Source organism: Narcine bancroftii, chromosome 2, assembly GCF_036971445.1.
Source record: "Narcine bancroftii isolate sNarBan1 chromosome 2, sNarBan1.hap1, whole genome shotgun sequence".
Taxonomy (NCBI): Eukaryota; Metazoa; Chordata; class Chondrichthyes; order Torpediniformes; family Narcinidae; genus Narcine; species Narcine bancroftii.
This window is the reverse complement of record NC_091470.1, coordinates 268,215,475-268,357,152: the sequence shown is the minus strand read 5'-3', so window position 1 is coordinate 268,357,152 and position 141,678 is coordinate 268,215,475.

Genomic DNA, 141,678 nt, shown 5'->3' with positions numbered 1-141,678 from the left:
GAAGTGGGGAATCAGAGGTGGGGAATCAGAGGCGTGGAATCAGAGGCGGGGAATCAGTGGTGGGGAATCAGAAGTGGGGAATCAGAGGTGGGGAATCAGAGGCGGGGAATCAGAGGCGTGGAATCAGAGGCGGGCAATCAGAAGTGGGGAATCAGAGGCGGGGAATCAGAGGCGGGGAATCAGAGGTGGTGAATCAGAGGCGGGGAATCAGAGGCGGGGAATCAGAGGCGGGGAATCAGAAGTGGGGAATCAGAGGTGGGGAATCAGAGGCGGGGAATCAGAGGCGGGCAATCAGATGCAGGGAATCAGAGGCAGGGAATCAGAGGCAGGGAACCAGACGCAGGGAATCAAATGAAGGGAATCTGATGCAGGGAATCTGAGGCAGGGAATCTGAGGCAGGGAATCTGTGGTGGGGAATCAGAGGCGGGAAAACAGGCGGTTAAACAGAGGCGGGTAAACATAGGCGGGGATTCAGAGGCGTGGAATCAGAGGCGGGAAATCAGAGGCGGGGAAAGATATGTGGGGAAAAGTAGGCCAGGAAAGTTGAGCGGAAAGGGAGGCATTGAATCAGAGGTGGGGAATCAGAGGCGGGGAATCAGAGGCGGGGAATCAGAGGCGGGGAATCAGAGGCAGGGAATCAGAAGCGGGGAATCAGAGGTTGGGAATCAGAGGCGGGGTATCAGAGGCGGAGAATCAGAGGCGGGCAATCAGATGCAGGGAATCAGAGGCAGGGAATCTGAGGCAGGGAATCAGAGGCAGGGAATCTGAGGCAGGGAATCTGAGGTGGGGAATCAGCGGCGGGGAAACAGGTGGGTAAACAGAGGCGGGTAAACATAGGCGGTTAATCAGAGGCACGAAATCAGAGGTGGGGAATCAGAGGCAGGGAATCAGAGGCGGGGAATCAGAGGCGGGGAATCAGATGCGGGGAATCAGAGGTGGGGAATCAGAGGCGGGGTATCAGACGAGGGGAATCAGAGGCGGGGAATCAGAGGCGGGGAATCAGAGGCGTGCAATCAGAGGCGGGGAATCAGAGGTGGGGAATCAGAAGTGGGGAATCAGAGGTGGGGAATCAGAGCCGGGGAATCAGAATCAGCGAATCAGAGGCGGGGCAATCAGAGGTGGGGAATCAGAGGCGGGGAATCAGAGGCGGGGAATCAGAGGAGGTGAATCAGAGGCGGGGAATCAGACGCGGGGAATCAGAGGCGGGGAATCAGAAGTGGGGAATCAGAGGCAGGGAATCAGAAGCGGGGAATCAGAGGTTGGGAATCAGAGGCGGGGAATCAGAGGCGGAGAATCAGAGGCGGGCAATCAGATGCAGGGAATCAGAGGCAGGGAATCTGAGGCAGGGAATCAGAGGCAGGGAATCTGAGGCAGTGAATCTGAGGTGGGGAATCAGCGGCGGGGAAACAGGTGGGTAAACAGAGGCGGGTAAACATAGGCGGTTAATCAGAGGCACGAAATCAGAGGTGGGGAATCAGATGCGGGGAATCAGAGGCGGGGAATCAGAGGCGGGGAATCAGAGGCGGGAAAACAGGCGGTTAAACAGAGGCGGGTAAACATAGGCGGGGATTCAGAGGAGTGGAATCAGAGGCGGGAAATCAGAGGCGGGGAAAGATATGTGGGGAAAAGTAGGCCAGGAAAGTTGAGCGGAAAGGGAGGCATTGAATCAGAGGTGGGGAATCAGAGGCGGGGAATCAGAGGCGGGGAATCAGAGGCGGGGAATCAGAGGCAGGGAATCAGAAGCGGGGAATCAGAGATTGGGAATCAGAGGCGGGGAATCAGAGGCGGAGAATCAGAGGCGGGCAATCAGATGCAGGGAATCAGAGGCAGGGAATCTGAGGCAGGGAATCAGAGGCAGGGAATCTGAGGCAGGGAATCTGAGGTGGGGAATCAGCGGCGGGGAAACAGGTGGGTAAACAGAGGCGGGTAAACATAGGCGGTTAATCAGAGGCACGAAATCAGAGGTGGGGAATCAGATGCGGGGAATCAGAGGTGGGGAATCAGAGGCGGGGTATCAGAGGAGGGGAATCAGAGGCGGGAAATCAGAGAGGGGAATCAGAGGTGGGGAATCAGAGGCGGGGAATCAGAGGCAGGGAATCGGAGGCGGGCAATCAGATGCAGGGAATCAGAGGCAGGGAATCAGAGGCAGGGAATCTGAGGCAGGGAATCTGAGGCAGGGAATCTGAGGTGGGCAATCATAGGCGGGAAAACAGGCTGGTAAACAGAGGCGGGTAAACATAGGCGGGGAATCAGAGGCGGGGAATCAGAGGCGGGGAATCAGAGGCGGGGAATCAGAGGCGGGGAATCAGAGTCGGGGAATCAGAGGCGGGGAATCTGAGGCGGGGAATCAGATGCAGGGAATCAGAGGCGGGGAATCAGAGGCGGGGTATTAGAGGCGGGGAATCAGAGGCGCTGAATCAGAGACGGGGAATCAGAGGCGTGGAATCAGAGACGGGGAATCAGAGGCGTGGAATCAGACGCGGGGAATCAGAGGTGGGGAATCAGAAGTGGGGAATCAGAGGTGGGGAATCAGAGGCGGGGAATCAGAGGCAGGGAATCAGAGGCGGGCAATCAGATGCAGGGAATCAGAGGCAGGGAATCAGAGGCAGGGAATCTGAGGCAGGGAATCTGAGGCAGGGAATATGAGGTGGGCAATCAGAGGCGGGAAAACAGGCGGGTAAACAGAGGCGGGTAAACATAGGCGGGGAATCAGAGGCGGGGAATCAGAGGCGGGGAATCAGAGTCGGGGAATCAGAGGCGGGGAATCAGAGTCGGGGAATCAGAGGCGGGGAATCTGAGGCGGGGAATCAGATGCAGGGAATCAGAGGCGGGGAATCAGAGGCGGGGTATCAGAGGCGGGGAATCAGAGGCGCGGAATCAGAGGCGGGGAATCAGAGGCGTGGAATCACAGACGGGGAATCAGAGGCGGGGAATCAGAAGTGGGGAATCAGAGGTGGGAAATCAGAGGCGGGGAATCAGAGGCGGGGAATCAGAGGCGGGGAATCAGAGGCAGGGTATCAGAGGCGGGCAATCAGATGCAGGGAATCAGAGGCAGGGAATCAGAGGCAGGGAATCAGAGGCAGGGAACCTGAGGTGGCGAATATGAGGTGGTGAATCGGAGGCGGGGAAACAGGCGGGTAAACAGAGGCTGGGAATCAGATGCAGGGAATCAGAGGCGGGGAATCAGAGGCAGGGAATCAGATGAAGGGAATCTGATGCAGGGAATCTGAGGCAGGGAATCTGAGGCAGGGAATCTGTGGCAGGGAATCTGATGCGGGTTATCAGAAGTGGGAAATGAGATGTGGGAAACGAGATGCAGAGAAAGAGGCACGGAAATAGAGGCAGGGAAAGAGAGGCAGGGTATCAGAGGCGGGTAATCAGAGGCGTGGAATCAGAGGCGGGGAATCAGAGGCGGGAAATCAGAGAGTGGAATCAGAGGTGGGGAATCAGAGGCGGGGAATCAGAGGCAGGGAATCAGAGGCAGGAAATCAGAGGCGGCGAATCTGAGGCATGGAATCAGAGGTGGGGAAAGAGATGTGGGGAAACGTAGGCCAGGAAAGTTGCTCGGAAAGGGAGGCGGTGAATCTGAGGCGGGGAATCAGAGGCGGGGAATCAGAGGCGGGGAATCAGAGGCGTGGAATCAGAGGTGGGGAAAGAGATGTGGGGAAACAGGCGGGTAAACAGAAGCGGGTAAACATAGCTGCATCAATAGATGCAGCGAAAGAGATGGGCAAAACATAGTGGTTGGAACTTTTGTGTTGAAAATTAGTTACACAGAACAGATCAAACAGAGTTGTTGAAATTGAGGGAGGGAAAGAGAGGCACGGAAAGAGTGGAGGGGAAAGAGTGCAGGCAAAATAGAGGCGTAGAGGCAGAGGTGGGGAATCAGATGCGGGGAATCAGAGGCGGGGAATCAGAGGCAGGGAATCAGATGAAGGGAATCTAATGCAGGGAAACTGAGGCAGGGAATCTGAGGCAGGGAATCAGTAAAAAGTTATCAGAGGCAGGGTATCAGAGGCGGAGAATCAGAGGTGGGGAATCAGAAGTGGGGAATCAGAGGTGGGGAATCAGAGGCGTGGAATCAGAGGCGGGGAATCAGAGGTGGGGAATCAGAAGTGGGGAATCAGAGGTGGGGAATCAGAGGCGGGGAATCAGAGGCGTGGAATCAGAGGCGGGCAATCAGAAGTGGGGAATCAGAGGCGGGGAATCAGAGGCGGGGATTCAGAGGCGGTGAATCAGAGGCGGGGAATCAGAGGCGGGGAATCAGAGGCGGGGAATCAGAAGTGGGGAATCAGAGGTGGGGAATCAGAGGCGGGGAATCAGAGGCGGGCAATCAGATGCAGGGAATCAGAGGCAGGGAATCAGAGACAGGGAACCAGACGCAGGGAATCAAATGAAGGGAATCTGATGCAGGCAATCTGAGGCAGGGAATCTGAGGCAGGGAATCTGTGGTGGGGAATCAGAGGCGGGAAAACAGGCGGTTAAACAGAGGCGGGTAAACATAGGCGGGGATTCAGAGGCGTGGAATCAGAGGCGGGAAATCAGAGGCGGGGAAAGATATGTGGGGAAAAGTAGGCCAGGAAAGTTGAGCGGAAAGGGAGGCATTGAATCAGAGGTGGGGAATCAGAGGCGGGGAATCAGAGGCGGGGAATCAGAGGCGGGGAATCAGAGGCAGGGAATCAGAAGCGGGGAATCAGAGGTTGGGAATCAGAGGCGGGGAATCAGAGGCGGAGAATCAGAGGCGGGCAATCAGATGCAGGGAATCAGAGGCAGGGAATCAGAGGCAGGGAATCAGAGGCAGGGAATCTGAGGCAGGGAATCTGAGGTGGGGAATCAGAGGCGGGGAAACAGGTGGGTAAACAGAGGCGGGTAAACATAGGCGGGGAATCAGAAGCGCGAAATCAGAGGTGGGGAATCAGAGGCAGGGAATCAGAGGCGGGGAATCAGGGGCGGGGAATCAGATGCGGGGAATCAGAGGTGGGGATTCAGAGGCGGGGTATCAGAGGAGGGGAATCAGAGGCGGGGAATCAGAGGCGGGGAATCAGAGGCGGGGAATCAGAGGCGTGCAATCAGAGGCGGGGAATCAGAGGTGGGGAATCAGAAGTGGGGAATCAGAGGTGGGGAATCAGAGCCGGGGAATCAGAATCAGCGAATCAGAGGCGGGGCAATCAGAGGTGGGGAATCAGAGGCGGGGAATCAGAGGCGGGGAATCAGAGGAGGTGAATCAGAGGCGGGGAATCAGACGCGGGGTACCAGAGGCGGGGAATCAGAAGTGGGGAATCAGAGGTGGGGAATCAGAGGCGGGGAATCAGATGCAGGTAATCAGAGGCAGGCAATCAGATGCAGGGAATCAGAGGCAGGGAATCAGAGGCAGGGTATCAGAGGCGGGGAATCAGAGGCGGGGAATCAGAGGCGGGGAATCAGAGGCGGGGAATCAGAGGCGGGGAATCAGAGGCGGGGAATCAGAGTCGGGGAATCAGAGGCGGGGAATCTGAGGCGGGGAATCAGATGCAGGGAATCAGAGGCGGGGAATCAGAGGCGGGGTATCAGAGGCGGGGAATCAGAGGCGCGGAATCAGAGGCGGGGAATCAGAGGCGTGGAATCAGAGACGGGGAATCAGAGGCGGGGAATCAGAAGTGGGGAATCAGAGGTGGGAAATCAGAGGCTGGGAATCAGAGGCGGGGAATCAGAGGCGGGGAATCAGAGGCAGGGTATCAGAGGCGGGCAATCAGATGCAGGGAATCAGAGGCAGGGAATCAGAGGCAGGGAATCAGAGGCAGGGAACCTGAGATGGCGAATATGAGGTGGTGAATCAGAGGCGGGGAAACAGTCGGGTAAACAGAGGCGGGGAATCAGAGGCAGGGAATCAGCCGCGGGGAATCAGAGGCAGGGAATCAGATGAAGGGAATCTGATGCAGGGAATCTGAGGCAGGGTATCTGAGGCAGGGAATCTGTGGCAGGGAATCTGATGCGGGTTATCAGAAGGGGGAAATGAGATGTGGGAAACGAGATGCAGAGAAAGAGGCACAGAAATAGAGGCAGGGAAAGAGAGGCAGGGTATCAGAGGCGGGTAATCAGAGGCGTGGAATCAGAGGCGGGGAATCAGAGACACAGAAAGAGAGGCGTGGAATCAGAGGTGCGGAATCAGAGCCGGTGAATCTGAGCCGGGAAATCAGAAGCAGAGCAACAGAGTTGGTGAAACATGGGTGCGGAATCGGACACGGGGAATCAGAGGTGGGGACTCAGAGGCCGGGAATCAGAGGCAGGGAATCAGAGGCAGGTTATCAGAGGCAGGGAATCAGAGGTGGGAAATCAGAGGCTGGGAATCAGAGGCGTGGAATCAGAGGCGGGCAATCAGAAGTGGGGAATCAGAGGCGGGGAATCAGAGGCGGGGAATCAGAGGCGGTGAATCAGAGGCGGGGAATCAGAGGCGGGGAATCAGAGGCGGGGAATCAGAAGTGGGGAATCAGAGGTGGGGAATCAGAGGCGGGGAATCAGAGGCGGGGAATCAGAGGCGGGCAATCAGATGCAGGGAATCAGAGGCAGGGAATCAGACGCAGGGAATCAAATGAAGGGAATCTGAAGCAGGGAATCTGAGGCAGGGAATCTGAGGCAGGGAATCTGTGGTGGGGAATCAGAGGAGGGAAAACAGGCGAGTAAACAGAGGCGGGTAAACATAGGCGGGGAATCAGAGGCGTGGAATCAGAGGCGGGAAATCAGAGGCGGGGAAAGATATGTGGGGAAAAGTAGGCCAGGAAAGTTGAGCGGAAAGGGAGGCACTGAATCAGAGGTGGGGAATCAGAGGCGGGGAATCAGAGGCGGGGAATCAGAGGTGGGGAATCAGAGGCGGGGAATCAGAAGTGGGGAATCAGAGGTGGGGAATCAGAGGCGGGGATTCAGAGGCAGAGAATCAGAGGCGGGGAATCTGAGGCAGGGAATCTGAGGTGCGTAATCAGAGGCGGGGAAACAGGTAGGTAAACAGAGGTGGGTAAACATAGGCGGGGAATCAGAGGCGCGGAATCAGAGGCGGGGAATCAGAAGTGGGGAATCAGAGGTGGGGAATCAGAGGCGGGGAATCAGAATCAGCGAATCAGAGGCGGGGCAATCAGAGGTGGGGAATCAGAGGCGGGGAATCAGAGGCGGGGAATCAGAGGCGGTGAATCAGAGGCGGGGAATCAGACGCGGGGAATCAGAGGCGGGGAATCAGAAGTGGGGAATCAGAGGTGGGGTATCAGAGGCGGGGAATCAGAGGCAGGTAATCGGAGGTGGGCAATCAGATGCAGGGAATCAGAGGCAGGGAATCAGAGGCAGGGAATCTGAGGCAGGGAATCTGAGGCAGGGAATCTGAGGTGGGCAATCAGAGGCGGGAAAACAGGCGGGTAAACAGAGGCGGGTAAACATAGGCGGGGAATCAGAGGCGGGGAATCAGAGGCGGGGAATCAGAGGCGGGGAATCAGAGGCGGGGAATCAGAGTCGGGGAATCAGAGGCGGGGAATCTGAGGCGGCGAATCAGATGCAGGGAATCAGAGGCGGGGAATCAGAGGCGGGGTATCAGAGGCGGGGAATCAGAGGCGCTGAATCAGAGGCGGGGAATCAGAGGCGTGGAATCAGAGACGGGGAATCAGAGGCGGGGAATCAGAAGTGGGGAATCAGAGGTGGGAAATCAGAGGCGGGGAATCAGAGGCGGGGAATCAGAGGCGGGGAATCAGAGGCAGGGTATCAGAGGCGGGCAATCAGATGCAGGGAATCAGAGGCAGGGAATCAGAAGCAGGGAATCAGAGGCAGGGAACCTGAGGTGGCGAATATGAGGTGGTGAATCAGAGGCGGGGAAACAGGCGGGTAAACAGAGGCGGGGAATCAGATGAAGGGAATCTCATGCAGGGAATCTGAGGCAGGGTATCTGAGGCAGGGAATCTGTGGCAGGGAATCTGATGCGGGTTATCAGAAGGGGGAAATGAGATGTGGGAAACGAGATGCAGAGAAAGAGGCACGGATATAGAGGCAGGGAAAGAGAGGCAGAGTATCAGAGGCGGGTAATCAGAGGCGTGGAATCAGAGGCGGGGAATCAGAGACACAGAAAGAGAGGCGTGGAATCAGAGGTGCGGAATCAGAGCCGGTGAATCTGAGCCGGGAAATCAGAAGCAGAGCAACAGAGGTGGTGAAACATGGGTGCTGAATCGGACACGGGGAATCAGAGGTGGGGATTCAGAGGCCGGGAATCAGAGGCAGGGAATCCGAGGCAGGTTATCAGAGGCAGGGAATCAGAGGTGGGGAATCAGAGGCGGGGAATCAAGAGGCGGGGAATCAGAGGCGGGGAATCAGAGGCGGGGAATCAGAGGCGGAGAATCAGAGGCGGGCAATCAGATGCAGGAAATCAGAGGCAGGGAATCAGAGGCAGGGAATCAGAGGCAGGGAATCTGAGGCAGGGAATCAGAGGTGGGGAATCAGAAGCGTGGAATCAGAGGCAGGGAATCATATGAAGGGAATCTGATGCAGGGAATCTGAGGCAGGGAATCTGAGGCAGGGAATCTGTGGCAGGGAATCTGATGCGGGTTATCAGAAGGGGGAAATGAGATGTGGGAAACGAGATGCAGAGAAAGAGGCACGGAAATAGAGCTAGGGAAAGAGAGGCAGGGAATCAGAGGCGGGGAATCAGAGGTGGGGAATCAGAGGCTGGGAATCAGAGGCGGGGAATCAGAGGGGGGAATCAGAGGTGGGGAATCAGAGGCAGGGAATCAGAAGCAGGGAATCAGAGGCAGGAAATCAGAGGCGGCAAATCTGAGGCGTGGAATCAGAGGTGGGGAAAGAGATGTGGGGAAACGTAGGCCAGGAAAGTTGCGCGGAAAGGGAGGCGGTGAATCAGAGGCGGGGAATCAGAGGCGGGGAATGAGAGGCGGGGAATCAGAGGCCTGGAATCAGAGGTGGGGAAAGAGATGTGGGGAAACAGGCGGGTAAACAGAAGTGGGTAAACATAGCTGCATAAATAGAGGCAGCGAAAGAGATGGGCGAAACATAGTGGTTGGAACTTGTGTGTTGAAAATTAGGTACACAGAACAGATCAAACAGAGTTGTTGAAATTGAGGGAGGGAAAGAGAGGCACAGAAAGAGTGGAGGGGAAAGAGTGCAGGCAAAATAGAGGCGTAGAGACAGAGGTGGGGAATCAGATGCGGGGAATGAGAGGCGGGGAATCAGAGGCAGGGAATCAGATGAAGGGAATCTAATGCAGGGAAACTGAGGCAGGGAATCTGAGGCAGGGAATCGGAGGCAGGGAATCTGAGGCAGGGAATCAGTAAAAAGTTATCAGAGGCAGGGTATCAGAGGCAGAGAATCAGAGGTGGGGAATCAGAAGTGGGGAATCAGAGGTGGGGAATCAGAGGCGTGGAATCAGAGGCGGGGAATCAGTGGTGGGGAATCAGAAGTGGGGAATCAGAGGTGGGGAATCAGAGGCGGGGAATCAGAGGCGTGGAATCAGAGGCGGGCAATCAGAAGTGGGGAATCAGAGGCGGGGAATCAGAGGCGGGGAATCAGAGGTGGTGAATCAGAGGCGGGGAATCAGAGGCGGGGAATCAGAGGCGGGGAATCAGAAGTGGGGAATCAGAGGTGGGGAATCAGAGGCGGGGAATCAGAGGCGGGCAATCAGATGCAGGGAATCAGAGGCAGGGAATCAGAGGCAGGGAACCAGACGCAGGGAATCAAATGAAGGGAATCTGATGCAGGGAATCTGAGGCAGGGAATCTGAGGCAGGGAATCTGTGGTGGGGAATCAGAGGCGGGAAAACAGGCGGTTAAACAGAGGCGGGTAAACATAGGCGGGGATTCAGAGGCGTGGAATCAGAGGCGGGAAATCAGAGGCGGGGAAAGATATGTGGGGAAAAGTAGGCCAGGAAAGTTGAGCGGAAAGGGAGGCATTGAATCAGAGGTGGGGAATCAGAGGCGGGGAATCAGAGGCGGGGAATCAGAGGCGGGGAATCAGAGGCAGGGAATCAGAAGCGGGGAATCAGAGGTTGGGAATCAGAGGCGGGGAATCAGAGGCGGAGAATCAGAGGCGGGCAATCAGATGCAGGGAATCAGAGGCAGGGAATCTGAGGCAGGGAATCAGAGGCAGGGAATCTGAGGCAGGGAATCTGAGGTGGGGAATCAGCGGCGGGGAAACAGGTGGGTAAACAGAGGCGGGTAAACATAGGCGGTTAATCAGAGGCACGAAATCAGAGGTGGGGAATCAGAGGCAGGGAATCAGAGGCGGGGAATCAGAGGCGGGGAATCAGATGCGGGGAATCAGAGGTGGGGAATCAGAGGCGGGGTATCAGACGAGGGGAATCAGAGGCGGGGAATCAGAGGCGGGGAATCAGAGGCGTGCAATCAGAGGCGGGGAATCAGAGGTGGGGAATCAGAAGTGGGGAATCAGAGGTGGGGAATCAGAGCCGGGGAATCAGAATCAGCGAATCAGAGGCGGGGCAATCAGAGGTGGGGAATCAGAGGCGGGGAATCAGAGGCGGGGAATCAGAGGAGGTGAATCAGAGGCGGGGAATCAGACGCGGGGAATCAGAGGCGGGGAATCAGAAGTGGGGAATCAGAGGCAGGGAATCAGAAGCGGGGAATCAGAGGTTGGGAATCAGAGGCGGGGAATCAGAGGCGGAGAATCAGAGGCGGGCAATCAGATGCAGGGAATCAGAGGCAGGGAATCTGAGGCAGGGAATCAGAGGCAGGGAATCTGAGGCAGGGAATCTGAGGTGGGGAATCAGCGGCGGGGAAACAGGTGGGTAAACAGAGGCGGGTAAACATAGGCGGTTAATCAGAGGCACGAAATCAGAGGTGGGGAATCAGATGCGGGGAATCAGAGGCGGGGAATCAGAGGCGGGGAATCAGAGGCGGGAAAAAAGGCGGTTAAACAGAGGCGGGTAAACATAGGCGGGGATTCAGAGGAGTGGAATCAGAGGCGGGAAATCAGAGGCGGGGAAAGATATGTGGGGAAAAGTAGGCCAGGAAAGTTGAGCGGAAAGGGAGGCATTGAATCAGAGGTGGGGAATCAGAGGCGGGGAATCAGAGGCGGGGAATCAGAGGCGGGGAATCAGAGGCAGGGAATCAGAAGCGGGGAATCAGAGGTTGGGAATCAGAGGCGGGGAATCAGAGGCGGAGAATCAGAGGCGGGCAATCAGATGCAGGGAATCAGAGGCAGGGAATCTGAGGCAGGGAATCAGAGGCAGGGAATCTGAGGCAGGGAATCTGAGGTGGGGAATCAGCGGCGGGGAAACAGGTGGGTAAACAGAGGCGGGTAAACATAGGCGGTTAATCAGAGGCACGAAATCAGAGGTGGGGAATCAGATGCGGGGAATCAGAGGTGGGGAATCAGAGGCGGGGTATCAGAGGAGGGGAATCAGAGGCGGGGAATCAGAGGCGGGGAATCAGAGGCGTGCAATCAGAGGCGGGGAATCAGATGTGGGGAATCAGAAGTGGGGAAACAGAGGTGGGGAATCAGAGCCGGGGAATCAGAATCAGCGAATCAGAGGCGGGGCAATCAGAGGTGGGGAATCAGAGGCGGGGAATCAGAGGCGGGGAATCAGAGGAGGTGAATCAGAGGCGGGGAATCAGACGCGGGGAATCAGAGGCGGGGAATCAGAAGTGGGGAATCAGAGGCGGGGAATCAGAGGCGGGGAATCAGAGGCGGGGAATCAGAGGCAGGGAATCAGAGGCAGGGAATCAGAAGCGGGGAATCAGAGGTTGGGAATCAGAGGCGGGGAATCAGAGGCGGAGAATCAGAGGCGGGCAATCAGATGCAGGGAATCAGAGGCAGGGAATCTGAGGCAGGGAATCAGAGGCAGGGAATCTGAGGCAGGGAATCTGAGGTGGGGAATCAGCGGCGGGGAAACAGGTGGGTAAACAGAGGCGGGTAAACATAGGCGGTTAATCAGAGGCACGAAATCAGAGGTGGGGAATCAGATGCGGCGAATCAGAGGTGGGGAATCAGAGGCGGGGTATCAGAGGAGGGGAATCAGAGGCGGGGAATCAGAGGCGGGGAATCAGAGGCGTGCAATCAGAGGCGGGGAATCAGAGGTGGGGAATCAGAAGTGGGGAATCAGAGGTGGGGATTCAGAGCCGGGGAATCAGAATCAGCGAATCAGAGGCGGGGCAATCAGAGGTGGGGAATCAGAGGCGGGGAATCAGAGGCGGGGAATCAGAGGAGGTGAATCAGAGGCGGGGAATCAGACGCGGGGAATCAGAGGCGGGGAATCAGAAGTGGGGAATCAGAGGTGGGGAATCAGAGGCGGGGAATCAGAGGCAGGTAATCAGAGGCGGGCAATCAGATGCAGGGAATCAGAGGCAGGGAATCAGAGGCAGGGAATCTGAGGCAGGGAATCTGAGGCAGGGAATCTGAGGTGGGCAATCAGAGGCGGGAAAACAGGCGGGTAAACAGAGGCGGGTAAACATAGGCGGGGAATCAGAGGCGGGGAATCAGAGGCGGGGAATCAGAGGCGGGGAATCAGAGTCAGGGAATCAGAGGCGGGAATCTGAGGCGGGGAATCAGATGCAGGGAATCAGAGGCGGGGAATCAGAGGCGGGGTATCAGAGGCGGGGAATCAGAGGCGCGGAATCAGAGGCGGGGTATCAGAGGCGTGGAATCAGAGACGGGGAATCAGAGGCGGGGAATCAGAAGTGGGGAATCAGAGGTGTGAAATCAGAGGCTGGGAATCAGAGGCGGGGAATCAGAGGCGGGGAATCAGAGGCAGGGTATCAGAGGCGGGCAATCTGATGCAGGGAATCAGAGGCAGGGAATCAGAGGCAGGGAATCAGAGGCAGGGAACCTGAGATGGCGAATATGAGGTGGTGAATCAGAGGCGGGGAAACAGTCGGGTAAACAGAGGCGGGGAATCAGAGGCAGGGAATCAGCCGCGGGGAATCAGAGGCAGGGAATCAGATGAAGGGAATCTGATGCAGGGAATCTGAGGCAGGGTATCTGAGGCAGGGAATCTGTGGCAGGGAATCTGATGCGGGTTATCAGAAGGGGGAAATGAGATGTGGGAAACGAGATGCAGAGAAAGAGGCACGGAAATAGAGGCAGGGAAAGAGAGGCAGGGTATCAGAGGCGGGTAATCAGAGGCATGGAATCAGAGGCGGGGAATCAGAGACACAGAAAGAGAGGCGTGGAATCAGAGGTGCGGAATCAGAGCCGGTGAATCTGAGCCGGGAAATCAGAAGCAGAGCAACAGAGGTGGTGAAACATGGGTGCGGAATCGGACACGGAGAATCAGAGGTGGGGACTCAGAGGCCGGGAATCTGAGGCAGGGAATCAGAGGCAGGTTATCAGAGGCAGGGAATCAGAGGTGGGAAATCAGAGGCGGGGAATCAGAGGCGGCGAATCAGAGGCGGGGAATCAGAGGCGGGGAATCAGAGGCGGAGAATCAGAGGCGGGCAATCAGATGCAGGAAATCAGAGGCAGGGAATCAGAGGCAGGGAATCAGAGGCAGGGAATCTGAGGCAGGGAATCAGAGGTGGGGAATCAGAGGCGGGGAATCAGAGGCAGGGAATCAGATGAAGGGAATCTGATGCAGGGAATCTAAGGCAGGGAATCTGAGGCAGGGAATCTGTGGCAGGGAATCTGATGCGGGTTATCAGAAGGGGGAAATGAGATGTGGGAAACGAGATGCAGAGAAAGAGGCACGGAAATAGAGGCAGGGAAAGACAGGCAGTGAATCAGAGGCGGGGAATCAGAGGTGGGGAATCAGAGGCTGGGAATCAGAGGCGGGGAATCAGAGGGGGGAATCAGAGGTGGGGAATCAGAGGCAGGGAATCAGAGGCAGGGAATCAGAGGCGGGAAATCAGAGGCGGCGAATCTGAGGCGTGGAATCAGAGGTGGGGAAAGAGATGTGGGGAAACGTAGGCCAGGAAAGTTGCGCGGAAAGGGAGGCGGTGAATCAGAGGCAGGGAATCAGAGGTGGGGAATCAGAGGCGGGGAATCAGAGGCGTGGAATCAGAGGTGGGGAAAGAGATGTGGGGAAACAGGCGGGTAAACAGAAGCGGGTAAACATAGCTGCATAAATAGAGGCAGCGAAAGAGATGGGCGAAACATAGTGGTTGGAACTTGTGTGTTGAAAATTAGGTACACAGAACAGATCAAACAGAGTTGTTGAAATTGAGGGAGGGAAAGAGAGGCACAGAAAGAGTGGAGGGGAAAGAATGCAGGCAAAATAGAGGCGTAGAGACAGAGGTGGCGAATCAGTGGCGGGGAATCAGAGGCGGGGAATCTGAGGCAGGGAATCTGTGGTGGGGAATCAGAGGCGGGAAAACAGGCGGGTAAACAGAGGCGGGTAAACATAGGCGGGGAATCAGAGGCGTGGAATCAGAGGCGGGAAATCAGAGGCGGGGAAAGATATGTGGGGAAAAGTAGGCCAGGAAAGTTGAGCGGTAAGGGAGGCAGTGAATCAGAGGTGGGGAATCAGAGGCGGGGAATCAGAGGCGGGGAATCAGAGGCGGGGAATCAGAGTCGGGGAATCAGAAGCGGGGAATCAGAGGCGGGGAATAAGAGGCGGGGAATCAGAGGCGGGGAAACAGGTGGGTAAACAGAGGTGGGTAAACATAGGCGGGGAATCAGAGGCGCGGAATCAGAGGCGGGGAATCAGAGGCAGGGAATCAGAGGCGGGGAATCAGAGGCGGGGAATCAGATGCAGGGAATCAGAGGTGGGGAATCAGAGGCGGGGTATCAGAGGAGGGGAATCAGAGGCATGGAATCAGAAGCGGGGAATCAGAGGCGGGGAATCAGAGGCGTGGAATCAGAGGCGGGGAATCAGAGGCGGGGAATCAGAAGTGGGGAATCAGAGGTGGGGAATCAGATGCGGGGAATCAGAATCAGCGAATCAGAGGCGGGGCAATCAGAGGTGGGGATTCAGAGGCGGTGAATCAGAGGCGGGGAATCAGACGCGGGGAATCAGAGGCGGGGAATCAGAAGTGGGGATTCAGAGGTGGGGAATCAGAGGCGGGGAATCAGAGGCAGGTAATCAGAGGCGGGCAATCAGATGCAGGGAATCAGAGGCAGGGAATCAGAGGCAGGGAATCTGAGGCAGGGAATCTGAGGCAGGGAATCTGAGGTGGGCAATCAGAGGCGGGAAAACAGGCGGGTAAACAGAGGCGGGTAAACATAGGCGGGGAATCAGAGGCGGGGAATCAGAGGCGGGGAATCAGAGGCGGGGAATCAGAAGTGGGGATTCAGAGGTGGGGAATCAGAGGCGGGGAATCAGAGGCAGGTAATCAGAGGCGGGCAATCAGATGCAGGGAATCAGAGGCAGGGAATCAGAGGTAGGGAATCTGAGGCAGGGAATCTGAGGCAGGGAATCTGAGGTGGGCAATCAGAGGCGGGAAAACAGGCGGGTAAACAGAGGCGGGTAAACATAGGCGGGGAATCAGAGGCGGGGAATCAGAGGCGGGGAATCAGAGTCGGGGAATCAGAGGCGGGAAATCTGAGGCGGGGAATCAGATGCAGGGAATCAGAGGCGGGGAATCAGAGGCGGGGTATCAGAGGCGGGGAATCAGAGGCGGGGAATCAGAGGCGTGGAATCACAGACGGGGAATCAGAGGCGGGGAATCAGAAGTGGGGAATCAGAGGTGGGAAATCAGAGGCGGGGAATCAGAGGCGGGGAATCAGAGGCGGGGAATCAGAGGCAGGGTATCAGAGGCGGGCAATCAGATGCAGGGAATCAGAGGCAGGGAATCAGAGGCAGGGAATCAGAGGCAGGGAACCTGAGGTGGCGAATATGAGGTGGTGAATCAGAGGCGGGGAAACAGGCGGGTAAACAGAGGCTGGGAATCAGATGCAGGGAATCAGAGGCGGGGAATCAGAGGCAGGGAATCAGATGAAGGGAATCTGATGCAGGGAATCTGAGGCAGGGAATCTGAGGCAGGGAATCTGTGGCAGGGAATCTGATGCGGGTTATCAGAAGGGGGAAATGAGATGTGGGAAACGAGATGCAGAGAAAGAGGCACGGAAATAGAGGCAGGGAAAGAGAGGCAGGGTATCAGAGGCGGGTAATCAGAGGCGTGGAATCAGAGGCGGGGAATCAGAGGCGGGAAATCAGAGAGGGGAATCAGAGGTGGGGAATCAGAGGCGGGGAATCAGAGGCAGGGAATCGGAGGCGGGCAATCAGATGCAGGGAATCAGAGGCAGGGAATCAGAGGCAGGGAATCTGAGGCAGGGAATCTGAGGCAGGGAATCTGAGGTGGGCAATCAGAGGCGGGAAAACAGGCGGGTAAACAGAGGCGGGTAAACATATGCGGGGAATCAGAGGCGGGGAATCAGAGGCGGGGAATCAGAGGCGGGGAATCAGAGGCGGGGAATCAGAGTCGGGGAATCAGAGGCGGGGAATCTGAGGCAGGGAATCAGATGCAGGGAATCAGAGGCGGGGAATCAGAGGCGGGGTATTAGAGGCGGGGAATCAGAGGCGCTGAATCAGAGGCGGGGAATCAGAGGCGTGGAATCAGAGACGGGGAATCAGAGGCGTGGAATCAGACGCGGGGAATCAGAGGAGGGGAATCAGAAGTGGGGAATCAGAGGTGGGGAATCAGAGGCGGGGAATCAGAGGCAGGTAATCAGAGGCGGGCAATCAGATGCAGGGAATCAGAGGCAGGGAATCAGAGGCAGGGAATCTGAGACAGGGAATCTGAGGCAGGGAATATGAGGTGGGCAATCAGAGGCGGGAAAACAGGCGGGTAAACAGAGGCGGGTAAACATAGGCGGGGAATCAGAGGCGGGGAATCAGAGGCGGGGAATCAGAGTCGGGGAATCAGAGGCAGGGAATCAGAGTCGGGGAATCAGAGGCGGGGAATCTGAGGCGGGGAATCAGATGCAGGGAATCAGAGGCGGGGAATCAGAGGCGGGGTATCAGAGGCGGGGAATCAGAGGCGCGGAATCAGAGGCGGGGAATCAGAGGCGTGGAATCACAGACGGGGAATCAGAGGCGGGGAATCAGAAGTGGGGAATCAGAGGTGGGAAATCAGAGGCGGGGAATCAGAGGCGGGGAATCAGAGGCGGGGAATCAGAGGCAGGGTATCAGAGGCGGGCAATCAGATGCAGGGAATCAGAGGCAGGGAATCAGAGGCAGGGAATCAGAGGCAGGGAACCTGAGGTGGCGAATATGAGGTGGTGAATCAGAGGCGGGGAAACAGGCGGGTAAACAGAGGCTGGGAATCAGATGCAGGGAATCAGAGGCGGGGAATCAGAGGCAGGGAATCAGATGAATGGAATCTGATGCATGGAATCTGAGGCAGGGAATCTGAGGCAGGGAATCTGTGGCAGGGAATCTGATGCGGGTTATCAGAAGGGGGAAATTAGATGTGGGAAACGAGATGCAGAGAAAGAGACACGGAAATAGAGGCAGGGAAAGAGAGGCAGGGTATCAGAGGCGGGTAATCAGAGGCGTGGAATCAGAGGTGGGGAATCAGAGGCGGGAAATCAGAGAGTGGAATCAGAGGTGGGGAATCTGAGGCGGGGAATCAGAGGCAGGGAATCAGAGGCAGGAAATCAGAGGTGGCGAATCTGAGGCGTGGAATCAGAGGTGGGGAAAGAGATGTGGGGAAACGTAGGCCAGGAAAGTTGCTCGGAAAGGGAGGCGGTGAATCAGAGGCGGGGAATCAGAGGCGGGGAATCAGAGGCGGGGAATCAGAGGCGTGGAATCAGAGGTGGGGAAAGAGATGTGGGGAAACAGGCGGGTAAACAGAAGCGGGTAAACATAGCTGCATCAATAGATGCAGCGAAAGAGATGGGCGAAACATAGTGGTTGGAACTTTTGTGTTGAAAATTAGTTACACAGAACAGATCAAACAGAGTTGTTGAAATTGAGGGAGGGAAAGAGAGGCACGGAAAGAGTGGAGGGGAAAGAGTGCAGGCAAAATAGAGGTGTAGAGACAGAGGTGGGGAATCAGATGCGGGGAATCAGAGGCGGGGAATCAGAGGCAGGGAATCAGATGAAGGGAATCTAATGCAGGGAAACTGAGGCAGGGAATCTGAGGCAGGGAATCGGAGGCAGGGAATCTGAGGCAGGGAATCAGTAAAAAGTTATCAGAGGAAGGGTATCAGAGGCGGAGAATCAGAGGTGGGGAATCAGAAGTGGGGAATCAGAGGTGGGGAATCAGAGGCGTGGAATCAGAGGCGGGGAATCAGAGGTGGGGAATCAGAAGTGGGGAATCAGAGGTGGGGAATCAGAGGCGGGGAATCAGAGGCGTGGAATCAGAGGCGGGCAATCAGAAGTGGGGAATCAGAGGCGGGGAATCAGAGGCGGGGAATCAGAGGTGGTGAATCAGAGGCGGGGAATCAGAGGCGGGGAATCAGAGGCGGGGAATCAGAAGTGGGGAATCAGAGGTGGGGAATCAGAGGCGGGGAATCAGAGGCGGGCAATCAGATGCAGGGAATCAGAGGCAGGGAATAAGAGGCAGGGAACCAGACGCAGGGAATCAAATGAAGGGAATCTGATGCAGGGAATCTGAGGCAGGGAATCTGAGGCAGGGAATCTGTGGTGGGGAATCAGAGGCGGGAAAACAGGCGGTTAAACAGAGGCGGGTAAACATAGGCGGGGATTCAGAGGCGTGGAATCAGAGGCGGGAAATCAGAGGCGGGGAAAGATATGTGGGGAAAAGTAGGCCAGGAAAGTTGAGCGGAAAGGGAGGCATTGAATCAGAGGTGGGGAATCAGAGGCGGGGAATCTGAGGCGGGGAATCAGATGCAGGGAATCAGAGGCGCGGAATCAGAGGCGGGGAATCAGAGGCGTGGAATCACAGACGGGGAATCAGAGGCGGGGAATCAGAAGTGGGGAATCAGAGGTGGGAAATCAGAGGCGGGGAATCAGAGGCGGGGAATCAGAGGCGGGGAATCAGAGGCAGGGTATCAGAGGCGGGCAATCAGATGCAGGGAATCAGAGGCAGGGAATCAGAGGCAGGGAATCAGAGGCAGGGAACCTGAGGTGGCGAATATGAGGTGGTGAAATAGAGGCGGGGAAACAGGCGGGTAAACAGAGGCTGGGAATCAGATGCAGGGAATCAGAGGCGGGGAATCAGAGGCAGGGAATCAGATGAAGGGAATCTGATGCATGGAATCTGAGGCAGGGAATCTGAGGCAGGGAATCTGTGGCAGGGAATCTGATGCGGGTTATCAGAAGGGGGAAATTAGATGTGGGAAACGAGATGCAGAGAAAGAGACACGGAAATAGAGGCAGGGAAAGAGAGGCAGGGTATCAGAGGCGGGTAATCAGAGGCGTGGAATCAGAGGTGGGGAAAGATATGTGGGGAAAAGTAGGCCAGGAAAGTTGAGCGGAAAGGGAGGCATTGAATCAGAGGTGGGGAATCAGAGGCGGGGAATCAGAGGCGGGGAATCAGAGGCGGGTAATCAGAGGCAGGGAATCAGAAGCGGGGAATCAGAGGTTGGGAATCAGAGGCGGGGAATCAGAGGCGGAGAATCAGAGGCGGGCAATCAGATGCAGGGAATCAGAGGCAGGGAATCAGAGGCAGGGAATCAGAGGCAGGGAATCTGAGGCAGGGAATCTGAGGTGGGGAATCAGAGGCGGGGAAACAGGTGGGTAAACAGAGGCGGGTAAACATAGGCGGGGAATCAGAGGCGCGAAATCAGAGGTGGGGAATCAGAGGCAGGGAATCAGAGGCGGGGAATCAGAGGCGGGGAATCAGATGCGGGGAATCAGAGGTGGGGAATCAGAGGCGGGGTATCAGAGGAGGGGAATCAGAGGCGGGGAATCAGAGGCGGGGAATCAGAGGCGGGGAATCAGAGGCGTGCAATCAGAGGCGGGGAATCAGAGGTGGGGAATCAGAAGTGGGGAATCAGAGGTGGGGAATCAGAGCCGGGGAATCAGAATCAGCGAATCAGAGGCGGGGCAATCAGAGGTGGGGAATCAGAGGCGGGGAATCAGAGGCGGTGAATCAGAGGAGGTGAATCAGAGGCGGGGAATCAGACGCAGGGAATCAGAGGCGGGGAATCAGAAGTGGGGAATCAGAGGTGGGGAATCAGAGCGGGGAATCAGAGGCAGGTAATCAGAGGCGGGCAATCAGATGCAGGGAATCAGAGGCAGGTAATCAGAGGCAGGGAATCTGAGGCAGGGAATCTGAGGCAGGGAATCTGATGTGGGCAATCAGAGGCGGGAAAACAGGCGGGTAAACAGAGGCGGGTAAACATAGGCGGGGAATCAGAGGCGGGGAATCAGAGGCGGGGAATCAGAGGCGGGGAATCAGAGTCGGGGAATCAGAGGCCGGGAATCTGAGGCGGGGAATCAGATGCAGCGAATCAGAGGCGGGGAATCAGAGGCGGGGTATCAGAGGCGGGGAATCAGAGGCGCGGAATCAGAGGCGGGTAATCAGAGGCGTGGAATCAGAGACGGGGAATCAGAGGCGGGGAATCAGAAGTGGGGAATCAGAGGTGGGAAATCAGAGGCTGGGAATCAGAGGCGGGGAATCAGAGGCGGGGAATCAGAGGCAAGGTATCAGAGGCGGGCAATCAGATGCAGGGAATCAGAGGCAGGGAATCAGAGGCAGGGAATCAGAGGCAGGGAACCTGAGATGGCGAATATGAGGTGGTGAATCAGAGGCGGGGAAACAGTCGGGTAAACAGAGGCGGGGAATCAGAGGCAGGGAATCAGCCGCGGGGAATCAGAGGCAGGGAATCAGATGAAGGGAATCTGATGCAGGGAATCTGAGGCAGGGTATCTGAGGCAGGGAATCTGTGGCAGGGAATCTGATGCGGGTTATCAGAAGGGGGAAATGAGATGTGGGAAACGAGATGCAGAGAAAGAGGCACGGAAATAGAGGCAGGGAAAGAGAGGCAGGGTATCATAGGCGGGTAATCAGAGGCGTGGAATCAGAGGCGGGGAATCAGAGACACAGAAAGAGAGGCGTGGAATCAGAGGTGCGGAATCAGAGCCGGTGAATCTGAGCCGGGAAATCAGAAGCAGAGCAACAGAGGTGGTGAAACATGGGTGCGGAATCGGACACGGGGAATCAGAGGTGGGGACTCAGAGGCCGGGAATCAGAGGCAGGGAATCAGAGGCAGGTTATCAGAGGCAGGGAATCAGAGGTGGGAAATCAGAGGCTGGGAATCAGAGGCGTGGAATCAGAGGCGGGCAATCAGAAGTGGGGAATCAGAGGCGGGGAATCAGAGGCGGGGAATCAGAGGCGGTGAATCAGAGGCGGGGAATCAGAGGCGGGGAATCAGAGGCGGGGAATCAGAAGTGGGGAATCAGAGGTGGGGAATCAGAGGCGGGGAATCAGAGGCGGGGAATCAGAGGCGGGCAATCAGATGCAGGGAATCAGAGGCAGGGAATCAGACGCAGGGAATCAAATGAAGGGAATCTGATGCAGGGAATCTGAGGCAGGGAATCTGAGGCAGGGAATCTGTGGTGGGGAATCAGAGGAGGGAAAACAGGCGAGTAAACAGAGGCGGGTAAACATAGGCGGGGAATCAGAGGCGTGGAATCAGAGGCGGGAAATCAGAGGCGGGGAAAGATATGTGGGGAAAAGTAGGCCAGGAAAGTTGAGCGGAAAGGGAGGCACTGAATCAGAGGTGGGGAATCAGAGGCGGGGAATCAGAGGCGGGGAATCAGAGGTGGGGAATCAGAGGCGGGGAATCAGAAGTGGGGAATCAGAGGTGGGGAATCAGAGGCGGGGATTCAGAGGCAGAGAATCAGAGGCGGGGAATCTGAGGCAGGGAATCTGAGGTGCGGAATCAGAGGCGGGGAAACAGGTGGGTAAACAGAGGTGGGTAAACATAGGCGGGGAATCAGAGGCGCGGAATCAGAGGCGGGGAATCAGAAGTGGGGAATCAGAGGTGGGGAATCAGAGGCGGGGAATCAGAATCAGCGAATCAGAGGCGGGGCAATCAGAGGTGGGGAATCAGAGGCGGGGAATCAGAGGCGGGGAATCAGAGGCGGTGAATCAGAGGTGGGGAATCAGACACGGGGAATCAGAGGCGGGGAATCAGAAGTGGGGAATCAGAGGTGGGGAATCAGAGGCGGGGAATCAGAGGCAGGGAATCAGAGGCAGGGAATCTGAGGCAGGGAATCTGAGGCAGGGAATCTGAGGTGGGCAATCAGAGGCGGGAAAACAGGCGGGTAAACAGAGGCGGGTAAACATAGGCGGGGAATCAGAGGCGGGGAAACAGAGGCGGGGAATCAGAGGCGGGGAATCAGAGGCGGGGAATCAGAGTCGGGGAATCAGAGGCGGGGAATCTGAGGCGGGGAATCAGATGCAGGGAATCAGAGGCGGGGAATCAGAGGCGGGGTATCAGAGGCGGGGAATCAGAGGCGCTGAATCAGAGGCGGGGAATCAGAGGCGTGGAATCAGAGACGGGGAATCAGAGGCGGGGAATCAGAAGTGGGGAATCAGAGGTGGGAAATCAGAGGCGGGGAATCAGAGGCGGGGAATCAGATGCAGGGAATCAGAGGCCGGGAATCTGAGGCGGGGAATCAGATGCAGCGAATCAGAGGTGGGGAATCAGAGGCGGGGTATCAGAGGCGGGGAATCAGAGGCGCGGAATCAGAGGCGGGGAATCAGAGGCGTGGAATCAGAGACGGGGAATCAGAGGCGGGGAATCAGAAGTGGGGAATCAGATGCAGGGAATCAGAGGCAGGGAATCAGAGGCAGGGAATCAGAGGCAGGGAACCTGAGATGGCGAATATGAGGTGGTGAATCAGAGGCGGGGAAACAGTCGGGTAAACAGAGGCGGGGAATCAGAGGCAGGGAATCAGCCGCGGGGAATCAGAGGCAGGGAATCAGATGAAGGGAATCTGATGCAGGGAATCTGAGGCAGGGTATCTGAGGCAGGGAATCTGTGGCAGGGAATCTGATGCGGGTTATCAGAAGGGGGAAATGAGATGTGGGAAACGAGATGCAGAGAAAGAGGCACGGAAATAGAGGCAGGGAAAGAGAGGCAGGGTATCATAGGCGGGTAATCAGAGGCGTGGAATCAGAGGCGGGGAATCAGAGACACAGAAAGAGAGGCGTGGAATCAGAGGTGCGGAATCAGAGCCGGTGAATCTGAGCCGGGAAATCAGAAGCAGAGCAACAGAGGTGGTGAATCATGGGTGCGGAATCGGACACGGGGAATCAGAGGTGGGGACTCAGAGGCCGGGAATCAGAGGCAGGGAATCAGAGGCAGGTTATCAGAGGCAGGGAATCAGAGGTGGGAAATCAGAGGCTGGGAATCAGAGGCGTGGAATCAGAGGCGGGCAATCAGAAGTGGGGAATCAGAGGCGGGGAATCAGAGGCGGGGAATCAGAGGCGGTGAATCAGAGGCGGGGAATCAGAGGCGGGGAATCAGAGGCGGGGAATCAGAAGTGGGGAATCAGAGGTGGGGAATCAGAGGCGGGGAATCAGAGGCGGGGAATCAGAGGCGGGCAATCAGATGCAGGGAATCAGAGGCAGGGAATCAGACGCAGGGAATCAAATGAAGGGAATCTGATGCAGGGAATCTGAGGCAGGGAATCTGAGGCAGGGAATCTGTGGTGGGGAATCAGAGGAGGGAAAACAGGCGAGTAAACAGAGGCGGGTAAACATAGGCGGGGAATCAGAGGCGTGGAATCAGAGGCGGGAAATCAGAGGCGGGGAAAGATATGTGGGGAAAAGTAGGCCAGGAAAGTTGAGCGGAAAGGGAGGCACTGAATCAGAGGTGGGGAATCAGAGGCGGGGAATCAGAGGCGGGGAATCAGAGGTGGGGAATCAGAGGCGGGGAATCAGAAGTGGGGAATCAGAGGTGGGGAATCAGAGGCGGGGATTCAGAGGCAGAGAATCAGAGGCGGGGAATCTGAGGCAGGGAATCTGAGGTGCGGAATCAGAGGCGGGGAAACAGGTGGGTAAACAGAGGTGGGTAAACATAGGCGGGGAATCAGAGGCGCGGAATCAGAGGCGGGGAATCAGAAGTGGGGAATCAGAGGTGGGGAATCAGAGGCGGGGAATCAGAATCAGCGAATCAGAGGCGGGGCAATCAGAGGTGGGGAATCAGAGGCGGGGAATCAGAGGCGGGGAATCAGAGGCGGTGAATCAGAGGCGGGGAATCAGACGCGGGGAATCAGAGGCGGGGAATCAGAAGTGGGGAATCAGAGGTGGGGAATCAGAGGCGGGGAATCAGAGGCAGGTAATCGGAGGCGGGCAATCAGATGCAGGGAATCAGAGGCAGGGAATCAGAGGCAGGGAATCTGAGGCAGGGAATCTGAGGCAGGGAATCTGAGGTGGGCAATCAGAGGCGGGAAAACAGGCGGGTAAACAGAGGCGGGTAAACATAGGCGGGGAATCAGAGGCGGGGAAACAGAGGCGGGGAATCAGAGGCGGGGAATCAGAGGCGGGGAATCAGAGTCGGGGAATCAGAGGCGGGGAATCTGAGGCGGGGAATCAGATGCAGGGAATCAGAGGCGGGGAATCAGAGGCGGGGTATCAGAGGCGGGGAATCAGAGGCGCTGAATCAGAGGCGGGGAATCAGAGGCGTGGAATCAGAGACGGGGAATCAGAGGCGGGGAATCAGAAGTGGGGAATCAGAGGTGGGAAATCAGAGGCGGGGAATCAGAGGCGGGGAATCAGATGCAGGGAATCAGAGGCAGGGAATCAGAGGCAGGGAATCAGAGGCAGGGAACCTGAGGTGGCGAATATGAGGTGGTGAATCAGAGGCGGGGAAACAGGCGGGTAAACAGAGGCGGGGAATCAGATGAAGGGAATCTCATGCAGGGAATCTGAGGCAGGGTATCTGAGGCAGGGAATCTGTGGCAGGGAATCTGATGCGGGTTATCAGAAGGGGGAAATGAGATGTGGGAAACGAGATGCAGAGAAAGAGGCACGGATATAGAGGCAGGGAAAGAGAGGCAGGGTATCAGAGGCGGGTAATCAGAGGCGTGGAATCAGAGACGGGGAATCAGAGGCGGGGAATCAGAAGTGGGGAATCAGAGGTGGGAAATCAGAGGCGGGGAATCAGAGGCGGGGAATCAGATGCAGGGAATCAGAGGCAGGGAATCAGAGGCAGGGAATCAGAGGCAGGGAACCTGAGGTGGCGAATATGAGGTGGTGAATCAGAGGCGGGGAAACAGGCGGGTAAACAGAGGCGGGGAATCAGATGAAGGGAATCTCATGCAGGGAATCTGAGGCAGGGTATCTGAGGCAGGGAATCAGAGGCAGGGAACCTGAGGTGGCGAATATGAGGCGGTGAATCAGAGGCGGGGAATCAGAGGCGGGGAATCAGAGGCGGGGAATCAGAGGCCTGGAATCAGAGGTGGGGAAAGAGATGTGGGGAAACAGGCGGGTAAACAGAAGCGGGTAAACATAACTGCATAAATAGAGGCAGCGAAAGAGATGGGCGAAACATAGTGGTTGGAACTTGTGTGTTGAAAATTCGGTACACAGAACAGATCAAACAGAGTTGTTGAAATTGAGGGAGGGAAAGAGAGGCACAGAAAGAGTGGAGGGGAAAGAGTGCAGGCAAAATAGAGGCGTAGAGACAGAGGTGGGGAATCAGAGGCGGGGAATCAGAGGCGGGGAATCAGAGGCGGGGAATCAGAGGCGGTGAATCAGAGGCGGGGAATCAGAGGCGGGGAATCAGAGGCGGGGAATCAGAAGTGGGGAATCAGAGGTGGGGAATCAGAGGCGGGGAATCAGAGGCGGGGAATCAGAGGCGGGCAATCAGATGCAGGGAATCAGAGGCAGGGAATCAGACGCAGGGAATCAAATGAAGAGAATCTGATGCAGGGAATCTGAGGCAGGGAATCTGAGGCAGGGAATCTGTGGTGGGGAATCAGAGGAGGGAAAACAGGCGAGTAAACAGAGGCGGGTAAACATAGGCGGGGAATCAGAGGCGTGGAATCAGAGGCGGGAAATCAGAGGCGGGGAAAGATATGTGGGGAAAAGTAGGCCAGGAAAGTTGAGCGGAAAGGGAGGCACTGAATCAGAGGTGGGGAATCAGAGGCGGGGAATCAGAGGCGGGGAATCAGAGGTGGGGAATCAGAGGCGGGGAATCAGAAGTGGGGAATCAGAGGTGGGGAATCAGAGGCGGGGATTCAGAGGCAGAGAATCAGAGGCGGGGAATCTGAGGCAGGGAATCTGAGGTGCGGAATCAGAGGCGGGGAAACAGGTGGGTAAACAGAGGTGGGTAAACATAGGCGGGGAATCAGAGGCGCGGAATCAGAGGCGGGGAATCAGAAGTGGGGAATCAGAGGTGGGGAATCAGAGGCGGGGAATCAGAATCAGCGAATCAGAGGCGGGGCAATCAGAGGTGGGGAATCAGAGGCGGGGAATCAGAGGCGGGGAATCAGAGGCGGTGAATCAGAGGTGGGGAATCAGACGCGGGGAATCAGAGGCGGGGAATCAGAAGTGGGGAATCAGAGGTGGGGAATCAGAGGCGGGGAATCAGAGGCAGGGAATCAGAGGCAGGGAATCTGAGGCAGGGAATCTGAGGCAGGGAATCTGAGGTGGGCAATCAGAGGCGGGAAAACAGGCGGGTAAACAGAGGCGGGTAAACATAGGCGGGGAATCAGAGGCGGGGAAACAGAGGCGGGGAATCAGAGGCGGGGAATCAGAGGCGGGGAATCAGAGTCGGGGAATCAGAGGCGGGGAATCTGAGGCGGGGAATCAGATGCAGGGAATCAGAGGCGGGGAATCAGAGGCGGGGTATCAGAGGCGGGGAATCAGAGGCGCTGAATCAGAGGCGGGGAATCAGAGGCGTGGAATCAGAGACGGGGAATCAGAGGCGGGGAATCAGAAGTGGGGAATCAGAGGTGGGAAATCAGAGGCGGGGAATCAGAGGCGGGGAATCAGATGCAGGGAATCAGAGGCCGGGAATCTGAGGCGGGGAATCAGATGCAGCGAATCAGAGGTGGGGATTCAGAGGCGGGGTATCAGAGGCGGGGAATCAGAGGCGCGGAATCAGAGGCGGGGAATCAGAGGCGTGGAATCAGAGACGGGGAATCAGAGGCGGGGAATCAGAAGTGGGGAATCAGATGCAGGGAATCAGAGGCAGGGAATCAGAGGCAGGGAATCAGAGGCAGGGAACCTGAGATGGCGAATATGAGGTGGTGAATCAGAGGCGGGGAAACAGTCGGGTAAACAGAGGCGGGGAATCAGAGGCAGGGAATCAGCCGCGGGGAATCAGAGGCAGGGAATCAGATGAAGGGAATCTGATGCAGGGAATCTGAGGCAGGGTATCTGAGGCAGGGAATCTGTGGCAGGGAATCTGATGCGGGTTATCAGAAGGGGGAAATGAGATGTGGGAAACGAGATGCAGAGAAAGAGGCACGGAAATAGAGGCAGGGAAAGAGAGGCAGGGTATCATAGGCGGGTAATCAGAGGCGTGGAATCAGAGGCGGGGAATCAGAGACACAGAAAGAGAGGCGTGGAATCAGAGGTGCGGAATCAGAGCCGGTGAATCTGAGCCGGGAAATCAGAAGCAGAGCAACAGAGGTGGTGAAACATGGGTGCGGAATCGGACACGGGGAATCAGAGGTGGGGACTCAGAGGCCGGGAATCAGAGGCAGGGAATCAGAGGCAGGTTATCAGAGGCAGGGAATCAGAAGTGGGAAATCAGAGGCTGGGAATCAGAGGCGTGGAATCAGAGGCGGGCAATCAGAAGTGGGGAATCAGAGGCGGGGAATCAGAGGCGGGGAATCAGAGGCGGTGAATCAGAGGCGGGGAATCAGAGGCGGGGAATCAGAGGCGGGGAATCAGAAGTGGGGAATCAGAGGTGGGGAATCAGAGGCGGGGAATCAGAGGCGGGGAATCAGAGGCGGGCAATCAGATGCAGGGAATCAGAGGCAGGGAATCAGACGCAGGGAATCAAATGAAAGAAATCTGATGCAGGGAATCTGAGGCAGGGAATCTGAGGCAGGGAATCTGTGGTGGGGAATCAGAGGAGGGAAAACAGGCGAGTAAACAGAGGCGGGTAAACATAGGCGGGGAATCAGAGGCGTGGAATCAGAGGCGGGAAATCAGAGGCGGGGAAAGATATGTGGGGAAAAGTAGGCCAGGAAAGTTGAGCGGAAAGGGAGGCAGTGAATCAGAGGTGGGGAATCAGAGGCGGGGAATCAGAGGCGGGGAATCAGAGGTGGGGAATCAGAGGCGGGGAATCAGAAGTGGGGAATCAGAGGTGGGGAATCAGAGGCGGGGATTCAGAGGCAGAGAATCAGAGGCGGGGAATCTGAGGCAGGGAATCTGAGGTGCGGAATCAGAGGCGGGGAAACAGGTGGGTAAACAGAGGTGGGTAAACATAGGCGGGGAATCAGAGGCGCGGAATCAGAGGCGGGGAATCAGAAGTGGGGAATCAGAGGTGGGGAATCAGAGGCGGGGAATCAGAATCAGCGAATCAGAGGCGGGGCAATCAGAGGTGGGGAATCAGAGGCGGGGAATCAGAGGCGGGGAATCAGAGGCGGTGAATCAGAGGCGGGGAATCAGACGCGGGGAATCAGAGGCGGGGAATCAGAAGTGGGGAATCAGAGGTGGGGAATCAGAGGCGGGGAATCAGAGGCAGGTAATCGGAGGCGGGCAATCAGATGCAGGGAATCAGAGGCAGGGAATCAGAGGCAGGGAATCTGAGGCAGGGAATCTGAGGCAGGGAATCTGAGGTGGGCAATCAGAGGCGGGAAAACAGGCGGGTAAACAGAGGCGGGTAAACATAGGCGGGGAATCAGAGGCGGGGAAACAGAGGCGGGGAATCAGAGGCGGGGAATCAGAGGCGGGGAATCAGAGTCGGGGAATCAGAGGCGGGGAATCTGAGGCGGGGAATCAGATGCAGGGAATCAGAGGCGGGGAATCAGAGGCGGGGTATCAGAGGCGGGGAATCAGAGGCGCTGAATCAGAGGCGGGGAATCAGAGGCGTGGAATCAGAGACGGGGAATCAGAGGCGGGGAATCAGAAGTGGGGAATCAGAGGTGGGAAATCAGAGGCGGGGAATCAGAGGCGGGGAATCAGATGCAGGGAATCAGAGGCAGGGAATCAGAGGCAGGGAATCAGAGGCAGGGAACCTGAGGTGGCGAATATGAGGTGGTGAATCAGAGGCGGGGAAACAGGCGGGTAAACAGAGGCGGGGAATCAGATGAAGGGAATCTCATGCAGGGAATCTGAGGCAGGGTATCTGAGGCAGGGAATCTGTGGCAGGGAATCTGATGCGGGTTATCAGAAGGGGGAAATGAGATGTGGGAAACGAGATGCAGAGAAAGAGGCACGGATATAGAGGCAGGGAAAGAGAGGCAGGGTATCAGAGGCGGGTAATCAGAGGCGTGGAATCAGAGACGGGGAATCAGAGGCGGGGAATCAGAAGTGGGGAATCAGAGGTGGGAAATCAGAGGCGGGGAATCAGAGGCGGGGAATCAGATGCAGGGAATCAGAGGCAGGGAATCAGAGGCAGGGAATCAGAGGCAGGGAACCTGAGGTGGCGAATATGAGGTGGTGAATCAGAGGCGGGGAAACAGGCGGGTAAACAGAGGCGGGGAATCAGATGAAGGGAATCTCATGCAGGGAATCTGAGGCAGGGTATCTGAGGCAGGGAATCAGAGGCAGGGAACCTGAGGTGGCGAATATGAGGCGGTGAATCAGAGGCGGGGAATCAGAGGCGGGGAATCAGAGGCGGGGAATCAGAGGCCTGGAATCAGAGGTGGGGAAAGAGATGTGGGGAAACAGGCGGGTAAACAGAAGCGGGTAAACATAACTGCATAAATAGAGGCAGCGAAAGAGATGGGCGAAACATAGTGGTTGGAACTTGTGTGTTGAAAATTCGGTACACAGAACAGATCAAACAGAGTTGTTGAAATTGAGGGAGGGAAAGAGAGGCACAGAAAGAGTGGAGGGGAAAGAGTGCAGGCAAAATAGAGGCGTAGAGACAGAGGTGGGGAATCAGAGGCGGGGAATCAGAGGCGGGGAATCAGAGGCAGGGAATCAGATGAAGGGAATCTGATGCAGGGAATCTGAGGCAGGGAATCTGAGGCAGGGAATCGGAGGCAGGGAATCTGAGGCAGGGAATCAGTAAAAAGTTATCAGAGGCAGGGTATCAGAGGCGGAGAATCAGAGGTGGGGAATCAGAAGTGGGGAATCAGAGGTGGGGAATCAGAGGCGTGGAATCAGAGGCGGGGAATCAGAGGTGGGGAATCAGAAGTGGGGAATCAGAGGTGGGGAATCAGAGGCGGGGAATCAGAGGCGTGGAATCAGAGGCGGGCAATCAGAAGTGGGGAATCAGAGGCGGGGAATCAGAGGCGGGGAATCAGAGGCGGTGAATCAGAGGCGGGGAATCAGAGGTGGGGAATCAGAGGCGGGGAATCAGAAGTGGGGAATCAGAGGTGGGGAATCAGAGGCGGGGAATCAGAGGCGGGGAATCAGAGGCGGGCAATCAGATGCAGGGAATCAGAGGCAGGGAATCAGACGCAGGGAATCAAATGAAGGGAATCTGATGCAGGGAATCTGAGGCAGGGAATCTGAGGCAGGGAATCTGTGGTGGGGAATCAGAGGAGGGAAAACAGGCGGGTAAACAGAGGCGGGTAAACATAGGCGGGGAATCTGAGGCGTGGAATCAGAGGCGGGAAATCAGAGGCGGGAAATCAGAGGCGGGGAAAGATATGTGGGGAAATGTAGGCCAGGAAAGTTGAGCGGAAAGGGAGGCAGTGAATCAGAGGTGGGGAATCAGAGGCGGGGAACCAGAGGCGGGGAATCAGAGGCGGGGAATCAGAGGCGGGGAATCAGAAGTGGGGAATCAGAGGTGGGGAATCAGAGGTGGGGAATCAGAGGCGGAGAATCAGAGGCGGGGAATCTGAGGCAGGGAATCTGAGGTGGGGAATCAGAGGCGGGGAAACAGGTGGGTAAACAGAGGTGGGTAAACATAGGCGGGGAATCAGAGGCGCGGAATCAGAGGCGGGGAATCAGAGGCAGGGAATCAGAGGCGGGGAATCAGACGCGGGGAATCAGATGCGGGGAATCAGAGGTGGGGAATCAGAGGCGGGGTATCAGAGGAGGGGAATCAGAGGCGTGGAATCAGAGGTTGGGAATCAGAGGTGGGGAATCAGAGGCGTGGAATCAGAGGCGGGGAATCAGAGGCGGGGAATCATAAGTGGGGAATCAGAGGTGGGGAATCAGAGGCGGGGAATCAGAATCAGCGAATCAGAGGCGGGGCAATCAGAGGTGGGGAATCAGAGGCGGGGAATCAGAGGCGGGGAATCAGAGGCGGTGAATCAGAGGCGGGGAATCAGACGCGGGGAATCAGAGGCGGGGAATCAGAAGTGGGGAATCAGAGGTGGGGAATCAGAGGCGGGGAATCAGAGGCAGGTAATCAGAGGCGGGCAATCAGATGCAGGGAATCAGAGGCAGGGAATCAGAGGCAGGGAATCTGAGGCAGGGAATCTGAGGCAGGGAATCTGAGGTGGGCAATCAGAGGCGGGAAAACAGGCGGGTAAACAGAGGCGGGTAAACATAGGCGGGGAATCAGAGGCGGGGAATCAGAGGCGGGGAATCAGAGTCGGGGAATCAGAGGCGGGGAATCAGAGTCGGGGAATCAGAGGCGGGGAATCTGAGGCGGGGAATCAGATGCAGGGAATCAGAGGCGGGGAATCAGAGGCGGGGTATCAGAGGCGGGGAATCAGAGGAGCGGAATCAGAGGCGGGGAATCAGAGGCGTGGAATCACAGACGGGGAATCAGAGGCGGGGAATCAGAAGTGGGGAATCAGAGGTGGGAAATCTGAGGCGGGGAATCAGAGGCGGGGAATCAGAGGCGGGGAATCAGAGGCAGGGTATCAGAGGCGGGCAATCAGATGCAGGGAATCAGAGGCAGGGAATCAGAGGCAGGGAATCAGTAAAAAGTTATCAGAGGCAGGGTATCAGAGGCGGAGAATCAGAGGTGGGGAATCAGAAGTGGGGAATCAGAGGTGGGGAATCAGAGGCGTGGAATCAGAGGCGTGGAATCAGAGGTGGGGAATCAGAAGTGGGGAATCAGAGGTGGGGAATCAGAGGCGGGGAATCAGAGGCGTGGAATCAGAGGCGTGCAATCAGAAGTGGGGAATCAGAGGCGGGGAATCAGAGGCGGGGAATCAGAGGCGGTGAATCAGAGGCGGGGAATCAGAGGTGGGGAATCAGAGGCGGGGAATCAGAAGTGGGGTATCAGAGGTGGGGAATCAGAGGCGGGGAATCAGAGGCGGGGAATCAGAGGCGGGCAATCAGATGCAGGGAATCAGAGGCAGGGAATCAGACGCAGGGAATCAAATGAAGGGAATTTGATGCAGGGAATCTGAGGCAGGGAATCTGAGGCAGGGAATCTGTGGTGGGGAATCAGAGGCGGGAAAACAGGCGGGTAAACAGAGGCGGGTAAACATAGGCTGGGAATCAGAGGCGTGCAATCAGAGGCGGGAAATCAGAGGCGGGGAAAGATATGTGGGGAAATGTAGGCCAGGAAAGTTGAGCGGAAAGGGAGGCAGTGAATCAGAGGTGGGGAATCAGAGGCGGGGAATCAGAGGCGGGGAATCAGAGGCGGGGTGTCAGAGGAGGGGAATCAGAAGTGGGGAATCAGAGGTGGGGAATCAGAGGCGGGGAATCAGAGGCGGAGAATCAGAGGCGGGGAATCTGAGGCAGGGAATCTGAGGTGGGGAATCAGAGGCGGGGAAACAGGTGGGTAAACAGAGGTGGGTAAACATAGGCGGGGAATCAGAGGCGCGGAATCAGAGGCGGGGAATCAGAGGCAGGGAATCAGAGGCGGGGAATCAGAGGCGGGGAATCAGATGCGGGGAATCAGAGGTGGGGAATCAGAGGCGGGGTATCAGAGGAGGGGAATCAGAGGCGTGGAATCAGAGGCGGGGAATCAGAGGCGGGGAATCAGAGGCGTGGAATCAGAGGCGGGGAATCAGATGCGGGGAATCAGAAGTGGGGAATCAGAGGTGGGGAATCAGAGGCGGGGAATCAGAATCAGCGAATCAGAGGCGGGGCAATCAGAGGTGGGGAATCAGAGGCGGGGAATCAGAGGCGGGGAATCAGAGGCGGTGAATCAGAGGCGGGGAATCAGACGCGGGGAATCAGAGGCGGGGAATCAGAAGTGGGGAATCAGAGGTGGGGAATCAGAGGCGGGGAATCAGAGGCAGGTAATCAGAGGCGGGCAATCAGATGCAGGGAATCAGAGGCAGGGAATCAGAGGCAGGGAATCTGAGGCAGGGAATCTGAGGCAGGGAATCTGAGGCAGGGAATCTGAGGTGGGCAATTAGAGGCGGGAAAATAGGCGGGTAAACAGAGGCGGGTAAACATAGGCGGGGAATCAGAGGCGGGGAATCAGAGGCGGGGAATCAGAGTCGGGGAATCAGAGGCGGGGAATCAGAGTCGGGGAATCAGAGGCGGGGAATCTGAGGCGGGGAATCAGATGCAGGGAATTAGAGGCGGGGAATCAGAGGCGGGGTATCAGAGGCGGGGAATCAGAAGCGCGGAATCAGAGGCGGGGAATCAGAGGCGTGGAATCACAGACGGGGAATCAGAGGCGGGGAATCAGAAGTGGGGAATCAGAGGTGGGAAATCTGAGGCGGGGAATCAGAGGCGGGGAATCAGAGGCGGGGAATCAGAGGCAGGGTATCAGAGGCGGGCAATCAGATGCAGGGAATCAGAGGCAGGGAATCAGAGGCAGGGAATCAGAGGCAGGGAACCTGAGGTGGCGAATATGAGGTGGTGAATCAGAGGCGGGGAAACAGGCGGGTAAACAGAGGCTGGGAATCAGATGCAGGGAATCAGAGGCGGGGAATCAGAGGCAGGGAATCAGATGAAGGGAATCTGATGCAGGGAATCTGAGGCAGGGAATCTGAGGCAGGGAATCTGTGGCAGGGAATCTGATGCGGGTTATCAGAAGGGGGAAATGAGATGTGGGAAACGAGATGCAGAGAAAGAGGCACGGAAATAGAGGCAGGGAAAGAGAGGCAGGGTATCAGAGGCGGGTAATCAGAGGCGTGGAATCAGAGGCTGGGAATCAGAGGCGGGGAATCAGAGGGGGGAATCAGAGGTGGGGAATCAGAGGCAGGGAATCAGAAGCAGGGAATCAGAGGCAGGAAATCAGAGGCGGCAAATCTGAGGCGTGGAATCAGAGGTGGGGAAAGAGATGTGGGGAAACGTAGGCCAGGAAAGTTGCGCAGAAAGGGAGGCGGTGAATCAGAGGCGGGGAATCAGAGGCGGGGAATCAGAGGCGGGGAATCTGAGGCCTGGAATCAGAGGTGGGGAAAGAGATGTGGGGAAACAGGCGGGTAAACAGAAGCGGGTAAACATAGCTGCATAAATAGAGGCAGCGAAAGAGATGGGCGAAACATAGTGGTTGGAACTTGTGTGTTGAAAATTAGGTACACAGAACAGATCAAACAGAGTTGTTGAAATTGAGGGAGGGAAAGAGAGGCACAGAAAGAGTGGAGGGGAAAGAGTGCAGGCAAAATAGAGGCGTAGAGACAGAGGTGGGGAATCAGAGGCGGGGAATCAGAGGCGGGGAATCAGAGGCAGGGAATCAGATGAAGGGAATCAGATGAAGGGAATCTGAGGCAGGGAATCTGAGGCAGGGAATCTGAGGCAGGGAATCGGAGGCAGGGAATCTGAGGCAGGGAATCAGTAAAATGTTATCAGAGGCAGGGTATCAGAGGCGGAGAATCAGAGGTGGGGAATCAGAAGTGGGGAATCAGAGGTGGGGAATCAGAGGCGTGGAATCAGAGGCGGGGAATCAGAGGTGGGGAATCAGAAGTGGGGAATCAGAGGTGGGGAATCAGAGGCGGGGAATCAGAGGCGTGGAATCAGAGGCGGGCAATCAGAAGTGGGGAATCAGAGGCGGGGAATCAGAGGCGGGGAATCAGAGGCGGTGAATCAGAGGCGGGGAATCAGAGGTGGGGAATCAGAGGCGGGGAATCAGAAGTGGGGAATCAGAGGTGGGGAATCAGAGGCGGGGAATCAGAGGCGGGGAATCAGAGGCGGGCAATCAGATGCAGGGAATCAGAGGCAGGGAATCAGACGCAGGGAATCAAATGAAGGGAATCTGATGCAGGGAATCTGAGGCAGGGAATCTGAGGCAGGGAATCTGTGGTGTGGAATCAGAGGCGGGAAATCAGAGGCGGGGAAAGATATGTGGGGAAATGTAGGCCAGGAAAGTTGAGCGGAAAGGGAGGCAGTGAATCAGAGGTGGGGAATCAGAGGCGGGGAATCAGAGGCGGGGAATCAGAGGCGGGGAATCAGAGGCGGGGAATCAGAAGTGGGGAATCAGAGGTGGGGAATCAGAGGCGGGGAATCAGAGGCGGAGAATCAGAGGCGGGGAATCTGAGGCAGGGAATTTGAGGTGGGGAATCAGAGGCGGGGAAACAGGTGGGTAAAAAGAGGTGGGTAAACATAGGCGGGGAATCAGAGGCGCGGAATCAGAGGCGGGGAATCAGAGGCAGGGAATCAGAGGCGGGGAATCAGAGGCGGGGAATCAGATGCGGGGAATCAGAGGTGGGGAATCAGAGGTGGGGTATCAGAGGAGGGGAATCAGAGGCGTGGAATCAGAGGCGGGGAATCAGAGGCGGGGAATCAGAGGCGTGGAATCAGAGGCGGGGAATCAGAGGCGGGGAATCAGAAGTGGGGAATCAGAGGTGGGGAATCAGAGGCGGGGAATCAGAATCAGCGAATCAGAGGCGGGGCAATCAGAGGTGGGGAATCAGAGGCGGGGAATCAGAGGCGGGGAATCAGAGGCGGTGAATCAGAGGCGGGGAATCAGACGCGGGGAATCAGAGGCGGGGAATCAGAAGTGGGGAATCAGAGGTGGGGAATCAGAGGCGGGGAATCAGAGTGAGGTAATCAGAGGCGGGCAATCAGATGCAGGGAATCAGAGGCAGGGAATCAGAGGCAGGGAATCTGAGGCAGGGAATCTGAGGCAGGGAATCTGAGGTGGGCAATCAGAGGCGGGAAAACAGGCGGGTAAACAGAGGCGGGTAAACATAGGCGGGGAATCAGAGGCGGGGAATCAGAGGCGGGGAATCAGAGTCGGGGAATCAGAGGCGGGGAATCAGAGTCGGGGAATCAGAGGCGGGGAATCTGAGGCGGGGAATCAGATGCATGGAATCAGAGGCGGGGAATCAGAGGCGGGGTATCAGAGGCGGGGAATCAGAGGCGCGGAATCAGAGGCGGGGAATCAGAGGCGTGGAATCACAGACAGGGAATCAGAGGCGGGGAATCAGAAGTGGGGAATCAGAGGTGGGAAATCAGAGGCGGGGAATCAGAGGCGGGGAATCAGAGGCGGGGAATCAGAGGCAGGGTATCAGAGGCGGGCAATCAGATGCAGGGAATCAGAGGCAGGGAATCAGAGGCAGGGAATCAGAGGCAGGGAACCTGAGGTGGCGAATATGAGGTGGTGAATCAGAGGCGGGGAAACAGGCGGGTAAACAGAGGCTGGGAATCAGATGCAGGGAATCAGAGGCGGGGAATCAGAGGCAGGGAATCAGATGAAGGGAATCTGATGCAGGGAATCTGAGGCAGGGAATCTGAGGCAGGGAATCTGTGGCAGGGAATCTGATGCGGGTTATCAGAAGGGGGAAATGAGATGTGGGAAACGAGATGCAGAGAAAGAGGCACGGAAATAGAGGCAGGGAAAGAGAGGCAGGGTATCAGAGGCGGGTAATCAGAGGCGCGGAATCAGAGGCGGGGAATCAGAAGTGGGGAATCAGAGGTGGGGAATCAGAGGCGGGGAATCAGAATCAGCGAATCAGAGGCGGGGCAATCAGAAGTGGGGAATCAGAGGTGGGGAATCAGAGGCGGGGAATCAGAGGCGGGCAATCAGATGCAGGGAATCAGAGGCAGGGAATAAGAGGCAGGGAACCAGACGCAGGGAATCAAATGAAGGGAATCTGATGCAGGGAATCTGAGGCAGGGAATCTGAGGCAGGGAATCTGTGGTGGGGAATCAGAGGCGGGAAAACAGGCGGTTAAACAGAGGCGGGTAAACATAGGCGGGGATTCAGAGGCGTGGAATCAGAGGCGGGAAATCAGAGGCGGGGAAAGATATGTGGGGAAAAGTAGGCCAGGAAAGTTGAGCGGAAAGGGAGGCATTGAATCAGAGGTGGGGAATCAGAGGCGGGGAATCAGAGGCGGGGAATCAGAGGCGGGGAATCAGAGGCAGGGAATCAGAAGCGGGGAATCAGAGGTTGGGAATCAGAGGCGGGGAATCAGAGGCGGAGAATCAGAGGCGGGCAATCAGATGCAGGGAATCAGAGGCAGGGAATCAGAGGCAGGGAATCAGAGGCAGGGAATCTGAGGCAGGGAATCTGAGGTGGGGAATCAGAGGCGGGGAAACAGGTGGGTAAACAGAGGCGGGTAAACATAGGCGGGGAATCAGAGGCGCGAAATCAGAGGTGGGGAATCAGAGGCAGGGAATCAGAGGCGGGGAATCAGAGGCGGGGAATCAGATGCGGGGAATCAGAGGCGGGGAATCAGAGGCGGGGAATCAGAGGCGGGGAATCAGAGGCGTGCAATCAGAGGCGGGGAATCAGAGGTGGGGAATCAGAAGTGGGGAATCAGAGGTGGGGAATCAGAGCCGGGGAATCAGAATCAGCGAATCAGAGGCGGGGCAATCAGAGGTGGGGAATCAGAGGCGGGGAATCAGAGGCGGTGAATCAGAGGAGGTGAATCAGAGGCGGGGAATCAGACGCAGGGAATCAGAGGCGGGGAATCAGAAGTGGGGAATCAGAGGTGGGGAATCAGAGCGGGGAATCAGAGGCAGGTAATCAGAGGCGGGCAATCAGATGCAGGGAATCAGAGGCAGGTAATCAGAGGCAGGGAATCTGAGGCAGGGAATCTGAGGCAGGGAATCTGAGGTGGGCAATCAGAGGCGGGAAAACAGGCGGGTAAACAGAGGCGGGTAAACATAGGCGGGGAATCAGAGGCGGGGAATCAGAGGCGGGGAATCAGAGGCGGGGAATCAGAGTCGGGGAATCAGAGGCCGGGAATCTGAGGCGGGGAATCAGATGCAGCGATTCAGAGGCAGGGAATCAGAGGCAGGGAATCAGAGGCAGGGAACCTGAGATGGCGAATATGAGGTGGTGAATCAGAGGCGGGGAATCAGAGGCGGGTAATCAGAGGCGGGGAATCAGAGTCGGGGAATCTGATGCAGGGAATCTGAGGCAGGGAATCTGAGGCAGGGAATCTGTGGTGGGGAATCAGAGGCGGGAAAACAGGCGGTTAAACAGAGGCGGGTAAACATAGGCGGGGATTCAGAGGCGTGGAATCAGAGGCGGGAAATCAGAGGCGGGGAAAGATATGTGGGGAAAAGTAGGCCAGGAAAGTTGAGCGGAAAGGGAGGCATTGAATCAGAGGTGGGGAATCAGAGGCGGGGAATCAGAGGCGGGGAATCAGAGGCGGGGAATCAGAGGCAGGCAATCAGAAGCGGGGAATCAGAGGTTGGGAATCAGAGGCGGGGAATCAGAGGCGGAGAATCAGAGGCGGGCAATCAGATGCAGGGAATCAGAGGCAGGGAATCAGAGGCAGGGAATCAGAGGCAGGGAATCTGAGGCAGGGAATCTGAGGTGGGGAATCAGTGGCGGGGAAACAGGTGGGTAAACAGAGGCGGGTAAACATAGGCGGGGAATCAGAGGCGCGAAATCAGAGGTGGGGAATCAGAGGCAGGGAATCTGAGGCGGGGAATCAGAGGCGGGGAATCAGATGCGGGGAATCAGAGGCGGGGAATCAGAGGCGGGGAATCAGAGGCGGGGAATCAGAGGCGTGCAATCAGAGGCGGGGAATCAGAGGTGGGGAATCAGAAGTGGGGAATCAGAGGTGGGGAATCAGAGCCGGGGAATCAGAATCAGCGAATCAGAGGCGGGGCAATCAGAGGTGGGGAATCAGAGGCGGGGAATCAGAGGCGGTGAATCAGAGGAGGTGAATCAGAGGCGGGGAATCAGACGCAGGGAATCAGAGGCGGGGAATCAGAAGTGGGGAATCAGAGGTGGGGAATCAGAGCGGGGAATCAGAGGCAGGTAATCAGAGGCGGGCAATCAGATGCAGGGAATCAGAGGCAGGTAATCAGAGGCAGGGAATCTGAGGCAGGGAATCTGAGGCAGGGAATCTGAGGTGGGCAATCAGAGGCGGGAAAACAGGCGGGTAAACAGAGGCGGGTAAACATAGGCGGGGAATCAGAGGCGGGGAATCAGAGGCGGGGAATCAGAGGCGGGGAATCAGAGTCGGGGAATCAGAGGCCGGGAATCTGAGGCGGGGAATCAGATGCAGCGAATCAGAGGCGGGGAATCAGAGGCGGGGTATCAGAGGCGGGGAATCAGAGGCGCGGAATCAGAGGCGGGGAATCAGAGGCGTGGAATCAGAGACGGGGAATCAGAGGCGGGGAATCAGAAGTGGGGAATCAGAGGTGGGAAATCAGAGGCTGGGAATCAGAGGCGGGGAATCAGAGGCGGGGAATCAGAGGCAGGGTATCAGAGGCGGGCAATCAGATGCAGGGAATCAGAGGCAGGGAATCAGAGGCAGGGAATCAGAGGCAGGGAACCTGAGATGGCGAATATGAGGTGGTGAATCAGAGGCGGGGAAACAGTCGGGTAAACAGAGGCGGGGAATCAGAGGCAGGGAATCAGCCGCGGGGAATCAGAGGCAGGGAATCAGATGAAGGGAATCTGATGCAGGGAATCTGAGGCAGGGTATCTGAGGCAGGGAATCTGTGGCAGGGAATCTGATGCGGGTTATCAGAAGGGGGAAATGAGATGTGGGAAACGAGATGCAAAGAAAGAGGCACGGAAATAGAGGCAGGGAAAGAGAGGCAGGGTATCATAGGCGGGTAATCAGAGGCGTGGAATCAGAGGCGGGGAATCAGAGACACAGAAAGAGAGGCGTGGAATCAGAGGTGCGGAATCAGAGCCGGTGAATGTGAGCCGGGAAATCAGAAGCAGAGCAACAGAGGTGGTGAAACATGGGTGCGGAATCGGACACGGGGAATCAGAGGTGGGGACTCAGAGGCCGGGAATCAGAGGCAGGGAATCAGAGGCAGGTTATCAGAGGCAGGGAATCAGAGGTGGGAAATCAGAGGCTGGGAATCAGAGGCGTGGAATCAGAGGCGGGCAATCAGAAGTGGGGAATCAGAGGCGGGGAATCAGAGGCGGGGAATCAGAGGCGGTGAATCAGAGGCGGGGAATCAGAGGCGGGGAATCAGAGGCGGGGATTCAGAAGTGGGGAATCAGAGGTGGGGAATCAGAGGCGGGGAATCAGAGGCGGGGAATCAGAGGCGGGCAATCAGATGCAGGGAATCAGAGGCAGGGAATCAGACGCAGGGAATCAAATGAAGGGAATCTGATGCAGGGAATCTGAGGCAGGGAATCTGAGGCAGGGAATCTGTGGTGGGGAATCAGAGGAGGGAAAACAGGCGAGTAAACAGAGGCGGGTAAACATAGGCGGGGAATCAGAGGCGTGGAATCAGAGGCGGGAAATCAGAGGCGGGGAAAGATATGTGGGGAAAAGTAGGCCAGGAAAGTTGAGCGGAAAGGGAGGCACTGAATCAGAGGTGGGGAATCAGAGGCGGGGAATCAGAGGCGGGGAATCAGAGGTGGGGAATCAGAGGCGGGGAATCAGAAGTGGGGAATCAGAGGTGGGGAATCAGAGGCGGGGATCCAGAGGCAGAGAATCAGAGGCGGGGAATCTGAGGCAGGGAATCTGAGGTGCGGAATCAGAGGCGGGGAAACAGGTGGGTAAACAGAGGTGGGTAAACATAGGCGGGGAATCAGAGGCGCGGAATCAGAGGCGGGGAATCAGAAGTGGGGAATCAGAGGTGGGGAATCAGAGGCGGGGAATCAGAATCAGCGAATCAGAGGCGGGGCAATCAGAGGTGGGGAATCAGAGGCGGGGAATCAGAGGCGGGGAATCAGAGGCGGTGAATCAGAGGCGGGGAATCAGACGCGGGGAATCAGAGGCGGGGAATCAGAAGTGGGGAATCAGAGGTGGGGAATCAGAGGCGGGGAATCAGAGGCAGGTAATCGGAGGCGGGCAATCAGATGCAGGGAATCAGAGGCAGGGAATCAGAGGCAGGGAATCTGAGGCAGGGAATCTGAGGCAGGGAATCTGAGGTGGGCAATCAGAGGCGGGAAAACAGGCGGGTAAACAGAGGCGGGTAAACATAGGCGGGGAATCAGAGGCGGGGAAACAGAGGCGGGGAATCAGAGGCGGGGAATCAGAGGCGGGGAATCAGAGTCGGGGAATCAGAGGCGGGGAATCTGAGGCGGGGAATCAGATGCAGGGAATCAGAGGCGGGGAATCAGAGGCGGGGTATCAGAGGCGGGGAATCAGAGGCGCTGAATCAGAGGAGGGGAATCAGAGGCGTGGAATCAGAGACGGGGAATCAGAGGCGGGGAATCAGAAGTGGGGAATCAGAGGTGGGAAATCAGAGGCGGGGAATCAGAGGCGGGGAATCAGATGCAGGGAATCAGAGGCCGGGAATCTGAGGCGGGGAATCAGATGCAGCGAATCAGAGGCGGGGAATCAGAGGCGGGGTATCAGAGGCGGGGAATCAGAGGCGCGGAATCAGAGGCGGGGAATCAGAGGCGTGGAATCAGAGACGGGGAATCAGAGGCGGGGAATCAGAAGTGGGGAATCAGAGGTGGGAAATCAGAGGCTGGGAATCAGAGGCGGGGAATCAGAGGCGGGGAATCAGAGGCAGGGAACCTGAGATGGCGAATATGAGGTGGTGAATCAGAGGCGGGGAAACAGTCGGGTAAACAGAGGCGGGGAATCAGAGGCAGGGAATCAGCCGCGGGGAATCAGAGGCAGGGAATCAGATGAAGGGAATCTGATGCAGGGAATCTGAGGCAGGGTATCTGAGGCAGGGAATCTGTGGCAGGGAATCTGATGCGGGTTATCAGAAGAGGGAAATGAGATGTGGGAAACGAGATGCAGAGAAAGAGGCACGGAAATAGAGGCAGGGAAAGAGAGGCAGGGTATCATAGGCGGGTAATCAGAGGCGTGGAATCAGAGGCGGGGAATCAGAGACACAGAAAGAGAGGCGTGGAATCAGAGGTGCGGAATCAGAGCCGGTGAATCTGAGCCGGGAAATCAGAAGCAGAGCAACAGAGGTGGTGAAACATGGGTGCGGAATCGACACAGGGAATCAGAGGTGGGGACTCAGAGGCCGGGAATCAGAGGCAGGGAATCAGAGGCAGGTTATCAGAGGCAGGGAATCAGAGGTGGGAAATCAGAGGCTGGGAATCAGAGGCGTGGAATCAGAGGCGGGCAATCAGAAGTGGGGAATCAGAGGCGGGGAATCAGAGGCGGGGAATCAGAGGCGGTGAATCAGAGGCGGGGAATCAGAGGCGGGGAATCAGAGGCGGGGAATCAGAAGTGGGGAATCAGAGGTGGGGAATCAGAGGCGGGGAATCAGAGGCGGGGAATCAGAGGCGGGCAATCAGATGCAGGGAATCAGAGGCAGGGAATCAGACGCAGGGAATCAAATGAAGGGAATCTGATGCAGGGAATCTGAGGCAGGGAATCTGAGGCAGGGAATCTGTGGTGGGGAATCAGAGGAGGGAAAACAGGCGAGTAAACAGAGGCGGGTAAACATAGGCAGGGAATCAGAGGCGTGGAATCAGAGGCGGGAAATCAGAGGCGGGGAAAGATATGTGGGGAAAAGTAGGCCAGGAAAGTTGAGCGGAAAGGGAGGCACTGAATCAGAGGTGGGGAATCAGAGGCGGGGAATCAGAGGCGGGGAATCAGAGGTGGGGAATCAGAGTCGGGGAATCAGAAGTGGGGAATCAGAGGTGGGGAATCAGAGGCGGGGATTCAGAGGCAGAGAATCAGAGGCGGGGAATCTGAGGCAGGGAATCTGAGGTGCGGAATCAGAGGCGGGGAAACAGGTGGGTAAACAGAGGTGGGTAAACATAGGCGGGGAATCAGAGGCGCGGAATCAGAGGCGGGGAATCAGAAGTGGGGAATCAGAGGTGGGGAATCAGAGGCGGGGAATCAGAATCAGCGAATCAGAGGCGGGGCAATCAGAGGTGGGGAATCAGAGGCGGGGAATCAGAGGCGGGGAATCAGAGGCGGTGAATCAGAGGCGGGGAATCAGACGCGGGGAATCAGAGGCGGGGAATCAGAAGTGGGGAATCAGAGGTGGGGAATCAGAGGCGGGGAATCAGAGGCAGGTAATCGGAGGCGGGCAATCAGATGCAGGGAATCAGAGGCAGGGATTCAGAGGCAGGGAATCTGAGGCAGGGAATCTGAGGCAGGGAATCTGAGGTGGGCAATCAGATGCGGGAAAACAGGCGGGTAAACAGAGGCGGGTAAACATAGGCGGGGAATCAGAGGCGGGGAAACAGAGGCGGGGAATCAGAGGCGGGGAATCAGAGGCGGGGAATCAGAGTCGGGGAATCAGAGGCGGGGAATCTGAGGCGGGGAATCAGATGCAGGGAATCAGAGGCGGGGAATCAGAGGCGGGGTATCAGAGGCGGGGAATCAGAGGCGCTGAATCAGAGGCGGGGAATCAGAGGCGTGGAATCAGAGACGGGGAATCAGAGGCGGGGAATCAGAAGTGGGGAATCAGAGGTGGGAAATCAGAGGCGGGGAATCAGAGGCGGGGAATCAGATGCAGGGAATCAGAGGCAGGGAATCAGAGGCAGGGAATCAGAGGCAGGGAACCTGAGGTGGCGAATATGAGGTGGTGAATCAGAGGCGGGGAAACAGGCGGGTAAACAGAGGCGGGGAATCAGATGAAGGGAATCTCATGCAGGGAATCTGAGGCAGGGTATCTGAGGCAGGGAATCTGTGGCAGGGAATCTGATGCGGGTTATCAGAAGGGGGAAATGAGATGTGGGAAACGAGATGCAGAGAAAGAGGCACGGATATAGAGGCAGGGAAAGAGAGGCAGGGTATCAGAGGCGGGTAATCAGAGGCGTGGAATCAGAGACGGGGAATCAGAGGCGGGGAATCAGAAGTGGGTAATCAGAGGTGGGAAATCAGAGGCGGGGAATCAGAGGCGGGGAATCAGATGCAGGGAATCAGAGGCAGGGAATCAGAGGCAGGGAATCAGAGGCAGGGAACCTGAGGTGGCGAATATGAGGTGGTGAATCAGAGGCGGGGAAACAGGCGGGTAAACAGAGGCGGGGAATCAGATGAAGGGAATCTCATGCAGGGAATCTGAGGCAGGGTATCTGAGGCAGGGAATCTGTGGCAGGGAATCTGATGCGGGTTATCAGAAGGGGGAAATGAGATGTGGGAAACGAGATGCAGAGAAAGAGGCACGGATATAGAGGCAGGGAAAGAGAGGCAGGGTATCAGAGGCGGGTAATCAGAGGCGTGGAATCAGAGGCGGGGAATCAGAGACACAGAAAGAGAGGCGTGGAATCAGAGGTGCGGAATCAGAGCCGGTGAATCTGAGCCGGGAAAACAGAAGCAGAGCAACAGAGGTGGTGAAACATGGGTGCTGAATCGGACACGGGGAATCAGAGGTGGGGATTCAGAGGCCGGGAATCAGAGGCAGGGAATCAGATGCAGGTTATCAGAGGCAGGGAATCAGAGGTGGGGAATCAGAGGCGGGGAATCAAGAGGCGGGGAATCAGAGGCGGGGAATCAGAGGCGGGGAATCAGAGGCGGAGAATCAGAGGCAGGCAATCAGATGCAGGAAATCAGAGGCAGGGAATCAGAGGCAGGGAATCAGAGGCAGGGAATCTGAGGCAGGGAATCAGAGGTGGGGAATCAGAGGCGTGGAATCAGAGGCAGGGAATCATATGAAGGGAATCTGATGCAGGGAATCTGAGGCAGGGAATCTGAGGCAGGGAATCTGTGGCAGGGAATCTGATGCGGGTTATCAGAAGGGGGAAATGAGATGTGGGAAACGAGATGCAGAGAAAGAGGCACGGAAATAGAGCTAGGGAAAGAGAGGCAGGGAATCGGAGGCGGGGAATCAGAGGTGGGGAATCAGAGGCTGGGAATCAGAGGCGGGGAATCAGAGGGGGGAATCAGAGGTGGGGAATCAGAGGCAGGGAATCAGAAGCAGGGAATCAGAGGCAGGAAATCAGAGGCGGCAAATCTGAGGCGTGGAATCAGAGGTGGGGAAAGAGATGTGGGGAAACGTAGGCCAGGAAAGTTGCGCGGAAAGGGAGGCGGTGAATCAGAGGCGGGGAATCAGAGGCGGGGAATCAGAGGCGGGGAATCAGAGGCCTGGAATCAGAGGTGGGGAAAGAGATGTGGGGAAACAGGCGGGTAAACAGAAGCGGGTAAACATAGCTGCATAAATAGAGGCAGCGAAAGAGATGGGCGAAACATAGTGGTTGGAACTTGTGTGTTGAAAATTCGGTACACAGAACAGATCAAACAGAGTTGTTGAAATTGAGGGAGGGAAAGAGAGGCACAGAAAGAGTGGAGGGGAAAGAGTGCAGGCAAAATAGAGGCGTAGAGACAGAGGTGGGGAATCAGAGGCGGGGAATCAGAGGCGGGGAATCAGAGGCAGGGAATCAGATGAAGGGAATCTGATGCAGGGAATCTGAGGCAGGGAATCTGAGGCAGGGAATCGGAGGCAGGGAATCTGAGGCAGGGAATCAGTAAAAAGTTATCAGAGGCAGGGTATCAGAGGCGGAGAATCAGAGGTGGGGAATCAGAAGTGGGGAATCAGAGGTGGGGAATCAGAGGCGTGGAATCAGAGGCGGGGAATCAGAGGTGGGGAATCAGAAGTGGGGAATCAGAGGTGGGGAATCAGAGGCGGGGAATCAGAGGCGTGGAATCAGAGGCGGGCAATCAGAAGTGGGGAATCAGAGGCGGGGAATCAGAGGCGGGGAATCAGAGGCGGTGAATCAGAGGCGGGGAATCAGAGGTGGGGAATCAGAGGTGGGGAATCAGAAGTGGGGAATCAGAGGTGGGGAATCAGAGGCGGGGAATCAGAGGCGGGGAATCAGAGGCGGGCAATCAGATGCAGGGAATCAGAGGCAGGGAATCAGACGCAGGGAATCAAATGAAGGGAATCTGATGCAGGGAATCTGAGGCAGGGAATCTGAGGCAGGGAATCTGTGGTGGGGAATCAGAGGCGGGAAAACAGGCGGGTAAACAGAGGCGGGTAAACATAGGCGGGGAATCAGAGGCGTGGAATCAGAGGCGGGAAATCAGAGGCGGGGAAAGATATGTGGGGAAATGTAGGCCAGGAAAGTTGAGCGGAAAGGGAGGCAGTGAATCAGAGGTGGGGAATCAGAGGCGGGGAATCAGAGGCGGGGAATCAGAGGCGGGGAATCAGAGGCGGGGAATCAGAAGTGGGGAATCAGAGGTGGGGAATCAGAGGCGGGGAATCAGAGGCAGAGAATCAGAGGCGGGGAATCTGAGGCAGGGAATCTGAGGTGGGGAATCAGAGGCGGGGAAAAAGGTGGCTAAACAGAGGTGGGTAAACATAGGCGGGGAATCAGAGGCGCGGAATCAGAGGCGGGGAATCAGAGGCAGGGAATCAGAGGCGGGGAATCAGACGCGGGGAATCAGATGCGGGGAATCAGAGGTGGGGAATCAGAGGCGGGGTATCAGAGGAGGGGAATCAGAGGCGTGGAATCAGAGGTTGGGAATCAGAGGTGGGGAATCAGAGGCGTGGAATCAGAGGCGGGGAATCAGAGGCGGGGAATCAGAAGTGGGGAATCAGAGGTGGGGAATCAGAGGCGGGGAATCAGAATCAGCGAATCAGAGGCGGGGCAATCAGAGGTGGGGAATCAGAGGCGGGGAATCAGAGGCGGGGAATCAGAGGCGGTGAATCAGAGGCGGGGAATCAGACGCGGGGAATCAGAGGCAGGGAATCAGAAGTGGGGAATCAGAGGTGGGGAATCAGAGGCGGGGAATCAGAGGCAGGTAATCAGAGGCGGGCAATCAGATGCAGGGAATCAGAGGCAGGGAATCAGAGGCAGGGAATCTAAGGCAGGGAATCTGAGGCAGGGAATCAGAAGTGGGGAATCAGAGGTGGGGAATCAGAGGCGTGGAATCAGAGGCGGGGAATCAGAGGTGGGGAATCAGAAGTGGGGAATCAGAGGTGGGGAATCAGAGGCGGGGAATCAGAGGCGTGGAATCAGAGGCGTGCAATCAGAAGTGGGGAATCAGAGGCGGGGAATCAGAGGCGGGGAATCAGAGGCGGTGAATCAGAGGCGGGGAATCAGAGGTGGGGAATCAGAGGCGGGGAATCAGAAGTGGGGAATCAGAGGTGGGGAATCAGAGGCGGGGAATCAGAGGCGGGGAATCAGAGGCGGGCAATCAGATGCAGGGAATCAGAGGCAGGGAATCAGACGCAGGGAATCAAATGAAGGGAATCTGATGCAGGGAATCTGAGGCAGGGAATCTGAGGCAGGGAATCTGTGGTGGGGAATCAGAGGCGGGAAAACAGGTGGGTAAACAGAGGCGGGTAAACATAGGCTGGGAATCAGAGGCGTGGAATCAGAGGCGGGAAATCAGAGGCGGGGAAAGATATGTGGGGAAATGTAGGCCAGGAAAGTTGAGCGGAAAGGGAGGCAGTGAATCAGAGGTGGGGAATCAGAGGCGGGGAATCAGAGGCGGGGAATCAGAGGCGGGGAGTCAGAGGCGGGGAATCAGAAGTGGGGAATCAGAGGTGGGGAATCAGAGGCGGGGAATCAGAGGCGGAGAATCAGAGGCGGGGAATCTGAGGCAGGGAATCTGAGGTGGGGAATCAGAGGCGGGGAAACAGGTGGGTAAACAGAGGTGGGTAAACATAGGCGGGGAATCAGAGGCGCGGAATCAGAGGCGGGGAATCAGAGGCAGGGAATCAGAGGCAGGGAATCAGAGGCGGGGAATCAGATGCGGGGAATCAGAGGTGGGGAATCAGAGGCGGGGTATCAGAGGAGGGGAATCAGAGGCGTGGAATCAGAGGCGGGGAATCAGAGGCGGGGAATCAGAGGCGTGGAATCAGAGGCGGGGAATCAGAGGCGGGGAATCAGAAGTGGGGAATCAGAGGTGGGGAATCAGAGGCGGGGAATCAGAATCAGCGAATCAGAGGCGGGGCAATCAGAGGTGGGGAATCAGAGGCGGGGAATCAGAGGCGGGGAATCAGAGGCGGTGAATCAGAGGCGGGGAATCAGACGCGGGGAATCAGAGGCGGGGAATCAGAAGTGGGGAATCAGAGGTGGGGAATCAGAGGCGGGGAATCAGAGGCAGGTAATCAGAGGCGGGCAATCAGATGCAGGGAATCAGAGGCAGGGAATCAGAGGCAGGGAATCTGAGGCAGGGAATCTGAGGCAGGGAATCTGAGGCAGGGAATCTGAGGCAGGGAATCTGAGGTGGGCAATCAGAGGCGGGAAAACAGGCGGGTAAACAGAGGCGGGTAAACATAGGCGGGGAATCAGAGGCGGGGAATCAGAGGCGGGGAATCAGAGTCGGGGAATCAGAGGCGGGGAATCAGAGTCGGGGAATCAGAGGCGGGGAATCTGAGGCGGGGAATCAGATGCAGGGAATTAGAGGCGGGGAATCAGAGGCGGGGTATCAGAGGCGGGGAATCAGAGGCGCGGAATCAGAGGCGGGGAATCAGAGGCGTGGAATCACAGACGGGGAATCAGAGGCGGGGAATCAGAAGTGGGGAATCAGAGGTGGGAAATCTGAGGCGGGGAATCAGAGGCGGGGAATCAGAGGCGGGGAATCAGAGGCAGGGTATCAGAGGCGGGCAATCAGATGCAGGGAATCAGAGGCAGGGGATCAGAGGCAGGGAATCAGAGGCAGGGAACCTGAGGTGGCGAATATGAGGTGGTGAATCAGAGGCGGGGAAACAGGCGGGTAAACAGAGGCTGGGAATCAGATGCAGGGAATCAGAGGCGGGGAATCAGAGGCAGGGAATCAGATGAAGGGAATCTGATGCAGGGAATCTGAGGCAGGGAATCTGAGGCAGGGAATCTGTGGCAGGGAATCTGATGCGGGTTATCAGAAGGGGGAAATGAGATGTGGGAAACGAGATGCAGAGAAAGAGGCACGGAAATAGAGGCAGGGAAAAAGAGGCAGGGTATCAGAGGCGGGTAATCAGAGGCGTGGAATCAGAGGCTGGGAATCAGAGGCGGGGAATCAGAGGGGGGAATCAGAGGTGGGGAATCAGAGGCAGGGAATCAGAAGCAGGGAATCAGAGGCAGGAAATCAGAGGCGGCAAATCTGAGGCGTGGAATAAGAGGTGGGGAAAGAGATGTGGGGAAACGTAGGCCAGGAAAGTTGCGCAGAAAGGGAGGCGGTGAATCAGAGGCGGGGAATCAGAGGCGGGGAATCAGAGGCGGGGAATCAGAGGCCTGGAATCAGAGGTGGGGAAAGAGATGTGGGGAAACAGGCGGGTAAACAGAAGCGGGTAAACATAGCTGCATAAATAGAGGCAGCGAAAGAGATGGGCGAAACATAGTGGTTGGAACTTGTGTGTTGAAAATTAGGTACACAGAACAGATCAAACAGAGTTGTTGAAATTGAGGGAGGGAAAGAGAGGCACAGAAAGAGTGGAGGGGAAAGAGTGCAGGCAAAATAGAGGCGTAGAGACAGAGGTGGGGAATCAGAGGCGGGGAATCAGAGGCGGGGAATCAGAGGCAGGGAATCAGATGAAAGGAATCAGATGAAGGGAATCTGAGGCAGGGAATCTGAGGCAGGGAATCTGAGGCAGGGAATCGGAGGCAGGGAATCTGAGGCAGGGAATCAGTAAAATGTTATCAGAGGCAGGGTATCAGAGGCGGAGAATCAGAGGTGGGGAATCAGAAGTGGGGAATCAGAGGTGGGGAATCAGAGGCGTGGAATCAGAGGCGGGGAATCAGAGGTGGGGAATCAGAAGTGGGGAATCAGAGGTGGGGAATCAGAGGCGGGGAATCAGAGGCGTGGAATCAGAGGCGGGCAATCAGAAGTGGGGAATCAGAGGCGGGGAATCAGAGGCGGGGAATCAGAGGCGGTGAATCAGAGGCGGGGAATCAGAGGTGGGGAATCAGAGGCGGGGAATCAGAAGTGGGGAATCAGAGGTGGGGAATCAGAGGCGGGGAATCAGAGGCGGGGAATCAGAGGCGGGCAATCAGATGCAGGGAATCAGAGGCAGGGAATCAGACGCAGGGAATCAAATGAAGGGAATCTGATGCAGGGAATCTGAGGCAGGGAATCTGAGGCAGGGAATCTGTGGTGGGGAATCAGAGGCGGGAAAACAGGCGGGTAAACAGAGGCGGGTAAACATAGGCGGGGAATCAGAGGTGTGGAATCAGAGGCGGGAAATCAGAGGCGGGGAAAGATATGTGGGGAAATGTAGGCCAGGAAAGTTGAGCGGAAAGGGAGGCAGTGAATCAGAGGTGGGGAATCAGAGGCGGGGAATCAGAGGCGGGGAATCAGAGGCGGGGAATCAGAGGCGGGGAATCAGAAGTGGGGAATCAGAGGTGGGGAATCAGAGGCGGGGAATCAGAGGCGGAGAATCAGAGGCGGGGAATCTGAGGCAGGGAATCTGAGGTGGGGAATCAGAGGCGGGGAAACAGGTGGGTAAAAAGAGGTGGGTAAACATAGGCGGGGAATCAGAGGCGCGGAATCAGAGGCGGGGAATCAGAGGCAGGGAATCAGAGGCGGGGAATCAGAGGCGGGGAATCAGATGCGGGGAATCAGAGGTGGGGAATCAGAGGCGGGGTATCAGAGGAGGGGAATCAGAGGCGTGGAATCAGAGGCGGGGAATCAGAGGCGGGGAATCAGAGGCGTGGAATCAGAGGCGGGGAATCAGAGGCGGGGAATCAGAAGTGGGGAATCAGAGGTGGGGAATCAGAGGCGGGGAATCAGAATCAGCGAATCAGAGGCGGGGCAATCAGAGGTGGGGAATCAGAGGCGGGGAATCAGATGCGGGGAATCAGAGGCGGTGAATCAGAGGCGGGGAATCAGACGCGGGGAATCAGAGGCGGGGAATCAGAAGTGGGGAATCAGAGGTGGGGAATCAGAGGCGGGGAATCAGAGGCAGGTAATCAGAGGCGGGCAATCAGATGCAGGGAATCAGAGGCAGGGAATCAGAGGCAGGGAATCTGAGGCAGGGAATCTGAGGCAGGGAATCTGAGGTGGGCAATCAGAGGCGGGAAAACAGGCGGGTAAACAGAGGCGGGTAAACATAGGCGGGGAATCAGAGGCGGGGAATCAGAGGCGGGGAATCAGAGTCGGGGAATCAGAGGCGGGGAATAAGAGTCGGGGAATCAGAGGCAGGGTATCAGAGGCGGGGAATCAGAGGCAGGGTATCAGAGGCGGGCAATCAGATGCAGGGAATCAGAGGCAGGGAATCAGAGGCAGGGAATCAGAGGCAGGGAACCTGAGATGGCGAATATGAGGTGGTGAATCAGAGGCGGGGAAACAGTCGGGTAAACAGAGGCGGGGAATCAGAGGCAGGGAATCAGCCGCGGGGAATCAGAGGCAGGGAATCAGATGAAGGGAATCTGATGCAGGGAATCTGAGGCAGGGTATCTGAGGCAGGGAATCTGAGGCAGGGAATCTGTGGTGGGGAATCAGAGGAGGGAAAACAGGCGAGTAAACAGAGGCGGGTAAACATAGGCGGGGAATCAGAGGCGTGGAATCAGAGGCGGGAAATCAGAGGCGGGGAAAGATATGTGGGGAAAAGTAGGCCAGGAAAGTTGAGCGGAAAGGGAGGCACTGAATCAGAGGTGGGGAATCAGAGGCGGGGAATCAGAGGCGGGGAATCAGAGGTGGGGAATCAGAGGCGGGGAATCAGAAGTGGGGAATCAGAGGTGGGGAATCAGAGGCGGGGATTCAGAGGCAGAGAATCAGAGGCGGGGAATCTGAGGCAGGGAATCTGAGGTGCGGAATCAGAGGCGGGGAAACAGGTGGGTAAACAGAGGTGGGTAAACATAGGCGGGGAATCAGAGGCGCGGAATCAGAGGCGGGGAATCAGAAGTGGGGAATCAGAGGTGGGGAATCAGAGGCGGGGAATCAGAATCAGCGAATCAGAGGCGGGGCAATCAGAGGTGGGGAATCAGAGGCGGGGAATCAGAGGCGGGGAATCAGAGGCGGTGAATCAGAGGCGGGGAATCAGACGCGGGGAATCAGAGGCGGGGAATCAGAAGTGGGGAATCAGAGATGGGGAATCAGAGGCGGGGAATCAGAGGCAGGTAATCGGAGGCGGGCAATCAGATGCAGGGAATCAGAGGCAGGGATTCAGAGGCAGGGAATCTGAGGCAGGGAATCTGAGGCAGGGAATCTGAGGTGGGCAATCAGAGGCGGGAAAACAGGCGGGTAAACAGAGGCGGGTAAACATAGGCGGGGAATCAGAGGCGGGGAAACAGAGGCGGGGAATCAGAGGCGGGGAATCAGAGGCGGGGAATCAGAGTCGGGGAATCAGAGGCGGGGAATCTGAGGCGGGGAATCAGATGCAGGGAATCAGAGGCGGGGAATCAGAGGCGGGGTATCAGAGGCGGGGAATCAGAGGCGCTGAATCAGAGGCGGGGAATCAGAGGCGTGGAATCAGAGACGGGGAATCAGAGGCGGGGAATCAGAAGTGGGGAATCAGAGGTGGGAAATCAGAGGCGGGGAATCAGAGGCGGGGAATCAGATGCAGGGAATCAGAGGCAGGGAATCAGAGGCAGGGAATCAGAGGCAGGGAACCTGAGGTGGCGAATATGAGGTGGTGAATCAGAGGCGGGGAAACAGGCGGGTAAACAGAGGCGGGGAATCAGATGAAGGGAATCTCATGCAGGGAATCTGAGGCAGGGTATCTGAGGCAGGGAATCTGTGGCAGGGAATCTGATGCGGGTTATCAGAAGGGGGAAATGAGATGTGGGAAACGAGATGCAGAGAAAGAGGCACGGATATAGAGGCAGGGAAAGAGAGGCAGGGTATCAGAGGCGGGTAATCAGAGGCGTGGGATCAGAGACGGGGAATCAGAGGCGGGGAATCAGAAGTGGGGAATCAGAGGTGGGAAATCAGAGGCGGGGAATCAGAGGTGGGGAATCAGATGCAGGGAATCAGAGGCAGGGAATCAGAGGCAGGGAATCAGAGGCAGGGAACCTGAGGTGGCGAATATGAGGTGGTGAATCAGAGTCGGGGAAACAGGCGGGTAAACAGAGGCGGGGAATCAGATGAAGGGAATCTCATGCAGGGAATCTGAGGCAGGGTATCTGAGGCAGGGAATCTGTGGCAGGGAATCTGATGCGGGTTATCAGAAGGGGGAAATGAGATGTGGGAAACGAGATGCAGAGAAAGAGGCACGGATATAGAGGCAGGGAAAGAGAGGCAGGGTATCAGAGGCGGGTAATCAGAGGCGTGGAATCAGAGGCGGGGAATCAGAGACACAGAAAGAGAGGCGTGGAATCAGAGGTGCGGAATCAGAGCCGGTGAATCTGAGCCGGGAAAACAGAAGCAGAGCAACAGAGGTGGTGAAACATGGGTGCTGAATCGGACACGGGGAATCAGAGGTGGGGATTCAGAGGCCGGGAATCAGAGGCAGGGAATCAGAGGCAGGTTATCAGAGGCAGGGAATCAGAGGTGGGGAATCATAGGCGGGGAATCAAGAGGCGGGGAATCAGAGGCGGGGAATCAGAGGCGGGGAATCAGAGGCGGAGAATCAGAGACAGGCAATCAGATGCAGGAAATCAGAGGCAGGGAATCAGAGGCAGGGAATCAGAGGCAGGGAATCTGAGGCAGGGAATCAGAGGTGGGGAATCAGAGGCGTGGAATCAGAGGCGGGGAATCAGACGCGGGGAATCAGATGCGGGGAATCAGAGGCGGGGAATCAGAGGCGGAGAATCAGTGGCAGGCAATCAGATGCAGGAAATCAGAGGCGGGGAATCAGATGCAGGGAATCAGAGGCCGGGAATCTGAGGCGGGGAATCAGATGCAGCGAATCAGAGTCGGGGAATCAGAGGCGGGGTATCAGAGGCGGGGAATCAGAGGCGCGGAATCAGAGGCGGGGAATCAGAGGCGTGGAATCAGAGACGGGGAATCAGAGGCGGGGAATCAGAAGTGGGGAATCAGAGGTGGGAAATCAGAGGCTGGGAATCAGAGGCGGGGAATCAGAGGCGGGGAATCAGAGGCAGGGTATCAGAGGCGGGCAATCAGATGCAGGGAATCAGAGGCAGGGAATCAGAGGCAGGGAATCAGAGGCAGGGAACCTGAGATGGCGAATATGAGGTGGTGAATCAGAGGCGGGGAAACAGTCGGGTAAACAGAGGCGGGGAATCAGAGGCAGGGAATCAGCCGCGGGGAATCAGAGGCAGGGAATCAGATGAAGGGAATCTGATGCAGGGAATCTGAGGCAGGGTATCTGAGGCAGGGAATCTGTGGCACGGAATCTGATGCGGGTTATCAGAAGGGGGAAATGAGATGTGGGAAACGAGATGCAGAGAAAGAGGCACGGAAATAGAGGCAGGGAAAGAGAGGCAGGGTATCATAGGCGGGTAATCAGAGGCGTGGAATCAGAGGCGGGGAATCAGAGACACAGAAAGAGAGGCGTGGAATCAGAGGTGCGGAATCAGAGCCGGTGAATCTGAGCCGGGAAATCAGAAGCAGAGCAACAGAGGTGGTGAAACATGGGTGCGGAATCGGACACGGGGAATCAGAGGTGGGGACTCAGAGGCCGGGAATCAGAGGCAGGGAATCAGAGGCAGGTTATCAGAGGCAGGGAATCAGAGGTGGGAAATCAGAGGCTGGGAATCAGAGGCGTGGAATCAGAGGCGGGCAATCAGAAGTGGGGAATCAGAGGCGGGGAATCAGAGGCGGGGAATCAGAGGCGGTGAATCAGAGGCGGGGAATCAGAGGCGGGGAATCAGAGGCGGGGAATCAGAAGTGGGGAATCAGAGGTGGGGAATCAGAGGCGGGGAATCAGAGGCGGGGAATCAGAGGCGGGCAATCAGATGCAGGGAATCAGAGGCAGGGAATCAGACGCAGGGAATCAAATGAAGGGAATCTGATGCAGGGAATCTGAGGCAGGGAATCTGAGGCAGGGAATCTGTGGTGGGGAATCAGAGGAGGGAAAACAGGCGAGTAAACAGAGGCGGGTAAACATAGGCGGGGAATCAGAGGCGTGGAATCAGAGGCGGGAAATCAGAGGCGGGGAAAGATATGTGGGGAAAAGTAGGCCAGGAAAGTTGAGCGGAAAGGGAGGCACTGAATCAGAGGTGGGGAATCAGAGTCGGGGAATCAGAGGCGGGGAATCTGAGGCGGGGAATCAGATGCAGGGAATCAGAGGCGGGGAATCAGAGGCGGGGTATCAGAGGCGGGGAATCAGAGGCGCTGAATCAGAGGCGGGGAATCAGAGGCGTGGAATCAGAGACGGGGAATCAGAGGCGGGGAATCAGAAGTGGGGAATCAGAGGTGGGAAATCAGAGGCGGGGAATCAGAGGCGGGGAATCAGATGCAGGGAATCAGAGGCAGGGAATCAGAGGCAGGGAATCAGAGGCAGGGAACCTGAGGTGGCGAATATGAGGTGGTGAATCAGAGGCGGGGAAACAGGCGGGTAAACAGAGGCGGGGAATCAGATGAAGGGAATCTCATGCAGGGAATCTGAGGCAGGGTATCTGAGGCAGGGAATCTGTGGCAGGGAATCTGATGCGGGTTATCAGAAGGGGGAAATGAGATGTGGGAAACGAGATGCAGAGAAAGAGGCACGGATATAGAGGCAGGGAAAGAGAGGCAGGGTATCAGAGGCGGGTAATCAGAGGCGTGGGATCAGAGACGGGGAATCAGAGGCGGGGAATCAGAAGTGGGGAATCAGAGGTGGGAAATCAGAGGCGGGGAATCAGAGGTGGGGAATCAGATGCAGGGAATCAGAGGCAGGGAATCAGAGGCAGGGAATCAGAGGCAGGGAACCTGAGGTGGCGAATATGAGGTGGTGAATCAGAGTCGGGGAAACAGGCGGGTAAACAGAGGCGGGGAATCAGATGAAGGGAATCTCATGCAGGGAATCTGAGGCAGGGTATCTGAGGCAGGGAATCTGTGGCAGGGAATCTGATGCGGGTTATCAGAAGGGGGAAATGAGATGTGGGAAACGAGATGCAGAGAAAGAGGCACGGATATAGAGGCAGGGAAAGAGAGGCAGGGTATCAGAGGCGGGTAATCAGAGGCGTGGAATCAGAGGCGGGGAATCAGAGACACAGAAAGAGAGGCGTGGAATCAGAGGTGCGGAATCAGAGCCGGTGAATCTGAGCCGGGAAAACAGAAGCAGAGCAACAGAGGTGGTGAAACATGGGTGCTGAATCGGACACGGGGAATCAGAGGTGGGGATTCAGAGGCCGGGAATCAGAGGCAGGGAATCAGAGGCAGGTTATCAGAGGCAGGGAATCAGAGGTGGGGAATCATAGGCGGGGAATCAAGAGGCGGGGAATCAGAGGCGGGGAATCAGAGGCGGGGAATCAGAGGCGGAGAATCAGAGACAGGCAATCAGATGCAGGAAATCAGAGGCAGGGAATCAGAGGCAGGGAATCAGAGGCAGGGAATCTGAGGCAGGGAATCAGAGGTGGGGAATCAGAGGCGTGGAATCAGAGGCGGGGAATCAGACGCGGGGAATCAGATGCGGGGAATCAGAGGCGGGGAATCAGAGGCGGAGAATCAGTGGCAGGCAATCAGATGCAGGAAATCAGAGGCGGGGAATCAGATGCAGGGAATCAGAGGCCGGGAATCTGAGGCGGGGAATCAGATGCAGCGAATCAGAGTCGGGGAATCAGAGGCGGGGTATCAGAGGCGGGGAATCAGAGGCGCGGAATCAGAGGCGGGGAATCAGAGGCGTGGAATCAGAGACGGGGAATCAGAGGCGGGGAATCAGAAGTGGGGAATCAGAGGTGGGAAATCAGAGGCTGGGAATCAGAGGCGGGGAATCAGAGGCGGGGAATCAGAGGCAGGGTATCAGAGGCGGGCAATCAGATGCAGGGAATCAGAGGCAGGGAATCAGAGGCAGGGAATCAGAGGCAGGGAACCTGAGATGGCGAATATGAGGTGGTGAATCAGAGGCGGGGAAACAGTCGGGTAAACAGAGGCGGGGAATCAGAGGCAGGGAATCAGCCGCGGGGAATCAGAGGCAGGGAATCAGATGAAGGGAATCTGATGCAGGGAATCTGAGGCAGGGTATCTGAGGCAGGGAATCTGTGGCACGGAATCTGATGCGGGTTATCAGAAGGGGGAAATGAGATGTGGGAAACGAGATGCAGAGAAAGAGGCACGGAAATAGAGGCAGGGAAAGAGAGGCAGGGTATCATAGGCGGGTAATCAGAGGCGTGGAATCAGAGGCGGGGAATCAGAGACACAGAAAGAGAGGCGTGGAATCAGAGGTGCGGAATCAGAGCCGGTGAATCTGAGCCGGGAAATCAAAAGCAGAGCAACAGAGGTGGTGAAACATGGGTGCGGAATCGGACACGGGGAATCAGAGGTGGGGACTCAGAGGCCGGGAATCAGAGGCAGGGAATCAGAGGCAGGTTATCAGAGGCAGGGAATCAGAGGTGGGAAATCAGAGGCTGGGAATCAGAGGCGTGGAATCAGAGGCGGGCAATCAGAAGTGGGGAATCAGAGGCGGGGAATCAGAGGCGGGGAATCAGAGGCGGTGAATCAGAGGCGGGGAATCAGAGGCGGGGAATCAGAGGCGGGGAATCAGAAGTGGGGAATCAGAGGTGGGGAATCAGAGGCGGGGAATCAGAGGCGGGGAATCAGAGGCGGGCAATCAGATGCAGGGAATCAGAGGCAGGGAATCAGACGCAGGGAATCAAATGAAGGGAATCTGATGCAGGGAATCTGAGGCAGGGAATCTGAGGCAGGGAATCTGTGGTGGGGAATCAGAGGAGGGAAAACAGGCGAGTAAACAGAGGCGGGTAAACATAGGCGGGGAATCAGAGGCGTGGAATCAGAGGCGGGAAATAAGAGGCGGGGAAAGATATGTGGGGAAAAGTAGGCCAGGAAAGTTGAGCGGAAAGGGAGGCACTGAATCAGAGGTGGGGAATCAGAGGTGGGGAATCAGAGGCGGGGAATCAGAGGTGGGGAATCAGAGGCGGGGAATCAGAAGTGGGGAATCAGAGGTGGGGAATCAGAGGCGGGGATTCAGAGGCAGAGAATCAGAGGCGGGGAATCTGAGGCAGGGAATCTGAGGTGCGGAATCAGAGGCGGGGAAACAGGTGGGTAAACAGAGGTGGGTAAACATAGGCGGGGAATCAGAGGCGCGGAATCAGAGGCGGGGAATCAGAAGTGGGGAATCAGAGGTGGGGAATCAGAGGCGGGGAATCAGAATCAGCGAATCAGAGGCGGGGCAATCAGAGGTGGGGAATCAGAGGCGGGGAATCAGAGGCGGGGAATCAGAGGCGGTGAAACAGAGGCGGGGAATCAGATGCGGGGAATCAGAGGCGGGGAATCAGAAGTGGGGAATCAGAGGTGGGGAATCAGAGGCGGGGAATCAGAGGCAGGTAATCGGAGGCGGGCAATCAGATGCAGGGAATCAGAGGCAGGGATTCAGAGGCAGGGAATCTGAGGCAGGGAATCTGAGGCAGGGAATCTGAGGTGGGCAATCAGAGGCGGGAAAACAGGCGGGTAAACAGAGGCGGGTAAACATAGGCGGGGAATCAGAGGCGGGGAAACAGAGGCGGGGAATCAGAGGCGGGGAATCAGAGGCGGGGAATCAGAGTCGGGGAATCAGAGGCGGGGAATCTGAGGCGGGGAATCAGATGCAGGGAATCAGAGGCGGGGAATCAGAGGCGGGGTATCAGAGGCGGGGAATCAGAGGCGCTGAATCAGAGGCGGGGAATCAGAGGCGTGGAATCAGAGACGGGGAATCAGAGGCGGGGAATCAGAAGTGGGGAATCAGAGGTGGGAAATCAGAGGCGGGGAATCAGAGGCGGGGAATCAGATGCAGGGAATCAGAGGCAGGGAATCAGAGGCAGGGAATCAGAGGCAGGGAACCTGAGGTGGCGAATATGAGGTGGTGAATCAGAGGCGGGGAAACAGGCGGGTAAACAGAGGCGGGGAATCAGATGAAGGGAATCTCATGCAGGGAATCTGAGGCAGGGTATCTGAGGCAGGGAATCTGTGGCAGGGAATCTGATGCGGGTTATCAGAAGGGGGAAATGAGATGTGGGAAACGAGATGCAGAGAAAGAGGCACGGATATAGAGGCAGGGAAAGAGAGGCAGGGTATCAGAGGCGGGTAATCAGAGGCGTGGAATCAGAGACGGGGAATCAGAGGCGGGGAATCAGAAGTGGGGAATCAGAGGTGGGAAATCAGAGGCGGGGAATCAGAGGCGGGGAATCAGATGCAGGGAATCAGAGGCAGGGAATCAGAGGCAGGGAATCAGAGGCAGGGAACCTGAGGTGGCGAATATGAGGTGGTGAATCAGAGGCGGGGAAACAGGCGGGTAAACAGAGGCGGGGAATCAGATGAAGGGAATCTCATGCAGGGAATCTGAGGCAGGGTATCTGAGGCAGGGAATCTGTGGCAGGGAATCTGATGCGGGTTATCAGAAGGGGGAAATGAGATGTGGGAAACGAGATGCAGAGAAAGAGGCACGGATATAGAGGCAGGGAAAGAGAGGCAGGGTATCAGAGGCGGGTAATCAGAGGCGTGGAATCAGAGGCGGGGAATCAGAGACACAGAAAGAGAGGCGTGGAATCAGAGGTGCGGAATCAGAGCCGGTGAATCTGAGCCGGGAAAACAGAAGCAGAGCAACAGAGGTGGTGAAACATGGGTGCTGAATCGGACACGGGGAATCAGAGGTGGGGATTCAGAGGCCGGGAATCAGAGGCAGGGAATCAGAGGCAGGTTATCAGAGGCAGGGAATCAGAGGTGGGGAATCAGAGGCGGGGAATCAAGAGGCGGGGAATCAGAGGCGGGGAATCAGAGGCGGGGAATCAGAGGCGGAGAATCAGAGGCAGGCAATCAGATGCAGGAAATCAGAGGCAGGGAATCAGAGGCAGGGAATCAGAGGCAGGGAATCTGAGGCAGGGAATCAGAGGTGGGGAATCAGAGGCGTGGAATCAGAGGCGGGGAATCAGACGCGGGGAATCAGATGCGGGGAATCAGAGGTGGGGAATCAGAGGCGGGGTATCAGAGGAGGGGAATCAGAGGCGTGGAATCAGAGGTTGGGAATCAGAGGTGGGGAATCAGAGGCGTGGAATCAGAGGCGGGGAATCAGAGGCGCGGAATCAGAGGCGGGGAATCAGAGGCAGGGAATCAGAGGCGGGGAATCAGACGCGGGGAATCAGATGCGGGGAATCAGAGGTGGGGAATCAGAGGCGGGGTATCAGAGGAGGGGAATCAGAGGCGTGGAATCAGAGGTTGGGAATCAGAGGTGGGGAATCAGAGGCGTGGAATCAGAGGCGGGGAATCAGAGGCGGGGAATCAGAAGTGGGGAATCAGAGGTGGGGAATCAGAGGCGGGGAATCAGAATCAGCGAATCAGAGGCGGGGCAATCAGAGGTGGGGAATCAGAGATGGGGAATCAGAGGCGGGGAATCAGAGGCGGTGAATCAGAGGCGGGGAATCAGACGCGGGGAATCAGAGGCAGGGAATCAGAAGTGGGGAATCAGAGGTGGGGAATCAGAGGCGGGGAATCAGAGGCAGGTAATCAGAGGCGGGCAATCAGATGCAGGGAATCAGAGGCAGGGAATCAGAGGCAGGGAATCTGAGGCAGGGAATCTGAGGCAGGGAATCAGAAGTGGGGAATCAGAGGTGGGGAATCAGAGGCGTGGAATCAGAGGCGGGGAATCAGAGGTGGGGAATCAGAAGTGGGGAATCAGAGGTGGGGAATCAGAGGCGGGGAATCAGAGGCGTGGAATCAGAGGCGTGCAATCAGAAGTGGGGAATCAGAGGCGGGGAATCAGAGGCGGGGAATCAGAGGCGGTGAATCAGAGGCGGGGAATCAGAGGTGGGGAATCAGAGGCGGGGAATCAGAAGTGGGGAATCAGAGGTGGGGAATCAGAGGCGGGGAATCAGAGGCGGGGAATCAGAGGCGGGCAATCAGATGCAGGGAATCAGAGGCAGGGAATCAGACGCAGGGAATCAAATGAAGGGAATCTGATGCAGGGAATCTGAGGCAGGGAATCTGAGGCAGGGAATCTGTGGTGGGGAATCAGAGGCGGGAAAACAGGTGGGTAAACAGAGGCGGGTAAACATAGGCTGGGAATCAGAGGCGTGGAATCAGAGGCGGGAAATCAGATGCGGGGAAAGATATGTGGGGAAATGTAGGCCAGGAAAGTTGAGCGGAAAGGGAGGCAGTGAATCAGAGGTGGGGAATCAGAGGCGGGGAATCAGAGGCGGGGAATCAGAGGCGGGGAGTCAGAGGCGGGGAATCAGAAGTGGGGAATCAGAGGTGGGGAATCAGAGGCGGGGAATCAGAGGCGGAGAATCAGAGGCGGGGAATCTGAGGCAGGGAATCTGAGGTGGGGAATCAGAGGCGGGGAAACAGGTGGGTAAACATAGGTGGGTAAACATAGGCGGGGAATCAGAGGCGCGGAATCAGAGGCGGGGAATCAGAGGCAGGGAATCAGAGGCGGGGAATCAGAGGCGGGGAATCAGATGCGGGGAATCAGAGGTGGGGAATCAGAGGCGGGGTATCAGAGGAGGGGAATCAGAGGCGTGGAATCAGAGGCGGGGAATCAGAGGCGGGGAATCAGAGGCGTGGAATCAGAGGCGGGGAATCAGAGGCGGGGAATCAGAAGTGGGGAATCAGAGGTGGGGAATCAGAGGCGGGGAATCAGAATCAGCGAATCAGAGGCGGGGCAATCAGAGGTGGGGAATCAGAGGCGGGGAATCAGAGGCGGGGAATCAGAGGCGGTGAATCAGAGGCGGGGAATCAGACGCGGGGAATCAGAGGCGGGGAATCAGAAGTGGGGAATCAGAGGTGGGGAATCAGAGGCGGGGAATCAGAGGCAGGTAATCAGAGGCGGGCAATCAGATGCAGGGAATCAGAGGCAGGGAATCAGAGGCAGGGAATCTGAGGCAGGGAATCTGAGGCAGGGAATCTGAGGCAGGGAATCTGAGGCAGGGAATCTGAGGTGGGCAATCAGAGGCGGGAAAACAGGCGGGTAAACAGAGGCGGGTAAACATAGGCGGGGAATCAGAGGCGGGGAATCAGAGGCGGGGAATCAGAGTCGGGGAATCAGAGGCGGGGAATCAGAGTCGGGGAATCAGAGGCGGGGAATCTGAGGCGGGGAATCAGATGCAGGGAATTAGAGGCGGGGAATCAGAGGCGGGGTATCAGAGGCGGGGAATCAGAGGCGCGGAATCAGAGGCGGGGAATCAGAGGCGTGGAATCACAGACGGGGAATCAGAGGCGGGGAATCAGAAGTGGGGAATCAGAGGTGGGAAATCTGAGGCGGGGAATCAGAGGCGGGGAATCAGAGGCGGGGAATCAGAGGCAGGGTATCAGAGGCGGGCAATCAGATGCAGGGAAACAGAGGTAGGGAATCAGAGGCAGGGAATCAGAGGCAGGGAACCTGAGGAGGCGAATATGAGGTGGTGAATCAGAGGCGGGGAAACAGGCGGGTAAACAGAGGCTGGGAATCAGATGCAGGGAATCAGAGGCGGGGAATCAGAGGCAGGGAATCAGATGAAGGGAATCTGATGCAGGGAATCTGAGGCAGGGAATCTGAGGCAGGGAATCTGTGGCAGGGAATCTGATGCGGGTTATCAGAAGGGGGAAATGAGATGTGGGAAACGAGATGCAGAGAAAGAGGCACGGAAATAGAGGCAGGGAAAGAGAGGCAGGGTATCAGAGGCGGGTAATCAGAGGCGTGGAATCAGAGGCTGGGAATCAGAGGCGGGGAATCAGAGGGGGGAATCAGAGGTGGGGAATCAGAGGCAGGGAATCAGAAGCAGGGAATCAGAGGCAGGAAATCAGAGGCGGCAAATCTGAGGCGTGGAATAAGAGGTGGGGAAAGAGATGTGGGGAAACGTAGGCCAGGAAAGTTGCGCAGAAAGGGAGGCGGTGAATCAGAGGCGGGGAATCAGAGGCGGGGAATCAGAGGCGGGGAATCAGAGGCCTGGAATCAGAGGTGGGGAAAGAGATGTGGGGAAACAGGCGGGTAAACAGAAGCGGGTAAACATAGCTGCATAAATAGAGGCAGCGAAAGAGATGGGCGAAACATAGTGGTTGGAACTTGTGTGTTGAAAATTAGGTACACAGAACAGATCAAACAGAGTTGTTGAAATTGAGGGAGGGAAAGAGAGGCACAGAAAGAGTGGAGGGGAAAGAGTGCAGGCAAAATAGAGGCGTAGAGACAGAGGTGGGGAATCAGAGGCGGGGAATCAGAGGCGGGGAATCAGAGGCAGGGAATCAGATGAAGGGAATCAGATGAAGGGAATCTGAGGCAGGGAATCTGAGGCAGGGAATCTGAGGCAGGGAATCGGAGGCAGGGAATCTGAGGCAGGGAATCAGTAAAATGTTATCAGAGGCAGGGTATCAGAGGCGGAGAATCAGAGGTGGGGAATCAGAAGTGGGGAATCAGAGGTGGGGAATCAGAGGCGTGGAATCAGAGGCGGGGAATCAGAGGTGGGGAATCAGAAGTGGGGAATCAGAGGTGGGGAATCAGAGGCGGGGAATCAGAGGCGTGGAATCAGAGGCGGGCAATCAGAAGTGGGGAATCAGAGGCGGGGAATCAGAGGCGGGGAATCAGAGGCGGTGAATCAGAGGCGGGGAATCAGAGGTGGGGAATCAGAGGCGGGGAATCAGAAGTGGGGAATCAGAGGTGGGGAATCAGAGGCGGGGAATCAGAGGCGGGGAATCAGAGGCGGGCAATCAGATGCAGGGAATCAGAGGCAGGGAATCAGACGCAGGGAATCAAATGAAGGGAATCTGATGCAGGGAATCTGAGGCAGGGAATCTGAGGCAGGGAATCTGTGGTGGGGAATCAGAGGCGGGAAAACAGGCGGGTAAACAGAGGCGGGTAAACATAGGCGGGGAATCAGAGGTGTGGAATCAGAGGCGGGAAATCAGAGGCGGGGAAAGATATGTGGGGAAATGTAGGCCAGGAAAGTTGAGCGGAAAGGGAGGCAGTGAATCAGAGGTGGGGAATCAGAGGCGGGGAATCAGAGGCGGGGAATCAGAGGCGGGGAATCAGAGGCGGGGAATCAGAAGTGGGGAATCAGAGGTGGGGAATCAGAGGCGGGGAATCAGAGGCGGAGAATCAGAGGCGGGGAATCTGAGGCAGGGAATCTGAGGTGGGGAATCAGAGGCGGGGAAACAGGTGGGTAAAAAGAGGTGGGTAAACATAGGCGGGGAATCAGAGGCGCGGAATCATAGGCGGGGAATCAGAGGCAGGGAATCAGAGGCGGGGAATCAGAGGCGGGGAATCAGATGCGGGGAATCAGAGGTGGGGAATCAGAGGCGGGGTATCAGAGGAGGGGAATCAGAGGCGTGGAATCAGAGGCGGGGAATCAGAGGCGGGGAATCAGAGGCGTGGAATCAGAGGCGGGGAATCAGAGGCGGGGAATCAGAAGTGGGGAATCAGAGGTGGGGAATCAGAGGCGGGGAATCAGAATCAGCGAATCAGAGGCGGGGCAATCAGAGGTGGGGAATCAGAGGCGGGGAATCAGAGGCGGGGAATCAGAGGCGGTGAATCAGAGGCGGGGAATCAGACGCGGGGAATCAGAGGCGGGGAATCAGAAGTGGGGAATCAGAGGTGGGGAATCAGAGGCGGGGAATCAGAGGCAGGTAATCAGAGGCGGGCAATCAGATGCAGGGAATCAGAAGCAGGGAATCAGAGGCAGGGAATCTGAGGCAGGGAATCTGAGGCAGGGAATCTGAGGTGGGCAATCAGAGGCGGGAAAACAGGCGGGTAAACAGAGGCGGGTAAACATAGGCGGGGAATCAGAGGCGGGGAATCAGAGGCGGGGAATCAGAGTCGGGGAATCAGAGGCGGGGAATCAGAGTCGGGGAATCAGAGGCGGGGAATCTGAGGCGGGGAATCAGATGCAGGGAATCAGAGGCGGGGAATCAGAGGCGGGGTATCAGAGGCGGGGAATCAGAGGCGCGGAATCAGAGGCGGGGAATCAGAGGCGTGGAATCACAGACGGGGAATCAGAGGCGGGGAATCAGAAGTGGGGAATCAGAGGTGGGAAATCAGAGGCGGGGAATCAGAGACGGGGAATCAGAGGCGGGGAATCAGAGGCAGGGTATCAGAGGCGGGCAATCAGATGCAGGGAATCAGAGGCAGGGAATCAGAGGCAGGGAATCAGAGGCAGGGAACCTGAGGTGGCGAATATGAGGTGGTGAATCAGAGGCGGGGAAACAGGCGGGTAAACAGAGGCTGGGAATCAGATGCAGGGAATCAGAGGCGGGGAATCAGAGGCAGGGAATCAGATGAAGGGAATCTGATGCAGGGAATCTGAGGCAGGGAATCTGAGGCAGGGAATCTGTGGCAGGGAATCTGATGCGGGTTGTCAGAAGGGGGAAATGAGATGTGGGAAACGAGATGCAGAGAAAGAGGCACGGAAATAGAGGCAGGGAAAGAGAGGCAGGGTATCAGAGGCGGGTAATCAGAGGCGCGGAATCAGAGGCGGGGAATCAGAAGTGGGGAATCAGAGGTGGGGAATCAGAGGCGGGGAATCAGAATCAGCGAATCAGAGGCGGGGCAATCAGAGGTGGGGAATCAGAGGCGGGGAATCAGAGGCGGGGAATCAGAGGCGGTGAATCAGAGGCGGGGAATCAGACGCGGGGAATCAGAGGCGGGGAATCAGAAGTGGGGAATCAGAGGTGGGGAATCAGAGGCGGGGAATCAGAGGCAGGTAATCGGAGGCGGGCAATCAGATGCAGGGAATCAGAGGCAGGGAATCAGAGGCAGGGAATCTGAGGCAGGGAATCTGAGGCAGGGAATCTGAGGTGGGCAATCAGAGGCGGGAAAACAGGCGGGTAAACAGAGGCGGGTAAACATAGGCGGGGAATCAGAGGCGGGGAAACAGAGGCGGGGAATCAGAGGCGGGGAATCAGAGGCGGGGAATCAGATTCGGGGAATCAGAGGCGGGGAATCTGAGGCGGGGAATCAGATGCAGGGAATCAGAGGCGGGGAATCAGAGGCGGGGTATCAGAGGCGGGGAATCAGAGGCGCTGAATCAGAGGCGGGGAATCAGAGGCGTGGAATCAGAGACGGGGAATCAGAGGCGGGGAATCAGAAGTGGGGAATCAGAGGTGGGAAATCAGAGGCGGGGAATCAGAGGCGGGGAATCAGATGCAGGGAATCAGAGGCAGGGAATCAGAGGCAGGGAATCAGAGGCAGGGAACCTGAGGTGGCGAATATGAGGTGGTGAATCAGAGGTGGGGAAACAGGCGGGTAAACAGAGGCGGGGAATCAGATGAAGGGAATCTCATGCAGGGAATCTGAGGCAGGGTATCTGAGGCAGGGAATCTGTGGCAGGGAATCTGATGCGGGTTATCAGAAGGGGGAAATGAGATGTGGGAAACGAGATGCAGAGAAAGAGGCACGGATATAGAGGCAGGGAAAGAGAGGCAGGGTATCAGAGGCGGGTAATCAGAGGCGTGGAATCAGAGACGGGGAATCAGAGGCGGGGAATCAGAAGTGGGGAATCAGAGGTGGGAAATCAGAGGCGGGGAATCAGAGGCGGGGAATCAGATGCAGGGAATCAGAGGCAGGGAATCAGAGGCAGGGAATCAGAGGCAGGGAACCTGAGGTGGCGAATATGAGGTGGTGAATCAGAGGCGGGGAAACAGGCGGGTAAACAGAGGCGGGGAATCAGATGAAGGGAATCTCATGCAGGGAATCTGAGGCAGGGTATCTGAGGCAGGGAATCTGTGGCAGGGAATCTGATGCGGGTTATCAGAAGGGGGAAATGAGATGTGGGAAACGAGATGCAGAGAAAGAGGCACGGATATAGAGGCATGGAAAGAGAGGCAGGTTATCAGAGGCGGGTAATCAGAGGCGTGGAATCAGAGGCGGGGAATCAGAGACACAGAAAGAGAGGCGTGGAATCAGAGGTGCGGAATCAGAGCCGGTGAATCTGAGCCGGGAAAACAGAAGCAGAGCAACAGAGGTGGTGAAACATGGGTGCTGAATCGGACACGGGGAATCAGAGGTGGGGATTCAGAGGCCGGGAATCAGAGGCAGGGAATCAGAGGCAGGTTATCAGAGGCAGGGAATCAGAGGTGGGGAATCAGAGGCGGGGAATCAAGAGGCGGGGAATCAGAGGCGGGGAATCAGAGGCGGGGAATCAGAGGCGGAGAATCAGAGGCAGGCAATCAGATGCAGGAAATCAGAGGCAGGGAATCAGAGGCAGGGAATCAGAGGCAGGGAATCTGAGGCAGGGAATCAGAGGTGGGGAATCAGAGGCGTGGAATCAGAGGCAGGGAATCATATGAAGGGAATCTGATGCAGGGAATCTGAGGCAGGGAATCTGAGGCAGGGAATCTGTGGCAGGGAATCTGATGCGGGTTATCAGAAGGGGGAAATGAGATGTGGGAAACGAGATGCAGAGAAAGAGGCACGGAAATAGAGCTAGGGAAAGAGAGGCAGGGAATCGGAGGCGGGGAATCAGAGGTGGGGAATCAGAGGCTGGGAATCAGAGGCGGGGAATCAGAGGGGGGAATCAGAGGTGGGGAATCAGAGGCAGGGAATCAGAAGCAGGGAATCAGAGGCAGGAAATCAGAGGCGGCAAATCTGAGGCGTGGAATCAGAGGTGGGGAAAGAGATGTGGGGAAACGTAGGCCAGGAAAGTTGCGCGGAAAGGGAGGCGGTGAATCAGAGGCGGGGAATCAGAGGCGGGGAATCAGAGGCGGGGAATCAGAGGCCTGGAATCAGAGGTGGGGAAAGAGATGTGGGGAAACAGGCGGGTAAACAGAAGCGGGTAAACATAGCTGCATAAATAGAGGCAGCGAAAGAGATGGGCGAAACATAGTGGTTGGAACTTGTGTGTTGAAAATTCGGTACACAGAACAGATCAAACAGAGTTGTTGAAATTGAGGGAGGGAAAGAGAGGCACAGAAAGAGTGGAGGGGAAAGAGTGCAGGCAAAATAGAGGCGTAGAGACAGAGGTGGGGAATCAGAGGCGGGGAATCAGAGGCGGGGAATCAGAGGCAGGGAATCAGATGAAGGGAATCTGATGCAGGGAATCTGAGGCAGGGAATCTGAGGCAGGGAATCGGAGGCAGGGAATCTGAGGCAGGGAATCAGTAAAAAGTTATCAGAGGCAGGGTATCAGAGGCGGAGAATCAGAGGTGGGGAATCAGAAGTGGGGAATCAGAGGTGGGGAATCAGAGGCGTGGAATCAGAGGCGGGGAATCAGAGGTGGGGAATCAGAAGTGGGGAATCAGAGGTGGGGAATCAGAGGCGGGGAATCAGAGGCGTGGAATCAGAGGCGGGCAATCAGAAGTGGGGAATCAGAGGCGGGGAATCAGAGGCGGGGAATCAGAGGCGGTGAATCAGAGGCGGGGAATCAGAGGTGGGGAATCAGAGGCGGGGAATCAGAAGTGGGGAATCAGAGGTGGGGAATCAGAGGCGGGGAATCAGAGGCGGGGAATCAGAGGCGGGCAATCAGATGCAGGGAATCAGAGGCAGGGAATCAGACGCAGGGAATCAAATGAAGGGAATCTGATGCAGGGAATCTGAGGCAGGGAATCTGAGGCAGGGAATCTGTGGTGGGGAATCAGAGGCGGGAAAACAGGCGGGTAAACAGAGGCGGGTAAACATAGGCGGGGAATCAGAGGCGTGGAATCAGAGGCGGGAAATCAGAGGCGGGGAAAGATATGTGGGGAAATGTAGGCCAGGAAAGTTGAGCGGAAAGGGAGGCAGTGAATCAGAGGTGGGGAATCAGAGGCGGGGAATCAGAGGCGGGGAATCAGAGGCGGGGAATCAGAGGCGGGGAATCAGAAGTGGGGAATCAGAGGTGGGGAATCAGAGGCGGGGAATCAGAGGCGGAGAATCAGAGGCGGGGAATCTGAGGCAGGGAATCTGAGGTGGGGAATCAGAGGCGGGGAAACAGGTGGGTAAACAGAGGTGGGTAAACATAGGCGGGGAATCAGAGGCGCGGAATCAGAGGCGGGGAATCAGAGGCAGGGAATCAGAGGCGGGGAATCAGACGCGGGGAATCAGATGCGGGGAATCAGAGGTGGGGAATCAGAGGCGGGGTATCAGAGGAGGGGAATCAGAGGCGTGGAATCAGAGGCGGGGAATCAGAATCAGCGAATCAGAGGCGGGGCAATCAGAGGTGGGTAAACAGAGGTGGGTAAACATAGGCGGGGAATCAGAGGCGCGGAATCAGAGGCGGGGAATCAGAAGTGGGGAATCAGAGGTGGGGAATCAGAGGCGGGGAATCAGAATCAGCGAATCAGAGGCGGGGCAATCAGAGGTGGGGAATCAGAGGCAGGGAATCAGAGGCGGGGAATCAGAGGCGGTGAATCAGAGGCGGGGAATCAGACGCGGGGAATCAGAGGCGGGGAATCAGAAGTGGGGAATCAGAGGTGGGGAATCAGAGGCGGGGAATCAGAGGCAGGTAATCGGAGGCGGGCAATCAGATGCAGGGAATCAGAGGCAGGGAGTCAGAGGCAGGGAATCTGAGGCAGGGAATCTGAGGCAGGGAATCTGAGGTGGGCAATCAGAGGCGGGAAAACAGGCGGGTAAACAGAGGCGGGTAAACATAGGCGGGGAATCAGAGGCGGGGAAACAGAGGCGGGGAATCAGAGGCGGGGAATCAGAGGCGGGGAATCAGAGTCGGGGAATCAGAGGCGGGGAATCTGAGGCGGGGAATCAGATGCAGGGAATCAGAGGCGTGGAATCAGAGACGGGGAATCAGAGGCGGGGAATCAGAAGTGGGGAATCAGAGGTGGGAAATCAGAGGCGGGGAATCAGAGGCGGGGAATCAGATGCAGGGAATCAGAGGCCGGGAATCTGAGGCGGGGAATCAGATGCAGCGAATCAGAGGCGGGGAATCAGAGGCGGGGTATCAGAGGCGGGGAATCAGAGGCGCGGAATCAGAGGCGGGGAATCAGAGGCGTGGAATCAGAGACGGGGAATCAGAGGCGGGGAATCAGAAGTGGGGAATCAGAGGTGGGAAATCAGAGGCTGGGAATCAGAGGCGGGGAATCAGAGGCGGGGAATCAGAGGCAGGGTATCAGAGGCGGGCAATCAGATGCAGGGAATCAGAGGCAGGGAATCAGAGGCAGGGAATCAGAGGCAGGGAACCTGAGATGGCGAATATGAGGTGGTGAATCAGAGGCGGGGAAACAGTCGGGTAAACAGAGGCGGGGAATCAGAGGCAGGGAATCAGCCGCGGGGAATCAGAGGCAGGGAATCAGATGAAGGGAATCTGATGCAGGGAATCTGAGGCAGGGTATCTGAGGCAGGGAATCTGTGGCAGGGAATCTGATGCGGGTTATCAGAAGGGGGAAATGAGATGTGGGAAACGAGATGCAGAGAAAGAGGCACGGAAATAGAGGCAGGGAAAGAGAGGCAGGGTATCATAGGCGGGTAATCAGAGGCGTGGAATCAGAGGCGGGGAATCAGAGACACAGAAAGAGAGGCGTGGAATCAGAGGTGCGGAATCAGAGCCGGTGAATCTGAGCCGGGAAATCAGAAGCAGAGCAACAGAGGTGGTGAAACATGGGTGCGGAATCGGACACGGGGAATCAGAGGTGGGGACTCAGAGGCCGGGAATCAGAGGCAGGGAATCAGAGGCAGGTTATCAGAGGCAGGGAATCAGAGGTGGGAAATCAGAGGCTGGGAATCAGAGGCGTGGAATCAGAGGCGGGCAATCAGAAGTGGGGAATCAGAGGCGGGGAATCAGAGGCGGGGAATCAGAGGCGGTGAATCAGAGGCGGGGAATCAGAGGCGGGGAATCAGAGGCGGGGAATCAGAAGTGGGGAATCAGAGGTGGGGAATCAGAGGCGGGGAATCAGAGGCGGGGAATCAGAGGCGGGCAATCAGATGCAGGGAATCAGAGGCAGGGAATCAGACGCAGGGAATCAAATGAAGGGAATCTGATGCAGGGAATCTGAGGCAGGGAATCTGAGGCAGGGAATCTGTGGTGGGGAATCAGAGGAGGGAAAACAGGCGAGTAAACAGAGGCGGGTAAACATAGGCGGGGAATCAGAGGCGTGGAATCAGAGGCGGGAAATCAGAGGCGGGGAAAGATATGTGGGGAAAAGTAGGCCAGGAAAGTTGAGCGGAAAGGGAGGCACTGAATCAGAGGTGGGGAATCAGAGGCGGGGAATCAGAGGCGGGGAATCAGAGGTGGGGAATCAGAGGCGGGGAATCAGAAGTGGGGAATCAGAGGTGGGGAATCAGAGGCGGGGATTCAGAGGCAGAGAATCAGAGGCGGGGAATCTGAGGCAGGGAATCTGAGGTGCGGAATCAGAGGCGGGGAAACAGGTGGGTAAACAGAGGTGGGTAAACATAGGCGGGGAATCAGAGGCGCGGAATCAGAGGCGGGGAATCAGAAGTGGGGAATCAGAGGTGGGGAATCAGAGGCGGGGAATCAGAATCAGCGAATCAGAGGCGGGGCAATCAGAGGTGGGGAATCAGAGGCGGGGAATCAGAGGCGGGGAATCAGAGGCGGTGAATCAGAGGCGGGGAATCAGACGCGGGGAATCAGAGGCGGGGAATCAGAAGTGGGGAATCAGAGGTGGGGAATCAGAGGCGGGGAATCAGAGGCAGGTAATCGGAGGCGGGCAATCAGATGCAGGGAATCAGAGGCAGGGATTCAGAGGCAGGGAATCTGAGGCAGGGAATCTGAGGCAGGGAATCTGAGGTGGGCAATCAGAGGCGGGAAAACAGGCGGGTAAACAGAGGCGGGTAAACATAGGCGGGGAATCAGAGGCGGGGAAACAGAGGCGGGGAATCAGAGGCGGGGAATCAGAGGCGGGGAATCAGAGTCGGGGAATCAGAGGCGGGGAATCTGAGGCGGGGAATCAGATGCAGGGAATCAGAGGCGGGGAATCAGAGGCGGGGTATCAGAGGCGGGGAATCAGAGGCGCTGAATCAGAGGCGGGGAATCAGAGGCGTGGAATCAGAGACGGGGAATCAGAGGCGGGGAATCAGAAGTGGGGAATCAGAGGTGGGAAATCAGAGGCGGGGAATCAGAGGCGGGGAATCAGATGCAGGGAATCAGAGGCAGGGAATCAGAGGCAGGGAATCAGAGGCAGGGAACCTGAGGTGGCGAATATGAGGTGGTGAATCAGAGGCGGGGAAACAGGCGGGTAAACAGAGGCGGGGAATCAGATGAAGGGAATCTCATGCAGGGAATCTAAGGCAGGGTATCTGAGGCAGGGAATCTGTGGCAGGGAATCTGATGCGGGTTATCAGAAGGGGGAAATGAGATGTGGGAAACGAGATGCAGAGAAAGAGGCACGGATATAGAGGCAGGGAAAGAGAGGCAGGGTATCAGAGGCGGGTAATCAGAGGCGTGGAATCAGAGACGGGGAATCAGAGGCGGGGAATCAGAAGTGGGGAATCAGAGGTGGGAAATCAGAGGCGGGGAATCAGAGGCGGGGAATCAGATGCAGGGAATCAGAGGCAGGGAATCAGAGGCAGGGAATCAGAGGCAGGGAACCTGAGGTGGCGAATATGAGGTGGTGAATCAGAGGCGGGGAAACAGGCGGGTAAACAGAGGCGGGGAATCAGATGAAGGGAATCTCATGCAGGGAATCTGAGGCAGGGTATCTGAGGCAGGGAATCTGTGGCAGGGAATCTGATGCGGGTTATCAGAAGGGGGAAATGAGATGTGGGAAACGAGATGCAGAGAAAGAGGCACGGATATAGAGGCAGGGAAAGAGAGGCAGGGTATCAGAGGCGGGTAATCAGAGGCGTGGAATCAGAGGCGGGGAATCAGAGACACAGAAAGAGAGGCGTGGAATCAGAGGTGCGGAATCAGAGCCGGTGAATCTGAGCCGGGAAAACAGAAGCAGAGCAACAGAGGTGGTGAAACATGGGTGCTGAATCGGACACGGGGAATCAGAGGTGGGGATTCAGAGGCCGGGAATCAGAGGCAGGGAATCAGAGGCAGGTTATCAGAGGCAGGGAATCAGAGGTGGGGAATCAGAGGCGGGGAATCAAGAGGCGGGGAATCAGAGGCGGGGAATCAGAGGCGGGGAATCAGAGGCGGAGAATCAGAGGCAGGCAATCAGATGCAGGAAATCAGAGGCAGGGAATCAGAGGCAGGGAATCAGAGGCAGGGAATCTGAGGCAGGGAATCAGAGGTGGGGAATCAGAGGCGTGGAATCAGAGGCGGGGAATCAGACGCGGGGAATCAGATGCGGGGAATCAGAGGTGGGGAATCAGAGGCGGGGTATCAGAGGAGGGGAATCAGAGGCGTGGAATCAGAGGTTGGGAATCAGAGGTGGGGAATCAGAGGCGTGGAATCAGAGGCGGGGAATCAGAGGCGCGGAATCAGAGGCGGGGAATCAGAGGCAGGGAATCAGAGGCGGGGAATCAGACGCGGGGAATCAGATGCGGGGAATCAGAGGTGGGGAATCAGAGGCGGGGTATCAGAGGAGGGGAATCAGAGGCGTGGAATCAGAGGTTGGGAATCAGAGGTGGGGAATCAGAGGCGTGGAATCAGAGGCGGGGAATCAGAGGCGGGGAATCAGAAGTGGGGAATCAGAGGTGGGGAATCAGAGGCGGGGAATCAGAATCAGCGAATCAGAGGCGGGGCAATCAGAGGTGGGGAATCAGAGATGGGGAATCAGAGGCGGGGAATCAGAGGCGGTGAATCAGAGGCGGGGAATCAGACGCGGGGAATCAGAGGCAGGGAATCAGAAGTGGGGAATCAGAGGTGGGGAATCAGAGGCGGGGAATCAGAGGCAGGTAATCAGAGGCGGGCAATCAGATGCAGGGAATCAGAGGCAGGGAATCAGAGGCAGGGAATCTGAGGCAGGGAATCTGAGGCAGGGAATCAGAAGTGGGGAATCAGAGGTGGGGAATCAGAGGCGTGGAATCAGAGGCGGGGAATCAGAGGTGGGGAATCAGAAGTGGGGAATCAGAGGTGGGGAATCAGAGGCGGGGAATCAGAGGCGTGGAATCAGAGGCGTGCTATCAGAAGTGGGGAATCAGAGGCGGGGAATCAGAGGCGGGGAATCAGAGGCGGTGAATCAGAGGCGGGGAATCAGAGGTGGGGAATCAGAGGTGGGGAATCAGAAGTGGGGAATCAGAGGTGGGGAATCAGAGGCGGGGAATCAGAGGCGGGGAATCAGAGGCAGGCAATCAGATGCAGGGAATCAGAGGCAGGGAATCAGACGCAGGGAATCAAATGAAGGGAATCTGATGCAGGGAATCTGAGGTGGGGAATCAGAGGCGGGGAAACAGGTGGGTAAACAGAGGTGGGTAAACATAGGCGGGGAATCAGAGGCGCGGAATCAGAGGCGGGGAATCAGAGGCAGGGAATCAGAGGCGGGGAATCAGAGGCGGGGAATCAGATGCGGGGAATCAGAGGTGGGGAATCAGAGGCGGGGTATCAGAGGAGGGGAATCAGAGGCGTGGAATCAGAGGCGGGGAATCAGAGGCGGGGAATCAGAGGCGTGGAATCAGAGGCGGGGAATCAGAGGCGGGGAATCAGAAGTGGGGAATCAGAGGTGGGGAATCAGAGGCGGGGAATCAGAATCAGCGAATCAGAGGCGGGGCAATCAGAGGTGGGGAATCAGAGGCGGGGAATCAGAGGCGGGGAATCAGAGGCGGTGAATCAGAGGCGGGGAATCAGACGCGGGGAATCAGAGGCGGTGAATCAGAAGTGGGGAATCAGAGGTGGGGAATCAGAGGCGGGGAATCAGAGGCAGGTAATCAGAGGCGGGCAATCAGATGCAGGGAATCAGAGGCAGGGAATCAGAGGCAGGGAATCTGAGGCAGGGAATCTGAGGCAGGGAATCTGAGGCAGGGAATCTGAGGCAGGGAATCTGAGGTGGGCAATCAGAGGCGGGAAAACAGGCGGGTAAACAGAGGCGGGTAAACATAGGCGGGGAATCAGAGGCGGGGAATCAGAGGCGGGGAATCAGAGTCGGGGAATCAGAGGCGGGGAATCAGAGTCGGGGAATCAGAGGCGGGGAATCTGAGGCGGGGAATCAGATGCAGGGAATTAGAGGCGGGGAATCAGAGGCGGGGTATCAGAGGCGGGGAATCAGAGGCGCGGAATCAGAGGCGGGGAATCAGAGGCGTGGAATCACAGACGGGGAATCAGAGGCGGGGAATCAGAAGTGGGGAATCAGAGGTGGGAAATCTGAGGCGGGGAATCAGAGGCGGGGAATCAGAGGCGGGGAATCAGAGGCAGGGTATCAGAGGCGGGCAATCAGATGCAGGGAATCAGAGGCAGGGAATCAGAGGCAGGGAATCAGAGGCAGGGAACCTGAGGTGGCGAATATGAGGTGGTGAATCAGAGGCGGGGAAACAGGCGGGTAAACAGAGGCTGGGAATCAGATGCAGGGAATCAGAGGCGGGGAATCAGAGGCAGGGAATCAGATGAAGGGAATCTGATGCAGGGAATCTGAGGCAGGGAATCTGAGGCAGGGAATCTGTGGCAGGGAATCTGATGCGGGTTATCAGAAGGGGGAAATGAGATGTGGGAAACGAGATGCAGAGAAAGAGGCACGGAAATAGAGGCAGGGAAAGAGAGGCAGGGTATCAGAGGCGGGTAATCAGAGGCGTGGAATCAGAGGCTGGGAATCAGAGGCGGGGAATCAGAGGGGGGAATCAGAGGTGGGGAATCAGAGGCAGGGAATCAGAAGCAGGGAATCAGAGGCAGGAAATCAGAGGCGGCAAATCTGAGGCGTGGAATAAGAGGTGGGGAAAGAGATGTGGGGAAACGTAGGCCAGGAAAGTTGCGCAGAAAGGGAGGCGGTGAATCAGAGGCGGGGAATCAGAGGCGGGGAATCAGAGGCGGGGAATCAGAGGCCTGGAATCAGAGGTGGGGAAAGAGATGTGGGGAAACAGGCGGGTAAACAGAAGCGGGTAAACATAGCTGCATAAATAGAGGCAGCGAAAGAGATGGGCGAAACATAGTGGTTGGAACTTGTGTGTTGAAAATTAGGTACACAGAACAGATCAAACAGAGTTGTTGAAATTGAGGGAGGGAAAGAGAGGCACAGAAAGAGTGGAGGGGAAAGAGTGCAGGCAAAATAGAGGCGTAGAGACAGAGGTGGGGAATCAGAGGCGGGGAATCAGAGGCGGGGAATCAGAGGCAGGGAATCAGATGAAGGGAATCAGATGAAGGGAATCTGAGGCAGGGAATCTGAGGCAGGGAATCTGAGGCAGGGAATCGGAGGCAGGGAATCTGAGGCAGGGAATCAGTAAAATGTTATCAGATGCAGGGTATCAGAGGCGGAGAATCAGAGGTGGGGAATCAGAGGCAGGGAATCAGATGAAGGGAATCAGATGAAGGGAATCTGAGGCAGGGAATCTGAGGCAGGGAATCTGAGGCAGGGAATCGGAGGCAGGGAATCTGAGGCAGGGAATCAGTAAAATGTTATCAGATGCAGGGAATCAGAGGCAGGGAATCAGAGGCAGGGAATCTGAGGCAGGGAATCTGAGGCAGGGAATCTGAGGTGGGCAATCAGAGGCGGGAAAACAGGCAGGTAAACAGAGGCGGGTAAACATAGGCGGGGAATCAGAGGCGGGGAAACAGAGGCGGGGAATCAGAGGCGGGGAATCAGAGGCGGGGAATCAGAGTCGGGGAATCAGAGGCGGGGAATCTGAGGCGGGGAATCAGATGCAGGGAATCAGAGGCGGGGAATCAGAGGCGGGGTATCAGAGGCGGGGAATCAGAGGCAGGGAATCAGAGGCAGGGAATCAGAGGCAGGGAACCTGAGGTGGCGAATATGAGGTGGTGAATCAGAGGCGGGGAAACAGGCGGGTAAACAGAGGCGGGGAATCAGATGAAGGGAATCTCATGCAGGGAATCTGAGGCAGGGTATCTGAGGCAGGGAATCTGTGGCAGGGAATCTGATGCGGGTTATCAGAAGGGGGAAATGAGATGTGGGAAACGAGATGCAGAGAAAGAGGCACGGATATAGAGGCAGGGAAAGAGAGGCAGGGTATCAGAGGCGGGTAATCAGAGGCGTGGAATCAGAGACGGGGAATCAGAGGCGGGGAATCAGAAGTGGGGAATCAGAGGTGGGAAATCAGAGGCGGGGAATCAGGGGCGGGGAATCAGATGCTGGGAATCAGAGGCAGGGAATCAGAGGCAGGGAATCAGAGGCAGGGAACCTGAGGTGGCGAATATGAGGTGGTGAATCAGAGGCGGGGAAACAGGCGGGTAAACAGAGGCGGGGAATCAGATGAAGGGAATCTCATGCAGGGAATCTGAGGCAGGGTATCTGAGGCAGGGAATCTGTGGCAGGGAATCTGATGCGGGTTATCAGAAGGGGGAAATGAGATGTGGGAAACGAGATGCAGAGAAAGAGGCACGGATATAGAGGCAGGGAAAGAGAGGCAGGTTATCAGAGGCGGGTAATCAGAGGCGTGGAATCAGAGGCGGGGAATCAGAGACACAGAAAGAGAGGCGTGGAATCAGAGGTGCGGAATCAGAGCCGGTGAATCTGAGCCGGGAAAACAGAAGCAGAGCAACAGAGGTGGTGAAACATGGGTGCTGAATCGGACACGGGGAATCAGAGGTGGGGATTCAGAGGCCGGGAATCAGAGGCAGGGAATCAGAGGCAGGTTATCAGAGGCAGGGAATCAGAGGTGGGGAATCAGAGGCGGGGAATCAAGAGGCGGGGAATCAGAGGCGGGGAATCAGAGGCGGGGAATCAGAGGCGGAGAATCAGAGGCAGGCAATCAGATGCAGGAAATCAGAGGCAGGGAATCAGAGGCAGGGAATCAGAGGCAGGGAATCTGAGGCAGGGAATCAGAGGTGGGGAATCAGAGGCGTGGAATCAGAGGCAGGGAATCATATGAAGGGAATCTGATGCAGGGAATCTGAGGCAGGGAATCTGAGGCAGGGAATCTGTGGCAGGGAATCTGATGCGGGTTATCAGAAGGGGGAAATGAGATGTGGGAAACGAGATGCAGAGAAAGAGGCACGGAAATAGAGCTAGGGAAAGAGAGGCAGGGAATCGGAGGCGGGGAATCAGAGGTGTGGAATCAGAGGCTGGGAATCAGAGGCGGGGAATCAGAGGGGGGAATCAGAGGTGGGGAATCAGAGGCAGGGAATCAGAAGCAGGGAATCAGAGGCAGGAAATCAGAGGCGGCAAATCTGAGGCGTGGAATCAGAGGTGGGGAAAGAGATGTGGGGAAACGTAGGCCAGGAAAGTTGCGCGGAAAGGGAGGCGGTGAATCAGAGGCGGGGAATCAGAGGCGGGGAATCAGAGGCGGGGAATCAGAGGCCTGGAATCAGAGGTGGGGAAAGAGATGTGGGGAAACAGGCGGGTAAACAGAAGCGGGTAAACATAGCTGCATAAATAGAGGCAGCGAAAGAGATGGGCGAAACATAGTGGTTGGAACTTGTGTGTTGAAAATTCGGTACACAGAACAGATCAAACAGAGTTGTTGAAATTGAGGGAGGGAAAGAGAGGCACAGAAAGAGTGGAGGGGAAAGAGTGCAGGCAAAATAGAGGCGTAGAGACAGAGGTGGGGAATCAGAGGCGGGGAATCAGAGGCGGGGAATCAGAGGCAGGGAATCAGATGAAGGGAATCTGATGCAGGGAATCTGAGGCAGGGAATCTGAGGCAGGGAATCGGAGGCAGGGAATCTGAGGCAGGGAATCAGTAAAAAGTTATCAGAGGCAGGGTATCAGAGGTGGAGAATCAGAGGTGGGGAATCAGAAGTGGGGAATCAGAGGTGGGGAATCAGAGGCGTGGAATCAGAGGCGGGGAATCAGAGGTGGGGAATCAGAAGTGGGGAATCAGAGGTGGGGAATCAGAGGCGGGGAATCAGAGGCGTGGAATCAGAGGCGGGCAATCAGAAGTGGGGAATCAGAGGCGGGGAATCAGAGGCGGGGAATCAGAGGCGGTGAATCAGAGGCGGGGAATCAGAGGTGGGGAATCAGAGGCGGGGAATCAGAAGTGGGGAATCAGAGGTGGGGAATCAGAGGCGGGGAATCAGAGGCGGGGAATCAGAGGTGGGCAATCAGATGCAGGGAATCAGAGGCAGGGAATCAGACGCAGGGAATCAAATGAAGGGAATCTGATGCAGGGAATCTGAGGCAGGGAATCTGAGGCAGGGAATCTGTGGTGGGGAATCAGAGGCGGGAAAACAGGCGGGTAAACAGAGGCGGGTAAACATAGGCGGGGAATCAGAGGCGTGGAATCAGAGGCGGGAAATCAGAGGCGGGGAAAGATATGTGGGGAAATGTAGGCCAGGAAAGTTGAGCGGAAAGGGAGGCAGTGAATCAGAGGTGGGGAATCAGAGGCGGGGAATCAGAGGCGGGGAATCAGAGGCGGGGAATCAGAGGCGGGGAATCAGAAGTGGGGAATCAGAGGTGGGGAATCAGAGGCGGGGAATCAGAGGCGGAGAATCAGAGGCGGGGAATCTGAGGCAGGGAATCTGAGGTGGGGAATCAGAGGCGGGGAAACAGGTGGGTAAACAGAGGTGGGTAAACATAGGCGGGGAATCAGAGGCGCGGAATCAGAGGCGGGGAATCAGAGGCAGGGAATCAGAGGCGGGGAATCAGACGCGGGGAATCAGATGCGGGGAATCAGAGGTGGGGAATCAGAGGCGGGGTATCAGAGGAGGGGAATCAGAGGCGTGGAATCAGAGGTTGGGAATCAGAGGTGGGGAATCAGAGGCGTGGAATCAGAGGCGGGGAATCAGAGGCGGGGAATCAGAAGTGGGGAATCAGAGGTGGGGAATCAGAGGCGGGGAATCAGATGCAGGGAATCAGAGGCAGGGAATCAGAGGCAGGGAATCAGAGGCAGGGAACCTGAGGTGGCGAATATGAGGTGGTGAATCAGAGGCGGGGAAACAGGCGGGTAAACAGAGGCGGGGAATCAGATGAAGGGAATCTCATGCAGGGAATCTAAGGCAGGGTATCTGAGGCAGGGAATCTGTGGCAGGGAATCTGATGCGGGTTATCAGAAGGGGGAAATGAGATGTGGGAAACGAGATGCAGAGAAAGAGGCACGGATATAGAGGCAGGGAAAGAGAGGCAGGGTATCAGAGGCGGGTAATCAGAGGCGTGGAATCAGAGACGGGGAATCAGAGGCGGGGAATCAGAAGTGGGGAATCAGAGGTGGGAAATCAGAGGCGGGGAATCAGAGGCGGGGAATCAGATGCAGGGAATCAGAGGCAGGGAATCAGAGGCAGGGAATCAGAGGCAGGGAACCTGAGGTGGCGAATATGAGGTGGTGAATCAGAGGCGGGGAAACAGGCGGGTAAACAGAGGCGGGGAATCAGATGAAGGGAATCTCATGCAGGGAATCTGAGGCAGGGTATCTGAGGCAGGGAATCTGTGGCAGGGAATCTGATGCGGGTTATCAGAAGGGGGAAATGAGATGTGGGAAACGAGATGCAGAGAAAGAGGCACGGATATAGAGGCAGGGAAAGAGAGGCAGGGTATCAGAGGCGGGTAATCAGAGGCGTGGAATCAGAGGCGGGGAATCAGAGACACAGAAAGAGAGGCGTGGAATCAGAGGTGCGGAATCAGAGCCGGTGAATCTGAGCCGGGAAAACAGAAGCAGAGCAACAGAGGTGGTGAAACATGGGTGCTGAATCGGACACGGGGAATCAGAGGTGGGGATTCAGAGGCCGGGAATCAGAGGCAGGGAATCAGAGGCAGGTTATCAGAGGCAGGGAATCAGAGGTGGGGAATCAGAGGCGGGGAATCAAGAGGCGGGGAATCAGAGGCGGGGAATCAGAGGCGGGGAATCAGAGGCGGAGAATCAGAGGCAGGCAATCAGATGCAGGAAATCAGAGGCAGGGAATCAGAGGCAGGGAATCAGAGGCAGGGAATCTGAGGCAGGGAATCAGAGGTGGGGAATCAGAGGCGTGGAATCAGAGGCGGGGAATCAGACGCGGGGAATCAGATGCGGGGAATCAGAGGTGGGGAATCAGAGGCGGGGTATCAGAGGAGGGGAATCAGAGGCGTGGAATCAGAGGTTGGGAATCAGAGGTGGGGAATCAGAGGCGTGGAATCAGAGGCGGGGAATCAGAGGCGCGGAATCAGAGGCGGGGAATCAGAGGCAGGGAATCAGAGGCGGGGAATCAGACGCGGGGAATCAGAGGCGGGGAATCAGAGGTGGGGAATCAGAGGCGGGGTATCAGAGGAGGGGAATCAGAGGCGTGGAATCAGAGGTTGGGAATCAGAGGTGGGGAATCAGAGGCGTGGAATCAGAGGCGGGGAATCAGAGGCGGGGAATCAGAAGTGGGGAATCAGAGGTGGGGAATCAGAGGCGGGGAATCAGAATCAGCGAATCAGAGGCGGGGCAATCAGAGGTGGGGAATCAGAGATGGGGAATCAGAGGCGGGGAATCAGAGGCGGTGAATCAGAGGCGGGGAATCAGACGCGGGGAATCAGAGGCAGGGAATCAGAAGTGGGGAATCAGAGGTGGGGAATCAGAGGCGGGGAATCAGAGGCAGGTAATCAGAGGCGGGCAATCAGATGCAGGGAATCAGAGGCAGGGAATCAGAGGCAGGGAATCTGAGGCAGGGAATCTGAGGCAGGGAATCAGAAGTGGGGAATCAGAGGTGGGGAATCAGAGGCGTGGAATCAGAGGCGGGGAATCAGAGGTGGGGAATCAGAAGTGGGGAATCAGAGGTGGGGAATCAGAGGCGGGGAATCAGAGGCGTGGAATCAGAGGCGTGCAATCAGAAGTGGGGAATCAGAGGCGGGGAATCAGAGGCGGGGAATCAGAGGCGGTGAATCAGAGGCGGGGAATCAGAGGTGGGGAATCAGAGGCGGGGAATCAGAAGTGGGGAATCAGAGGTGGGGAATCAGAGGCGGGGAATCAGAGGCGGGGAATCAGAGGCAGGCAATCAGATGCAGGGAATCAGAGGCAGGGAATCAGACGCAGGGAATCAAATGAAGGGAATCTGATGCAGGGAATCTGAGGTGGGGAATCAGAGGCGGGGAAACAGGTGGGTAAACAGAGGTGGGTAAACATAGGCGGGGAATCAGAGGCGCGGAATCAGAGGCGGGGAATCAGAGGCAGGGAATCAGAGGCGGGGAATCAGAGGCGGGGAATCAGATGCGGGGAATCAGAGGTGGGGAATCAGAGGCGGGGTATCAGAGGAGGGGAATCAGAGGCGTGGAATCAGAGGCGGGGAATCAGAGGCGGGGAATCAGAGGCGTGGAATCAGAGGCGGGGAATCAGAGGCGGGGAATCAGAAGTGGGGAATCAGAGGTGGGGAATCAGAGGCGGGGAATCAGAATCAGCGAATCAGAGGCGGGGCAATCAGAGGTGGGGAATCAGAGGCGGGGAATCAGAGGCGGGGAATCAGAGGCGGTGAATCAGAGGCGGGGAATCAGACGCGGGGAATCAGAGGCGGGGAATCAGAAGTGGGGAATCAGAGGTGGGGAATCAGAGGCGGGGAATCAGAGGCAGGTAATCAGAGGCGGGCAATCAGATGCAGGGAATCAGAGGCAGGGAATCAGAGGCAGGGAATCTGAGGCAGGGAATCTGAGGCAGGGAATCTGAGGCAGGGAATCTGAGGCAGGGAATCTGAGGTGGGCAATCAGAGGCGGGAAAACAGGCGGGTAAACAGAGGCGGGTAAACATAGGCGGGGAATCAGAGGCGGGGAATCAGAGGCGGAGAATCAGAGTCGGGGAATCAGAGGCGGGGAATCAGAGTCGGGGAATCAGAGGCGGGGAATCTGAGGCGGGGAATCAGATGCAGGAAATTAGAGGCGGGGAATCAGAGGCGGGGTATCAGAGGCGGGGAATCAGAGGCGCGGAATCAGAGGCGGGGAATCAGAGGCGTGGAATCACAGACGGGGAATCAGAGGCGGGGAATCAGAAGTGGGGAATCAGAGGTGGGAAATCTGAGGCGGGGAATCAGAGGCGGGGAATCAGAGGCGGGGAATCAGAGGCAGGGTATCAGAGGCGGGCAATCAGATGCAGGGAATCAGAGGCAGGGAATCAGAGGCAGGGAATCAGAGGCAGGGAACCTGAGGTGGCGAATATGAGGTGGTGAATCAGAGGCGGGGAAACAGGCGGGTAAACAGAGGCTGGGAATCAGATGCAGGGAATCAGAGGCGGGGAATCAGAGGCAGGGAATCAGATGAAGGGAATCTGATGCAGGGAATCTGAGGCAGGGAATCTGAGGCAGGGAATCTGTGGCAGGGAATCTGATGCGGGTTATCAGAAGGGGGAAATGAGATGTGGGAAACGAGATGCAGAGAAAGAGGCACGGAAATAGAGGCAGGGAAAGAGAGGCAGGGTATCAGAGGCGGGTAATCAGAGGCGTGGAATCAGAGGCTGGGAATCAGAGGCGGGGAATCAGAGGGGGGAATCAGAGGTGGGGAATCAGAGGCAGGGAATCAGAAGCAGGGAATCAGAGGCAGGAAATCAGAGGCGGCAAATCTGAGGCGTGGAATAAGAGGTGGGGAAAGAGATGTGGGGAAACGTAGGCCAGGAAAGTTGCGCAGAAAGGGAGGCGGTGAATCAGAGGCGGGGAATCAGAGGCGGGGAATCAGAGGCGGGGAATCAGAGGCCTGGAATCAGAGGTGGGGAAAGAGATGTGGGGAAACAGGCGGGTAAACAGAAGCGGGTAAACATAGCTGCATAAATAGAGGCAGCGAAAGAGATGGGCGAAACATAGTGGTTGGAACTTGTGTGTTGAAAATTAGGTACACAGAACAGATCAAACAGAGTTGTTGAAATTGAGGGAGGGAAAGAGAGGCACAGAAAGAGTGGAGGGGAAAGAGTGCAGGCAAAATAGAGGCGTAGAGACAGAGGTGGGGAATCAGAGGCGGGGAATCAGAGGCGGGGAATCAGAGGCAGGGAATCAGATGAAGGGAATCAGATGAAGGGAATCTGAGGCAGGGAATCTGAGGCAGGGAATCTGAGGCAGGGAATCGGAGGCAGGGAATCTGAGGCAGGGAATCAGTAAAATGTTATCAGATGCAGGGTATCAGAGGCGGAGAATCAGAGGTGGGGAATCAGAGGCAGGGAATCAGATGAAGGGAATCAGATGAAGGGAATCTGAGGCAGGGAATCTGAGGCAGGGAATCTGAGGCAGGGAATCGGAGGCAGGGAATCTGAGGCAGGGAATCAGTAAAATGTTATCAGATGCAGGGAATCAGAGGCAGGGAATCAGAGGCAGGGAATCTGAGGCAGGGAATCTGAGGCAGGGAATCTGAGGTGGGCAATCAGAGGCGGGAAAACAGGCAGGTAAACAGAGGCGGGTAAACATAGGCGGGGAATCAGAGGCGGGGAAACAGAGGCGGGGAATCAGAGGCGGGGAATCAGAGGCGGGGAATCAGAGTCGGGGAATCAGAGGCGGGGAATCTGAGGCGGGGAATCAGATGCAGGGAATCAGAGGCGGGGAATCAGAGGCGGGGTATCAGAGGCGGGGAATCAGAGGCGCTGAATCAGAGGCGGGGAATCAGAGGCGTGGAATCAGAGACGGGGAATCAGAGGCGGGGAATCAGAAGTGGGGAATCAGAGGTGGGAAATCAGAGGCGGGGAATCAGAGGCGGGGAATCAGATGCAGGGAATCAGAGGCAGGGAATCAGAGGCAGGGAATCAGAGGCAGGGAACCTGAGGTGGCGAATATGAGGTGGTGAATCAGAGGCGGGGAAACAGGCGGGTAAACAGAGGCGGGGAATCAGAGTCGGGGAATCAGAGGCGGGGAATCTGAGGCGGGGAATCAGATGCAGGGAATCAGAGGCGGGGAATCAGAGGCGGGGTATCAGAGGCGGGGAATCAGAGGCGCTGAATCAGAGGCGGGGAATCAGAGGCGTGGAATCAGAGACGGGGAATCAGAGGCGGGGAATCAGAAGTGGGGAATCAGAGGTGGGAAATCAGAGGCGGGGAATCAGAGGCGGGGAATCAGATGCAGGGAATCAGAGGCAGGGAATCAGAGGCAGGGAATCAGAGGCAGGGAACCTGAGGTGGCGAATATGAGGTGGTGAATCAGAGGCGGGGAAACAGGCGGGTAAACAGAGGCGGGGAATCAGATGAAGGGAATCTCATGCAGGGAATCTGAGGCAGGGTATCTGAGGCAGGGAATCTGTGGCAGGGAATCTGATGCGGGTTATCAGAAGGGGGAAATGAGATGTGGGAAACGAGATGCAGAGAAAGAGGCACGGATATAGAGGCAGGGAAAGAGAGGCAGGGTATCAGAGGCGGGTAATCAGAGGCGTGGAATCAGAGACGGGGAATCAGAGGCGGGGAATCAGAAGTGGGGAATCAGAGGTGGGAAATCAGAGGCGGGGAATCAGAGGCGGGGAATCAGATGCTGGGAATCAGAGGCAGGGAATCAGAGGCAGGGAATCAGAGGCAGGGAACCTGAGGTGGCGAATATGAGGTGGTGAATCAGAGGCGGGGAAACAGGCGGGTAAACAGAGGCGGGGAATCAGATGAAGGGAATCTCATGCAGGGAATCTGAGGCAGGGTATCTGAGGCAGGGAATCTGTGGCAGGGAATCTGATGCGGGTTATCAGAAGGGGGAAATGAGATGTGGGAAACGAGATGCAGAGAAAGAGGCACGGATATAGAGGCAGGGAAAGAGAGGCAGGTTATCAGAGGCGGGTAATCAGAGGCGTGGAATCAGAGGCGGGGAATCAGAGACACAGAAAGAGAGGCGTGGAATCAGAGGTGCGGAATCAGAGCCGGTGAATCTGAGCCGGGAAAACAGAAGCAGAGCAACAGAGGTGGTGAAACATGGGTGCTGAATCGGACACGGGGAATCAGAGGTGGGGATTCAGAGGCCGGGAATCAGAGGCAGGGAATCAGAGGCAGGTTATCAGAGGCAGGGAATCAGAGGTGGGGAATCAGAGGCGGGGAATCAAGAGGCGGGGAATCAGAGGCGGGGAATCAGAGGCGGGGAATCAGAGGCGGAGAATCAGAGGCAGGCAATCAGATGCAGGAAATCAGAGGCAGGGAATCAGAGGCAGGGAATCAGAGGCAGGGAATCTGAGGCAGGGAATCAGAGGTGGGGAATCAGAGGCGTGGAATCAGAGGCAGGGAATCATATGAAGGGAATCTGATGCAGGGAATCTGAGGCAGGGAATCTGAGGCAGGGAATCTGTGGCAGGGAATCTGATGCGGGTTATCAGAAGGGGGAAATGAGATGTGGGAAACGAGATGCAGAGAAAGAGGCACGGAAATAGAGCTAGGGAAAGAGAGGCAGGGAATCGGAGGCGGGGAATCAGAGGTGTGGAATCAGAGGCTGGGAATCAGAGGCGGGGAATCAGAGGGGGGAATCAGAGGTGGGGAATCAGAGGCAGGGAATCAGAAGCAGGGAATCAGAGGCAGGAAATCAGAGGCGGCAAATCTGAGGCGTGGAATCAGAGGTGGGGAAAGAGATGTGGGGAAACGTAGGCCAGGAAAGTTGCGCGGAAAGGGAGGCGGTGAATCAGAGGCGGGGAATCAGAGGCGGGGAATCAGAGGCGGGGAATCAGAGGCCTGGAATCAGAGGTGGGGAAAGAGATGTGGGGAAACAGGTGGGTAAACAGAAGCGGGTAAACATAGCTGCATAAATAGAGGCAGCGAAAGAGATGGGCGAAACATAGTGGTTGGAACTTGTGTGTTGAAAATTCGGTACACAGAACAGATCAAACAGAGTTGTTGAAATTGAGGGAGGGAAAGAGAGGCACAGAAAGAGTGGAGGGGAAAGAGTGCAGGCAAAATAGAGGCGTAGAGACAGAGGTGGGGAATCAGAGGCGGGGAATCAGAGGCGGGGAATCAGAGGCAGGGAATCAGATGAAGGGAATCTGATGCAGGGAATCTGAGGCAGGGAATCTGAGGCAGGGAATCGGAGGCAGGGAATCTGAGGCAGGGAATCAGTAAAAAGTTATCAGAGGCAGGGTATCAGAGGTGGAGAATCAGAGGTGGGGAATCAGAAGTGGGGAATCAGAGGTGGGGAATCAGAGGCGTGGAATCAGAGGCGGGGAATCAGAGGTGGGGAATCAGAAGTGGGGAATCAGAGGTGGGGAATCAGAGGCGGGGAATCAGAGGCGTGGAATCAGAGGCGGGCAATCAGAAGTGGGGAATCAGAGGCGGGGAATCAGAGGCGGGGAATCAGAGGCGGTGAATCAGAGGCGGGGAATCAGAGGTGGGGAATCAGAGGCGGGGAATCAGAAGTGGGGAATCAGAGGTGGGGAATCAGAGGCGGGGAATCAGAGGCGGGGAATCAGAGGCGGGCAATCAGATGCAGGGAATCAGAGGCAGGGAATCAGACGCAGGGAATCAAATGAAGGGAATCTGATGCAGGGAATCTGAGGCAGGGAATCTGAGGCAGGGAATCTGTGGTGGGGAATCAGAGGCGGGAAAACAGGCGGGTAAACAGAGGCGGGTAAACATAGGCGGGGAATCAGAGGCGTGGAATCAGAGGCGGGAAATCAGAGGCGGGGAAAGATATGTGGGGAAATGTAGGCCAGGAAAGTTGAGCGGAAAGGGAGGCAGTGAATCAGAGGTGGGGAATCAGAGGCGGGGAATCAGAGGCGGGGAATCAGAGGCGGGGAATCAGAGGCGGGGAATCAGAAGTGGGGAATCAGAGGTGGGGAATCAGAGGCGGGGAATCAGAGGCGGAGAATCAGAGGCGGGGAATCTGAGGCAGGGAATCTGAGGTGGGGAATCAGAGGCGGGGAAACAGGTGGGTAAACAGAGGTGGGTAAACATAGGCGGGGAATCAGAGGCGCGGAATCAGAGGCGGGGAATCAGAGGCAGGGAATCAGAGGCGGGGAATCAGACGCGGGGAATCAGATGCGGGGAATCAGAGGTGGGGAATCAGAGGCGGGGTATCAGAGGAGGGGAATCAGAGGCGTGGAATCAGAGGTTGGGAATCAGAGGTGGGGAATCAGAGGCGTGGAATCAGAGGCGGGGAATCAGAGGCGGGGAATCAGAAGTGGGGAATCAGAGGTGGGGAATCAGAGGCGGGGAATCAGAATCAGCGAATCAGAGGCGGGGCAATCAGAGGTGGGGAATCAGAGGCGGGGAATCAGAGGCGGGGAATCAGAGGCGGTGAATCAGAGGCGGGGAATCAGACGCGGGGAATCAGAGGCGGGGAATCAGAAGTGGGGAATCAGAGGTGGGGAATCAGAGGCGGGGAATCAGAGGCAGGTAATCAGAGGCGGGCAATCAGATGCAGGGAATCAGAGGCAGGGAATCAGAGGCAGGGAATCTGAGGCAGGGAATCTGAGGCAGGGAATCTGAGGTGGGCAATCAGAGGCGGGAAAACAGGCGGGTAAACAGAGGCGGGTAAACATAGGCGGGGAATCAGAGGCGGGGAATCAGAGGCGGGGAATCAGAGTCGGGGAATCAGAGGCGGGGAATCAGAGTCGGGGAATCAGAGGCGGGGAATCTGAGGCGGGGAATCAGATGCAGGGAATCAGAGGCGGGGAATCAGAGGCGGGGTATCAGAGGCGGGGAATCAGAGGCGCGGAATCAGAGGCGGGGAATCAGAGGCGTGGAATCACAGACGGGGAATCAGAGGCGGGGAATCAGAAGTGGGGAATCAGAGGTGGGAAATCTGAGGCGGGGAATCAGAGGCGGGGAATCAGAGGCGGGGAATCAGAGGCAGGGTATCAGAGGCGGGCAATCAGATGCAGGGAATCAGAGGCAGGGAATCAGAAGTGGGGAATCAGAGGTGGGGAATCAGAGGCGGGGAATCAGAGGCGGGGAATCAGAGGCGGGCAATCAGATGCAGGGAATCAGAGGCAGGGAATCAGACGCAGGGAATCAAATGAAGGGAATCTGATGCAGGGAATCTGAGGCAGGGAATCTGAGGCAGGGAATCTGTGGTGGGGAATCAGAGGCGGGAAAACAGGCGGGTAAACAGAGGCGGGTAAACATAGGCTGGGAATCAGAGGCGTGGAATCAGAGGCGGGAAATCAGAGGCGGGGAAAGATATGTGGGGAAATGTAGGCCAGGAAAGTTGAGCGGAAAGGGAGGCAGTGAATCAGAGGTGGGGAATCAGAGGCGGGGAATCAGAGGCGGGGAATCAGAGGCGGGGAGTCAGAGGCGGGGAATCAGAAGTGGGGAATCAGAGGTGGGGAATCAGAGGCGGGGAATCAGAGGTGGAGAATCAGAGGCGGGGAATCTGAGGCAGGGAATCTGAGGTGGGGAATCAGAGGCGGGGAAACAGGTGGGTAAACAGAGGTGGGTAAACATAGGTGGGGAATCAGAGGCGCGGAATCAGAGGCGGGGAATCAGAGGCAGGGAATCAGAGGCGGGGAATCAGAGGCGGGGAATCAGATGCGGGGAATCAGAGGTGGGGAATCAGAGGCAGGGTATCAGAGGAGGGGAATCAGAGGCGTGGAATCAGAGGCGGGGAATCAGAGGCGGGGAATCAGAGGCGTGGAATCAGAGGCGGGGAATCAGAGGCGGGGAATCAGAAGTGGGGAATCAGAGGTGGGGAATCAGAGGCGGGGAATCAGAATCAGCGAATCAGAGGCGGGGCAATCAGAGGTGGGGAATCAGAGGCGGGGAATCAGAGGCGGGGAATCAGAGGCGGTGAATCAGAGGCGGGGAATCAGACGCGGGGAATCAGAGGCGGGGAATCAGAAGTGGGGAATCAGAGGTGGGGAATCAGAGGCGGGGAATCAGAGGCAGGTAATCAGAGGCGGGCAATCAGATGCAGGGAATCAGAGGCAGGGAATCAGAGGCAGGGAATCTGAGGCAGGGAATCTGAGGCAGGGAATCTGAGGCAGGGAATCTGAGGTGGGCAATCAGAGGCGGGAAAACAGGCGGGTAAACAGAGGCGGGTAAACATAGGCGGGGAATCAGAGGCGGGGAATCAGAGGCGGGGAATCAGAGTCGGGGAATCAGAGGCGGGGAATCAGAGTCGGGGAATCAGAGGCGGGGAATCTGAGGCGGGGAATCAGATGCAGGGAATTAGAGGCGGGGAATCAGAGGCGGGGTATCAGAGGCGGGGAATCAGAGGCGCGGAATCAGAGGCGGGGAATCAGAGGCGTGGAATCACAGACGGGGAATCAGAGGCGGGGAATCAGAAGTGGGGAATCAGAGGTGGGAAATCTGAGGCGGGGAATCAGAGGCGGGGAATCAGAGGCGGGGAATCAGAGGCAGGGTATCAGAGGCGGGCAATCAGATGCAGGGAATCAGAGGCAGGGAATCAGAGGCAGGGAATCAGAGGCAGGGAACCTGAGGTGGCGAATATGAGGTGGTGAATCAGAGGCGGGGAAACAGGCGGGTAAACAGAGGCTGGGAATCAGATGCAGGGAATCAGAGGCGGGGAATCAGAGGCAGGGAATCAGATGAAGGGAATCTGATGCAGGGAATCTGAGGCAGGGAATCTGAGGCAGGGAATCTGTGGCAGGGAATCTGATGCGGGTTATCAGAAGGGGGAAATGAGATGTGGGAAACGAGATGCAGAGAAAGAGGCACGGAAATAGAGGCAGGGAAAGAGAGGCAGGGTATCAGAGGCGGGTAATCAGAGGCGTGGAATCAGAGGCTGGGAATCAGAGGCGGGGAATCAGAGGGGGGAATCAGAGGTGGGGAATCAGAGGCAGGGAATCAGAAGCAGGGAATCAGAGGCAGGAAATCAGAGGCGGCAAATCTGAGGCGTGGAATCAGAGGTGGGGAAAGAGATGTGGGGAAACGTAGGCCAGGAAAGTTGCGCAGAAAGGGAGGCGGTGAATCAGAGGCGGGGAATCAGAGGCGGGGAATCAGAGGCGGGGAATCAGAGGCCTGGAATCAGAGGTGGGGAAAGAGATGTGGGGAAACAGGCGGGTAAACAGAAGCGGGTAAACATAGCTGCATAAATAGAGGCAGCGAAAGAGTGGAGGGGAAAGAGTGCAGGCAAAATAGAGGCGTAGAGACAGAGGTGGGGAATCAGAGGCGGGGAATCAGAGGCAGGGAATCAGATGAAGGGAATCAGATGAAGGGAATCTGAGGCAGGGAATCTGAGGCAGGGAATCTGAGGCAGGGAATCGGAGGCAGGGAATCTGAGGCAGGGAATCAGTAAAATGTTATCAGAGGCAGGGTATCAGAGGCGGAGAATCAGAGGTGGGGAATCAGAAGTGGGGAATCAGAGGTGGGGAATCAGAGGCGTGGAATCAGAGGCGGGGAATCAGAGGTGGGGAATCAGAAGTGGGGAATCAGAGGTGGGGAATCAGAGGCGGGGAATCAGAGGCGTGGAATCAGAGGCGGTGAATCAGAGGCGGGGAATCAGAGGTGGGGAATTTGAGGCGGGGAATCAGAAGTGGGGAATCAGAGGTGGGGAATCAGAGGCGGGGAATCAGAGGCGGGGAATCAGAGGCGGGCAATCAGATGCAGGGAATCAGAGGCAGGGAATCAGACGCAGGGAATCAAATGAAGGGAATCTGATGCAGGGAATCTGAGGCAGGGAATCTGAGGCAGGGAATCTGTGGTGGGGAATCAGAGGCGGGAAAACAGGCGGGTAAACAGAGGCGGGTAAACATAGGCGGGGAATCAGAGGTGTGGAATCAGAGGCGGGAAATCAGAGGCGGGGAAAGATATGTGGGGAAATGTAGGCCAGGAAAGTTGAGCGGAAAGGGAGGCAGTGAATCAGAGGTGGGGAATCAGAGGCGGGGAATCAGAGGCGGGGAATCAGAGGCGGGGAATCAGAGGCGGGGAATCAGAAGTGGGGAATCAGAGGTGGGGAATCAGAGGCGGGGAATCAGAGGCGGAGAATCAGAGGCGGGGAATCTGAGGCAGGGAATCTGAGGTGGGGAATCAGAGGCGGGGAAACAGGTGGGTAAAAAGAGGTGGGTAAACATAGGCGGGGAATCAGAGGCGCGGAATCAGAGGCGGGGAATCAGAGGCAGGGAATCAGAGGCGGGGAATCAGATGCGGTGAATCAGAGGTGGGGAATCAGAGGCGGGGTATCAGAGGAGGGGAATCAGAGGCGTCGAATCAGAGGCGGGGAATCAGAGGCGGGGAATCAGAGGGGTGGAATCAGAGGCGGGGAATCAGAGGCGGGGAATCAGAAGTGGGGAATCAGAGGTGGGGAATCAGAGGCGGGGAATCAGAATCAGCGAATCAGAGGCGGGGCAATCAGAGGTGGGGAATCAGAGGCGGGGAATCAGAGGCGGGGAATCAGAGGCGGTGAATCAGAGGCGGGGAATCAGACGCGGGGAATCAGAGGCGGGGAATCAGAAGTGGGGAATCAGAGGTGGGGAATCAGAGGCGGGGAATCAGAGGCAGGTAATCAGAGGCGGGCAATCAGATGCAGGGAATCAGAGGCAGGGAATCAGAGGCAGGGAATCTGAGGCAGGGAATCTGAGGCAGGGAATCTGAGGTGGGCAATCAGAGGCGGGAAAACAGGCGGGTAAACAGAGGCGGGTAAACATAGGCGGGGAATCAGAGGCGGGGAATCAGAGGCGGGGAATCAGAGTCGGGGAATCAGAGGCGGGGAATCAGAGTCGGGGAATCAGAGGCGGGGAATCTGAGGCGGGGAATCAGATGCAGGGAATCAGAGGCGGGGAATCAGAGGCGGGGTATCAGAGGCGGGGAATCAGAGGCGCGGAATCAGAGGCAGGGAATCAGAGGCGTGGAATCACAGACGGGGAATCAGAGGCGGGGAATCAGAAGTGGGGAATCAGAGGTGGGAAATCAGAGGCGGGGAATCAGCAGCGGGGAATCAGAGGCGGGGAATCAGAGGCAGGGTATCAGAGGCGGGCAATCAGATGCAGGGAATCAGAGGCAGGGAATCAGAGGCAGGGAATCAGAGGCAGGGATCCTGAGGTGGCGAATATGAGGTGGTGAATCAGAGGCGGGGAAACAGGCGGGTAAACAGAGGCTGGGAATCAGATGCAGGGAATCAGAGGCGGGGAATCAGAGGCAGGGAATCAGATGAAGGGAATCTGATGCAGGGAATCTGAGGCAGGGAATCTGAGGCAGGGAATCTGTGGCAGGGAATCTGATGCGGGTTATCAGAAGGGGGAAATGAGATGTGGGAAACGAGATGCAGAGAAAGAGGCACGGAAATAGAGGCAGGGAAAGAGAGGCAGGGTATCAGAGGCGGGTAATCAGAGGCGTGGAATCAGAGGCGGGGAATCAGAGGCGGGAAATCAGAGAGTGGAATCAGAGGTGGGGAATCAGAGGCGGGGAATCAGAGGCAGGGAATCAGAGGCAGGAAATCAGAGGCGGCGAATCTGAGGCGTGGAATCAGAGGTGGGGAAAGAGATGTGGGGAAACGTAGGCCAGGAAAGTTGCTCGGAAAGGTAGGCGGTGAATCAGAGGCGGGGAATCAGAGGCGGGGAATCAGAGGCGGGGAATCAGAGGCGTGGAATCAGAGGTGGGGAAAGAGATGTGGGGAGACAGGCGGGTAAACAGAAGCGGGTAAACATAGCTGCATCAATAGATGCAGCGAAAGAGATGGGCGAAACATAGTGGTTGGATCTTTTGTGTTGAAAATTAGTTACACAGAACAGACCAAACAGAGTTGTTGAAATTGAGGGAGGGAAAGAGAGGCACGGAAAGAGTGGAGGGGAAAGAGTGCAGGCAAAATAGAGGCATAGAGACAGAGGTGGGGAATCAGATGCGGGGAATCAGAGGCGGGGAATCAGAGGCAGGGAATCAGATGAAGGGAATCTAATGCAGGGAAACTGAGGCAGGGAATCTGAGGAAGGGAATCGGAGGCAGGGAATCTGAGGCAGGGAATCAGTAAAAAGTTATCAGAGGCAGGGTATCAGAGGCGGAGAATCAGAGGTGGGGAATCAGAAGTGGGGAATCAGAGGTGGGGAATCAGAGGCGTGGAATCAGAGGCGGGGAATCAGAGGTGGGGAATCAGAAGTGGGGAATCAGAGGTGGGGAATCAGAGGCGGGGAATCAGTGGCAGGGAATCAGAGGCCGGGAAAAAAAGGTGGGGAATCAGAGCTGGGGAATCAGAGGCGGGGAATCAGAGTTGGGGAATCAGAGGAGGGGAATCAGATATGGGGAAACAGAGGCCGGGAATCAGAGGCAGGGAAACAGAGGCGGGGAATCAGATATGGGGAATCAGAGGTGGGGAATTAGAGGTTGCGAATCAGAGGCAGGGAATCAGAGGCAGGGAATCGGATGTGCGGAATCAGAGATGGGGAATCAGAGGTGGGGATTCAGAGGTGGTGAATCAGAGAAGGGGAATCAGAGGCGGGGAATCAGAGGCAGGGAATCAGACGCAGGGAATCAGAGGCGGGGAATCATAGCTGGCGAATTAGAGGAGGGGAATCAGAGTTGGGGAATCAGAGGCGGGGAATCAGATATGGGGAAACAGAGGCGGGGAATCAGAGGTGGGGAAACAGAGGCGGGGAATCAGATATGGGGATTCAGGGGTGGGGAATCAGAGGTTGGGAATCAGATGCGGGGAATCAGAGGCGGGGAAACAGAGCTGGGGAATCAGAGGCGGGGAATCAGAGTTGGGGAAGCAGAGGCTAGGAATCAGAGGCGGGGAAACAGAGGCAGGGAATCAGATGTGCGGAATCAGAGATGGGGAATCAGAGGAAGGGAATCAGAATCAGAAGCGGGGAATCAGAGGCTGGGAATCAGAGGCCGGGAATCAGATGCTGGGAATAAGAGGCCGGGAATCAGAGGTGGGGAATCAGAGTCCGGGAATCAGAGATGGGGATTCAGAGGCGGGGAATGAGATATGGAGAATCAGAGGCGGGGAATCAGAGGCGGGGAAATAGAGGTGGGGAATCAGATATGGTGAATCAGAGGTGGCGAATCAAAGGCGGTGAATCAGAGATGGGGAATCAGAGGCGGGGAATCAGAGGCAGGGAATCAGATGCGGGGAATCAGAGGCGGGGAAACAGAGGTGGGGAATCAGATATGGGGAATCAGAGGTGGCGAATCAAAGGCGGTGAATCAGAGATGGGGAATCAGAGGCGGGGAATCAGAGGCAGGGAATCAGATGCGGGGAATCAGAGGCGGGGAATAAGAGCTGGTGAATCAGAGACGGGGAATCAGAGGTGGGCAATCAGAGGCAGGGAATCGGACGCCGGGAATCAGAGGCGGGGAATCAGAGCTGGGGAATCAGAGGCGGGGAATCAGAGTTGGGGAATCAGAGGCGGGGAATCAGATATGGGGAAATAGAGGCGGGGAATCAGATATGGGGAATCAGAGGTGTGGAATCAGAGGTTCGGAATCAGAGGCAGGGAATCAGAGGTGGGGAAACAGAGGCGGGGAATCAGATATGGGGAATCAGAGGTGGGGAATCAGGGGCGGGGAATCAGTGGCAGGGAATCAGAGCTGGGGAATCAGAGGTGGGGAATCAGAGCAGGGGAAACAGAGGCGGGGAATCAGATATGGGGAATCAGAGGTGGGGAATCAGGGGCGGGGAATCAGTGGCAGGGAATCAGAGGCCGGGAATAAAAGGCGGGGAATCAGAGCTGGGGAATCAGAGGCGGGGAATCAGAGTTGGGGAATCAGAGGAGGGGAATCAGATATGGGGAAACAGAGGCCGGGAATCAGAGGCAGGGAAGCAGAGGCGGGGAATCAGATATGGGGAATCAGAGGTGGGTAATTAGAGGTTGCGAATCAGAGGCAGGGAATCAGAGGCTGGGAATCAGAGGCGGGGAATCAGAAGCAGGGAATCGGATGTGCGGAATCAGAGATGGGGAATCAGAGGTGGGGATTCAGAGGTGGTGAATCAGAGAAGGGGAATCAGAGGCGGGGAATCAGAGGCAGGGAATCAGACGCAGGGAATCAGAGGCGGGGAATCATAGCTGGCGAATTAGAGGAGGGGAATGAGAGTTGGGGAATCAGAGGCGGGGAATCAGATATGGGGAAACAGAGGCGGGGAATCAGAGGCGGGGAAACAGAGGTGGGGAATCAGATATGGGGATTCAGAGGTGGGGAATCAGAGGTTGGGAATCAGAGGCAGGGAATCGGAGGCGGTGAATCAGAGGCAGGGAATCAGATGCGGGGAATCAGAGGCGTGGAAACAGAGCTGGGGAATCAGAGGCGGGGAATCAGAGTTGGGGAAGCAGAGGGTAGGAATCAGAGGCGGGGAAACAGAGGCAGGGAATCAGATGTGCGGAATCAGAGATGGGGAATCAGAGGCAGGGAATCAGAATCAGAAGCGGGGAATCAGAGGCCGGGAATCAGAGGCCGGGAATCAGATGCTGGGAATAAGAGGCTGGGAATCAGAGGTGGGGAATCAGAGTCCGGGAATCAGAGATGGGGATTCAGAGGCGGGGAATGAGATATGGGGAATCAGAGGCGGGGAATCAGAGGCGGGGAAACAGAGGCGGGGAATCAAATATAGGGAATCAGAGGTGGGGAATCAGAGTCCGGGAATCAGAGGTGGGCAATCAGAGGCGGGGAATCAGATATGGGGAATCAGAGGCGGGGAATCAGAGGCGGGGAAACAGAGGCGGGTAATCAAATATAGGGAATCAGAGGTGGGGAATCAGAGGTTGTGAATCAAAAATGGGGAATCAAGGCGGGGAATCAGAGGCAGGGAATCAGACGCGGGGAATCAGAGGCGGGGATTCAGAGCTGGGGAATCAGAGGTGGGGAATCTGAGTTGGGGAATCAGAGGCAGGGAATCAGATATGGGGAATCAGAGGCGGGGAATCAGAGGCGGGGAAACAGAGGTGGGGAATCAGATATGGGGAATCAGAGGTGGGGAATCAGGGGCAGGGAATCAGTGGCAGGGAATCAGAGGCGGGGAATCAGAGGCGGGGAATCAGAGGCGGGGAATCAGAGGCAGGGAATCGGACGCCGGGAATCAGAGGCGGGGAATCAGAGCTGGGGAATCAGAGGCGGGGAATCAGAGTTGGGGAATCAGAGGCGGGGAATCAGATATGGGGAAATAGAGGCGGGGAATCAGATATGGGGAATCAGAGGTGTGGAATCAGAGGTTGGGAATCAGAGGCAGGGAATCAGAGTCGGGGAAACAGAGGTGGGGAATCAGATATGGGGAATCAGAGGTGGCGAATCAAAGGCGGTGAAACAGAGATGGGGAATCAGGGCAGGGAATCAGAGGCAGGGAATCAAACACGGGGAATCAGAGCTGGGGAATCAGAGGCGGGGAATCAGAGTTGGGAATCAGAGGCGGGGAATCAGACGCGGGGAAACAGAGGCGGGGAATCAGATATGGGGAATCAGAGGTGGGGAATCAGAGGTTGGGAATCAGAGGCAGGGAATCAGAGGCAGGGAATCAGAGTTGGGGAATCAGAGGAAGGGAATCAGATGTGCGGAATCGGAGATGGGGAATCAGAGGCAGGGAATCAGAGGCGGGGAATCAGAGGCGGGGAATCAGAGGCCGGGAATCAGATATGGGGAAACAGAGGCGGGGAATCCGAGGCGGGGAAACAGAGGCGGGGAATCAGATATGGGGATTCAGAGGTGGGGAATCAGAGGTTGAGAATCAGAGTCAGGGAATCTGAGGCTTGGAATCAGATGCAGGGAATCAGATGCGGGGAATCAGAGGCGGGGAATCAGAGCTGGGGAATCAGAGGTGGGGAATCAGATTTGGGGAATCAGAGGCGGGGACTTAGATATTGGGAAACATAGGCGGGGAATCAGAGGCGGGGAAACAGAGGCGGGGAATCAGATATGGGGAATCAGAGGTGGGGAATCAGAGGCAGGGAATCAGATGTGCGGAATCAGAGATGGGGAATCAGAGGCAGGGAATCAGAATCAGAAGCAGGGAATCAGAGGCCGGAAATCAGAGGCCGGAATCAGATGCTAGGAATCAGAGGCCTGGAATCAGAGGCGGGGAATCAGAGGCAGGGAATCAGATGCGGGGAATCAGAGGCGGAGAATCAGAGCTGGGGAATCAGAGGCGGGGTTTTAGATTTGGGGAATCAGAGGCGGGGAATCAGATATGGGGAAACAGAGGCGGGGAATCAGAGGCGGGGAAACAGAGGCGGGGAATCAGATATGGGGAATCAGAGGCGGGGAATCAGAGGTGGGGAATCATAGGCAGGGAATCAGATGCGGGGAATCAGAGGCGTGGATTCAGAGCTGGGGAATCAGAGACGGGGAATCAGAGTTGGGGAATCAGAGGCAGGGAATCAGATATGGGGAATGAGAGGCGGGGAATCAGATGCGGGGAAACAGAGGCGGGGAATCAGATATGGGGAATCAGAGGTGGCGAATCAAAGGCGGTGAATCAGAGATGGGGAATCAGAGGCGGGGAATCAGAGGCAGGGAATCAGATGCGGGGAATCAGAGGAGGCGAATCAGAGCTGGCGAATCAGAGGCGGGGAATCAGAGGTGGGCAGTCAGAGCCGGGGAATCAGATATGGGGAAACAGAGGCGGGGAATCAGATATGGGGAATAAGAGGTGGGGAATCAGAGGTTGTGAATCAGAGATGGGGAATCAAGGCGGGGAATCAGAGGCAGGGAATCAGATGCGGGGAATCAGAGGCGTGGATTCAGAGCTGGGGAATCAGAGACGGGGAATCAGAGTTGGGGAATCAGAGGCAGGGAATCAGATATGGGGAATGAGAGGCGGGGAATCAGAGGCGGGGAAACAGAGGCGGGGAATCAGATATGGGGAATCAGAGGTGGGGAATCAGGGGCAGGGAATCAGATGAAGGGAATCTAATGCAGGGAAACTGAGGCAGGGAATCTGAGGAAGGGAATCGGAGGCAGGGAATCTGAGGCAGGGAATCAGTAAAAAGTTATCAGAGGCAGGGTATCAGAGGCGGAGAATCAGAGGTGGGGAATCAGAAGTGGGGAATCAGAGGTGGGGAATCAGAGGCGTGGAATCAGAGGCGGGGAATCAGAGGTGGGGAATCAGAAGTGGGGAATCAGAGGTGGGGAATCAGAGGCGGGGAATCAGTGGCAGGGAATCAGAGGCCGGGAAAAAAAGGTGGGGAATCAGAGCTGGGGAATCAGAGGCGGGGAATCAGAGTTGGGGAATCAGAGGAGGGGAATCAGATATGGGGAAACAGAGGCCGGGAATCAGAGGCAGGGAAACAGAGGCGGGGAATCAGATATGGGGAATCAGAGGTGGGGAATTAGAGGTTGCGAATCAGAGGCAGGGAATCAGAGGCAGGGAATCGGATGTGCGGAATCAGAGATGGGGAATCAGAGGTGGGGATTCAGAGGTGGTGAATCAGAGAAGGGGAATCAGAGGCGGGGAATCAGAGGCAGGGAATCAGACGCAGGGAATCAGAGGCGGGGAATCATAGCTGGCGAATTAGAGGAGGGGAATCAGAGTTGGGGAATCAGAGGCGGGGAATCAGATATGGGGAAACAGAGGCGGGGAATCAGAGGTGGGGAAACAGAGGCGGGGAATCAGATATGGGGATTCAGGGGTGGGGAATCAGAGGTTGGGAATCAGATGCGGGGAATCAGAGGCGGGGAAACAGAGCTGGGGAATCAGAGGCGGGGAATCAGAGTTGGGGAAGCAGAGGCTAGGAATCAGAGGCGGGGAAACAGAGGCAGGGAATCAGATGTGCGGAATCAGAGATGGGGAATCAGAGGCAGGGAATCAGAATCAGAAGCGGGGAATCAGAGGCTGGGAATCAGAGGCCGGGAATCAGATGCTGGGAATAAGAGGCCGGGAATCAGAGGTGGGGAATCAGAGTCCGGGAATCAGAGATGGGGATTCAGAGGCGGGGAATGAGATATGGAGAATCAGAGGCGGGGAATCAGAGGCGGGGAAATAGAGGTGGGGAATCAGATATGGTGAATCAGAGGTGGCGAATCAAAGGCGGTGAATCAGAGATGGGGAATCAGAGGCGGGGAATCAGAGGCAGGGAATCAGATGCGGGGAATCAGAGGCGGGGAAACAGAGGTGGGGAATCAGATATGGGGAATCAGAGGTGGCGAATCAAAGGCGGTGAATCAGAGATGGGGAATCAGAGGCGGGGAATCAGAGGCAGGGAATCAGATGCGGGGAATCAGAGGCGGGGAATAAGAGCTGGTGAATCAGAGGCGGGGAATCAGAGGTGGGCAATCAGAGGCAGGGAATCGGACGCCGGGAATCAGAGGCGGGGAATCAGAGCTGGGGAATCAGAGGCGGGGAATCAGAGTTGGGGAATCAGAGGCGGGGAATCAGATATGGGGAAATAGAGGCGGGGAATCAGATATGGGGAATCAGAGGTGTGGAATCAGAGGTTCGGAATCAGAGGCAGGGAATCAGAGGTGGGGAAACAGAGGCGGGGAATCAGATATGGGGAATCAGAGGTGGGGAATCAGGGGCGGGGAATCAGTGGCAGGGAATCAGAGCTGGGGAATCAGAGGTGGGGAATCAGAGCAGGGGAAACAGAGGCGGGGAATCAGATATGGGGAATCAGAGGTGGGGAATCAGGGGCGGGGAATCAGTGGCAGGGAATCAGAGGCCGGGAATAAAAGGCGGGGAATCAGAGCTGGGGAATCAGAGGCGGGGAATCAGAGTTGGGGAATCAGAGGAGGGGAATCAGATATGGGGAAACAGAGGCCGGGAATCAGAGGCAGGGAAGCAGAGGCGGGGAATCAGATATGGGGAATCAGAGGTGGGTAATTAGAGGTTGCGAATCAGAGGCAGGGAATCAGAGGCTGGGAATCAGAGGCGGGGAATCAGAAGCAGGGAATCGGATGTGCGGAATCAGAGATGGGGAATCAGAGGTGGGGATTCAGAGGTGGTGAATCAGAGAAGGGGAATCAGAGGCGGGGAATCAGAGGCAGGGAATCAGACGCAGGGAATCAGAGGCGGGGAATCATAGCTGGCGAATTAGAGGAGGGGAATGAGAGTTGGGGAATCAGAGGCGGGGAATCAGATATGGGGAAACAGAGGCGGGGAATCAGAGGCGGGGAAACAGAGGTGGGGAATCAGATATGGGGATTCAGAGGTGGGGAATCAGAGGTTGGGAATCAGAGGCAGGGAATCGGAGGCGGTGAATCAGAGGCAGGGAATCAGATGCGGGGAATCAGAGGCGTGGAAACAGAGCTGGGGAATCAGAGGCGGGGAATCAGAGTTGGGGAAGCAGAGGGTAGGAATCAGAGGCGGGGAAACAGAGGCAGGGAATCAGATGTGCGGAATCAGAGATGGGGAATCAGAGGCAGGGAATCAGAATCAGAAGCGGGGAATCAGAGGCCGGGAATCAGAGGCCGGGAATCAGATGCTGGGAATAAGAGGCTGGGAATCAGAGGTGGGGAATCAGAGTCCGGGAATCAGAGATGGGGATTCAGAGGCGGGGAATGAGATATGGGGAATCAGAGGCGGGGAATCAGAGGCGGGCAATCAGAGGCGGGGAATCAGATATGGGGAATCAGAGGTGGGGAATCAGAGGCGGGGAAACAGAGGCGGGTAATCAAATATAGGGAATCAGAGGTGGGGAATCAGAGGTTGTGAATCAAAAATGGGGAATCAAGGCGGGGAATCAGAGGCAGGGAATCAGACGCGGGGAATCAGAGGCGGGGATTCAGAGCTGGGGAATCAGAGGTGGGGAATCTGAGTTGGGGAATCAGAGGCAGGGAATCAGATATGGGGAATCAGAGGCGGGGAATCAGAGGCGGGGAAACAGAGGTGGGGAATCAGATATGGGGAATCAGAGGTGGGGAATCAGGGGCAGGGAATCAGTGGCAGGGAATCAGAGGCGGGGAATCAGAGGCGGGGAATCAGAGGCGGGGAATCAGAGGCAGGGAATCGGACGCCGGGAATCAGAGGCGGGGAATCAGAGCTGGGGAATCAGAGGCGGGGAATCAGAGTTGGGGAATCAGAGGCGGGGAATCAGATATGGGGAAATAGAGGCGGGGAATCAGATATGGGGAATCAGAGGTGTGGAATCAGAGGTTGGGAATCAGAGGCAGGGAATCAGAGTCGGGGAAACAGAGGTGGGGAATCAGATATGGGGAATCAGAGGTGGCGAATCAAAGGCGGTGAAACAGAGATGGGGAATCAGGGCAGGGAATCAGAGGCAGGGAATCAAACACGGGGAATCAGAGCTGGGGAATCAGAGGCGGGGAATCAGAGTTGGGAATCAGAGGCGGGGAATCAGACGCGGGGAAACAGAGGCGGGGAATCAGATATGGGGAATCAGAGGTGGGGAATCAGAGGTTGGGAATCAGAGGCAGGGAATCAGAGGCAGGGAATCAGAGGTGGGGAATCAGAGGAAGGGAATCAGATGTGCGGAATCGGAGATGGGGAATCAGAGGCAGGGAATCAGAGGCGGGGAATCAGAGGCGGGGAATCAGAGGCCGGGAATCAGATATGGGGAAACAGAGGCGGGGAATCTGAGGCGGGGAAACAGAGGCGGGGAATCAGATATGGGGATTCAGAGGTGGGGAATCAGAGGTTGAGAATCAGAGTCAGGGAATCTGAGGCTTGGAATCAGATGCAGGGAATCAGATGCGGGGAATCAGAGGCGGGGAATCAGAGCTGGGGAATCAGAGGTGGGGAATCAGATTTGGGGAATCAGAGGCGGGGACTTAGATATTCGGAAACATAGGCGGGGAATCAGAGGCGGGGAAACAGAGGCGGGGAATCAGATATGGGGAATCAGAGGTGGGGAATCAGAGGCAGGGAATCAGATGTGCGGAATCAGAGATGGGGAATCAGAGGCAGGGAATCAGAATCAGAAGCAGGGAATCAGAGGCCGGAAATCAGAGGCCGGAATCAGATGCTAGGAATCAGAGGCCTGGAATCAGAGGCGGGGAATCAGAGGCAGGGAATCAGATGCGGGGAATCAGAGGCGGAGAATCAGAGCTGGGGAATCAGAGGCGGGGTATTAGATTTGGGGAATCAGAGGCGGGGAATCAGATATGGGGAAACAGAGGCGGGGAATCAGAGGCGGGGAAACAGAGGCGGGGAATCAGATATGGGGAATCAGAGGCGGGGAATCAGAGGTGGGGAATCATAGGCAGGGAATCAGATGCGGGGAATCAGAGGCGTGGATTCAGAGCTGGGGAATCAGAGACGGGGAATCAGAGTTGGGGAATCAGAGGCAGGGAATCAGATATGGGGAATGAGAGGCGGGGAATCAGAGGCGGGGAAACAGAGGCGGGGAATCAGATATGGGGAATCAGAGGTGGCGAATCAAAGGCGGTGAATCAGAGATGGGGAATCAGAGGCGGGGAATCAGAGGCAGGGAATCAGATGCGGGGAATCAGAGGAGGCGAATCAGAGCTGGCGAATCAGAGGCGGGGAATCAGAGGTGGGCAGTCAGAGCCGGGGAATCAGATATGGGGAAACAGAGGCGGGGAATCAGATATGGGGAATAAGAGGTGGGGAATCAGAGGTTGTGAATCAGAGATGGGGAATCAAGGCGGGGAATCAGAGGCAGGGAATCAGATGCGGGGAATCAGAGGCGTGGATTCAGAGCTGGGGAATCAGAGACGGGGAATCAGAGTTGGGGAATCAGAGGCAGGGAATCAGATATGGGGAATGAGAGGCGGGGAATCAGAGGCGGGGAAACAGAGGCGGGGAATCAGATATGGGGAATCAGAGGTGGGGAATCAGGGGCAGGGAATCAGTGGCAGGGAATCAGAGGCGGGGAATCAGAGGCGGGGAATCAGAGGCAGGGAATCACACACGGGGAATCAGATGCGGGGAATCAGAGATGGGGAATCAGAGGCGGGGAATCAGAGTTGGGGAATCAGAGGCGGGGAATCAGATATGGGGAAATAGAGGTGGGGAATCAGATATGGGGAATCAGAGGTGTGGAATCAGAGGTTGGGAATCAGAGGCAGGGAATCAGAGGCGGGGAAACAGAGGCGGGGAATCAGATATGGTGAATCAGAGGTGGCGAATCAAAGGCGGTGAAACAGAGGCGGGGAATCAGATATGGGGAATCAGAGGTGGGGAATCAGGGGCGGGGAATCAGTGGCAGGGAATCAGAGGCCGGGAATAAAAGGCGGGGAATCAGAGCTGGGGAATCAGAGGCGGGGAATCAGAGTTGGGGAATCAGAGGAGGGGAATCAGATATGGGGAAACAGAGGCCGGGAATCAGAGGCAGGGAAGCAGAGGCGGGGAATCAGATATGGGGAATCAGAGGTGGGTAATTAGAGGTTGCGAATCAGAGGCAGGGAATCAGAGGCTGGGAATCAGAGGCGGGGAATCAGAAGCAGGGAATCGGATATGCGGAATCAGAGATGGGGAATCAGAGGTGGGGATTCAGAGGTGGTGAATCAGAGAAGGGGAATCAGAGGCGGGGAATCAGAGGCAGGGAATCAGACGCAGGGAATCAGAGGCGGGGAATCATAGCTGGCGAATTAGAGGAGGGGAATGAGAGTTGGGGAATCAGAGGCGGGGAATCAGATATGGGGAAACAGAGGCGGGGAATCAGAGGCGGGGAAACAGAGGTGGGGAATCAGATATGGGGATTCAGAGGTGGGGAATCAGAGGTTGGGAATCAGAGGCAGGGAATCAGAGGCGGTGAATCAGAGGCAGGGAATCAGATGCGGGGAATCAGAGGCGTGGAAACAGAGCTGGGGAATCAGAGGCGGGGAATCAGAGTTGGGGAAGCAGAGGCTAGGAATCAGAGGCGGGGAAACAGAGGCAGTGAATCAGATGTGCGGAATCAGAGATGGGGAATCAGAGGCAGGGAATCAGAATCAGAAGCGGGGAATCAGAGGCCGGGAATTAGAGGCCGGGAATCAGATGCTGGGAATAAGAGGCTGGGAATCAGAGGTGGGGAATCAGAGTCCGGGAATCAGAGATGGGGATTCAGAGGCGGGGAATGAGATATGGGGAATCAGAGGCGGGGAATCAGAGGCGGGGAAACAGAGGCGGGGAATCAGAGTTGGGGAATCAGAGGCGGGGAATCAGATATGGGGAAATAGAGGCGGGGAATCAGATATGGGGAATCAGAGGTGTGGAATCAGAGGTTGGGAATCAGAGGCAGGGAATCAGAGTCGGGGAAACAGAGGTGGGGAATCAGATATGGGGAATCAGAGGTGGCGAATCAAAGGCGGTGAAACAGAGATGGGGAATCAGGGCAGGGAATCAGAGGCAGGGAATCAAACACGGGGAATCAGAGCTGGGGAATCAGAGGCGGGGAATCAGAGTTGGGAATCAGAGGCGGGGAATCAGACGCGGGGAAACAGAGGCGGGGAATCAGATATGGGGAATCAGAGGTGGGGAATCAGAGGTTGGGAATCAGAGGCAGGGAATCAGAGGCAGGGAATCAGAGGTGGGGAATCAGAGGAAGGGAATCAGATGTGCGGAATCGGAGATGGGGAATCAGAGGCAGGGAATCAGAGGCGGGGAATCAGAGGCGGGGAATCAGAGGCCGGGAATCAGATATGGGGAAACAGAGGCGGGGAATCTGAGGCGGGGAAACAGAGGCGGGGAATCAGATATGGGGATTCAGAGGTGGGGAATCAGAGGTTGAGAATCAGAGTCAGGGAATCTGAGGCTTGGAATCAGATGCAGGGAATCAGATGCGGGGAATCAGAGGCGGGGAATCAGAGCTGGGGAATCAGAGGTGGGGAATCAGATTTGGGGAATCAGAGGCGGGGACTTAGATATTCGGAAACATAGGCGGGGAATCAGAGGCGGGGAAACAGAGGCGGGGAATCAGATATGGGGAATCAGAGGTGGGGAATCAGAGGCAGGGAATCAGATGTGCGGAATCAGAGATGGGGAATCAGAGGCAGGGAATCAGAATCAGAAGCAGGGAATCAGAGGCCGGAAATCAGAGGCCGGAATCAGATGCTAGGAATCAGAGGCCTGGAATCAGAGGCGGGGAATCAGAGGCAGGGAATCAGATGCGGGGAATCAGAGGCGGAGAATCAGAGCTGGGGAATCAGAGGCGGGGTATTAGATTTGGGGAATCAGAGGCGGGGAATCAGATATGGGGAAACAGAGGCGGGGAATCAGAGGCGGGGAAACAGAGGCGGGGAATCAGATATGGGGAATCAGAGGCGGGGAATCAGAGGTGGGGAATCATAGGCAGGGAATCAGATGCGGGGAATCAGAGGCGTGGATTCAGAGCTGGGGAATCAGAGACGGGGAATCAGAGTTGGGGAATCAGAGGCAGGGAATCAGATATGGGGAATGAGAGGCGGGGAATCAGAGGCGGGGAAACAGAGGCGGGGAATCAGATATGGGGAATCAGAGGTGGCGAATCAAAGGCGGTGAATCAGAGATGGGGAATCAGAGGCGGGGAATCAGAGGCAGGGAATCAGATGCGGGGAATCAGAGGAGGCGAATCAGAGCTGGCGAATCAGAGGCGGGGAATCAGAGGTGGGCAGTCAGAGCCGGGGAATCAGATATGGGGAAACAGAGGCGGGGAATCAGATATGGGGAATAAGAGGTGGGGAATCAGGGGCGGGGAATCAGTGGCAGGGAATCAGAGGCCGGGAATAAAAGGCGGGGAATCAGAGCTGGGGAATCAGAGGCGGGGAATCAGAGTTGGGGAATCAGAGGAGGGGAATCAGATATGGGGAAACAGAGGCCGGGAATCAGAGGCAGGGAAGCAGAGGCGGGGAATCAGATATGGGGAATCAGAGGTGGGTAATTAGAGGTTGCGAATCAGAGGCAGGGAATCAGAGGCTGGGAATCAGAGGCGGGGAATCAGAAGCAGGGAATCGGATATGCGGAATCAGAGATGGGGAATCAGAGGTGGGGATTCAGAGGTGGTGAATCAGAGAAGGGGAATCAGAGGCGGGGAATCAGAGGCAGGGAATCAGACGCAGGGAATCAGAGGCGGGGAATCATAGCTGGCGAATTAGAGGAGGGGAATGAGAGTTGGGGAATCAGAGGCGGGGAATCAGATATGGGGAAACAGAGGCGGGGAATCAGAGGCGGGGAAACAGAGGTGGGGAATCAGATATGGGGATTCAGAGGTGGGGAATCAGAGGTTGGGAATCAGAGGCAGGGAATCAGAGGCGGTGAATCAGAGGCAGGGAATCAGATGCGGGGAATCAGAGGCGTGGAAACAGAGCTGGGGAATCAGAGGCGGGGAATCAGAGTTGGGGAAGCAGAGGCTAGGAATCAGAGGCGGGGAAACAGAGGCAGTGAATCAGATGTGCGGAATCAGAGATGGGGAATCAGAGGCAGGGAATCAGAATCAGAAGCGGGGAATCAGAGGCCGGGAATTAGAGGCCGGGAATCAGATGCTGGGAATAAGAGGCTGGGAATCAGAGGTGGGGAATCAGAGTCCGGGAATCAGAGATGGGGATTCAGAGGCGGGGAATGAGATATGGGGAATCAGAGGCGGGGAATCAGAGGCGGGGAAACAGAGGCGGGGAATCAGAGTTGGGGAATCAGAGGCGGGGAATCAGATATGGGGAAATAGAGGCGGGGAATCAGATATGGGGAATCAGAGGTGTGGAATCAGAGGTTGGGAATCAGAGGCAGGGAATCAGAGTCGGGGAAACAGAGGTGGGGAATCAGATATGGGGAATCAGAGGTGGCGAATCAAAGGCGGTGAAACAGAGATGGGGAATCAGGGCAGGGAATCAGAGGCAGGGAATCAAACACGGGGAATCAGAGCTGGGGAATCAGAGGCGGGGAATCAGAGTTGGGAATCAGAGGCGGGGAATCAGACGCGGGGAAACAGAGGCGGGGAATCAGATATGGGGAATCAGAGGTGGGGAATCAGAGGTTGGGAATCAGAGGCAGGGAATCAGAGGCAGGGAATCAGAGGTGGGGAATCAGAGGAAGGGAATCAGATGTGCGGAATCGGAGATGGGGAATCAGAGGCAGGGAATCAGAGGCGGGGAATCAGAGGCGGGGAATCAGAGGCCGGGAATCAGATATGGGGAAACAGAGGCGGGGAATCTGAGGCGGGGAAACAGAGGCGGGGAATCAGATATGGGGATTCAGAGGTGGGGAATCAGAGGTTGAGAATCAGAGTCAGGGAATCTGAGGCTTGGAATCAGATGCAGGGAATCAGATGCGGGGAATCAGAGGCGGGGAATCAGAGCTGGGGAATCAGAGGTGGGGAATCAGATTTGGGGAATCAGAGGCGGGGACTTAGATATTCGGAAACATAGGCGGGGAATCAGAGGCGGGGAAACAGAGGCGGGGAATCAGATATGGGGAATCAGAGGTGGGGAATCAGAGGCAGGGAATCAGATGTGCGGAATCAGAGATGGGGAATCAGAGGCAGGGAATCAGAATCAGAAGCAGGGAATCAGAGGCCGGAAATCAGAGGCCGGAATCAGATGCTAGGAATCAGAGGCCTGGAATCAGAGGCGGGGAATCAGAGGCAGGGAATCAGATGCGGGGAATCAGAGGCGGAGAATCAGAGCTGGGGAATCAGAGGCGGGGTATTAGATTTGGGGAATCAGAGGCGGGGAATCAGATATGGGGAAACAGAGGCGGGGAATCAGAGGCGGGGAAACAGAGGCGGGGAATCAGATATGGGGAATCAGAGGCGGGGAATCAGAGGTGGGGAATCATAGGCAGGGAATCAGATGCGGGGAATCAGAGGCGTGGATTCAGAGCTGGGGAATCAGAGACGGGGAATCAGAGTTGGGGAATCAGAGGCAGGGAATCAGATATGGGGAATGAGAGGCGGGGAATCAGAGGCGGGGAAACAGAGGCGGGGAATCAGATATGGGGAATCAGAGGTGGCGAATCAAAGGCGGTGAATCAGAGATGGGGAATCAGAGGCGGGGAATCAGAGGCAGGGAATCAGATGCGGGGAATCAGAGGAGGCGAATCAGAGCTGGCGAATCAGAGGCGGGGAATCAGAGGTGGGCAGTCAGAGCCGGGGAATCAGATATGGGGAAACAGAGGCGGGGAATCAGATATGGGGAATAAGAGGTGGGGAATCAGAGGTTGTGAATCAGAGATGGGGAATCAAGGCGGGGAATCAGAGGCAGGGAATCAGATGCGGGGAATCAGAGGCGTGGATTCAGAGCTGGGGAATCAGAGACGGGGAATCAGAGTTGGGGAATCAGAGGCAGGGAATCAGATATGGGGAATGAGAGGCGGGGAATCAGAGGCGGGGAAACAGAGGCGGGGAATCAGATATGGGGAATCAGAGGTGGGGAATCAGGGGCAGGGAATCAGTGGCAGGGAATCAGAGGCGGGGAATCAGAGGCGGGGAATCAGAGGCAGGGAATCACACACGGGGAATCAGAGGCGGGGAATCAGAGATGGGGAATCAGAGGCGGGGAATCAGAGTTGGGGAATCAGAGGCGGGGAATCAGATATGGGGAAATAGAGGTGGGGAATCAGATATGGGGAATCAGAGGTGTGGAATCAGAGGTTGGGAATCAGAGGCAGGGAATCAGAGGCGGGGAAACAGAGGCGGGGAATCAGATATGGTGAATCAGAGGTGGCGAATCAAAGGCGGTGAAACAGAGGCGGGGAATCAGATATGGGGAATCAGAGGTGGGGAATCAGGGGCGGGGAATCAGTGGCAGGGAATCAGAGGCCGGGAATAAAAGGCGGGGAATCAGAGCTGGGGAATCAGAGGCGGGGAATCAGAGTTGGGGAATCAGAGGAGGGGAATCAGATATGGGGAAACAGAGGCCGGGAATCAGAGGCAGGGAAGCAGAGGCGGGGAATCAGATATGGGGAATCAGAGGTGGGTAATTAGAGGTTGCGAATCAGAGGCAGGGAATCAGAGGCTGGGAATCAGAGGCGGGGAATCAGAAGCAGGGAATCGGATATGCGGAATCAGAGATGGGGAATCAGAGGTGGGGATTCAGAGGTGGTGAATCAGAGAAGGGGAATCAGAGGCGGGGAATCAGAGGCAGGGAATCAGACGCAGGGAATCAGAGGCGGGGAATCATAGCTGGCGAATTAGAGGAGGGGAATGAGAGTTGGGGAATCAGAGGCGGGGAATCAGATATGGGGAAACAGAGGCGGGGAATCAGAGGCGGGGAAACAGAGGTGGGGAATCAGATATGGGGATTCAGAGGTGGGGAATCAGAGGTTGGGAATCAGAGGCAGGGAATCAGAGGCGGTGAATCAGAGGCAGGGAATCAGATGCGGGGAATCAGAGGCGTGGAAACAGAGCTGGGGAATCAGAGGCGGGGAATCAGAGTTGGGGAAGCAGAGGCTAGGAATCAGAGGCGGGGAAACAGAGGCAGTGAATCAGATGTGCGGAATCAGAGATGGGGAATCAGAGGCAGGGAATCAGAATCAGAAGCGGGGAATCAGAGGCCGGGAATTAGAGGCCGGGAATCAGATGCTGGGAATAAGAGGCTGGGAATCAGAGGTGGGGAATCAGAGTCCGGGAATCAGAGATGGGGATTCAGAGGCGGGGAATGAGATATGGGGAATCAGAGGCGGGGAATCAGAGGCGGGGAAACAGAGGCGGGGAATCAAATATAGGGAATCAGAGGTGGGGAATCAGAGTCCGGGAATCAGAGGTGGGCAATCAGAGGCGGGGAATCAGATATGGGGAATCAGAGGCGGGGAATCAGAGGCGGGGAAACAGAGGCGGGTAATCAAATATAGGGAATCAGAGGTGGGGAATCAGAGGTTGTGAATCAAAAATGGGGAATCAAGGCGGGGAATCAGAGGCAGGGAATCAGACGCGGGGAATCAGAGGCGGGGATTCAGAGCTGGGGAATCAGAGGTGGGGAATCTGAGTTGGGGAATCAGAGGCAGGGAATCAGATATGGGGAATCAGAGGCGGGGAATCAGAGGCGGGGAAACAGAGGTGGGGAATCAGATATGGGGAATCAGAGGTGGGGAATCAGGGGCAGGGAATCAGTGGCAGGGAATCAGAGGCGGGGAATCAGAGGCGGGGAATCAGAGGCGGGGAATCAGAGGCAGGGAATCGGACGCCGGGAATCAGAGGCGGGGAATCAGAGCTGGGGAATCAGAGGCGGGGAATCAGAGTTGGGGAATCAGAGGCGGGGAATCAGATATGGGGAAATAGAGGCGGGGAATCAGATATGGGGAATCAGAGGTGTGGAATCAGAGGTTGGGAATCAGAGGCAGGGAATCAGAGTCGGGGAAACAGAGGTGGGGAATCAGATATGGGGAATCAGAGGTGGCGAATCAAAGGCGGTGAAACAGAGATGGGGAATCAGGGCAGGGAATCAGAGGCAGGGAATCAAACACGGGGAATCAGAGCTGGGGAATCAGAGGCGGGGAATCAGAGTTGGGAATCAGAGGCGGGGAATCAGACGCGGGGAAACAGAGGCGGGGAATCAGATATGGGGAATCAGAGGTGGGGAATCAGAGGTTGGGAATCAGAGGCAGGGAATCAGAGGCAGGGAATCAGAGGTGGGGAATCAGAGGAAGGGAATCAGATGTGCGGAATCGGAGATGGGGAATCAGAGGCAGGGAATCAGAGGCGGGGAATCAGAGGCGGGGAATCAGAGGCCGGGAATCAGATATGGGGAAACAGAGGCGGGGAATCCGAGGCGGGGAAACAGAGGCGGGGAATCAGATATGGGGATTCAGAGGTGGGGAATCAGAGGTTGAGAATCAGAGTCAGGGAATCTGAGGCTTGGAATCAGATGCAGGGAATCAGATGCGGGGAATCAGAGGCGGGGAATCAGAGCTGGGGAATCAGAGGTGGGGAATCAGATTTGGGGAATCAGAGGCGGGGACTTAGATATTGGGAAACATAGGCGGGGAATCAGAGGTGGGGAATCAGAGGCAGGGAATCAGATGTGCAGAATCAGAGATGGGGAATCAGAGGCAGGGAATCAGAATCAGAAGCAGGGAATCAGAGGCCGGAAATCAGAGGCCGGAATCAGATGCTAGGAATCAGAGGCCTGGAATCAGAGGCGGGGAATCAGAGGCAGGGAATCAGATGCGGGGAATCAGAGGCGGAGAATCAGAGCTGGGGAATCAGAGGCGGGGTATTAGATTTGGGGAATCAGAGGCGGGGAATCAGATATGGGGAAACAGAGGCGGGGAATCAGAGGCGGGGAAACAGAGGCGGGGAATCAGATATGGGGAATCAGAGGCGGGGAATCAGAGGTGGGGAATCATAGGCAGGGAATCAGATGCGGGGAATCAGAGGCGTGGATTCAGAGCTGGGGAATCAGAGACGGGGAATCAGAGTTGGGGAATCAGAGGCAGGGAATCAGATATGGGGAATGAGAGGCGGGGAATCAGAGGCGGGGAAACAGAGGCGGGGAATCAGATATGGGGAATCAGAGGTGGCGAATCAAAGGCGGTGAATCAGAGATGGGGAATCAGAGGCGGGGAATCAGAGGCAGGGAATCAGATGCGGGGAATCAGAGGAGGCGAATCAGAGCTGGCGAATCAGAGGCGGGGAATCAGAGGTGGGCAGTCAGAGCCGGGGAATCAGATATGGGGAAACAGAGGCGGGGAATCAGATATGGGGAATAAGAGGTGGGGAATCAGAGGTTTTGAATCAGAGATGGGGAATCAAGGCGGGGAATCAGAGGCAGGGAATCAGATGCGGGGAATCAGAGGCGTGGATTCAGAGCTGGGGAATCAGAGACGGGGAATCAGAGTTGGGGAATCAGAGGCAGGGAATCAGATATGGGGAATGAGAGGCGGGGAATCAGAGGCGGGGAAACAGAGGCGGGGAATCAGATATGGGGAATCAGAGGTGGGGAATCAGGGGCAGGGAATCAGTGGCAGGGAATCAGAGGCGGGGAATCAGAGGCGGGGAATCAGAGGCAGGGAATCACACACGGGGAATCAGAGGCGGGGAATCAGAGATGGGGAATCAGAGGCGGGGAATCAGAGGCAGGGAATCGGACGCCGGGTATCAAAGGCGGGGAATCAGAGCTGGGGAATCAGAGGCGGGGAATCAGAGTTGGGGAATCAGAGGCGGGGAATCAGATATGGGGAAATAGAGGTAGGGAATCAGATATGGGGAATCAGAGGTGTGGAATCAGAGGTTGGGAATCAGAGGCAGGGAATCAGAGGCGGGGAAACAGAGGCGGGGAATCAGATATGGTGAATCAGAGGTGGCGAATCAAAGGCGGTGAAACAGAGATGGGGAATCAGGGCAGGGAATCAGAGGCAGGGAATCAGAGCTGGGGAAACAGAGGCGGGGAATCAGATATGGGGAATCAGAGGTGGGGAATCAGGGGCGGGGAATCAGTGGCAGGGAATCAGAGCTGGGGAATCAGAGGTGGGGAATCAGAGCTGGGGAAACAGAGGCGGGGAATCAGATATGGGGAATCAGAGGTGGGGAATCAGGGGCGGGGAATCAGTGGCAGGGAATCAGAGGCCGGGAATAAAAGGCGGGGAATCAGAGCTGGAGAATCATAGGCGGGGAATCAGAGTTGGGGAATCAGAGGAGGGGAATCAGATATGGGGAAACAGAGGCCGGGAATCAGAGGCAGGGAAACAGAGGCGGGGAATCAGATATGGGGAATCAGAGGTGGGGAACTAGAGGTTGCGAATCAGAGGCAGGGAATCAGAGGCGTGGAATCAGAGGCGGGGAATCAGAGGCAGGGAATCGGATGTGCGGAATCAGAGATGGGGAATCAGAGGTGGGGATTCAGAGGTGGTGAATCAGAGAAGTGGAATCAGAGGTGGGGAATCAGAGGCAGGGAATCAGACGCAGGGAATCAGAGGCGGGGAATCATAGCTGGCGAATTAGAGGAGGGGAATCAGAGTTGGGGAATCAGAGGCGGGGAATCAGATATGGGGAAACAGAGGCGGGGAATCAGAGGCGGGGAAACAGAGGCGGTGAATCAGATATGGGGATTCAGAGGTGGGGAATCAGAGATTGGGAATCAGAGGCAGGGAATCAGAGGCGGGGAATCAGAGGCAGGGAATCAGATGCGTGGAATCAGAGGCGGGGAAACAGAGCTGGGGAATCAGAGGCGGGGAATCAGAGTTGGGGAAGCAGAGGCTAGGAATCAGAGGCGGGGAATCAGAGATGGGGATTCAGAGGCGGGGAATGAGATATGGAGAATCTGAGGCGGGGAATCAGAGGCGGGGAAATAGAGGTGGGGAATCAGATATGGGGAATCAGAGGTGGCGAATCAAAGGCGGTGAATCAGAGATGGGGAATCAGAGGCGGGGAATCAGAGGCAGGGAATCAGATGCAGGGAATCAGAGGCGGGGAAACAGAGGTGGGGAATCAGATATGGGGAATCAGAGGTGGCGAACCAAAGGCGGTGAATCAGAGATGGGGAATCAGATGCGGTGAATCAGAGGCAGGGAATCAGATGCGGGGATTCAGAGCTGGGGAATCAGAGGCGGGGAATCAGATAATGGGAATCAGAGGCGGGGAATCAGAGGCGGGGAAACAGAGGCGGGGAATCAGATATTGGGAATCAGAGGTGGGGAATCAGGGGCAGGGAATCAGTGGCAGGGAATCAGAGGCGGGGAATCAGAGGCGGGGAATCAGAGGCAGGGAATCAGACACGGGGAATCAGAGGCGGGGAATCAGAGATGGGGAATCAGAGGCGGGGAATAAGAGGCAGGGAATCGGACGCCGGGTATCAGAGGCGGGGAATCAGAGCTGGGGAATCAGAGGCGGGGAATCAGAGTTGGGGAATCAGAGGCGGGGAATCAGATATGGGGAAATAGAGGCGGGGAATCAGATATGGGGAATCAGAGGTGTGGAATCAGAGGTTGGGAATCAGAGGCAGGGAATCAGAGGCGGGGAAACAGAGGTGGGGAATCAGATATGGGGAATCAGAGGTGGCGAATCAAAGGCGGTGATACAGAGATGGGGAATCAGGGCAGGGAATCAGAGGCAGGGAATCAGAGCTGGGGAAACAGAGGCTGGGAATCAGATATGGGGAATCAGAGGTGGGGAATCAGGGGCGGGGAATCAGTGGCAGGGAATCAGAGCAGGGGAATCAGAGGTGGGGAATCAGAGCTGGGGAAACAGAGGCGGGGAAGCAGATATGGGGAATCAGATGTGGGGAATCAGGGGCTGGGAATCAGTGGCAGGGAATCAGAGGCCGGGAAAAAAAGGCGGGGAATCAGAGCTGGGGAATCAGAGGCGGGGAATCACAGTTGGGGAATCAGAGGTGGGGAATCAGATATGGGGAAACAGAGGCCGGGAATCAGAGGCAGGGAAACAGAGGCGGGGAATCAGATATGGGGAATCAGAGGTGGGGAATTAGAGGTTGCGAATCAGAGGCAGGGAATCAGAGGCGGGGAATCACAGGCGGGGAATCAGAGGCAGGGAATCGGATGTGCGGAATCAGAGATGGGGAATCAGAGGTGGGGATTCAGAGGTGGTGAATCAGAGAAGGGGAATCAGAGGCGGGGAATCAGAGGCAGGGAATCAGACTCAGGGAATCAGAGGCGGGGAATCATAGCTGGCGAATTAGAGGAGGGGAATCAGAGTTGGGGAATCAGAGGCGGGGAATCAGATATGGGGAAACAGAGGCGGGGAATCAGAGGTGGGGAAACAGAGGCGGGGAATCAGATATGGGGATTCAGAGGTGGGGAATCAGAGGTTGGGAATCAGAGGCAGGGAATCAGAGGCGGGGAATCAGAGGCAGGGAATCAGATGCGGGGAATCAGAGGCGGGGAAACAGAGCTGGGGAATCAGAGGCGGGGAATCAGAGTTGGGGAAGCAGAGGCTAGGAATCAGAGGCGGGGAAACAGAGGCAGGGAATCAGATGTGCGGAATCAGAGATGGGGAATCAGAGGCAGGGAATCAGAATCAGAAGCGGGGAATCAGAGGCTGGGAATCAGAGGCCGGGAATCAGATGCTGGGAATAAGAGGCCGGGAATCAGAGGTGGGGAATCAGAGTCCGGGAATCAGAGATGGGGATTCAGAGGCGGGGAATGAGATATGGAGAATCAGAGGCGGGGAATCAGAGGCGGGGAAATAGGGGTGGGGAATCAGATATGGTGAATCAGAGGTGGCGAATCAAAGGCGGTGAATCAGAGATGGGGAATCAGAGGCGGGGAATCAGAGGCAGGGAATCAGATGCGGGGAATCAGAGGCGGGGAAACAGAGGTGGAGAATCAGATATGGGGAATCAGAGGTGGCGAATCAAAGGCGGTGAATCAGAGATGGGGAATCAGAGGCGGGGAATCAGAGGCAGGGAATCAGATGCGGGGAATCAGAGGCAGGGAATAAGAGCTGGTGAATCAGAGGCGGGGAATCAGAGGTGGGCAATCAGAGTCAGGGAATCGGACGCCGGGAATCAGAGGCGGGGAATCAGAGCTGGGGAATCAGAGGCGGGGAATCAGAGTTGGGGAATCAGAGGCGGGGAATCAGATATGGGGAAATAGAGGCGGGGAATCAGATATGGGGAATCAGAGGTGTGGAATCAGAGGTTCGGAATCAGAGGCAGGGAATCAGAGGTGGGGAAACAGAGGCGGGGAATCAGATATGGGGAATCAGAGGTGGGGAATCAGGGGCGGGGAATCAGTGGCAGGGAATCAGAGCTGGGGAATCAGAGGTGGGGAATCAGAGCTGGGGAAACAGAGGCGGGGAATCAGATATGGGGAATCAGAGGTGGGGAATCAGGGGCGGGGAATCAGTGGCAGGGAATCAGAGGCCGGGAATAAAAGGCGGGGAATCAGAGCTGGGGAATCAGAGGTGGGGAAACAGAGGCAGGGAATCAGATGTGCGGAATCAGAGGCCGGGAATCAGAGGCCGGGAATCAGAGGCCGGGAATCAGATGCTGGGAATAAGAGGCTGGGAATCAGAGGTGGGGAATCAGAGTCCGGGAATCAGAGATGGGGATTCAGAGGCGGGGAATGAGATATGGGGAATCAGAGGCGGGGAATCAGAGGCGGGGAAACAGAGGTGGGGAATCAAATATAGGGAATCAGAGGTGGGGAATCAGAGTCCGGGAATCAGAGGTGGGCAATCAGAGGCGGGGAATCAGATATGGGGAATCAGAGGCGGGGAATCAGAGGCGGGGAAACAGAGGCGGGTAATCAAATATAGGGAATCAGAGATGGGGAATCAGAGGTTGTGAATCAAAGATGGGGAATCAAGGCGGGGAATCAGAGGCAGGGAATCAGACGCGGGGAATCAGAGGCGGGGATTCAGAGCTGGGGAATCAGAGGCGGGGAATCAGAGTTGGGGAATCAGAGGCAGGGAATCAGATATGGGGAATCAGAGGCGGGGAATCAGAGGCGGGGAAACAGAGGTGGGGAATCAGATATGGGGAATCAGAGGTGGGGAATCAGGGGCAGGGAATCAGTGGCAGGGAATCAGAGGCGGGGAATCAGAGGCGGGGAATCAGAGGCAGGGAATAAGACACGGGGAATCAGAGGCGGGGAATCAGAGATGGGGAATCAGAGGCGGGGAATCAGAGGCAGGGAATCGGACGCCGGGAATCAGAGTCGGGGAATCAGAGCTGGGGAATCAGAGGCGGGGAATCAGAGTTGGGGAATCAGAGGCGGGGAATCAGATATGGGGAAATAGAGGCGGGGAATCAGATATGGGGAATCAGAGGTGTGGAATCAGAGGTTGGGAATCAGAGGCAGGGAATCAGAGTCGGGGAAACAGAGGCGGGGAATCAGATATGGGGAATCAGAGGTGGCGAATCAAAGGCGGTGAAACAGAGATGGGGAACCAGGGCAGGGAATCAGAGGCAGGGAATCAAACACGGGGAATCAGAGCTGGGGAATCAGAGGCGGGGAATCGGAGTTGGGAATCAGAGGCGGGGAATCAGACGCGGGGAAACAGAGGCGGGGAATCAGATATGGGGAATCAGAGGTGGGGAATCAGAGGTTGGGAATCAGAGGCAGGGAATCAGAGGCAGGGAGTCAGAGGTGGGGAATCAGAGGAAGGGAATCAGATGTGCGGAATCGGAGATGGGGAATCAGAGGCAGGGAATCAGAGGCGGGGAATCAGAGGCGGGGAATCAGAGGCCGGGAATCAGATATGGGGAAACAGAGGCGGGGAATCCGAGGCGGGGAAACAGAGGCGGGGAATCAGATATGGGGAATCAGAGGTGGGGAATCAGAGGTTGGGAATCAGAGTCAGGGAATCAGAGGCTTGGAATCAGATGCAGGGAATCAGATGCGGGGAATCAGAGGCGGGGAATCAGAGCTGGGGAATCAGAGGTGGGGAACCAGATTTGGGGAATCAGAGGCGGGGACTTAGATATTGGGAAACATAGGCGGGGAATCAGAGGCGGGGAAACAGAGGCGGGGAATCAGATATGGGGAATCAGAGGTGGGGAATCAGAGGCAGGGAATCAGATATGGGGAAACAGAGGCGGGGAATCAGAGGTGGGGAAACAGAGGCGGGGAATCAAATATGGGGATTCAGGGGTGGGGAATCAGAGGTTGGGAATCAGATGCGGGGAATCAGAGGCGGGGAAACAGAGCTGGGGAATCAGAGGCGGGGAATCAGAGTTGGGGAAGCAGAGGCTAGGAATCAGAGGCGGGGAAACAGAGGCAGGGAATCAGATGTGCGGAATCAGAGATGGGGAATCAGAGGAAGGGAATCAGAATCAGAAGCGGGGAATCAGAGGCTGGGAATCAGAGGCCGGGAATCAGATGCTGGGAATAAGAGGCCGGGAATCAGAGGTGGGGAATCAGAGTCCGGGAATCAGAGATGGGGATTCAGAGGCGGGGAATGAGATATGGAGAATCAGAGGCGGGGAATCAGAGGCGGGGAAATAGAGGTGGGGAATCAGATATGGTGAATCAGAGGTGGCGAATCAAAGGCGGTGAATCAGAGATGGGGAATCAGAGGCGGGGAATCAGAGGCAGGGAATCAGATGCGGGGAATCAGAGGCGGGGAAACAGAGGTGGGGAATCAGATATGGGGAATCAGAGGTGGCGAATCAAAGGCGGTGAATCAGAGATGGGGAATCAGAGGCGGGGAATCAGAGGCAGGGAATCAGATGCGGGGAATCAGAGGCGGGGAATAAGAGCTGGTGAATCAGAGACGGGGAATCAGAGGTGGGCAATCAGAGGCAGGGAATCGGACGCCGGGAATCAGAGGCGGGGAATCAGAGCTGGGGAATCAGAGGCGGGGAATCAGAGTTGGGGAATCAGAGGCGGGGAATCAGATATGGGGAAATAGAGGCGGGGAATCAGATATGGGGAATCAGAGGTGTGGAATCAGAGGTTCGGAATCAGAGGCAGGGAATCAGAGGTGGGGAAACAGAGGCGGGGAATCAGATATGGGGAATCAGAGGTGGGGAATCAGGGGCGGGGAATCAGTGGCAGGGAATCAGAGCTGGGGAATCAGAGGTGGGGAATCAGAGCAGGGGAAACAGAGGCGGGGAATCAGATATGGGGAATCAGAGGTGGGGAATCAGGGGCGGGGAATCAGTGGCAGGGAATCAGAGGCCGGGAATAAAAGGCGGGGAATCAGAGCTGGGGAATCAGAGGCGGGGAATCAGAGTTGGGGAATCAGAGGAGGGGAATCAGATATGGGGAAACAGAGGCCGGGAATCAGAGGCAGGGAAGCAGAGGCGGGGAATCAGATATGGGGAATCAGAGGTGGGTAATTAGAGGTTGCGAATCAGAGGCAGGGAATCAGAGGCTGGGAATCAGAGGCGGGGAATCAGAAGCAGGGAATCGGATGTGCGGAATCAGAGATGGGGAATCAGAGGTGGGGATTCAGAGGTGGTGAATCAGAGAAGGGGAATCAGAGGCGGGGAATCAGAGGCAGGGAATCAGACGCAGGGAATCAGAGGCGGGGAATCATAGCTGGCGAATTAGAGGAGGGGAATGAGAGTTGGGGAATCAGAGGCGGGGAATCAGATATGGGGAAACAGAGGCGGGGAATCAGAGGCGGGGAAACAGAGGTGGGGAATCAGATATGGGGATTCAGAGGTGGGGAATCAGAGGTTGGGAATCAGAGGCAGGGAATCGGAGGCGGTGAATCAGAGGCAGGGAATCAGATGCGGGGAATCAGAGGCGTGGAAACAGAGCTGGGGAATCAGAGGCGGGGAATCAGAGTTGGGGAAGCAGAGGGTAGGAATCAGAGGCGGGGAAACAGAGGCAGGGAATCAGATGTGCGGAATCAGAGATGGGGAATCAGAGGCAGGGAATCAGAATCAGAAGCGGGGAATCAGAGGCCGGGAATCAGAGGCCGGGAATCAGATGCTGGGAATAAGAGGCTGGGAATCAGAGGTGGGGAATCAGAGTCCGGGAATCAGAGATGGGGATTCAGAGGCGGGGAATGAGATATGGGGAATCAGAGGCGGGGAATCAGAGGCGGGGAAACAGAGGCGGGGAATCAAATATAGGGAATCAGAGGTGGGGAATCAGAGTCCGGGAATCAGAGGTGGGCAATCAGAGGCGGGGAATCAGATATGGGGAATCAGAGGCGGGGAATCAGAGGCGGGGAAACAGATGCGGGTAATCAAATATAGGGAATCAGAGGTGGGGAATCAGAGGTTGTGAATCAAAAATGGGGAATCAAGGCGGGGAATCAGAGGCAGGGAATCAGACGCGGGGAATCAGAGGCGGGGATTCAGAGCTGGGGAATCAGAGGTGGGGAATCTGAGTTGGGGAATCAGAGGCAGGGAATCAGATATGGGGAATCAGAGGCGGGGAATCAGAGGCGGGGAAACAGAGGTGGGGAATCAGATATGGGGAATCAGAGGTGGGGAATCAGGGGCAGGGAATCAGTGGCAGGGAATCAGAGGCGGGGAATCAGAGGCGGGGAATCAGAGGCGGGGAATCAGAGGCAGGGAATCGGACGCCGGGAATCAGAGGCGGGGAATCAGAGCTGGGGAATCAGAGGCGGGGAATCAGAGTTGGGGAATCAGAGGCGGGGAATCAGATATGGGGAAATAGAGGCGGGGAATCAGATATGGGGAATCAGAGGTGTGGAATCAGAGGTTGGGAATCAGAGGCAGGGAATCAGAGTCGGGGAAACAGAGGTGGGGAATCAGATATGGGGAATCAGAGGTGGCGAATCAAAGGCGGTGAAACAGAGATGGGGAATCAGGGCAGGGAATCAGAGGCAGGGAATCAAACACGGGGAATCAGAGCTGGGGAATCAGAGGCGGGGAATCAGAGTTGGGAATCAGAGGCGGGGAATCAGACGCGGGGAAACAGAGGCGGGGAATCAGATATGGGGAATCAGAGGTGGGGAATCAGAGGTTGGGAATCAGAGGCAGGGAATCAGAGGCAGGGAATCAGAGTTGGGGAATCAGAGGAAGGGAATCAGATGTGCGGAATCGGAGATGGGGAATCAGAGGCAGGGAATCAGAGGCGGGGAATCAGAGGCGGGGAATCAGAGGCCGGGAATCAGATATGGGGAAACAGAGGCGGGGAATCCGAGGCGGGGAAACAGAGGCGGGGAATCAGATATGGGGATTCAGAGGTGGGGAATCAGAGGTTGAGAATCAGAGTCAGGGAATCTGAGGCTTGGAATCAGATGCAGGGAATCAGATGCGGGGAATCAGAGGCGGGGAATCAGAGCTGGGGAATCAGAGGTGGGGAATCAGATTTGGGGAATCAGAGGCGGGGACTTAGATATTGGGAAACATAGGCGGGGAATCAGAGGCGGGGAAACAGAGGCGGGGAATCAGATATGGGGAATCAGAGGTGGGGAATCAGAGGCAGGGAATCAGATGTGCGGAATCAGAGATGGGGAATCAGAGGCAGGGAATCAGAATCAGAAGCAGGGAATCAGAGGCCGGAAATCAGAGGCCGGAATCAGATGCTAGGAATCAGAGGCCTGGAATCAGAGGCGGGGAATCAGAGGCAGGGAATCAGATGCGGGGAATCAGAGGCGGAGAATCAGAGCTGGGGAATCAGAGGCGGGGTTTTAGATTTGGGGAATCAGAGGCGGGGAATCAGATATGGGGAAACAGAGGCGGGGAATCAGAGGCGGGGAAACAGAGGCGGGGAATCAGATATGGGGAATCAGAGGCGGGGAATCAGAGGTGGGGAATCATAGGCAGGGAATCAGATGCGGGGAATCAGAGGCGTGGATTCAGAGCTGGGGAATCAGAGACGGGGAATCAGAGTTGGGGAATCAGAGGCAGGGAATCAGATATGGGGAATGAGAGGCGGGGAATCAGATGCGGGGAAACAGAGGCGGGGAATCAGATATGGGGAATCAGAGGTGGCGAATCAAAGGCGGTGAATCAGAGATGGGGAATCAGAGGCGGGGAATCAGAGGCAGGGAATCAGATGCGGGGAATCAGAGGAGGCGAATCAGAGCTGGCGAATCAGAGGCGGGGAATCAGAGGTGGGCAGTCAGAGCCGGGGAATCAGATATGGGGAAACAGAGGCGGGGAATCAGATATGGGGAATAAGAGGTGGGGAATCAGAGGTTGTGAATCAGAGATGGGGAATCAAGGCGGGGAATCAGAGGCAGGGAATCAGATGCGGGGAATCAGAGGCGTGGATTCAGAGCTGGGGAATCAGAGACGGGGAATCAGAGTTGGGGAATCAGAGGCAGGGAATCAGATATGGGGAATGAGAGGCGGGGAATCAGAGGCGGGGAAACAGAGGCGGGGAATCAGATATGGGGAATCAGAGGTGGGGAATCAGGGGCAGGGAATCAGATGAAGGGAATCTAATGCAGGGAAACTGAGGCAGGGAATCTGAGGAAGGGAATCGGAGGCAGGGAATCTGAGGCAGGGAATCAGTAAAAAGTTATCAGAGGCAGGGTATCAGAGGCGGAGAATCAGAGGTGGGGAATCAGAAGTGGGGAATCAGAGGTGGGGAATCAGAGGCGTGGAATCAGAGGCGGGGAATCAGAGGTGGGGAATCAGAAGTGGGGAATCAGAGGTGGGGAATCAGAGGCGGGGAATCAGTGGCAGGGAATCAGAGGCCGGGAAAAAAAGGTGGGGAATCAGAGCTGGGGAATCAGAGGCGGGGAATCAGAGTTGGGGAATCAGAGGAGGGGAATCAGATATGGGGAAACAGAGGCCGGGAATCAGAGGCAGGGAAACAGAGGCGGGGAATCAGATATGGGGAATCAGAGGTGGGGAATTAGAGGTTGCGAATCAGAGGCAGGGAATCAGAGGCAGGGAATCGGATGTGCGGAATCAGAGATGGGGAATCAGAGGTGGGGATTCAGAGGTGGTGAATCAGAGAAGGGGAATCAGAGGCGGGGAATCAGAGGCAGGGAATCAGACGCAGGGAATCAGAGGCGGGGAATCATAGCTGGCGAATTAGAGGAGGGGAATCAGAGTTGGGGAATCAGAGGCGGGGAATCAGATATGGGGAAACAGAGGCGGGGAATCAGAGGTGGGGAAACAGAGGCGGGGAATCAGATATGGGGATTCAGGGGTGGGGAATCAGAGGTTGGGAATCAGATGCGGGGAATCAGAGGCGGGGAAACAGAGCTGGGGAATCAGAGGCGGGGAATCAGAGTTGGGGAAGCAGAGGCTAGGAATCAGAGGCGGGGAAACAGAGGCAGGGAATCAGATGTGCGGAATCAGAGATGGGGAATCAGAGGCAGGGAATCAGAATCAGAAGCGGGGAATCAGAGGCTGGGAATCAGAGGCCGGGAATCAGATGCTGGGAATAAGAGGCCGGGAATCAGAGGTGGGGAATCAGAGTCCGGGAATCAGAGATGGGGATTCAGAGGCGGGGAATGAGATATGGAGAATCAGAGGCGGGGAATCAGAGGCGGGGAAATAGAGGTGGGGAATCAGATATGGTGAATCAGAGGTGGCGAATCAAAGGCGGTGAATCAGAGATGGGGAATCAGAGGCGGGGAATCAGAGGCAGGGAATCAGATGCGGGGAATCAGAGGCGGGGAAACAGAGGTGGGGAATCAGATATGGGGAATCAGAGGTGGCGAATCAAAGGCGGTGAATCAGAGATGGGGAATCAGAGGCGGGGAATCAGAGGCAGGGAATCAGATGCGGGGAATCAGAGGCGGGGAATAAGAGCTGGTGAATCAGAGGCGGGGAATCAGAGGTGGGCAATCAGAGGCAGGGAATCGGACGCCGGGAATCAGAGGCGGGGAATCAGAGCTGGGGAATCAGAGGCGGGGAATCAGAGTTGGGGAATCAGAGGCGGGGAATCAGATATGGGGAAATAGAGGCGGGGAATCAGATATGGGGAATCAGAGGTGTGGAATCAGAGGTTCGGAATCAGAGGCAGGGAATCAGAGGTGGGGAAACAGAGGCGGGGAATCAGATATGGGGAATCAGAGGTGGGGAATCAGGGGCGGGGAATCAGTGGCAGGGAATCAGAGCTGGGGAATCAGAGGTGGGGAATCAGAGCAGGGGAAACAGAGGCGGGGAATCAGATATGGGGAATCAGAGGTGGGGAATCAGGGGCGGGGAATCAGTGGCAGGGAATCAGAGGCCGGGAATAAAAGGCGGGGAATCAGAGCTGGGGAATCAGAGGCGGGGAATCAGAGTTGGGGAATCAGAGGAGGGGAATCAGATATGGGGAAACAGAGGCCGGGAATCAGAGGCAGGGAAGCAGAGGCGGGGAATCAGATATGGGGAATCAGAGGTGGGTAATTAGAGGTTGCGAATCAGAGGCAGGGAATCAGAGGCTGGGAATCAGAGGCGGGGAATCAGAAGCAGGGAATCGGATGTGCGGAATCAGAGATGGGGAATCAGAGGTGGGGATTCAGAGGTGGTGAATCAGAGAAGGGGAATCAGAGGCGGGGAATCAGAGGCAGGGAATCAGACGCAGGGAATCAGAGGCGGGGAATCATAGCTGGCGAATTAGAGGAGGGGAATGAGAGTTGGGGAATCAGAGGCGGGGAATCAGATATGGGGAAACAGAGGCGGGGAATCAGAGGCGGGGAAACAGAGGTGGGGAATCAGATATGGGGATTCAGAGGTGGGGAATCAGAGGTTGGGAATCAGAGGCAGGGAATCGGAGGCGGTGAATCAGAGGCAGGGAATCAGATGCGGGGAATCAGAGGCGTGGAAACAGAGCTGGGGAATCAGAGGCGGGGAATCAGAGTTGGGGAAGCAGAGGGTAGGAATCAGAGGCGGGGAAACAGAGGCAGGGAATCAGATGTGCGGAATCAGAGATGGGGAATCAGAGGCAGGGAATCAGAATCAGAAGCGGGGAATCAGAGGCCGGGAATCAGAGGCCGGGAATCAGATGCTGGGAATAAGAGGCTGGGAATCAGAGGTGGGGAATCAGAGTCCGGGAATCAGAGATGGGGATTCAGAGGCGGGGAATGAGATATGGGGAATCAGAGGCGGGGAATCAGAGGCGGGCAATCAGAGGCGGGGAATCAGATATGGGGAATCAGAGGTGGGGAATCAGAGGCGGGGAAACAGAGGCGGGTAATCAAATATAGGGAATCAGAGGTGGGGAATCAGAGGTTGTGAATCAAAAATGGGGAATCAAGGCGGGGAATCAGAGGCAGGGAATCAGACGCGGGGAATCAGAGGCGGGGATTCAGAGCTGGGGAATCAGAGGTGGGGAATCTGAGTTGGGGAATCAGAGGCAGGGAATCAGATATGGGGAATCAGAGGCGGGGAATCAGAGGCGGGGAAACAGAGGTGGGGAATCAGATATGGGGAATCAGAGGTGGGGAATCAGGGGCAGGGAATCAGTGGCAGGGAATCAGAGGCGGGGAATCAGAGGCGGGGAATCAGAGGCGGGGAATCAGAGGCAGGGAATCGGACGCCGGGAATCAGAGGCGGGGAATCAGAGCTGGGGAATCAGAGGCGGGGAATCAGAGTTGGGGAATCAGAGGCGGGGAATCAGATATGGGGAAATAGAGGCGGGGAATCAGATATGGGGAATCAGAGGTGTGGAATCAGAGGTTGGGAATCAGAGGCAGGGAATCAGAGTCGGGGAAACAGAGGTGGGGAATCAGATATGGGGAATCAGAGGTGGCGAATCAAAGGCGGTGAAACAGAGATGGGGAATCAGGGCAGGGAATCAGAGGCAGGGAATCAAACACGGGGAATCAGAGCTGGGGAATCAGAGGCGGGGAATCAGAGTTGGGAATCAGAGGCGGGGAATCAGACGCGGGGAAACAGAGGCGGGGAATCAGATATGGGGAATCAGAGGTGGGGAATCAGAGGTTGGGAATCAGAGGCAGGGAATCAGAGGCAGGGAATCAGAGGTGGGGAATCAGAGGAAGGGAATCAGATGTGCGGAATCGGAGATGGGGAATCAGAGGCAGGGAATCAGAGGCGGGGAATCAGAGGCGGGGAATCAGAGGCCGGGAATCAGATATGGGGAAACAGAGGCGGGGAATCTGAGGCGGGGAAACAGAGGCGGGGAATCAGATATGGGGATTCAGAGGTGGGGAATCAGAGGTTGAGAATCAGAGTCAGGGAATCTGAGGCTTGGAATCAGATGCAGGGAATCAGATGCGGGGAATCAGAGGCGGGGAATCAGAGCTGGGGAATCAGAGGTGGGGAATCAGATTTGGGGAATCAGAGGCGGGGACTTAGATATTCGGAAACATAGGCGGGGAATCAGAGGCGGGGAAACAGAGGCGGGGAATCAGATATGGGGAATCAGAGGTGGGGAATCAGAGGCAGGGAATCAGATGTGCGGAATCAGAGATGGGGAATCAGAGGCAGGGAATCAGAATCAGAAGCAGGGAATCAGAGGCCGGAAATCAGAGGCCGGAATCAGATGCTAGGAATCAGAGGCCTGGAATCAGAGGCGGGGAATCAGAGGCAGGGAATCAGATGCGGGGAATCAGAGGCGGAGAATCAGAGCTGGGGAATCAGAGGCGGGGTATTAGATTTGGGGAATCAGAGGCGGGGAATCAGATATGGGGAAACAGAGGCGGGGAATCAGAGGCGGGGAAACAGAGGCGGGGAATCAGATATGGGGAATCAGAGGCGGGGAATCAGAGGTGGGGAATCATAGGCAGGGAATCAGATGCGGGGAATCAGAGGCGTGGATTCAGAGCTGGGGAATCAGAGACGGGGAATCAGAGTTGGGGAATCAGAGGCAGGGAATCAGATATGGGGAATGAGAGGCGGGGAATCAGAGGCGGGGAAACAGAGGCGGGGAATCAGATATGGGGAATCAGAGGTGGCGAATCAAAGGCGGTGAATCAGAGATGGGGAATCAGAGGCGGGGAATCAGAGGCAGGGAATCAGATGCGGGGAATCAGAGGAGGCGAATCAGAGCTGGCGAATCAGAGGCGGGGAATCAGAGGTGGGCAGTCAGAGCCGGGGAATCAGATATGGGGAAACAGAGGCGGGGAATCAGATATGGGGAATAAGAGGTGGGGAATCAGAGGTTGTGAATCAGAGATGGGGAATCAAGGCGGGGAATCAGAGGCAGGGAATCAGATGCGGGGAATCAGAGGCGTGGATTCAGAGCTGGGGAATCAGAGACGGGGAATCAGAGTTGGGGAATCAGAGGCAGGGAATCAGATATGGGGAATGAGAGGCGGGGAATCAGAGGCGGGGAAACAGAGGCGGGGAATCAGATATGGGGAATCAGAGGTGGGGAATCAGGGGCAGGGAATCAGTGGCAGGGAATCAGAGGCGGGGAATCAGAGGCGGGGAATCAGAGGCAGGGAATCACACACGGGGAATCAGAGGCGGGGAATCAGAGATGGGGAATCAGAGGCGGGGAATCAGAGTTGGGGAATCAGAGGCGGGGAATCAGATATGGGGAAATAGAGGTGGGGAATCAGATATGGGGAATCAGAGGTGTGGAATCAGAGGTTGGGAATCAGAGGCAGGGAATCAGAGGCGGGGAAACAGAGGCGGGGAATCAGATATGGTGAATCAGAGGTGGCGAATCAAAGGCGGTGAAACAGAGGCGGGGAATCAGATATGGGGAATCAGAGGTGGGGAATCAGGGGCGGGGAATCAGTGGCAGGGAATCAGAGGCCGGGAATAAAAGGCGGGGAATCAGAGCTGGGGAATCAGAGGCGGGGAATCAGAGTTGGGGAATCAGAGGAGGGGAATCAGATATGGGGAAACAGAGGCCGGGAATCAGAGGCAGGGAAGCAGAGGCGGGGAATCAGATATGGGGAATCAGAGGTGGGTAATTAGAGGTTGCGAATCAGAGGCAGGGAATCAGAGGCTGGGAATCAGAGGCGGGGAATCAGAAGCAGGGAATCGGATATGCGGAATCAGAGATGGGGAATCAGAGGTGGGGATTCAGAGGTGGTGAATCAGAGAAGGGGAATCAGAGGCGGGGAATCAGAGGCAGGGAATCAGACGCAGGGAATCAGAGGCGGGGAATCATAGCTGGCGAATTAGAGGAGGGGAATGAGAGTTGGGGAATCAGAGGCGGGGAATCAGATATGGGGAAACAGAGGCGGGGAATCAGAGGCGGGGAAACAGAGGTGGGGAATCAGATATGGGGATTCAGAGGTGGGGAATCAGAGGTTGGGAATCAGAGGCAGGGAATCAGAGGCGGTGAATCAGAGGCAGGGAATCAGATGCGGGGAATCAGAGGCGTGGAAACAGAGCTGGGGAATCAGAGGCGGGGAATCAGAGTTGGGGAAGCAGAGGCTAGGAATCAGAGGCGGGGAAACAGAGGCAGTGAATCAGATGTGCGGAATCAGAGATGGGGAATCAGAGGCAGGGAATCAGAATCAGAAGCGGGGAATCAGAGGCCGGGAATTAGAGGCCGGGAATCAGATGCTGGGAATAAGAGGCTGGGAATCAGAGGTGGGGAATCAGAGTCCGGGAATCAGAGATGGGGATTCAGAGGCGGGGAATGAGATATGGGGAATCAGAGGCGGGGAATCAGAGGCGGGGAAACAGAGGCGGGGAATCAAATATAGGGAATCAGAGGTGGGGAATCAGAGTCCGGGAATCAGAGGTGGGCAATCAGAGGCGGGGAATCAGATATGGGGAATCAGAGGCGGGGAATCAGAGGCGGGGAAACAGAGGCGGGTAATCAAATATAGGGAATCAGAGGTGGGGAATCAGAGGTTGTGAATCAAAAATGGGGAATCAAGGCGGGGAATCAGAGGCAGGGAATCAGACGCGGGGAATCAGAGGCGGGGATTCAGAGCTGGGGAATCAGAGGTGGGGAATCTGAGTTGGGGAATCAGAGGCAGGGAATCAGATATGGGGAATCAGAGGCGGGGAATCAGAGGCGGGGAAACAGAGGTGGGGAATCAGATATGGGGAATCAGAGGTGGGGAATCAGGGGCAGGGAATCAGTGGCAGGGAATCAGAGGCGGGGAATCAGAGGCGGGGAATCAGAGGCGGGGAATCAGAGGCAGGGAATCGGACGCCGGGAATCAGAGGCGGGGAATCAGAGCTGGGGAATCAGAGGCGGGGAATCAGAGTTGGGGAATCAGAGGCGGGGAATCAGATATGGGGAAATAGAGGCGGGGAATCAGATATGGGGAATCAGAGGTGTGGAATCAGAGGTTGGGAATCAGAGGCAGGGAATCAGAGTCGGGGAAACAGAGGTGGGGAATCAGATATGGGGAATCAGAGGTGGCGAATCAAAGGCGGTGAAACAGAGATGGGGAATCAGGGCAGGGAATCAGAGGCAGGGAATCAAACACGGGGAATCAGAGCTGGGGAATCAGAGGCGGGGAATCAGAGTTGGGAATCAGAGGCGGGGAATCAGACGCGGGGAAACAGAGGCGGGGAATCAGATATGGGGAATCAGAGGTGGGGAATCAGAGGTTGGGAATCAGAGGCAGGGAATCAGAGGCAGGGAATCAGAGGTGGGGAATCAGAGGAAGGGAATCAGATGTGCGGAATCGGAGATGGGGAATCAGAGGCAGGGAATCAGAGGCGGGGAATCAGAGGCGGGGAATCAGAGGCCGGGAATCAGATATGGGGAAACAGAGGCGGGGAATCCGAGGCGGGGAAACAGAGGCGGGGAATCAGATATGGGGATTCAGAGGTGGGGAATCAGAGGTTGAGAATCAGAGTCAGGGAATCTGAGGCTTGGAATCAGATGCAGGGAATCAGATGCGGGGAATCAGAGGCGGGGAATCAGAGCTGGGGAATCAGAGGTGGGGAATCAGATTTGGGGAATCAGAGGCGGGGACTTAGATATTGGGAAACATAGGCGGGGAATCAGAGGTGGGGAATCAGAGGCAGGGAATCAGATGTGCAGAATCAGAGATGGGGAATCAGAGGCAGGGAATCAGAATCAGAAGCAGGGAATCAGAGGCCGGAAATCAGAGGCCGGAATCAGATGCTAGGAATCAGAGGCCTGGAATCAGAGGCGGGGAATCAGAGGCAGGGAATCAGATGCGGGGAATCAGAGGCGGAGAATCAGAGTTGGGGAATCAGAGGCGGGGTATTAGATTTGGGGAATCAGAGGCGGGGAATCAGATATGGGGAAACAGAGGCGGGGAATCAGAGGCGGGGAAACAGAGGCGGGGAATCAGATATGGGGAATCAGAGGCGGGGAATCAGAGGTGGGGAATCATAGGCAGGGAATCAGATGCGGGGAATCAGAGGCGTGGATTCAGAGCTGGGGAATCAGAGACGGGGAATCAGAGTTGGGGAATCAGAGGCAGGGAATCAGATATGGGGAATGAGAGGCGGGGAATCAGAGGCGGGGAAACAGAGGCGGGGAATCAGATATGGGGAATCAGAGGTGGCGAATCAAAGGCGGTGAATCAGAGATGGGGAATCAGAGGCGGGGAATCAGAGGCAGGGAATCAGATGCGGGGAATCAGAGGAGGCGAATCAGAGCTGGCGAATCAGAGGCGGGGAATCAGAGGTGGGCAGTCAGAGCCGGGGAATCAGATATGGGGAAACAGAGGCGGGGAATCAGATATGGGGAATAAGAGGTGGGGAATCAGAGGTTTTGAATCAGAGATGGGGAATCAAGGCGGGGAATCAGAGGCAGGGAATCAGATGCGGGGAATCAGAGGCGTGGATTCAGAGCTGGGGAATCAGAGACGGGGAATCAGAGTTGGGGAATCAGAGGCAGGGAATCAGATATGGGGAATGAGAGGCGGGGAATCAGAGGCGGGGAAACAGAGGCGGGGAATCAGATATGGGGAATCAGAGGTGGGGAATCAGGGGCAGGGAATCAGTGGCAGGGAATCAGAGGCGGGGAATCAGAGGCGGGGAATCAGAGGCAGGGAATCACACACGGGGAATCAGAGGCGGGGAATCAGAGATGGGGAATCAGAGGCGGGGAATCAGAGGCAGGGAATCGGACGCCGGGTATCAAAGGCGGGGAATCAGAGCTGGGGAATCAGAGGCGGGGAATCAGAGTTGGGGAATCAGAGGCGGGGAATCAGATATGGGGAAATAGAGGTAGGGAATCAGATATGGGGAATCAGAGGTGTGGAATCAGAGGTTGGGAATCAGAGGCAGGGAATCAGAGGCGGGGAAACAGAGGCGGGGAATCAGATATGGTGAATCAGAGGTGGCGAATCAAAGGCGGTGAAACAGAGATGGGGAATCAGGGCAGGGAATCAGAGGCAGGGAATCAGAGCTGGGGAAACAGAGGCGGGGAATCAGATATGGGGAATCAGAGGTGGGGAATCAGGGGCGGGGAATCAGTGGCAGGGAATCAGAGCTGGGGAATCAGAGGTGGGGAATCAGAGCTGGGGAAACAGAGGCGGGGAATCAGATATGGGGAATCAGAGGTGGGGAATCAGGGGCGGGGAATCAGTGGCAGGGAATCAGAGGCCGGGAATAAAAGGCGGGGAATCAGAGCTGGAGAATCATAGGCGGGGAATCAGAGTTGGGGAATCAGAGGAGGGGAATCAGATATGGGGAAACAGAGGCCGGGAATCAGAGGCAGGGAAACAGAGGCGGGGAATCAGATATGGGGAATCAGAGGTGGGGAACTAGAGGTTGCGAATCAGAGGCAGGGAATCAGAGGCGTGGAATCAGAGGCGGGGAATCAGAGGCAGGGAATCGGATGTGCGGAATCAGAGATGGGGAATCAGAGGTGGGGATTCAGAGGTGGTGAATCAGAGAAGTGGAATCAGAGGTGGGGAATCAGAGGCAGGGAATCAGACGCAGGGAATCAGAGGCGGGGAATCATAGCTGGCGAATTAGACAAGGGGAATCAGAGTTGGGGAATCAGAGGCGGGGAATCAGATATGGGGAAACAGAGGCGGGGAATCAGAGGCGGGGAAACAGAGGCGGTGAATCAGATATGGGGATTCAGAGGTGGGGAATCAGAGATTGGGAATCAGAGGCAGGGAATCAGAGGCGGGGAATCAGAGGCAGGGAATCAGATGCGTGGAATCAGAGGCGGGGAAACAGAGCTGGGGAATCAGAGGCGGGGAATCAGAGTTGGGGAAGCAGAGGCTAGGAATCAGAGGCGGGGAATCAGAGATGGGGATTCAGAGGCGGGGAATGAGATATGGAGAATCTGAGGCGGGGAATCAGAGGCGGGGAAATAGAGGTGGGGAATCAGATATGGGGAATCAGAGGTGGCGAATCAAAGGCGGTGAATCAGAGATGGGGAATCAGAGGCGGGGAATCAGAGGCAGGGAATCAGATGCAGGGAATCAGAGGCGGGGAAACAGAGGTGGGGAATCAGATATGGGGAATCAGAGGTGGCGAACCAAAGGCGGTGAATCAGAGATGGGGAATCAGATGCGGGGAATCAGAGGCAGGGAATCAGATGCGGGGATTCAGAGCTGGGGAATCAGAGGCGGGGAATCAGATAATGGGAATCAGAGGCGGGGAATCAGAGGCGGGGAAACAGAGGCGGGGAATCAGATATTGGGAATCAGAGGTGGGGAATCAGGGGCAGGGAATCAGTGGCAGGGAATCAGAGGCGGGGAATCAGAGGCGGGGAATCAGAGGCAGGGAATCAGACACGGGGAATCAGAGGCGGGGAATCAGAGATGGGGAATCAGAGGCGGGGAATAAGAGGCAGGGAATCGGACGCCGGGTATCAGAGGCGGGGAATCAGAGCTGGGGAATCAGAGGCGGGGAATCAGAGTTGGGGAATCAGAGGCGGGGAATCAGATATGGGGAAATAGAGGCGGGGAATCAGATATGGGGAATCAGAGGTGTGGAATCAGAGGTTGGGAATCAGAGGCAGGGAATCAGAGGCGGGGAAACAGAGGTGGGGAATCAGATATGGGGAATCAGAGGTGGCGAATCAAAGGCGGTGATACAGAGATGGGGAATCAGGGCAGGGAATCAGAGGCAGGGAATCAGAGCTGGGGAAACAGAGGCTGGGGAAACAGAGGCGGGGAAGCAGATATGGGGAATCAGATGTGGGGAATCAGGGGCTGGGAATCAGTGGCAGGGAATCAGAGGCCGGGAAAAAAAGGCGGGGAATCAGAGCTGGGGAATCAGAGGCGGGGAATCACAGTTGGGGAATCAGAGGTGGGGAATCAGATATGGGGAAACAGAGGCCGGGAATCAGAGGCAGGGAAACAGAGGCGGGGAATCAGATATGGGGAATCAGAGGTGGGGAATTAGAGGTTGCGAATCAGAGGCAGGGAATCAGAGGCGGGGAATCACAGGCGGGGAATCAGAGGCAGGGAATCGGATGTGCGGAATCAGAGATGGGGAATCAGAGGTGGGGATTCAGAGGTGGTGAATCAGAGAAGGGGAATCAGAGGCGGGGAATCAGAGGCAGGGAATCAGACTCAGGGAATCAGAGGCGGGGAATCATAGCTGGCGAATTAGAGGAGGGGAATCAGAGTTGGGGAATCAGAGGCGGGGAATCAGATATGGGGAAACAGAGGCGGGGAATCAGAGGTGGGGAAACAGAGGCGGGGAATCAGATATGGGGATTCAGAGGTGGGGAATCAGAGGTTGGGAATCAGAGGCAGGGAATCAGAGGCGGGGAATCAGAGGCAGGGAATCAGATGCGGGGAATCAGAGGCGGGGAAACAGAGCTGGGGAATCAGAGGCGGGGAATCAGAGTTGGGGAAGCAGAGGCTAGGAATCAGAGGCGGGGAAACAGAGGCAGGGGATCAGATGTGCGGAATCAGAGATGGGGAATCAGAGGCAGGGAATCAGAATCAGAAGCGGGGAATCAGAGGCTGGGAATCAGAGGCCGGGAATCAGATGCTGGGAATAAGAGGCCGGGAATCAGAGGTGGGGAATCAGAGTCCGGGAATCAGAGATGGGGATTCAGAGGCGGGGAATGAGATATGGAGAATCAGAGGCGGGGAATCAGAGGCGGGGAAATAGGGGTGGGGAATCAGATATGGTGAATCAGAGGTGGCGAATCAAAGGCGGTGAATCAGAGATGGGGAATCAGAGGCGGGGAATCAGAGGCAGGGAATCAGATGCGGGGAATCAGAGGCGGGGAAACAGAGGTGGAGAATCAGATATGGGGAATCAGAGGTGGCGAATCAAAGGCGGTGAATCAGAGATGGGGAATCAGAGGCGGGGAATCAGAGGCAGGGAATCAGATGCGGGGAATCAGAGGCAGGGAATAAGAGCTGGTGAATCAGAGGCGGGGAATCAGAGGTGGGCAATCAGAGTCAGGGAATCGGACGCCGGGAATCAGAGGCGGGGAATCAGAGCTGGGGAATCAGAGGCGGGGAATCAGAGTTGGGGAATCAGAGGCGGGGAATCAGATATGGGGAAATAGAGGCGGGGAATCAGATATGGGGAATCAGAGGTGTGGAATCAGAGGTTCGGAATCAGAGGCAGGGAATCAGAGGTGGGGAAACAGAGGCGGGGAATCAGATATGGGGAATCAGAGGTGGGGAATCAGGGGCGGGGAATCAGTGGCAGGGAATCAGAGCTGGGGAATCAGAGGTGGGGAATCAGAGCTGGGGAAACAGAGGCGGGGAATCAGATATGGGGAATCAGAGGTGGGGAATCAGGGGCGGGGAATCAGTGGCAGGGAATCAGAGGCCGGGAATAAAAGGCGGGGAATCAGAGCTGGGGAATCAGAGGTGGGGAAACAGAGGCAGGGAATCAGATGTGCGGAATCAGAGGCCGGGAATCAGAGGCCGGGAATCAGAGGCCGGGAATCAGATGCTGGGAATAAGAGGCTGGGAATCAGAGGTGGGGAATCAGAGTCCGGGAATCAGAGATGGGGATTCAGAGGCGGGGAATGAGATATGGGGAATCAGAGGCGGGGAATCAGAGGCGGGGAAACAGAGGCGGGGAATCAAATATAGGGAATCAGAGGTGGGGAATCAGAGTCCGGGAATCAGAGGTGGGCAATCAGAGGCGGGGAATCAGATATGGGGAATCAGAGGCGGGGAATCAGAGGCGGGGAAACAGAGGCGGGTAATCAAATATAGGGAATCAGAGATGGGGAATCAGAGGTTGTGAATCAAAGATGGGGAATCAAGGCGGGGAATCAGAGGCAGGGAATCAGACGCGGGGAATCAGAGGCGGGGATTCAGAGCTGGGGAATCAGAGGCGGGGAATCAGAGGCGGGGAAACAGAGGTGGGGAATCAGATATGGGGAATCAGAGGTGGGGAATCAGGGGCAGGGAATCAGTGGCAGGGAATCAGAGGCGGGGAATCAGAGGCGGGGAATCAGAGGCAGGGAATAAGACACGGGGAATCAGAGGCGGGGAATCAGAGATGGGGAATCAGAGGCGGGGAATCAGAGGCAGGGAATCGGACGCCGGGAATCAGAGTCGGGGAATCAGAGCTGGGGAATCAGAGGCGGGGAATCAGAGTTGGGGAATCAGAGGCGGGGAATCAGATATGGGGAAATAGAGGCGGGGAATCAGATATGGGGAATCAGAGGTGTGGAATCAGAGGTTGGGAATCAGAGGCAGGGAATCAGAGTCGGGGAAACAGAGGCGGGGAATCAGATATGGGGAATCAGAGGTGGCGAATCAAAGGCGGTGAAACAGAGATGGGGAACCAGGGCAGGGAATCAGAGGCAGGGAATCAAACACGGGGAATCAGAGCTGGGGAATCAGAGGCGGGGAATCGGAGTTGGGAATCAGAGGCAGGGAATCAGACGCGGGGAAACAGAGGCGGGGAATCAGATATGGGGAATCAGAGGTGGGGAATCAGAGGTTGGGAATCAGAGGCAGGGAATCAGAGGCAGGGAGTCAGAGGTGGGGAATCAGAGGAAGGGAATCAGATGTGCGGAATCGGAGATGGGGAATCAGAGGCAGGGAATCAGAGGCGGGGAATCAGAGGCGGGGAATCAGAGGCCGGGAATCAGATATGGGGAAACAGAGGCGGGGAATCCGAGGCGGGGAAACAGAGGCGGGGAATCAGATATGGGGAATCAGAGGTGGGGAATCAGAGGTTGGGAATCAGAGTCTGGGAATCAGAGGCTTGGAATCAGATGCAGGGAATCAGATGCGGGGAATCAGAGGCGGGGAATCAGAGCTGGGGAATCAGAGGTGGGGAACCAGATTTGGGGAATCAGAGGCGGGGACTTAGATATTGGGAAACATAGGCGGGGAATCAGAGGCGGGGAAACAGAGGCGGGGAATCAGATATGGGGAATCAGAGGTGGGGAATCAGAGGCAGGGAATCAGATGTGCGGAATCAGAGATGGGGAATCAGAGGCAGGGAATCAGAATCAGAAGCAGGGAATCAGAGGCCGGAAATCAGAGGCCGGAATCAGATGCTAGGAATCAGAGGCCTGGAATCAGAGGCGGGGAATCAGAGGCAGGGAATCAGATGCGGGGAATCAGAGGCGGAGAATCAGAGCTGGGGAATCAGAGGCGGGGTATTAGATTTGGGGAATCAGAGGCGGGGAATCAGATATGGGGAAACAGAGGTGGGGAATCAGAGGCGGGGAAACAGAGGCAGTGAATCAGATATGGGGAATCAGATGCGGGGAATCAGAGGAGGCGAATCAGAGCTGGCGAATCAGAGGCGGGGAATAGAGGTGGGCAATCAGAGCCGGGGAATCAGATATGGGGAAACAGAGGCGGGGAATCAGATATGGGGAATAAGAGGTGGGGAATCAGAGGTTGTGAATCAGAGATGGGGAATCAAGGCGGGGAATCAGAGGCAGGGAATCAGATGCGGGGAATCAGAGGCGTGGATTCAGAGCTGGGGAATCAGAGGCGGGGAATCAGAGTTGGGGAATCAGAGGCAGGGAATCAGATATGGGGAATCAGAGGCGGGGAATCAGAGGCGGGGAAACATAGGCGGGGAATCAGATATGCGGAATCAGAGGTGGGGAATCAGGGGCAGGGAATCAGTGGCAGGGAATCAGAGGCGGGGAAACAGAGGCGGGGAATCAGAGGCAGGGAATCAGACACGGGGAATCAGAGGCGGGGAATCAGAGATGGGGAATCAGAGGCGGGGAATCAGAGGCAGGGAATCGGACGCCGGGTATCAGAGGCGGGGAATCAGAGCTGGGGAATCAGAGGAGGGGAATCAGAGTTGGGGAATCAGAGGCGGGGAATCAGATATGGGGAAATAGAGGTGGGGAATCAGATATGGGGAATCAGAGGTGTGGAATCAGAGGTTGGGAATCAGAGGCAGGGAATCAGAGGCGGGGAAACAGAGGCGGGGAATCAGATATGGTGAATCAGAGGTGGCGAATCAAAGGCGGTGAAAGAGAGATGGGGAATCAGGGCAGGGAATCAGAGGCAGGGAATCAGAGCTGGGGAAACAGAGGCGGGGAATCAGATATGGGGAATCAGAGGTGGGGAATCAGGGGCGGGGAATCAGTGGCAGGGAATCAGAGCTGGGGAATCAGAGGTGGGGAATCAGAGCTGGGGAAACAGAGGCGGGGAATCAGATATGGGGAATCAGATGTGGGGAATCAGGGGCGGGAATCAGTGGCAGGGAATCAGAGGCCGGGAATAAAAGGCGGGGAATCAGAGCTGGAGAATCAGAGGCGGGGAATCAGAGTTGGGGATTCAGAGGAGGGGAATCAGATATGGTGAAACAGAGGCCGGGAATCAGAGGCAGGGAAACAGAGGCGGGGAATCAGATATGGGGAATCAGAGGTGGGGAATTAGAGGTTGCGAATCAGAGGCAGGGAATCAGAGGCGGGGAATCAGAGGCGGGGAATCAGAGGCAGGGAATCGGATGTGCGGAATCAGAGATGGGGAATCAGAGGTGGGGATTCAGAGGTGGTGAATCAGAGAAGGGGAATCAGAGGTGGGGAATCAGAGGCAGGGAATCAGACGCAGGGAATCAGAGGCGGGGAATCATAGCTGGCGAATTAGAGGAAGGGAATCAGAGTTGGGGAATCAGAGGCGGGGAATCAGATATGGGGAAACAGAGGCGGGGAATCAGAGGCGGGGAAACAGAGGCGGTGAATCAGATATGGGGATTCAGAGGTGGGGAATCAGAGGTTGGGAATCAGAGGCAGGGAATCAGAGGCGGGGAATCAGAGGCAGGGAATCAGATGCGGGGAATCAGAGGCGGGGAAACAGAGCTGGGGAATCAGAGGCGGGGAATCAGAGTTGGCGAAGCAGAGGCTAGGAATCAGAGGCGGGGAATCAGAGATGGGGATTCAGAGGCGGGGAATGAGATATGGAGAATCTGAGGCGGGGAATCAGAGGCGGGGAAATAGAGGTGGGGAATCAGATATGGGGAATCAGAGGTGGCGAATCAAAGGCGGTGAATCAGAGATGGTGAATCAGAGGCGGGGAATCAGAGCCAGGGAATCAGATGCGGGGAATCAGAGGCGGGGAAACAGAGGTGGGAAATCAGATATGGGGAAAATGAGGCGGGGAATCAGATATGGGGAATCAGAGGCGGGGAATCAGATATGGGCAATCAGAGGCTGGGAATCAGAGAGGGGGAAACAGAGGCGGGGAATAAGATATGGGGAATCAGAGGTGGGGAATCAGGGGCGGGGAATCAGTGGCAGGGAATCAGAGGCGGGGAATCAGAGGCGGGGATTCAGAGGCAGGGAATCAGACACGGGGAATCAGAGCTGGGGAATCAGAGATGGGGAATCAGAGGCGGGGAATCAGAGGCAGGGAATCAGACGCGGGGAATCAGAGGCGGGGAATCAGAGCTGGGGAATCAGAGGCGGGGAATCAGAGCTGGGGAATCAGAGGCGGGGAATCAGAGGCAGGGAATCAGATGCGGGGAATCAGAGGTGGGGAATCAGACGCGGTGTATCAGAGATGGGGAATAAGAGGCAGGGAATCAGAGGCAGGAAATCAGACACGGGGATTCAGAGGCTGGGAATCAGACGGGGGGAATCAAAGGCGGGGAATCAGAGCTGGTGAATCAGAGGCAGGGAATCAGAGTTGGGGATTCAGAGGCAGGGAATCAGATATGGGGAAACAGAGGCGGGGAATCAGAGGCGGGCAAACAGAGGCGGGGAATTAGATATGGGGAATCAGAGGTGGGGAATCAGAGGTGGTGAATCAGAGATGGGGAATCACAGGCAGGGAATCAGAGGCAGGGAATAGAACGCGGGGAATCAGAGGCAGGGAATCAGAGCTGGGGAATCAGAGGCGGGGAATCAGATATGGGAAAACAGAAGCGGGGAATCAGAGGCGGGGAAACAGAGGCGGGGAATCAGACATGGGGAATCGGATGCGGAGAATCAGAGGTGGGGAATCAGAGCTGGGGAAACATAGGCGGGGAATCAGATATGGTGAAACAGAGGCCGGGAATCAGAGGCAGGGAAACAGAGGCGGGGAATCAGATATGGGGAATCAGAGGTGGGGAATTAGAGGTTGCGAATCAGAGGCAGGGAATCAGAGGCGGGGAATCAGAGGCGGGGAATCAGAGGCAGGGAATCGGATGTGCGGAATCAGAGATGGGGAATCAGAGGTGGGGATTCAGAGGTGGTGAATCAGAGAAGGGGAATCAGAGGTGGGGAATCAGAGGCAGGGAATCAGACGCAGGGAATCAGAGGCGGGGAATCATAGCTGGCGAATTAGAGGAAGGGAATCAGAGTTGGGGAATCAGAGGCGGGGAATCAGATATGGGGAAACAGAGGCGGGGAATCAGAGGCGGGGAAACATAGGCGGTGAATCAGATATGGGGATTCAGAGGTGGGGAATCAGAGGTTGGGAATCAGAGGCAGGGAATCAGAGGCGGGGAATCAGAGGCAGGGAATCAGATGCGGGGAATCAGAGGCGGGGAAACAGAGCTGGGGAATCAGAGGCGGGGAATCAGAGTTGGCGAAGCAGAGGCTAGGAATCAGAGGCGGGGAATCATAGCTGGCGAATTAGAGGAAGGGAATCAGAGTTGGGGAATCAGAGGCGGGGAATCAGATATGGGGAAACAGAGGCGGGGAATCAGAGGCGGGGAAACAGAGGCGGTGAATCAGATATGGGGATTCAGAGGTGGGGAATCAGAGGTTGGGAATCAGAGGCAGGGAATCAGAGGCGGGGAATCAGAGGCAGGGAATCAGATGCGGGGAATCAGAGGCGGGGAAACAGAGCTGGGGAATCAGAGGCGGGGAATCAGAGTTGGCGAAGCAGAGGCTAGGAATCAGAGGCGGGGAATCAGAGATGGGGATTCAGAGGCGGGGAATGAGATATGGAGAATCTGAGGCGGGGAATCAGAGGCGGGGAAATAGAGGTGGGGAATCAGATATGGGGAATCAGAGGTGGCGAATCAAAGGCGGTGAATCAGAGATGGGGAATCAGAGGCGGGGAATCAGAGCCAGGGAATCAGATGCGGGGAATCAGAGGCGGGGAAACAGAGGTGGGGAATCAGATATGGGGAAAATGAGGCGGGGAATCAGATATGGGGAATCAGAGGCGGGGAATCAGATATGGGCAATCAGAGGCTGGGAATCAGAGGGGGGGAAACAGAGGCGGGGAATAAGATATGGGGAATCAGAGGTGGGGAATCAGGGGCGGGGAATCAGTGGCAGGGAATCAGAGGCGGGGAATCAGAGGCGGGGATTCAGAGGCAGGGAATCAGACACGGGGAATCAGAGCTGGGGAATCAGAGATGGGGAATCAGAGGCGGGGAATCAGAGGCAGGGAATCAGACGCGGGGAATCAGAGGCGGGGAATCAGAGCTGGGGAATCAGAGGCGGGGAATCAGAGCTGGGGAATCAGAGGCGGGGAATCAGAGGCAGGGAATCAGATGCGGGGAATCAGAGGTGGGGAATCAGACGCGGTGAATCAGAGATGGGGAATAAGAGGCAGGGAATCAGAGGCAGGAAATCAGACACGGGGATTCAGAGGCTGGGAATCAGACGGGGGGAATCAAAGGCGGGGAATCAGAGCTGGTGAATCAGAGGCAGGGAATCAGAGTTGGGGATTCAGAGGCAGGGAATCAGATATGGGGAAACAGAGGCGGGGAATCAGAGGCGGGCAAACAGAGGCGGGGAATTAGATATGGGGAATCAGAGGTGGGGAATCAGAGGTGGTGAATCAGAGATGGGGAATCACAGGCAGGGAATCAGAGGCAGGGAATAGAACGCGGGGAATCAGAGGCAGGGAATCAGAGCTGGGGAATCAGAGGCGGGGAATCAGATATGGGAAAACAGAAGCGGGGAATCAGAGGCGGGGAAACAGAGGCGGGGAATCAGACATGGGGAATCGGATGCGGAGAATCAGAGGTGGGGAATCAGAGCTGGGGAAACATAGGCGGGGAATCAGATATGGTGAAACAGAGGCCGGGAATCAGAGGCAGGGAAACAGAGGCGGGGAATCAGATATGGGGAATCAGAGGTGGGGAATTAGAGGTTGCGAATCAGAGGCAGGGAATCAGAGGCGGGGAATCAGAGGCGGGGAATCAGAGGCAGGGAATCGGATGTGCGGAATCAGAGATGGGGAATCAGAGGTGGGGATTCAGAGGTGGTGAATCAGAGAAGGGGAATCAGAGGTGGGGAATCAGAGGCAGGGAATCAGACGCAGGGAATCAGAGGCGGGGAATCATAGCTGGCGAATTAGAGGAAGGGAATCAGAGTTGGGGAATCAGAGGCGGGGAATAAGATATGGGGAAACAGAGGCGGGGAATCAGAGGCGGGGAAACATAGGCGGTGAATCAGATATGGGGATTCAGAGGTGGGGAATCAGAGGTTGGGAATCAGAGGCAGGGAATCAGAGGCGGGGAATCAGAGGCAGGGAATCAGATGCGGGGAATCAGAGGCGGGGAAACAGAGCTGGGGAATCAGAGGCGGGGAATCAGAGTTGGGGAAGCAGAGGCTAGGAATCAGAGGCGGGGAATCAGAGATGGGGATTCAGAGGCGGGGAATCAGAGGCAGGGAATAAGACACGGGGAATCAGAGGCGGGGAATCAGAGATGGGGAATCAGAGGCGGGGAATCAGAGGCAGGGAATCGGACGCCGGGAATCAGAGTCGGGGAATCAGAGCTGGGGAATCAGAGGCGGGGAATCAGAGTTGGGGAATCAGAGGCGGGGAATCAGATATGGGGAAATAGAGGCGGGGAATCAGATATGGGGAATCAGAGGTGTGGAATCAGAGGTTGGGAATCAGAGGCAGGGAATCAGAGTCGGGGAAACAGAGGCGGGGAATCAGATATGGGGAATCAGAGGTGGCGAATCAAAGGCGGTGAAACAGAGATGGGGAACCAGGGCAGGGAATC